The 120,571-nt window shown below is 36.0% G+C and overlaps 5 protein-coding genes across 5 annotated transcripts; 2 read left to right on the top strand and 3 right to left on the bottom strand.

Moving 5' to 3' along the window:
- Positions 1 to 4,596: 4,596 nt before the first annotated feature.
- LOC120630790 lies at positions 4,597 to 22,345 on the bottom strand. Its single transcript, XM_039900066.1, has 10 exons — positions 21,884 to 22,345; positions 16,733 to 16,928; positions 15,117 to 15,259; positions 13,727 to 13,812; positions 13,537 to 13,597; positions 11,776 to 12,034; positions 10,406 to 10,569; positions 9,336 to 9,531; positions 7,161 to 7,487; positions 4,597 to 5,607 (listed from the first exon to the last, which is right to left on the bottom strand). The coding sequence occupies exons 1-10, from the start codon at positions 22,062 to 22,064 to the stop codon at positions 5,472 to 5,474; spliced, it is 1,749 nt and encodes a 582-aa protein (XP_039756000.1). The 5' UTR covers positions 22,065 to 22,345; the 3' UTR covers positions 4,597 to 5,471.
- Positions 22,346 to 22,641: 296 nt separating this feature from the next.
- LOC120631296 (40S ribosomal protein S26) lies at positions 22,642 to 24,290 on the top strand. Its single transcript, XM_039900780.1, has 3 exons — positions 22,642 to 22,732; positions 22,938 to 23,115; positions 24,090 to 24,290. The coding sequence occupies exons 1-3, from the start codon at positions 22,730 to 22,732 to the stop codon at positions 24,254 to 24,256; spliced, it is 348 nt and encodes a 115-aa protein (XP_039756714.1). The 5' UTR covers positions 22,642 to 22,729; the 3' UTR covers positions 24,257 to 24,290.
- A 552-nt stretch (positions 24,291 to 24,842) lies between these two features.
- LOC120631116 (PEST proteolytic signal-containing nuclear protein-like) lies at positions 24,843 to 28,564 on the bottom strand. Its single transcript, XM_039900557.1, has 4 exons — positions 28,418 to 28,564; positions 28,102 to 28,275; positions 26,973 to 27,225; positions 24,843 to 26,867 (listed from the first exon to the last, which is right to left on the bottom strand). The coding sequence occupies exons 1-4, from the start codon at positions 28,443 to 28,445 to the stop codon at positions 26,705 to 26,707; spliced, it is 618 nt and encodes a 205-aa protein (XP_039756491.1). The 5' UTR covers positions 28,446 to 28,564; the 3' UTR covers positions 24,843 to 26,704.
- A 277-nt stretch (positions 28,565 to 28,841) lies between these two features.
- LOC120631205 (CDK5RAP1-like protein) lies at positions 28,842 to 38,645 on the top strand. Its single transcript, XM_039900684.1, has 7 exons — positions 28,842 to 29,447; positions 30,760 to 30,910; positions 31,725 to 31,939; positions 35,015 to 35,145; positions 35,353 to 35,509; positions 36,361 to 36,488; positions 38,020 to 38,645. The coding sequence occupies exons 1-7, from the start codon at positions 28,910 to 28,912 to the stop codon at positions 38,413 to 38,415; spliced, it is 1,716 nt and encodes a 571-aa protein (XP_039756618.1). The 5' UTR covers positions 28,842 to 28,909; the 3' UTR covers positions 38,416 to 38,645.
- Positions 38,646 to 41,770: 3,125 nt separating this feature from the next.
- LOC120631218 lies at positions 41,771 to 65,732 on the bottom strand. The gene is made up of 4 exons (XM_039900700.1): positions 65,634 to 65,732; positions 46,920 to 47,021; positions 45,915 to 46,109; positions 41,771 to 44,440 (listed from the first exon to the last, which is right to left on the bottom strand). The coding sequence occupies exons 1-4, from the start codon at positions 65,730 to 65,732 to the stop codon at positions 41,771 to 41,773; spliced, it is 3,066 nt and encodes a 1,021-aa protein (XP_039756634.1).
- Positions 65,733 to 120,571: the final 54,839 nt, after the last annotated feature.

Genomic DNA, 120,571 nt, shown 5'->3' with positions numbered 1-120,571 from the left:
CCCTTGTTTATATCGAAAGTGGTCAGAATGTAATTGCACCACTTTTCAAACTCTTGCGGGTGTCGTACGAGGTGACTAAGGAAAAGAACAGAGAACGTCTCGTCTGCCCAGCGTGGTGGATTATTGGCAAACCTTTGGGATGAGGAGAGGCCTTAGTCCAATAGTGGACTGTTATAGGCTATCGATGATAAATAATTACGTATGCCCGACGTTAATAAGCAATCTACACCTATATCTGCAGATCACATAAAAGATAATTTTTTTTTAAATAATTCTATACCTATCTACAGGTAGGAAAAGGTTAGCACTACTAAATTCAATATGGCATCTTCACAGAGGGCTTGCTACTGTCGTTTAAAGTAGTAATATTTTAAGATTATTGGAGTTTTGTCAATTAGAAACGTTATGATTTAAATAATACTATTCCAAGCGATGGCAGTAAACCGTCAGGTGTTATAAAATAATTCCCATCACCCACTGGCCTAAATCATCCCATCCTTAGGATGCAGTAAAACGTTTAGCGAAAAACTTCGAACTACCTCACTTTTTTATACAAAAATAAATTCACTATTAATTAGGCAAAGCAAAAAAAGAAGAAAAAAAGGTAATTTTATATAAATACAATTATATAATGTACAAATATTACTAATAAAACATAAACCACGCGACAATTTTATTGAAAACTTTATTGTGACATGGGGATTGATTGCGCGACGTATTCCGTATCACATGGATCCACATCAATGATACAATTAATCACAATGCATAAATTAGAAATTTCGTGTAATCGCAACCAATTCCACGATGATCAGTATTGCGAGTGCGTTGCGCAATAAACCCGCAGGTCACGATCGAAAATCACCAAAATATTTATTAAATATATTCAATTAGACCAATATAATTTTATATTTTTATACGTCAATTTTTATGGCGACTGACCATAAAAAGTAACACTTACTATTCTATAAATACTTGTAAAACCCCACCGTGGACATTGCAACCGCAGCAGTATTTACTGCCGTGACGTCAGGAATTTTATTATGACGATTGCGTGTCAATGTGTTGTGTTGTCAAGATTTTAACCGTGTCAGACGCTGTCGTCGGATATTGCCTGTAAGCAACTTGAATCACATAGATCGAGGGCATTGGCGTCATTAAGATTGATTTTACTCAACACACATGGCGTTCGTTCTGGATATACGACATCAAGCGAATCGCTGGGAGCCGCTGAAAACAGGCGGTCAGGACCGTGGATTTGGAACTCCCTACAAAAACATATATATATGCAGTGGACGTCAATCGGTTGAAGATGATGGTAGGGTGTTGCAAATATGAACGTACTATCAGTCGCTCCGCTACAATAGTCATGGCCTTGTCGCTATGCAGTGCTTAATGCGAAAGTCGTGGCCCTCGAGCGAAGTCACCTCCATAGAAATTGACATACAATATAGAATTAATTAGGCGAAAGATTAAAAATAAATCGTGACATTACAATTATCAGTCACTAAATACATTTGATTCCGACAATCGATACATCGCGGGCGAACGTAAAGTTAATACAACTCGCGCCAAACTTTATGACAGCGCTAAAGTTGCTCCAAACTGCTTTTGCTGGTTCAAAGTTGACATGAGTGGTATTCTAGATTTACTTCTTTGTCATTCTTTTACAGAAAATTTAGACAGAGGGTAAAGTACAAACAGTGGCGTGCAAAAGGTTTCTGACCAGGGTATGCATAAAGCAGGTACATGGCATAAAATGGTCAAATTCCCCTCCAATACGGGTTATATAAAATAATTAGGGTATGCAGTGCTTTTGTTCATGTATGAAGTGCACGCCACTGAGTACAAATACCAAGCGTCCATTTCCAAGTTGGTACGTACTTCGGACCGGTCACAAAACTCGGCGCGGCCTATACAAGCAATTAATCTAACATTACACGTAATATACAACGAAAATAAGAAAATCAGTGAACTAGCACAAACAAAGCACCTCTGCGATCAACTAAGGGCGAATACAGAGTATTTAAAAAATCATCTAAACACCCGAGAGGTTAACTATGTGAGATGTATGATCGAAGTATAGTCACGATAAATGTACATTTACTCTAACGAAATTTCCGTCCTTCCATCACAGAGTAGTTACGTAAAACCGTCGATAATTTGTACGGTATTCACAGTGGCGTGCACACGGTTTTTAACAAGGGTAGGCATAAAAACAGGAAGATAGTATGTAATGGAAAATTTCTTGTATAAGAGTTATAATAAAATTTAGGATGGGCAGTGCTTTCGTGCATGTATGAAGTGCAAGCCACTGGTATTTGGTAAATAATGTCTGCCATTTTTAAAATCCGATAAAAAGGCAACAATGCGTCGGCATAACTATCGGAACACTAATAGCGCCAGATAAAATCAGAATTTAATATCGTTGTTTTAAAGCACATATTCGTCTGAAGAGTTCAGAATTTAAAAGCAGTAGTTCAGAATTTGCTTTTGTAAAACTAAGGACTATTTTACCATGCATGGCACTTATTTTATTTTATTAAGGTAAAGGTACAATTTTATTTTATTTACTCATCACACACCCCCATAACCAATTCAAGTCTTGGGTTTTTAGAATAATAACATTATTATCATCTATTTATCATTATTATATATATTTATAATTTTTTTTTGATAATTTTTTTTTCATCAATTATTAATTATTTCATTACGAAAAAAAACACACGCATGGCAGATGACTTTCAACATTTTAATCTTAATTTAGGTCAATTTATATCACAATTCGTTCAACTCGCGCGGACTCGCTACAGTTTTATTATATGTTAAAGCTGAGCGAGTGTCCGCCCCAAGACATCACAAGTTATGGTCTGAGAGCTGGTGAATCACTTCTTCAAAGTGCTTGAACAATGAAATTTAAATTATTTTGAACGTTTTTTTTACAACTCATGGGAACTTTAGTCGGACTGTGCTCAACTGTACCTACTGAGATTGGAAGACAACCTGGAGCCTCTCAGCCACACTGTACTGTGCTGTCCAAGCCTATGAACACTCAAAATTAGTCTGACCGACGAAAATTCCCGTTAAATAAAGTCATTTTAAACATTTCAATTTTATGAATATGATTCGAGGCAGTTTAAACGCTAAACTTAAAGAGCATTTTAAGAAGTTACAGGCAATAACACAAATTTAATATGCAATCGAAACAATCGTGCTAATTACACATATTTTCAAATACACAAGCAATATACGAACGCTAAAACATAGCTCATTATTTAATATATTTATGAATACAACATCGAAAAAATATAAAACCTTTTTTTTTTTTTTTTAATAAGAAATAGGTAATGTTACATCTGCTCATAATCAGAAGACAGGTAAAAACAGAAAGAATTCAATATTGGGAATAATTAATGGGAAAAACCTTACTGGAAATGCCCTAACACTGGACTATCATACCAACAATGTAATTCTTACAATCCTTTATGATTGGCTGTAATATTTTTAACACTATATTCTTTTAAAAAATCCGTAGCAAGAGTTTCCACGACCAAAATGGTGAATATTTCAAACAAACATATTAGTATGTTTGAAAAGTCATAAAAAAAATTGATATTAGTCAATTAGGATGTCCTATATTTGTTTTAAGTAATTTAATGTAAATATATTACGTTAAATTTCGCTTAAACACTTCGAACAAATAGTTCACTAGCTCTTGTTCTATTAATGCAGGCATACTGAGGTGAAATTTGACGGGGACATCCAAAAGTGTGTTAAATCTTGTTAAATTTTTCCTTCCGTCCTAAATACAAATCATATGACATTATTAATAATATACAATAATATAATAAGTAGTATACATTAGTTGCACAGTAATCTTTCTGTATTACATTTCTAAAAATAGTTGAAAATGCATTTACAATGTCTTACAAAGCTTTATTGGACATTTTGTGGGGATTTATTTTTTAATTTAGTTTCTAGGAATTGGCTTTATTTCGATATTAAACTTTTGATACCTGCAGAACTTAAAAACTATATTACAACTTTTAATTAAATATGGAACATTGAAACTAGTTATGGAAGTTTTTATGAGGGATGTGATATTTTAGATTTTGTCAAAACTTAGTTGAACTTTTAAACTAAACATTAAAACATTATTTATCCCAACTGAACTGAACATTTAAACTAATCATGTTTCATTTAAATATCGTTAATTTTTATACTAGTTTATGGAACTTTTGAAATTGGTTTGAAACTTTTTAGATCACTTGGTTTAGTTTTTAATGTTTTGGTTGCAAAGCCAGTTTTACATTATCAGTTGTATATAGCTTAGCCGGCCGCTCAATAAATTGGTTTAAAAGTTCCACATTTGGAATTGCGAATCTGTATGCAGAAAGACTTTCGTGCAACATTTTATCTAATTATAAACAAACCGTTAAAGTTAAAATGGAAATGAAACTGAAAGCAAAACATAAGCGCGAGTAAGACACTTCACGTTAATATCATTATATCAATCAACTATCAACAATATACTGACCCCATTCCGTTAACAGGGCAGTCGTCGGAATTGCAAGCAGCCATTTTTATTATACAAACAACTTTTTTTTTTTTACTTCTACTTTTTTTGGACGTAAAATGGTTTCAGCAAAAGTGCAATATAGTTAAGTAACTTGTGATTCAATACTTTAGATTTGCTAACCTGCTTGTCCATATGTACTTTATTTGAGATAATATAAAGTTCACATTAGAATTCTATTAAGACATTTTATATTTAAGACAGTGCAGAGTTAATATGGTGTGAAATGAAAGAGTGATTTCCTGTTGTAAGGTTTCGTTCTCTATAGAACTTCGTCAAAGAAAATTATTACAGTGTATTTTATATATTTTATAATGTTATACAAGCAACACTTCGGTATTCTTCCATAATACTATATAATCTTTTTATAAAAGAATAATTGAAATTCTCTATTTTTGTCTGTTCCTTTGAGTTTTACCTAATTTTTCAAAATCATCCCAAAATTTTAGGCAAACACACAAAAAAAAAATCAGTTGAGCAATTTCTAAATTCTTGCGAGACACTAACTGTAATTGAAGTTTCATTTCGACTATGTATTCAATATGAAAATTGCTCATTTAACAAAACAAAACAAGCATAGAAAACTTATTTTTGATGTATGTGTTGTTTTGCAATTAAAAAGTTTAACTCATAAAGTGACGGAAAGATTGTTTAAATTGTAAGACAAGTGCTGGAATGGCAGTCCCCGCATTGGCATATGGCATACGAATCAAGTGAGTCCCTGGGAGCCACAAAAACCATGAAATTTCGAACGTCCTATAAAATACCTATGTCCAGCTGTGGAAGTCTATCGGTTGATATGATGATGAACATTAGCACTTGCAACTTCCGTATCGCACATTCACTGAAACCACTAGCAAATACAGCGCCGCGGCACTTGCAACTCCAGCGGAACAGTCTATATCTTGGGCAGCTTGGGCGCGCTGACCAGCGGGTTGGCCTGCTGCAGGTAGTGGTGTGCGTTGGCCTTGTAGTCGTACGCGCACCCGTGCACCTCGGCGTAGCGGTGCGGCGCGCAGAACTCGGCGCCGCATCTGGGCATACCAATCATAATATATATATACTAGCGGACCCCAGCGACATCTGTCGGGCTGATTTGTGAATCTAAACCAGCCAGGGTGCCACCCAAACGCATACCGAAAAATTCATTCAAATCGGTCCGGCCGTTTAGGAGGAGTTCAGTGACATACACACGCACACAAGAAATATATATATAAAGATAGTGAATATAGTGAATAAGGTAAATATTATTTTTATATCCCTACTAATATTATAAATGTCAAAGTAAGTTTGTTTGTTACGCTTTCACGCAAAAACTACTAAACCGATCCTCATGAAACTTTGTACGCAATTTCTTCCAAGAATATTCTTGGAAGTGTTAGAAGTAATATAGGATACTTTTTATTTTTATGGGAGAGGGGATGAGTGTTTGACGAATTTACACCATAACTCCGACAAATTTTTTTTGACAAATTTCCGATTTAAATAATTATTTTTGCACTATAGAGGTTATAATATGTGTTTAATTTTGCCCAAACTGTGGTTGGAGATAGAGGACAGAACTCCTCAGCGGACAGCAGCAAACCCCTCATTTAAGGCCTGGAAGAAATCGCTATGTAGCGATAAGGCTGCCAAATTGTATACGTTGTTTTGTTATACTTTTCTTTTTGTTCTATGTACTTTTTGTGGTGTGCAATAAAAGTATATTCATTCATTCATTCAATCAATCATCCTCAAAACATTCGTTCAATTGCTCATTCATTGAACCTACTAAAGAATGAGCAATTGAAAGAATGACTGATTGCAAGAGTGGAACAATGCATGAATGGATGAATGAAATGACGATGGATTTTATTGTACACCACAAGAAGGTACAGAAACTAAGTTCAGAATAATATGCATGTAAAGAATTCTTGTCTCAAGTTCATATATAGAACCTTTTCTTAAAGTCACCAGTGTTTTTTTTGACATTCATAAGTGACATTTAAATATATATTTAAGAGTTTATTTTAAGAAGAGAAAAGAGTTCTTTACATGCAATTGGGCAATTAGCCCACGTAGTGGGCCGGTAATGGGTCGATATGATTTCGCCCGTCACTTTGCAGGCCTGTAATTACACCAGCAACTGTGTCTTGATGCAATTGGAGCCTTTAAGAGTTAGAATATATTTAATTTTTACTTCCACATCCTTAGAACCTGCCTCGGGCGAAGAAATGTGAAATTTGAAGGAGTACAACTCTACAATAAATTACCCACGGAAGTGAAAAATGCGAAGTCGTTTACAATTTTCAAACGCAAACTAAAAAATCGCATACTATCTCAGTTGTAATGTTGTAATACCGCTTATTACAACACTATGGCTTATTATACACTATGGCAACGACTTCGCATTTCGCAACATAAGGTTATCGAAGTTTCTGAGGGTAGATCTTTAATAATTTATATGTATACCTTAATAACAAGTTTAATATGATTGCTAATCAAATATTATAAGTTCAATATGATTTCTCTGTAAATAAATATGTAAAATTATTCTTTAAGATAAATAAATGATTCTTTAACCTGAGAAAAGCAATGTACTAGTTACCTGCACTTGTGCACCGTGGCTATGCTGAGTCGCTTCTTGCAGAAGCCGCAGCGTATCCGCGTGACCTTCTTGTCGGCCTTCTGCTCGGGCTCCGGCTTCTTGGGCTCGTCGAAGGCGAACAGCCGCGAGCCGTCCATCTCGGCGATCTTCTCTATCCTACGCTGGCGACGCTCGCTGCCCACCTCCCGGCAGCGCGGCGGCTCGTGGCGCGACGGCTCGTGGTGTGACGGTTCGGGGCGCGACGGCTCGGGGCGCGACAGGTCCAGGCCGTCGTCGCTGAGGTGCAGGTGCTCGCGGTTGCGGTGCCGGCTCAGCGCGGGCAGGATCCTACAGCAGGCAGCGCCCGTTAGTTACGTTTGGACATCATCATCGTCGGATAGAAGCAGGCGTTACTTTGCGGAAATCCATGATATATTATGAAGTTAAAGCTCAATTTGCCATAATCCGCGAAAAGCAGGAGAATCTATATGGTGTCATTTATAATTCCTTCAATCCTCATATACTCCACACATAACAGATCTACGCATGTTTAATTTTCAGTCGTGGGAATCGAAACCACGGCCTTGGACTCAGAGAGCAGGGTCGCTGCCCACTGCGTCAATCGGCCGTCAAAATGTTGGACCTTTTTAACGGTTAAAACATGTGATCGATGGGTTAAAATATGATATTGTATTTTATTTAAACTTATTCTAGAGGAATGTGCAGCGTCCAAACAAACTCATGCGAGTTTCAGGATGCGAAGAGTATTAATTTTAGTAGTTTGTGTAATAAAAAAATAAAATAACAACTTATAAAGTTATATTGTACAAAAAAAAAATTGTGGTACCTACATTAATTGAATGATTCCACACAACCTTTAGCTCCAATTACACAAGCCTATCACAATATTTAATCTGATTTCTGCTTGTATTAAAAATTCGTACTCCTCCAGAGAGTTTTGTTTAATTTCACTTCTTAGATATGCAGGTAATGTGACCGTTATTAGCCAGGTAGTTACTGGGGCAACCGGAAACTCCGTTAGACAATAGCCAGGTACACATCCGTGCAATTCGAAATCCGAGAAAAGAATTAACGGCTGTTTGTTCCCTCAGCTATTGAATACTAAAGTAACATTCACAGAGCGCAAGATAATCACAGACACGAGAATAACCAAGTAAACCGTAAGTCACAGGATTTTCGCAGAGTCGGGTTCTAGCTTTTTTGGGATAGAAAAACATGCATAAATACACACTGAATTTCATTTGGATGGCGCAGTGGGCAGCAACCCTGCTTTCTGAGTCCAAGGTCGTGGGTTCGATTCCCACAACTGAAAAGTGTTTGTGTGATGAACATGAGCGCTGCTTTTCAGCGCTTGGGTGTTCTGTATCTGTATATTATGAGTATTTATGTGTATTATATTCATAAAAAATATTTATCAGCTATCTTAGTACCCATAACGCAAGCTTCGCTTACTTCGGGCCTAGATGGCGATGTGTGTATTGTCGTAGTATATTTATTTATTATTTATTCAATAAAAATATTCCTTTGTACTTTACAACAAGGCACGGTTCGCTTTTTTTATTTGTTAAATAAAGCGGCTAAGGGTTAGAGTGGGTTTGTATACTCATTGGGTTTGGGTAGGTATTAAAAGGCCCGAAGCTGCATTAGTGGTCTTTGGTTAATACCATTATAAGCAACAGACAGCGGAAGACATTCTCTATGGACATAAGTTAGTAACATCAGCATATCATCTGCGAAAGGTACAGAAGTCATTTATGGGTTTGAATATATGCTTTTTTTATAATATGATTGCCAATGTAATTTTGGAACTACCAATGCATAAGTTGAAACGATGCGTTAAATCGTATTTACTATATATATCATTGATGAATTTCTTAGCGACGTTCTAAACCCTAAGTTTTATGAATATAACTTGAAACTTTTTCTTTTTCTTGAGTATTTTCAAAAATCGTTTCTTAGCGGTAGCTGTGTGCAAAATTTCAGCCCGATCTGTCCAGTGGTTAGAGCTGTTCGTTGATAGATCAGTCAGTCGGTAAGTCAGTTAGTTAGCCAGTCGTCGGTCGTTCGGTCGGTCGGTCGGTCGGACAGTCATCAGTCAGTCAGTCAGTCACTTTTGCCTTTTATATATATGGATAGATGACAAAGTTATTCAAAGAGCTAATGACTTGCGCGCACCTGTTCCTGCGGAGCTTCTCCAGGTCGGAGGTGGAGGAGGAGAACAGCGCGTCGGACAGCGGCGGCGCGCGCGGCGCGAGGCGTGCGGCGCGCACCGGCAGCGCCGAGGCCGAGCGCGGCGCGGCGCGAGCCAGCTGCGAGCCCGAGCCGAAGGCGCGCGCGCGCCAGCCGCCCGCCTCGCCGCCCACCAGCGGGCCTGCCGAGCAGACCGCTCCGTCAAACATCTCCCATGCCACTTACATTCCATTTTGTAAAGGTACAGTGTCTACCGTTACGGGCGCCATAAATTCCCAAGCAAACGAGGGTTTTAGGGGCACCCAAAACGAATTCTTTAACCCCGCATTGAATAAAGTTGAATAAATATTGTATAGAAGTAGACGATACTTTATGGAATTCCATGATATATTATGAAAACTAAGCCTAATTTGCTGTACTCTGCGAAAAGTAGGAGAATCTGTATGGTGTAATTTATTCTTTTATTCAATCTTTATACTCCACACCAAATAGATGTTAACTTTACAATGAATCGAATCGAAGGATTTTAAAGTCAACATCTCATGAGGATGCTGATTAAAGATATTTTAAATTACACCATACACTTTCTCCTGCTTTTCGCCGAGTATAGCACATTAAGCTCAATTTTCATAACAACTGAGTTGAATACTCTCCTTTTCACATCTACAATCAAGTTTCGAAGAATTTATTTGATAACCTCTACTTGAGGCCGTAGTCCACCATGTTTGCCAATTGCGCATCGGTAGACTTCACTCGCCTCTGAGAACATCACGTTCTACGTTCTCACGATGCTTACCACCTTGACCGTGTGAATTAGTGATATTTTGATTGCTTAATTTATTTTTTAAATGCATATAACTCCGAAAAGTTAGCATTGCGTGCCGTTATCAAACTCGGGCCCCTCCGACAGGGTGCCGAAGCCTAACGTCTAGGCCATCACCGCTTACACAAGTGACTATCGACTATCGACTATCGGCGCTTGTACTAGGCTATCATGACTTTGAAGAAGCTATGGCCGCTCTCAACAATACAATAATAACAGAAGTCGCTCTCACCGTACTCTGCGGCGGGGATGGGCGCCAGGCTCTTGGCGGCGAGCGGCGCCGCGTCCCGGTGCAGGCACGGCTCGCGGTCCAGGCACTCCTCCAAGATGGCGGCCTCCTCGCCCTCGCGCGCCTTCACCAGGATGGAGCCCGCCAGCGCGTCCGACAGCTTCAGCCTGCTCACCAGGTACATGACCATTACACCAGCTTACAGTGCACTATACCAGGTGTAACGTAATAACGCTATACACCACAGATATGTCACTGCCAACAGGGAACTATATTTGTTTTTTTTTTAGATTATTTAAATTTATTTCGTTAACTTATTTTAAGATCCTTTCTTTTTTTTTTTGTTATATATAGTTTAAGTTGTCAATGACAAGTTCTTTGTGTAACTCGTACTTTATATGTTAACTGCTGTGTGCTGTTTTTTTCCCAAATAAAAGATTTTGTATTTATATTATTATATATAATACAACGACTGTCCGCGCGTAAATTTTAATTATATTAATATATAAAATTAAATAGTAAGGTCATAATTCGCTTAAAGGAAATCGCAATACAACTTTACTATAAACTACCCATTGACACCTTGGATATGTCTCTTAAAAAGTTAAGTTGTAAGCGTATAGAAAAGTCCTATTATAGTATAAAGGACTACGTAATCGATAAAGAAGCTTAGGTGTAAATTATTGTTCTAACCATGTTGCTCTTCTAACAATTTAAAATGACAACGTGAGATGGTGATAACAAAAAAAAACACCCGGCGAAGTTTGTTGTGGGCTTCTTCTTAGAACCGTTTGGAACCCTCGTAGCTTTAGTTTTATGTTTACAAATATGATTATCGCCATAATCTCACTACCGAATACACATTTCGCAAGTAATGTACGCCTCAAAAGTCTATGGGCCTACTCGAATAAAGATATTTTTGACTTTGACTTTGCCCCAAAATCTCGACACACTCTGACACATGTTAATTATTAGAATAAACACGCTGACATGTAATTTTTAGGTTGGATGAATAGGAACAAAGAAACGATAGAGTAATAATTTTATTTTAATCTTCTTAATTAAAAGCATCCTGGTCCGAGTCGGTCCTGGTGCCGACGGACAGCAACATGGTATATCTGTCCGCAAACGAGCAGTCGTAATCGTGTCTAGTGAAGTCATTTTTATACAGCAAAGCGAGAATTATAATTAACCTCTCTGTAGGAGGTTAAGATCATAGGAATTATGGAGTCGCCTTTATTCATTACATTTTGTAGAAACATACCATGCCACAATGCATTGTTTTGTCCAGGCCCAAGTTTGTACTAGTGCCATTGAGTGAATAGGAACAAAGAATCGATGGAGTAGTCATTTTTTTTTTTAAATATACATACCTCTCATCAGCCACAGCGTCCTGTATGGACTGGTCCGAGTCGGTCCTGGTGCCGATGGGCGGCAACAGGGTGTACCGGTCCGCGAACGAGCAGTCGTAGTCGTATCTGGTGTAGTTGCCGTCGTATAGCGGCGCGAACATGTCCTCGGCCTCGCTGTACGGGTTGTACGTCCGGGTAGCGAAGTCGGGACCGTCGTCTAGCAAACTGGGGACGGATAGAGTTTCCTCGGAGCGTGTTTTCTGTATTTCGTGCTTTTCACCTGGAATTGTAAAGTCAGTTTAGCTGTGGGTATTTCTAAACATATACACGCCAAATAGGAAGGAACTGTGCTGTAATGTATTGTAATGTAATGTACAATAATTAAAAAAAAATTGTTCCAGTACTTTTCCCTGTTATGTATAGATATAACAATATTTCTTTAATTTCGGGCAATAGTACCACACCATTGTTAAATTTGAAATTAAAATAAGATCATGCAGACGTGAAAAGTTAACTTGAAACCTTATATTCTTGTTCTTATAGTAAAGATTGTTGAAAATTGTATTGTATAGTAACGTCTTATCCATTCATTTTGTGTTTTTTTTGTGTTTGTTTGTGTGTATTGTTCTGTATTATAATGTATGGTGGAAGGTAGTTATTTAATCTTTATGGCACTCAATATTGTTTGCAAAATATATTTTATCGGAAATTCTCTACTTATTATACTAGGATCAATACTTAGAGAAATAACTATACAAAGTTTCATAAAAAGCTGCATAAAATGTCAAATTCGGCGCCACAACTCCAGCATCTTGCCCATGGTGACGGCCTTGTCGTGCAGCGCGAGTGCGCAGTGTCGCCGCGCTACGTGTAACTCACCGGGCGGGTGCGCACGTCGCTGCACGGAAAGCGTCTCCATGCGGCGCCGTAACTCCAGCATCTTGCCCATGGTGACGGCCTTGTCGTGCAGCGCGAGTGCGCAGTGTCGCCGCGCTACGTGTAACTCACCGGGCGGGTGCGCACGTCGCTGCACGGAAAGCGTCTCCATGCGGCGCCGTAACTCCAGCATCTTGCCCATGGTGACGGCGTTGTCGTGCAGCGCGAGTGCGCAGTGTCGCCGCGCTACGTGTAACTCACCGGGCGGGTGCGCACGTCGCTGCACGGAAAGCGTCTCCATGCGGCGCCGTAACTCCAGCATCTTGCCCATGGTGACGGCCTTGTCGTGCAGCGCGAGTGCGCAGTGTCGCCGCGCTACGTGTAACTCACCGGGCGGGTGCGCACGTCGCTGCACGGAAAGCGTCTCCATGCGGCGCCGTAACTCCAGCATCTTGCCCATGGTGACGGCGTTGTCGTGCAGCGCGAGTGCGCAGTGTCGCCGCGCTACGTGTAACTCACCGGGCGGCTGCGCACGTCGCTGCACGGAAAGCGTCTCCATGCGGCGCCGTAACTCCAGCATCTTGCCCATGGTGACGGCCTTGTCGTGCAGCGCGAGTGCGCAGTGTCGCCGCGCTACGTGTAACTCACCGGGCGGGTGCGCACGTCGCTGCACGGAAAGCGTCTCCATGCGGCGCCGTAACTCCAGCATCTTGCCCATGGTGACGGCGTTGTCGTGCAGCGCGAGTGCGCAGTGTCGCCGCGCTACGTGTAACTCACCGGGCGGCTGCGCACGTCGCTGCACGGAAAGCGTCTCCATGCGGCGCCGTAACTCCAGCATCTTGCCCATGGTGACGGCCTTGTCGTGCAGCGCGAGTGCGCAGTGTCGCCGCGCTACGTGTAACTCACCGGGCGGGTGCGCACGTCGCTGCACGGAAAGCGTCTCCATGCGGCGCCGTAACTCCAGCATCTTGCCCATGGTGACGGCGTTGTCGTGCAGCGCGAGTGCGCAGTGTCGCCGCGCTACGTGTAACTCACCGGGCGGCTGCGCACGTCGCTGCACGGAAAGCGTCTCCATGCGGCGCCGTAACTCCAGCATCTTGCCCATGGTGACGGCGTTGTCGTGCAGCGCGCCCGACGCCTCGTCCGCCTCCGCCTCCGCCAGGTGGCCGAGTGACGACGAGTCTACGGGACCAGGCAGTATATGTATAGGCAGTGAGCATAGAACAATCTAAATTTGAAAAATTATAAAATTCTATTTTTGAATTTTGAACTTCTTGGTTAATATACAACGTGAAAAGGAATTACGAAATACTGTTGAAGGGTGCATAAGAATATATCATAAGAAATCACCCTGTAAAAATAATAACTTAAAGGAAGTATAATTATTTATTTATTTATTTATTTAAGGGACAATCAACAGGTTACAACAACAACTCTTAAAAACTAAACAAAAAATGAAATAACATATAAATGTAATATTGTAGACCCACTTAAAGACTGCCACAACTTGCAAATAAAAACTATATTGTTAGTTAGAAGGAGAAAAAACGATTAAGAGAGACATAAGCTAGCTAAACTAACACAAAAAAGAGTAAAGGAAAAAAATAATAATAACTAAGTTTAAACAGTACCACCGTATTGCGATAGGAAGTGATCCTTTAGTTTTTTTTTAAATATAGGAAGACTATCCCCTATTATGTCTATGTCAAGCACTTTATTAATGCTGTTATACAAAGTTAACAACCTATTAATAGGCGCTGAGACCCCCAGATTTGTTTTCGAGACGGCAGCTTTAAAAGGCATATAATTTTTTACACGACTGAACGGCCTTGGGATTCTGACAGAAACTTTGTAAAGTAGATCAGACGCATCTAGGGCATTATTAAAAAGTCTATATAAAAAACAAAGGTCCAATAGTTTTCTACGATCAGATAGAGTTAATAACTTATAGTGCCGCAGTCTGGAAAAGTAGCTAGAATTAATATTACATAACTTATCACCAAAACTTACATAATGCAGGAAGCGCTTTTGGATTCGTTCAATTCTCATAGAGTGAACATTATAATGAGGATTCCAAGCAACTGAACCATACTCAAGGAGACTCCTTGAAAGAGCGTTAAATAACAATATTTTGGTGTTCGAATTCCGAAAGTCTTGCATTATTTACATATGACAACCCTATTGATGATAAAAGACTGACATGCGCATAGTACCTACGCTACGCGACGTGTGACTAATGAAATGAAAGGAGTCACATAATTCTAATTTTGCATGTATGTTTAGGACTGTATCTGATTTCTTTCAGAAAAAACTACGGCCGCGGCAGTTGTTTACTCAGAAACTATTTCGTTTTGGGTTTCACAGACAAGTCTCAGAGACTGAACAGTGTACATAATGCACCTCTTTAGCCTGTGAAGTATTATTTCGGTTTTCATTTACACGTTGTATACGGCATTTATCTATTTATTAACTTGTCGGAGACTCACACTTGGCGTGGTCGAGCGGCGAGTAGGTGCCGTCTTTGTTCTCGCGCACGCGCACGAGGTTCACGCGCTCGCCCTCGCGGAACACCAGCACCGTGGCCTTGCAGCCGCTGCCCGAGCCCGAGCCGCCCCACTCGCCCTCGTCCCTGCAAGGCATTCACCACACCATACTCTACTTATTCCTATTCAAACATTCTGTAGGCCATCTAGTCTTAAAAAGTGCATTTCGATCATCATACTAAAATACTAAATATACTACGACAATACACAAAAAAAACACCAAAGTAAGCGTAGCTTGTGTTATGAGTACTAAGAATATTTTTATGAATATCTCGCTGTTGCCCGCGACTTTGTCTGCGTTTGTTTTGGTTTCAATTTAGGTGTAATTCTACTGAAATTTTTAAGTTGTGTATACTTATATAAGAAAAGTAAGTAAGTAATTATTTAAATCGGTTATCATATGACGGCGTTATGTCTCCCAAAAGAACTGAGCTTAATTTCTGTATAAAAAGCATGCTATATTACTTCTAATACCTTCAGGAATATGTGTACAAAGTTTCATGATGATCGGTTCAGTAGTTTTTGCGTGAAAGCGTAACAAACAAACTTACATTCACATTTATAATATTAAGTAGAGATAGGGATATACATAAATACTTATACTTTGCATATAAACATCCAGACACTGTAAAACATTCATGTTCATCACACAAACATTTTCCAGTTGTGGGAATCGAACCCACGGCCTCGTACTCAGAAACCAGGGTCGCTGCCCACTGCGCCAATCGGCCGTCTAAGAATTAGAATGGTTTAGGCCATAATCTACCATGCTGGCCAAGTACGGATTGATAGACTTCACACGCCTTTGAGAACATTATGGACAAATCTCAGGTATGCAGGTTTCACCTCACGATGTTTTCCTTAACCTTTTAAGCAAGTTATATTTAAATTGATTTTAATTATATACAGTATTTAAGTGAAAACTTATTTTTCCTTGGTAGTAAGTTCGGTTAGCCGCCTATGCAGTGAAGAAGATACGCCACATGACGGTCATAGAAACTGCTAAACTAGTTTATTTTAGCTTTTTTTACAGCATTATGTCATATGGAATTTTACTGTGGGGTAATGCTGCTGATAATGGCACTATTTTCGTGCTGCAGAAGAGGGCTGTTCGTGCGATCTTTAAAATGGGTCAGAGAGAGTAATTGAGAGATGAATTTAAAGATGTTAAGAAAATGACAGTTTTTAGCCAATACATATTTGAAAATTTAATGTATGTTCACAAAAATATATCTAAATTTAAGAGTAAATTATGTGACTGCAATAATTTGAAAAAAGCTATGAGGGTTCAGATTCCGCCCAACCTTTGATAAGAACATGGTTTTTACACGTACCGGAACGCTAAATCCCCGGGGGGTTGTTAATAATTTATTTATATATTTGAACTTTTTTAACTTAAACTGAACTTAGAGTAATTTACGGTAAAACAAATTTATTTTTATATAAAGTAAATATATTTATTGATATACACTCTTATATACAACCAAATGCGTACTTCACATCATATATTGGTTTGCACTTAGTAGTTAGCCCCCAGCACATCTAAATCGTAGTTTTACCTGTTGGAGTGCAGCAGCCGTTCGATATCGCGCCAGGGCTCCGGCGGTGGCAGGCGGCGTGTGGCCACGGGCCCTCCGCGGAGCCCTAACACGAGGCGGAGTCTCGCGCCGTCACCGATCGCGTGTTCGCGGAGGGATAGCGCATCGTCCAGCTCCCGCAGGTTGTACAGGAGGTGTTGCTGCGAGACCGGGATACCTGGAAGAAGCATCATCGCCATCATTAACTCATTACCAGCCCACTACTAGACGGGTCTCCTTTAAGAATGAGAAGAGCTAGTAGTCCATCACGCTGGCTCAACGCCCAGGAGAACTCTCAGGCATTTGGTTTCTTCACGATGTTCAGGTACCTTCTTCAACCGTTGAAGCAAGTGATATTTAATTGCTTAAAAATGACATAGCTGCTGTATTTTTGTTCTATGTACTTTTTGTGGTGTGCAATATAAGTATATTCATTCATTCATTCATAGCTGTGAAAAGTTAGAGGTGCCGGGGAAATACTCGGTCCCCCGAAAGGCAAATCCATATATAGAGCCACTAGGCTATCACCGATTTTAATACCTAGAAAGAGGGATGGTTCATCGATAAATATCGTAAAGGCGTAAATTTATTTGAATCAAAAATTTACCGCACCCCATTCCACATCGACAGAATTTCGGTCGATATACCAGGGGGAATCCCCGATCTCATTTAATAAGATATATCGTAAAAATACTTTCACCATCCTAGTTGTAAAAAATCAAGAAAATGATGCGAGATCACGCGTATGATCTCATAGGTACAGAGGTTATGTAGGTAAAAATAAAGATTATTTACCGGTCCATTTGATACAGTTACACAAGACTGGATGTGATGCGTTGTCAGGGACTTAAATTGAATTGAATCACGTATTGGAGTAAAGCCAATTTGACCTCTCTTGCGCAGCGGTTCGGTCTTCAGCCTTGCAATTAGGTGGCCCCAGGTTCCAGGCCAAATTATGACAAAAGATCAATTGGGATTTATATTGTCTAAATTGACTAAGGGGCTTGTCTCGAGAGTTTAGGACTGGAATTTACTTATAATAATAATAATAATATTTGTTTATTGTTCAATAAAACATAGGTACAATTTACATTACATCTGCACAATAGGTATAACTTATATTAATGTTATAATTAAAACGGATATACAGAAATCAACTGTCCCTGCTAGGTATAACCCTGTGTTATAGGCGACAGTGCAAAATGCAGTGCAAAAAACTTACACCATCAACATTTTTTTCGAAACGTCAAGTCAGTCTGTTTGTAGTGACTCTACCACCAGTTCGGAAGGCAGATTCAACCGAGAAGAGACAAGAAACTCAGCAGATTGCTCTTTTTCAACATAATTTTACAGTTTACAATAAAAAAAAAATATAATAAATATATCTTGTGAGAGATGAGAGCGTGCTTCCAAGCAGTCTTATCATTAAGAAATTCATCAATCGTATAGTAACTACAATTTATTAAATACACATTTAACACATTGTTTAAACTTATGCATTGGCAAGTCCAAAATTACCTTGGGAATCAGATTATAAAAGCATATACTCAATCCTACAAATGACTTCTGCAACTTTTGCAAACGATATGCAGATTTGACTAACTTATGTCCATTTTGAGTAAGGCGGATTAACGAAAATGAGTGTAAACTTACAAAGGAGGCCTTTCCCAACCTTAACACACGACTAAAAACCAAACTACTAAAACTAAGTCAAAACAAACTAAGGACGGTAGTAAACATGATAACAGGGCATTGCCAACTAAACAAACACCTTTTCATTTTAGGTATAACCAACAGTCCTCTGTGCAGAGCATGCATGGAGGCTGATGAAACACCGACACGCGTATTGCTCCGATGTAGAGGAATAGCACAGCAACGCGCAACATACCTTGGCTCCCCAGCATCACTCCCTGAAGCACTTGGCGACCTGGGCGGCCTGCTAAGCTTCTGGAGTGACACAGCGGGTAGCCGTACCAGTGGCACTACGTACAAGGGAAAGGAAGGTTCCGGCCGACCAAGTACGGAGACAAGCCCAGAGAAAGAAGAAGGCGGCTCTTGTTTAATAATGTACCCAATTAATTATGGAATTTAATTAATACTTATTACTACTAAGTACTATCGCGGATAGATTCTTAAGGTATAGTGTAATCTGTTAATAAACATGATATTATAGCAAAACATCTATAATGGAAAATATGAGTAAAGCATTGTGGAATGTGGTCAATGTTTTATACTGTTTAGAGTTTGTTTACTTAAGTACACCTAGATAAAGCAACTCAATATATATTAGGGTTTTCTAAATAATTAGTAATATACAGTACAGAATTGACAAAGCACTCTGGCTTCAAAAGCCAAAGAGATGTATCATGATTGAAATACTTTAAATATTTGAAATAAGTACTAGGCAATAAGTCACCCAGCACATCTGATTATAGATGTAAATATAAAATATATTATATTATTTATAGGATTTTTATTCCACTTCAAATTAGCCCTTGACTGCTACACCTGGTGGTAAGTGATGATGCAGTCTAAAATGGTAGCGGGCTAACGTGTTAGGGAGTATCGTAGTCATACCCCTAATCGGTTTCTCTGCAAGAAAACACTGGAACATCGCTTAACGGCACGTGTGTGTCTAGATACTAGATGGCCAAAGCCTCCCACCAGATCAGAATGAAGGAAATTCAAAAATTGTTTATTCCCAAAAGTTGTTGCATGTTTGGTTTTACAAAAATCAATCCCACGTGAACTGTTTGTTTGCTAGTGATAAACAGATACCCCTTACAATTATTATAAGTTTATGACAAATAAACAAAATATTACAATTCTTAACTACAGCTCGGAACTTTTATGTTATGTCTCCCCAAAAACTATGTATAGTTTGCAACAACATAAATTTAATTTCCGTAAAGTTGTACAACTGAATACAGCTGTTTTGGCACACTCTCAAACTGGCAGTGATTTACTAAACACATTGACCTTTGCGTAAAACAGTGCATGACTAAAAAACAGCTGAGATTTATTTCCAATCAATATTTTTAGCAATGTTTGCATTTTTTGAAATACTATAAATATGAGCTCTTGTTTTAGAAAAGTCAGTAGGTATCAAATCTGGAATTATGGAGTAGAAATTATCTATACACCTGTTTAGGCTGTCCAAAAATAGATGATACAAAGAGACCTAAAATTAAATCATTACTTTCTCTGTTAAGGCAGTTTGATAGTGAACATGTATGTAATCATAACATAGAAGTGGAAATGTGGGTAAATCTCAAGTTGTTTTTTGTTTTCACACTGTTCCATCCAGAACATAAATGGAATATTGTTATGCTATAAAAATTTTTGGTCTCTTACAATATTATTATAAATAACTAGAAAATAACAGTTAAAGCCCACAAAACTGCATTTAAATGGAAAGGTGGTATATGTGGCAGCATTCTAAAGTTATTAAGGAAGTAATAAAATGGCACTATCACTATATGGTATAGTTACACGTAGCAGAATAGTAATAGTATATATATAGGAAATGAAGAGAGGGGGCGGGGGGATATCTAATGCTATTCATATATCATTGTTGTCAAGTTAAAAAGAATCAAAAGAGTTGAAGTGTATCTGCTGCTAGATGACAAAGAGACTAGTACCAATATTTGTATTTGTGCATTGTGTAATGTGTAAATCCAGTCTAACAATGAAGATTAATAGAAATTACAATTTACTTTTACAAACCTGCCATGTGCCCCATACATTTTAGGAAAGGGGACCTTGCAATCACCATTTTAAATTTAAGAAAAAATGTGACTGCAATAATTTAAACATTAGAAGTAAGAATAAACTTACAGTGCAATATACTAGGTTACATAAAAATCATAATTTGTTTACAGGAAATTGCATACAATTCTACAATAAACTACCCATTGACATCTTGGAGATATCTCTTAAAAAGTTCAAACAGTCCTTTATACTATAATAATAGTATAAAGGACTATGTAATCGATAAAAGAGCAACCTGGTTACCAACCTAGCAACCTGGCAACCAGGTTGCTCTTCTAATAATTTTAAATGACATTGTGAGATGGTGATGACAAAAAAAAACACCCGGCTAAGTTTGTTGCGGGCTTCTTCTTAGACCAGGACACGTTTGGAACCCTTGTAGCTTTAGTTTTAAGTTTACGAATGTGGTTATCGCCATCATCTTACTACCGTGTAATTCTTATGTACGCATCAAAAGTGCCACCTACTGGCCTACTTGAATAAAGATATTTTTGACTTTGACTTAGTACATCTCACTGAGGAGAGAGGGTCTCAGAGCATAGACCTACCACTCTGCTCCCATGCAAGTTTTAAAGTTTGAATGACTATTATCTTATCATGATCTCCCGCACAGACATTGACACTGCCAATTTTGTAACCGCAGGCTGGTAATGACAGTTCTTTAACTGAAATACCTTATAAGTTCTGGCTAAACCCAGGACCTTATGATAAGCAGAAAACTAGGCAGTAATATAGGCATTAAAATATACAAAATTTTAAGTTATGTATCTCAAACCACCTTGCAAGTTGTCTGACACGTTAAAATATGTGACCAACTTAGAGCTATCTTTTATAACTGTATGTAATAAAAGTAACGAAGTAATTGCAGATAATGTTCAAATTTATGTCCAGCAGATTATGCCATAATGTACTGAGTAATAAGAACTTTTTAATAGGTTTGTTTACTTTATCTGATAGTTCCATTATAACAATAACTTGCAACAGTGAAATACATTGTAAATAGATTACAAATAACTTTAAAACAATAAAACATTTGTATATTAGTAGTTTAATCCACTAAAATGTCACATGTTACAACAGAATGTGGTCTTTGTAAACAATAGTTTATCATTTAAAACTAACAATTTCAATGGTCTCAAAGTGAATCATGTAGACATGGTGGTGCTATCAGGATCTAAATTATTATAATAAAGAGTAAATCAGTGTCCATTTATTGTAATTTATACCGTAAATATTGTAATTCACTCAGCCACACATCCTTTGTGATAAATGACGCACTACCACAACACGTCGTGAACACGTCTGTCCACTTCTACGAAATAAGGTTGTGTAATAACGAAATGTTAGAAGTGCATAACTCACCTTCTACCCTGAATATCTTGGACTTTATCGCAAATATGGTGTCCGAAGGCGATACAGTCATTTCGAAAGCCGTTCCAGTGAGGGTCTCCACCAACACTTCCATCGTGGGTTGCCCCGATCCATCTTCCTGGAAACCCTTCGATCTATTCGAAAGTCTTTCTGGGCATCCATGATGTGACATTTCACACGCGTTAATAACCAACTACCTGCGCCACATCGCAATTAAAACAATTTGTATATCACTTTGATTGTGATAAAATGGATAGACACTTGGACAGTCACTCAGTGACGACAACGAATTGTTTTAGCACCACTCTCTAAAACGACATTGAACATTAGTTCAACTATTATTAAAAACTTGCGAAAAAAGCTAAACAAATAGAATTAATACAAATGTAGCACTATTTAGCAACAAAAATAATATTACATACGACGATTGAATGAAAGATTTTTTACTGAATCACAGAATAAAACAAACGTGCTAGAAAAAAAAAATATATAAAATACAGATAAGACATTCAACATTTGACGGATAAACATCCGTAACTCTGCCTAAAATAGATACTATACTATAGTTTATGGTTTAAATAATTTGTGAAAACGGAATTTATTCGGTATTGCATTTTTTTTTTATATTTTTGGTTATATGGAATATTAATTAATGTGAAATTCCACAAATGTTCTTAGAAATAATTTTAATAGAGCAATTATTGTCCTCCTTTCTACAACTTTAAACTATATAGTATTTTAGTCTATTACCGGAACTTACTCTCTGTTCATTCACTGTTGTCTCTGTCAAAAGTTTCTTTTCCGTCGGTCCTCGTAAATCGTATCGGAGGTTAGAAAATGGTGCGTACTTTAATTATTAAATTTTCGACGTATTTTTATAAAATATCGTAGTGATAGTGCATAATTACACCCAAAAATGTTATTAGAATGTGTTGCGGTATTATAAACGAACAAAAGTACTCGTAAATGAAGCACGCTTCTTGGTTGTCAAATTTTACGGACATGTGGCTGGAACGGTGAAATAAAAATTACTTTTTATTTTCAGACTCGCAAACGCCGTAATGGAGGACGAGCCAAGCACGGCCGTGGGCACGTGAAGGCCGTGAGATGCACAAATTGCGCGCGTTGCGTACCAAAAGACAAGGCTATCAAAAAGTTCGTGATCAGAAACATTGTTGAGGCTGCCGCTGTGAGAGACATTAACGAAGCCTCCGTATACGCTTGTGAGTAATCACACTAAACTTACAATGCTTTTCACACAATTTTGATTAAAGCTACTCCATTGACACAGCCTAAAATTCATTAGCTACTGTAGGGGTTACAATTTACTAGTAAAGATCAATGATATGACTTTCTGCAACCACGCCTTGCCACCAATCCAGCAAATTAAGTAATATTTATCATAATTTTAGCTGTGTTGATGATTAGTGATGGACACAAGCTACTACTAATACTAGTAAAGTAAGCTTAGGTACACAATGTCTGTAGTACTGCGAAGCAAGTTTCATTTTACTGACCTAATATTTATGGAAAGTTGCAAGCCCAAGGTTAGTCTACTCCATGCTGGTTCATCATGGACCTCCAGTCGCCCAATGGACATCCAATTGCCCATTTACTTTCTGCTATTTATTATTGGTAATCAGCAGTGAGTGCGAAGGACAGATAGGGCCATGGCTGTTGTAGTGTTTAAATGTTGCACTCCCATTTCTTCTCAGCCTATTATTGCCACACTATTGGCATCCTCGATAGGAGACTGATTGAGGGGATAGTTCCACTGAGTTGCTATGTGCTCTAACTCTTAACAAATGAGTGTAACCTTTTAACCATATGACAATATGGTTTAGTCTAGTCTGAGCAATTGTTTATTAAATCTTAGCTGTTACCCAGGGGTTTATTTGCATATTTTAAAAATCCTGCGGGAACTCTTATTTTCAAAGTCTAAAAGTACCCCCCTGCCGGCCACCAAATTAAGTCACTATTGGACCGGTGGTTGGTACTTATGTACTACTAGACAAGAATTTTTTTTTTATATAAGTATGGACAAAGCTGTATTCTGGCTAACACTCGTGATACAAGATAACTTTCTCATGGCATTTCTGTCCCTAGTCAACCCTATAATATAGATCTTGAAAAAGATTATGCTGCTAATCATGATGGTATAGTTCTTGCTAACCAATTTAAATTTTTTCTGTTACAGCTTTCCAGCTCCCAAAACTCTACGCTAAGTTGCACTACTGTGTGTCATGCGCAATCCACAGCAAAGTGGTGCGCAACAGGTCTAAGAAGGACAGACGCATCCGAACGCCGCCCAAGAGCAATTTCCCCAGGGACATGCAGCGGCCACAGAATGTGCAGCGGAAGTAATTTTAATCAATAAAATTATGTAAAAAATCCACAATTAAGTTGTTTTATTGCTTAGTAATCAAAGAAATGAAGCTAACTTAGTAGTATACTAAAACCCAATAGTGGTCTTGACTATGATTTTATGCTGATCTCTGGATACTTGTAAATTATGCTTGTCTTCATGCCCTCGGTAAGTAAAATTTCTGCACTGCCGACAAAGGTAGCAAAGAGGGGCAGCTGGCTACTGCCAATACCATCTGCACTACTACTTTCAGTGATGCCTCAAGAAGCCACTGCACAAAGCTCAGATTTTATCTTACGGAGTTTTGTGCGTTTCGAGCAATTAATTATCAAAAGTGAATCAAAACAGCGTGAGAAAATCTGCATGTTGTTCATAATATTGCATGTCAGTGCCTACATATTTTTTAGTTTTAACCAAATTAATTTTTCTCTGATGTTTTATTATGAGTTTATTTAGATTTTAATGATTTAGTTTATTAGGCTTTTGGTAGAAGTTATATTTAGATTTCGAAATCTGTAGAGTTAAGAGCTCTTCATATGAATTCAACCAATCGCGCAGGCGGGAGAGTATTAATAAATACAGTACCTAATGGTGATTATATTAGTGTAATTCATTCAATACCATTCACTACAACATTTAAAAATATAGACACCATAAAGAGAAAAGTGAAAATTTTCTAATAGTCGTAAAATTGGATCTTTGTGAAAAAGGATAGTAATATTTTAAGAAGAGATTTTTGTACAATAGAATTGGCACAACCTGTCAAGATTTTATAGAATCTAAGTAGTTTATCAAAGATAATCTGTTTAGGGTGATCAGACAGTTTGGTGGCCATATGTGACACTTGTAACAGTACTTACAGGCTCTGATTTATCAATAATTATCTATACTTATAAAAAAGTGCTCATCTTGACTGCAATATGTCACTAGGCAGATGACAGAAAAAAAAAACATTTCTGAACCAAATTCTTGATAAAGGATCATAAAATGACGCTACCTTATAAGTCGAGCCAGGAACGCTAAGCGCAAACACTATAAACGTGAGCTGGCGATGCATCGTGAAGGGTCAGAGTATATTGTATTAAGAATAGCTAATGAACGCGGGGAAATTCTAGTCCATATCAAAATTTGCTCGATTGGCTTAGCCCTTTATGTATAATGAGTATATTATAGTATACCGGACGTGCCGGCCGACTGTACGTTGAAGGCAAAAGAGAAACTATACTCCTCGACGCCACAACCATTCATAGCTCTGTCGGATCTGTGGCCGTTATCTCACTTTAAACTCCTAGTCGAAATCATAATAATAATAGGTGTCAAAATAAAGGCTATAAAATTTCTTTAGTTAGTACACAGTTCTCTGTGCTCTCATTTTTGTGTCTGACAGTCTATGTGAAATTTATAGCAATTTAATTGATTAAAATTCATGTGTATCAAATACTCTAAATGTCTATTAACATAAAAAAGAATGCATAAGTTTGTAATATCCATCAAGGGTCAGTTCAGACAAAAAAATCCCCAAACAATTAATCAGCCAAATTAAAATAGGTCATATTACCACAACCGAAAGTAGAAAATTGTGTGTGGTTCTGTCTGAACTAAAATACTATTATTTTTAGGTTATAACAACATCAAAGTGCTATTTTGTTGCTAAGCAATATTTTAGCCAATGCTATTTCACACATTTAAAGTTAAGAGCAAGTTAGCATGAGCTTGCTGTATTTAAATCTTAATGTGAAGCAACATGGTCTAAATTTCATTGGTGTTAGACACACACATTTTTGGTCAACTTTAGATAACTCCTTTGTGCACTAATGAAAATTGTCGTTGTAACATACAAAAGTGGTAGTACAGTAATGACTATTGATTAATACATTATTTTTGCAATTTTAATATTGCAAAGTAAAAGAGAACGCGACGCGAAAGTTGTAAGGTTAGGTTTGGTTATTAAATAACCTTAATGGCAACATACTGCAAGTTAAAATTGAAAAGGAATTTAAGAAATACCATATGGATCGTAGCCCTGTATCCAACTTGTAACAAACAAATAATCTTGATGCCACCAGCCACCATTTTGAAGCCTGGGCTTTAAAGAATTGTTTCTACAATTTGTTTGTGAATATCTCAAAGATTCTTAGCTATTAAATTGAAAGTAGAACGGACGAAACTATAGAAATATATATAAACAAAATTAAGTCAAGCTTTTGCCTTACAGGCCATTGGTGCCAAGCCTGTAAGTTGGCATGCATACAAATTTCAAACAATGAATTTCTTACACTACATATTAAGGTAACATATTTTAGCTTTGTCTAGCCTTACATGATGAGTGCCTGAAGATTGATTCTAGAAGGTTTTTGATTGCAATTCTCAGTTGTTTGTCTACATGAGTTAGTCATAGAATAATGTTTATCAACTTTCGTGACGCGTATTTAAGAATTATACAATTATCATGGACCCTTAATCTTATAGATAGTTTGCGGGAATTTGGTGGCAGGCTTTTCAGCTGTCTCTAGTGCTTCCTTGAGGTTCTTCTCAAACACTTTCTTGGCATCACAGAAGCCTTGCTTTGTTTTACCAAAAGAATTCGGCCCTGCTGATGTTGGTGTTTCCCTGCAATTACCAAATATTTAGACAAATAACACCCTAATGAAGTGCTAAAAAGGGGTAAATTAGCAAATAATATAAATTTGGCATGTGGTAAATGTGGGAACTGACCTTCCAATATTCCTCATCCTCATTTTAGCCTCGGCTGGCATCTCTTCGGGCTCATCATCATCATCATGGTTGAATACTGATGCTACAGTAGGCTTGGGCATTACAGACTTTGAACTAGCTCCGAGGGTCATTTTTATTGGAGTGCTAGGTTTTGTGAAGCCCATAGTGATTTTGCTAATGCGGGGAGGGGGAGGGGGTGCTGGTACCTCCTCATCAGACTCTTCCCAGCTGTCATCGGAATGTCTTTGTCTATCTGCAATAAAACATTATTGGAATGCCTAAATCTTAGTTGAATGCAGGCAAGTTACTTCATTAATCCATACATAACTTTAATTGCATTCTATACATATACAGCAAGTAACTTATTATTTCCAACCAACAAGTTATGTTGCTGATACCTCAATAGTGAAAACTTAAGCTTTAGCATTATGATTTATCATCAGCCTATAAATGTCAATGATAAGAGCAGTCCTCTTTATAAAAAAGTTTCAGAACATAAACCACCACACTACTCTACTGCAATAGCATATTTATTCATTTATTTATGAATATCCTTAGTATACTTACAGCTAGCCAAAACATATACTAAGTTAGTTACAGATGTACATTACAAAAATATTAGTTCATTTGTCTGAATATAATTTAGGAACTTATATTAAATATGTTCATTTGTTGGTGCTGCAATCATATCATTAATAAACGAGAGCGCAGAAAATGTTGGAGCATTTCAAGCATAGTGCGCACGTAACAAATCAAGTGAAAATAGTGGTAATGTTTCCCTGCAAGTTCATACCGTTTTACCAGACACTCGCACAGCTAATGAGTATTTTCTAAGTGTGTCTGGATTGTCAAACTTATTGTTAAGGAGTAAGAAGTAGTGTAAGAGACAGGCCTGCCTACGCCTAAGTTCCAAAGTATTGGATACTTACTTACCCACCATACCTGATACAAATAATGACGGGTATAGATAGGGATAGTATCCATACATTTTTTTAAACGAATTCCGAGCAAATTTACATATGAATGTCCCACTGCTGAGAACAGGTCTCATGATAGAGAGGCATTTAGAGCATAGACCCACCATACAGCTCCAATACTGGTTTAAAAATTATTACCTTTCTCTACTTACCTTGATTCTCAAGGTCACTATCCCGAGGTTTGGTTTCTTCCTTGCGTGCATGTCTTTGTACAGGTGGCGAGGACCTTTTCCGCCTGGGAGACCGTGACCGCGTCCTAGTCCGTCCCGCACTCTCTTTGTTGTCTTTATCCTTCCTATAATCATCACGCGACGATCGAGACGACCCTGCCAATGCGAAAACACTGGCAAAGATAAATAAAATATAAATCTGAGTAGATTTATACTACAGGCTTTGTCAGAGTCGCAGTGATTGTGATAAGAGAAATTAAAAAAAAAATCTAGTTATAAGTGTGCTATATTCGAATACCTTTGTGCTCTTTGTGGCGATCGCTCATCTTTGAATCAACTTTTAGTATTTCAATCAATAAGAGTCAAGAATTCAAAATTTCGTTTTCTAAATGCAGAAAAGTCAATCGGCCATTTCCTTTTAGTGCTTTTTTTTTCAGCTGCGTTTGAATTTCAACAATACGTATGAATAGCGGTTAAACTAATTTAATTTTAGTGGGCAATATAATCTAAGTAATAATATTTAAATTAATAATATCAATACATTTTGGTCATATCTTACAATATTTTAATCTCAATCCGAAATCTATGGAATTTTCAATTATTAGGAACTTTATCAGAGTTTTCTGTATAGTTCACTGATGAATTGCAAAAACAAAACGCAAACTCCTAGCGACTAATGTCTATGTCAAAAAATTGACACAATATTTTTAGGTTATGTTTTTTACAAAATGACTTATTTTATGAAAATAAATTAAAATAGCATAAGTTTATACACCGTTGCGTCACAATAATGTTTTTACAAAACGCGAAGCAATTAATAAAATACATTAGCTACAACCCACGTCAGTGTCGATGTAAATCTGGTACGGCACTTGGTTTGACCAAAAACCGTATAAAACAAGGTCCCAGCTTAAAGGATTTTATTGTAGAGTCTACAGGACCATCGGAGGTTATTACTCATCCACCTCATATACCGTATTTACCAGAGAAATATGGGAATACATCGAAAAGGAAAGTTTTCTTCGATGTTTATGGATGTCAGATGAACCTTAGCGATACTGAGATTGTTTGGTCTATTTTGAAAACAGAGGGGTTTGAAAAGACTACAATAGAGGAGGAAGCGGATATCTTCCTTGTTATGACATGTGCAATTAGAGAAGGAGCGGAAAATAAGATATGGAATCGTCTGGATCATTTGAGAGGTTACAAGAAACGACGTTCGTTTTCGAGGAACCATAGACATAAACCGATAAAGATTGGTATCTTGGGTTGCATGGCTGAACGATTGAAAGAGAAACTCATTGAGAAGGAAAAGGCTGTTGATATTGGTAAGGACATTAAAACCTATTTAAAATCTACAAATCAGGCCCATTTATATAAACACAACTTCACTTTAAAAATATTTCTGTACCCATATCAAAAACCTAAATAGTTTATATGTCACTATCACACTAATCTCTGGAACTGCCAGTCTCAACCTGATCTTATCGAAAGGAATAGTTTGTGTTGAATAGCCTATTATTTTATAGGTATTATTACATCATTAAAATCAACTCTGCTTTCTGAGTGGGTGTGGGTTTGATTCCCACAACTGGAAAAAGTTTCCAGAACTGGAAAGTGTCTGGCTGTTTATATGTTTATTATGTATGTAGTTATCTTAGTAACCACAACACAAGCTATGCTTAATCTTGGGCTAGATGACGATGTGTGTATTGCCGTAGTATATTAATTTATTTATTTATCCTTTAACAACCTATAAGCAGCCTGCTACAAGATGCATGTCTTCTTCCAGCAAAAGGCTTAGGCAATAGTCTACCATGCTCCCCAGGTGGTGGACATCACACACCTTTCAGAACATAATGGTTAACTCCCAGGGATGCAGGTTTCCACACTATGTGGAATAGTTAGAGGTGTGTTCTGGGGATCGAATCTGGCCCCCCAAAAGTCCTAACCACTAGGCCATCACAACTTCTATCTATACTAATATTATAAAGAGGAAAGATTTGTTGGTTTGTACCCAAAAGGCTCTGAAAGTACTGGACCGAATTTAACCATTTCTTTGCCACCAGAAGCAAAACTATCACAAAGTAACATACACTATAATTTATTTTCAAAAAAATTAGAGATCCTGAAGAAAATTGCAATAATGTAACCCAAAGTAGTAAAATTTTGCCTATGAAATTCATTACTTGGCATGTGATGAGAAAACTATTGATAATACATAAAAATTATGTACTACATGATTTAACTATTATTATCTTATATTTTTAAATGAGCAATTCTTGTATATATATAATTGGAATTTCGGAATCGGCTCCAACGATTTTCATGAAATTTAGTACAGGGGGTTTCAGGGGCAATAAATCGATCTAGCTAGGATTCATTTATATTGGAATCGGAAAAAACGGCAAAAATTCTTTTTGAGAAATTCTGATGCGTGCGATGCGTGAACGGTAAACGTTAGGCCAAACGACGGAAGTATGTAGTAAGTATATCGGAATTATCGGAATTGTTGTTTCTTTAAACTTCTATAAAACGGTCCGCGACAATATACGATTTGATAAAAAATTAAAACAAACGCGGATGAAGTTGTGGCCAACACCTAGTTACTCATATAAATGTACCCAAATTTGTCCACAGTCGCAGGTCCTGATAGCTATAGGGACTTACCTCGCCTCCTGGCTTTGACAGAGAGTGGTCAGACAGCTGTCAACGTGCTGCTGTCACTGGATGAGACGTACGCTGATGTTGTGCCTGTCAGACTGAACCAGGACAGTGTTTCTGCTTTCATGTATGTTATCTGACAAACAAACAGTTTTTTAGACAAAGAGTCATCATTATTATTATCATGTCAACCAATGGTCGACTGCTGGACTTAGGGCTTTTGTAGGAAGTTCCAAACACCACAGTCTTGTGCCGCTTGGGTCAAGTGGCTCCCTGCCATTTGCTTGATCTTTCCACCGCATTGTCTTCCAACAGTCCTCCAAAGCCTTACCCATCAGAATGTCACCTCTTTTAATATTCATTTATTTCTAGTAGGCCTAGTTATTAGTTCCTCTGCAGGCACCTTGGGGAGCCCCCTATGAGCTGCGGTCTCTGATGCGAAATGCCTTGTTACACCGACATGTTAAACTCCATCCTGAGTGGCCTCAAGCGTTTCAAAAATACATAGTAGATTATCAATTTTTAGTTATAAAATTATTAGGAGTGTGTCGATTTTATAGGTTTATTTTACAAAGCCTGGTCGATGTATCAAATCGCAGAAGCAGGGTTGCTCTTTTCCAAAAAAAAGTAAATTACGTAATTAATTATTATAAGCATGTAAAATATCATAATGAAAGAAAAATAAATAAAAAAACTTCAAGTCAGTCCATTTGTTGTCTCTACTACAATTCAAAGAAGGCAGATTCTAATGACACGAATTTGGCAAGAAACTCAACATCATTTTACGGGGTAGAATCTTTAAATTTCTCTATTATGTGAGACATTAGATGGATGAATATGGATTTTATTTCCACCCATGCGCCAGAGTTTCCCGTGGAGACAATGTCTCATGCTGTCTCAAGCCCATGCTAGCCGGGCTAATGTCAGTGCTATATCTGCAGATCAATAATGCGCGGTTGCGACAACATGTGCACGTACTGTATCGTGCCGTTCACCCGCGGCCGCGAGCGCTCGCGCCCCGTGGCGACCATAGTGGACGAGGTCAGGCACCTAGCGGACTGCGGTGTGAAGGAGGTCACGCTGCTCGGACAAAATGTAAACAGCTACCGGGACGTCGCGGAACGAACAGAGAGGAACGACACACAGTTGGCTCAAGGTAATAAAGGTGCTCGCATAAGATGGAAGTAGAAGCACAGAGAACGCTGCTGACCGTCAGTGGCGTGCATAGAGGATACCGCACATGGTATGCAGATTATATAAAATGAAGAAAATCTCCAGAACGAGCAGTAACAAACTAATAAGGCTTTTTAAGAGTTGTAAAAAGCCTACACTTAAGTTTTTATTTATTTATTTTTATCTATTTATATATATGTATAAAAACAAGGTTTACTATGATGATAAAGTCCTAATTTGGCCATGGTGTGGGTGAGTTCCTGACTCCTAACTAGTCTAACTGTATTTAGGATTTCACATATTCTACCGCGGACTAGTGGCATGAACAGGATTCATATTTTGAATACTGTAATGTAATGTACCGATAAAGTGAACTGTTAAAACACATCACTTATTTCTTAGAACTTAATATCAAACCATGATTAAATAGTAGGTCTATAAACTTAATAAACAAAACTTAACAAACTAGTATTAAAACAAGAAACTTTACTGCTTACTACTTGACATATTCTAATAAAAACTCACTCATACAATACGTGAATACCGAACAGCATTGCCTACAGAAATGTGTGTGCCTACCCGCCGCTATAACTCGTACTGGAGATTTTCTTCGTTTTGTATGTTTTGCATACTCTGTACATACCCTCTATGCACGCCACTGCTGCCCGTTCTCCGTTATAATTCCTTTGTCGCCTCGTACGACACCCACGGAAAGAGATGGTTATTGGAAAACGTAATATAGGCACCTTACGTTTTTATATTATTTAAAAAAGCTTATGACCAATTCTCTAGAAATGTTAGATATGTGTCCAGTAAGCTTATAAAGCTCCCAAGACTCCATTTAAAAAACTGTTAAGCAATATGCATTCAGATTTTCAACATGTTACCGCAAACTAAACAGATTTTGCCACTTAATAAAAGTCTAAAAACTAATAAAAGTCATTTATTTCGACAGACTTGGATCATAAATTGTTAGTAAAATACAAAGTTAGAAACGTGAATGAGTAAACTTAGTCTTACGAAATACTTTTAGTTAATATAAAACCCCTCTGGCATGCCCGATTGGAAAGCACATGTACAATGTAGCAATGGCACAGGTACTGACAATCAATCCTGCCATCAAGTGCCCTCGGAAGGCCGAAACCTGCGCACCAAGGATGTACATCGTATTTGCATGATCGTGTAGAAACAATCTATATGCGCTTCGGCACATATCCCTGACGCGCTGCAAAACCGAGGCAGTCCCATCAGCATACCTATTTGACTTGATTTGTATAATTTTCAATATACTGACATTGTAATACATTTTATTAATTTACCCCAATATTTGGACGCGCGTCGATGTCAACGACAAAATATGCGTTAAACACAAAATGTTAACATCTGTATTAAAGTACCTACCATATTTTTTGAAATAAAGAATTTTAATTTGTGTTTGAACATCAAAAATTATATCGGATAGGTTAGGAAGTTGTTAATTGGAGTGAGTTCATTGTATTCTATTTTTTTCGGTTGAGTAGCACCCCCCTACCGCCAGTGGCGAAGCAGGAAGAACGGTATGAATTGTACAAATTCTTCTCTGTTGTGAGACATACAAAAATTTTAGGGTAGGCAGTGCTTTTGTACTTGTATGAAGTGCACGCCACTGCCCACCACTCGTCTAATTGGTTCACCAGCTTAACGCCCGAACCTGTCGTGATAGCCCAGTTCAATAGTTGCTGCAAAATGACTTTATTGCGTTGAAGGCTGTTTAGTGTTTGTTCATCTTGCCAAACACCACTCAATTGTAAACTTGATTTCTGGCCAGTAGCGAGTATTTTAGCTACTAAATTACTTGCTAAACTGCTAACATAGGATAACAAGGCTTGGTCACTGTTATGGGTGTGTGCTGACGACCTCTATTATCACGACTTGATTGATTGACACAAATGACAGCTGAAATATTTTCCTCATTTGAAGCGCCAAATTTTCTTTTTTACAGTTATTATTATTGACGGATCAAGCTGATGTTCCTCCTGAGAACCATCGTCTATAAACAAAGCAAAACTTAGCAGGGCACGCAAGAAACATGTCTTACGAAGTGCCCTTCATACATACACAAAAGCACTGCATACCCTAAAATTTTTGTACAACTAATAAATGCGAAGGATTTTACCATTCTATGGCATCTTCCTTCTTTATGCATACCCTGGTCAAAAACCCTGTATTAGTACTTCAACCTGAGGCAAGGTCAAGCCTCATCATAAGCCTGTTATAATCCTTCAGACCAGAAAACAAAAAATAAGAACGGCTGTAGTACTTCCCTGGACAAGCTCTGCAATTAAAAATTAAAAATTCGCACTTTTGAAACCTCAAGTCTGTCTGTTTGTAGTGACTCTACCACCGGTTCGGAAGGCAGATTCTACCGAGAAGAAGCGGCAAGAAACTCAGCAGTTGCTCTTTTCCAACATCAACAATTTACATTTTGAAAAATTAAAAAAAAATCAAAATTCATTTATTTCAAGTAGGTCTAATATAAGCACTTTTGAAACGTCAAGTCTGTCTGTGTGTAGTGACTCTACCACCGGATCCGAAGGCAGATTATACTGAGAAGAAGCCGGCAAGAAACTCAGCAGTTGCTCTTTTCCAACATTAACAATTTACATTTTAACATTAATTTTTCTATCTTGTGAGAGATGAAAGCGGAGCCGGATGCTTCAAAGCAACCTTGTCATTAAGAAATTCATCAATTGTATAGTAACCTCGCTGTAATATATGCGTTTTAACATATTCTTTAAACTTATGCATTGGTAGATCCAAAATTACCTTAGGAATCATATTATAAAAGCGTATACAATAAAAGTTCAACTAGTGCAGCCTCTTACTTAGGTTAGTTACCCTAGTTTCGTAATCATATAGCCTATTTTCAAATTGAATGAGTTAGAAGTTATTTTTAAAGTTATTAAAATATTATATTTAGCATAATTAGATTAGAATTAAAAAGATACCGGCAAAAAAAATAATCACGAAATGAGTTGTAAGTTCAGTTAAAAACATTTAGATGTTTTCTTTTTTCTAGGTTTCAAAACTGTATATAAAAGCAAGAAAGGTGGCCTCAGATTTGCGGATCTTTTGGACAAGGTGTCGGCTGTGGACCCCGAAATGAGAATCAGGTTCACCGCCTCACATCCTAAGGACTTTCCGGATGAGGTAATTTTGTGAGGAAACCTGCATATTTTTTGTAAGTGACAAATTATTGGCTTTAAACAGAGTAACGCTTCACAGGGGACACAAGGAGCGCGTTGCCGACCTGTGCCCATCAATTTGAGACGAAGGTGTTTAGCCTTATATGCTTTTAATAACACCGGTGATCACGCTCTTCAGACCGGAACTGATTTTTGAATTTTGAATTGGCAGGTGCTGCAAGTGATATCCGAGCGGCCCAACATCTGTAAAATGCTCCACCTCCCCGCTCAGTCGGGCTCCAGTGCAGTGCTGGAGCGCATGCGCCGCGGGTACACCAGGGAGGCTTACTTGCGCCTCGTGGAACACATCCGCAGCGTTATACCCGGAGGTACGAATGAATCCATACTGCTCATATTATAAACACAGAATTAAAAACATCCAGAAACCGTGTACACGACTAATAATGAAACATTAAAAACCACTCCACTTTAGCAGTGTTTCTCGAAAGTACCTTCATTCCATTTAGTAGTTATTTTACCCCTAATTTTCTAAATGTTTACCATAAAATGTGAAAATAAGAAAAAGTTTGTGAGCTAGCAACATTCGGCGGGTGTGAAGTAAGACGTGCACGAAGCGTTTTCGCTGTTATTGGGCACAATGCACTTCATGCAATAATACTCTACACTACATTAGACAGAATTTGTAATTCTAACACACATTTTTTTCATGAAAGTAGTTATAACTAATTGCTGGTGTGTCTTATGAGTAAATAAATAAATAAATAAATACCTAATGGCTGAATGAGGGTTCCGTATGTTTTTAATTCTATGATTATAAACTAGCGGTCCTCTACGCCGAGTAGTTAAGTAAAAGGTTTTGACGGCCGATTGCCGCAGTGGGCAGTCACACTGCTATTTGAGTGCAAGTCTGTAGGTTCGATTCCCACAACTGGTGAGAGGCTACGGCCGTGACTAGTCACCCTAGAGGTAAATATGTGCCGCTAAGCGATTAAGCGTTCCGAAACCGTCGTGAAAAACATCGTAAGGAAAGCTGTATGGGTGCGCTCCAAAATGTTCTCAAGGTGTGTGGAGTTCACAAAATCGGCCTTAACCCTTCTGGAGGAGACCCGTGCTCTTTAGAGGGTTGGTAATAGGTTTTTATGATAATGATCTATAATATTCATAAATACTCATCAGTAATCTTAGTACCCGTAAAAAAAACTGTAATTTTTCTGGTTAGTGGGTCTGTCCACGGACATGATCTGCGGCTTCTGCGGCGAAACGGACGAGGAGTTCGAGCAAACGATGACTCTCATGGAAATCGTCGACTACAACGTGGCCTTCCTGTTCCCCTACAGCATGAGAGAGGTGAATTTACATTGTTTTAAAAAGAGATGCTCAAAATTTGGTACTTTTTGTAGCAGTATTCTGAGGGAAGTTGCACTTTTTGCACTAGCGTTTTTTTTTTAAAAAAAATCATTTATTTCATGTAGGCCTAATTAATAAGCACTTTTGAAACGTCAAGTTTGTCTGTTTGTAGTGACTCTACCACCGGTTCGGAAGGCAGATTGCACTGAGAAGAGTCGGCAAGAAACTCAGCATATTGCTCTTTTTCAACATCGTTTTAAAGTTTAACAATCTTTAGAATTTTTCTGTTTTGTGAGAGATGAGAGCGGAGTGGCCTGCTTCCAAGCAGCCTGGTCGTTAAGGAATTTATCAATCGTGTAGTAACCACGATTTGTTAAATGTGTTTTAATATATTGTTTAGTTTTATTTTAACTTAACTTAGTTTTATTTTTACTGTGGCTGTTTTTTACTTTTCCCGTGGCTATAGGTGTGGCTGTTTGTGTAGTAGTGGGAGTATCTGTAGGTGTGTCTGTGGGTGTAGCAGTGGCTGTGGTTATGGCCTGGCAGTGGGTGTGGGTGTGGTCGTTGTAATGGCTATGGGTTATTGTACTGTTGCTTTAATAGTGCCAACATCTTTTTTACACGTTTTTTTGTATATCTTTAAATTTTTTATATATTATTTATATCATTCTTATTGTTTGCACAATATATTGCTTGCTTATGCTTTTTAAATTTTTTTTTTTAAGCTGAACGTTGTCTTGCTTGCATTATCACAAGTGGCTATGGGTGTGTCACTGGAAGTGGCTGTAGCTGTGTTAGTGGGAGTGGCTGTAGGTGTGGCAGTGGGTGTGGTTATTGTTGTGGGTATTATTACAATAATATACTTATGAGGGTAGGCCTTAAGGTTATTCAATAAATGATCCAGTCATCTTCCAATAATGGTTTGATTTAGACCTCTTTCTATAACATGGTGTCAGGTGTGGAAATATACATTAGTGATAGTGATAAAATATTGAGTTTATGATAATTAATACTCGGAAGGATTGCAAAATATCTTAACCTATGCAATGGCGTATGAAAGTCGAGGAGATGGCGTTTACGCGGCGATTCAACAGCCGGCCCCATTGCAACAAGATGGCAACTTAGCTACGAATTTGAAAGAATGGAAAAATGCATTTGAATACTTTTTGATTGCCACGGGCAAGGATAAAGCGACTAATAAAGAAAAATATGGTTTGTTTATGCACTGCATAGGCCAGTACGGGCGGGAAATTCTAGAAGAACTCGATTTCACAGAACATGATAAAGATGATTATAAAAAGATATGTGAAAAGTATAGTGAGTATTGCGATCCTAAGAAAAACGTCAACTTCGAGAGACATACTTTTTTTGTGGGAGTGGATGTGGCTGTGGGTGTGGCGTTGGGAGTGGCTGTGGGTATGGTTATGGGAGTAGCTAAGGTGTGGCAGTGTCCTAGAGCCCCTTTCCAAATGAAAGTTATTTTTGTGGAAGTTATTTTAATAATACATTATTATTTTTATTATTATTACAGAAAACGACCGCCTACCGCCGTTACAAAGACGACGTGCCAGAAGAAGTGAAAAAAGAGAGACACAACCGCATGGTAGAAATATATCGCAGAAAGTGTCAAAAACTTAACGAATCAGAAATCGGAAACGTACATTTAGTTCTTGTAGAAGGAGTTGTACCGAAAACTGGACAAATTCTGGGCAGAAATGAGCTGTATATAAAAGTGGTTTTCGATGATATTGAAATACCCTCGGGACAGGGTAAAAGGGGGGTGAAGCGGGGAGATTACGTGGGTATTAGGATCGTGTCGTCGAAATCGTCAGTTTTGACTGGAGTTGCGTTGTACCATACAAGTATTAGGGAGTTCTATAAGGAGCATGGATGGGCTGAACGTGACCTGCTAAGGGCAAAGAATTAATAGGATAGTCTCATTTGTAAAAGTTTCGGCGCCCCTGGCTCAGTGGTGAGTGCTATAGTCTTATGAGAGTAGGTCCCGGGTTCGACCCTATAAATTGCGAATTTTCTCTGTTCTGATCTGGTGGTCTATTTAACATAAATTCTCTCAGTGTTTTGGTCCTTATCCAAGGTCTAGGTCTCTATCTTTATGTATCTATATAAAAAGTATTAAAAATAAATAAAATAAAAATAAATAAAAATACTACAACAATACACACGTCGCTAACTACCCCCAAAGTAACCGTAGCTTGTGGTATGGTACTAAGATAACTGATAAATATTTTGATGAAAAATATATATAATTATACAGATAAACACTCAGACGCTAAAAACATTCATGTTCATAACACAAACATTTTGCAGTTGTGGGAATCGAACTCACGGCCTTGGATTTAAACAGGGTAGCTGCCTACGCCAGTCGGCCGTCCTTTATGTATTATTTGACGGCCGAGTGGCGCAGTGGGCAGCGACCCTGCTTTCTGAGTCCAAGGTCGTGGGTTCGATTCCCACAACTGGAAAATGTTTGTGTGATGAACATGAATGTTTTTCAGTGTCTGGGTGTTTATTTGTATATTATAAGTATTTATGTGTATTATATTCATAAAAAATATTCAGCAGCTATCTTAGTACTCATAACACAAGCTACGCTTACTTTAGGGCTAGATGGCGATGTGTGTATTGTCGTAGTATATTTATTATTATTATATTTATTATTATTCATAAAAATATTCATCAGTTATCTAAACACCCATAACACGGTGGCGTTATGTTTGTATTTGTGTAGTATACTGATTAAGCATAACGTTATAAATTCTGTGTACAAACCGGTTAAGGATACGGAATTACTATAAATGCCACGCTTCTAACAGGTTAGTCAGCTACTATCTTAGACTGACTATCATCGCGTAGGTGTAACTAGTCTCCCATCAGACCAGACCAGAGGAAAATCAGAAATTATAAATTCCCAAATTTACCGAACCTGGGACTTATTAATTAAAAACCACTGAGTCTCACCGCTGCGACAGGGAGGTCCTCAAAATTTTTGTGCTGATTAATTATTCCGTACCACGCCTAAAATAGTTTACTATAAATATCTTACTAATTACGTAGTACGATCGAGGTATTTATGTTAATTAATTGGATTTGATATAGAAAATTATGTAAATAAGTAGTTAATAGGTTCTAGTTTAATAAAATCAGATGTATAAACATATGTATGTTTTATTTAAATTTTATATACTATTCCATTTATAATATTTACGGTTCCCCGTGGCTTCGTTTACGTACAACTTGTGTTAAGAATATATGTCAAATTCAAATTTCAAAATTCATTTATTTCAAGTAGGCCTAATAAATAAGCACTTATGAACCGTCAAGTCTGTTTGTAGTGACTCTACCACCGGTTCGGAAGGCAGATTCCACTGAGAAGAGCCGGCAAGAAACTCAGCAGATTGCTCTTTTCCAACATCAATGTTATGTATGTCCCATACAAACTTTCATTCGCCGACCCACCGCGTCGCATAGCCCTCCCATTGATTGCTTCCTAAGGACTGCGAGGATAAAGAATTAAATTCGCCTTAAGAAGTAGCGGCTAACAAATTCAAAAGATTTTTTGAATCCGACTGGTTTCAGAGGTTAGCGAGTTAGAACAATCGAACATATGTATTCAGCGTTGTAAACATCAATATTCAGCGTTGTAACTTGCAATACAATTTTTTTCACTTCTCATGCTCTTAAATTCGTACTTTAGGCTATGTGTAAGGCGGACATAATAAAAAGTTAATAAATAAATAAAAAGTTAGTTATATTTGAATCCCGGCTCTGGGTTCAAGTCTTTTTGATCATGGATAACCCTTTTTGTTTGATGTAAAGAGTAGAGATATGAACACCTTGTTTGTTACTTAATGAATATATATATTTTTCAAGTTTGTTAAAATGTTTTCGTCCATTTCTTATAAATTTTAATTTATTCCTTCATGTTTTAAATATCAATCTGCCTGAAAAATATAAACGCAGGTACGTTTATATTTTTGTCGTGATTTGTTTGTAATTTTTTTAATTTGTGATTTAGTTCGTTCATCATAACTTGACGCGTGGTCTTTATAGTATTTGCCCACAAGAGCAATTGGCGGGAAACCATGAAACTAATATGACGTAGCTGTTTTTAAGTCGTTTTTTTTAATATATTCTATTATGTTATTAATTTTGTATGCAATAGGTAAATATCTTTAGAGGTATTATCTTGGAGTACGTTTTTTTTTGTTTTTAAATAACACCTCTGATGTAAGTAAGTATTAACTTTAACTAACTTAACTTTTAATCTGACCCGGGAATCGAATCTTAAGACGCGAACCAATTTTAAATCCAAATTTCAACAGGATTTGCTGATTTGCAGATGATGGTAGTATTGGCACAGATGACGCTGTTGTCTGGTCTCCGTTATAATCCCTTAGTCGCCTCGTACGACATCCACGAGAAGAGAAGCGGTTGTGACAACTATATTCTGATCCGCCGTCACCACAAGGCAAGAATGAAAACCGTCCTCTAATAAAAACAAGTTTTAGGGTGAAAAAAATTAATATTTATTATTAACAATCTGATTATTCAATGAAACAAAATAATTAAATTCACACTTACAGTGCATTTATTAAAATCAAATCAGTACACTCCATTCATATAGTATTATAAATAAATATAAGTATATGACAAAAACATGCTTCCATTTTAAGATACATAAATACAAAAAATATAGGACTGATCATAGTACTATAGTATGAAAAATATTAATTAACTTATTTTTCGCACGAAAAAGTTTTTTATTTTCCAGTCCTTCCATCTATAATTATATTATTTTTAACTTATATTATTTGTGATACATGGCATCCATTAGTTTCTAAATCAAATTTGTACTTTTAGTTAAAACATTTGTAAATTGTAAATACGAGTAATTTAGGGTGTTATTTCGCAATCAGTGAGTGCACTTATAATTGTTGCAAAGGTTTTAAACTGTAAATTGATTACAAATAATAATTATTAATTATAACAAATAATTATTAATAATTTATTAATTGATTGACTTTTTAGGGAAAAAGTTAAACCTACTTTTTTGTATTCGAGGCAAAGAGAATACAAACATCCATGTCGGTAGGATAGAAATTACACCACAAAAAATACACATGGCGGGTAATATTTTAACGCGAAAATAAAAACTTGAAAGTTTCATCTCACGATTTTATGAAATACATTTAAAAACAAGCAAACATTGCTGATATTGAAAATGCAGCTGCTGCTAATATCTTTGTATCTTTTCGTGTTTTCTACACTAAGCTCGATGCACCCATTTGCCCACCAGCTTCTTTATTACTAGGCAGAACATTAATCCTTTGCCCAGACAAATTATCGTCTACGTGACCAGATAGACTTGGAGATGGCCCTTGAGAGCTTCCATATACCTTCGTACTGTATCCTGAATCATTATGAGATTCCCTATCCGTTTGACTCTGAGTTTCAGTCAGATGTGTGTTAATGGCTAAAGATTGAAGACGACTGTGTAGCAAATTATGATCAGGTGTTGGCTTCCTTAGAGCATTTGGGTTTGGTCTGAAGCCCGGGTACATTGGCGGACGGTTATCGTAGTAACCACCGCGAAAGTGATCATTTTGGTTAGCGATTTCAACTTCAGTGTTCTGATCCAAATGGTCGCTGTAACAATGGGGTATCCGTTCTATTTCCCTTATTATATGATCTTGCATCATAGCGCTGAAAACGCCTGTTTGGTGATGGTGTATAGGGTTTCTGTTGCGGCCTTCAACTTGACCTTGTGGTAGACCAGGCTCGTTATAATCGAATTGAGTCTGGGAAGGGTATGGTGGATTTGGAAGACCATTTTCTTGGATGTATGGCATTTGATGATGCGTTTGTCTATTCGGTATTTCGTGGAAGTAAGCGTCTTTTGGAATCATTCTAATATCGTGAGGATAATTTTGAGTTTGCACTTGAGGCGCTGGGGATTGAGATTTCATTGAGACAGTCTCGTAATTAGGGAGAGGTAGTGTTTGAAGTAGATTAGTATTCCTCATTGGACCGGGTTGATTTGTACTGCGTATAGGATTGTCTTCTTCGTCACTGCTTTCTGAATTATTACCATTTTCCTTTGGCGGAGTATGATAGGCTTTTCTCGTTGGAAACGGTATTAAATTATGCAGACTAAACCGTTTGACTTTTGAAGGTTTTTCTTTCAATACTGGTGCAGGTCTTAACGGCTGTTGGGGCATTTTAAGGATAAGGGGATTGGGTTGTACTGGCATTTGTGCTTCTTTTTCAACTGTTTTTATAGGTAGAGGAATTCTTTCCGGAGAGAAATGTCTCTGTTGATGTTCTACATGAGCTACCAATTCTTGAACTGATCTTCGAGGCTCCCTCTCTTTAATGCATTCTTCTCTGTAATCAGGTTGCTTAGAAAATTTTATGTAACCGTCCTGAGTGATGTCCAACGGTTTTGCATTCCTTATCAGGACATCCGACATTTCTTTTTCAAGCATTACCCTTTTTCGAATATCATCTGCTGTCCTTTGTAATACTTGACTTTTCCACATAGTTTCATTTTGTTGTTCTATTTGACTGTTCATAACATGTTCCTCTAGATTCATACCTTTAAAATCTGATTGACGATTACTGCTACTTGGTGATATGGCTGTAGAGTTTCTACACGAAGACATGTATCTTTCATTGAAAACAGGAACATCAGAAACAGGGGATTGGGATACGGAAACCTTATTTGCTCTAACATGAATTTCAGCCGTGACATTTGGAGAAGTGCCTTGACTGCTTGTATGGGTGGTAGAGTGAGGTGATCTCGAACATCGACTGTGTCCTAAATCTAACTGATCACTACTTCTTGAATTTTTTAGCAAAAGCTTTCGTCTTGGACTTCGAGGTGATTTATTATCTAATCCCTCAGTGCTTTTGGAAGTCGCTTTATATTCCAAGTCTTTGGCTATACTTTCACACTGCTCCATGTTCTCGTTAAAGCTCTTAATAATTCTGTTGACGTTGTTCCATTCTTCGTTGCTACCGTCTAAAATTTCGAGACTCCTCGTTCTTTTTAACGGCGCTATATCTACCGAGCCTTTTGGACTAAAGTCAAGTTTCTTTACTCTTTCCGACGCTCGGAACATCATGCCTCTCGAAAGCCATTGCTCCAAATGTTTGTGCCTCTCCTTGCATAAAGCTCTCTCAGCAGCAACAAACCTCGTTAACTCTGATATTTGACCTTGAGTCTTCATTTCTAAATCTGTAACTTTCTGGTCTAATTTTTCATGGGCTTTATCGATATGGCGTTTCAAATCTTTCTTGTCTTCATTAAGCTTTTCTTCCATGTGCTTGAAGAATGGGGCACAATAGCACGTATATCCAGCTCCAATTGGACCCTTTTTTATATTTCCGGCCAGGTCCAAGTAGTATTGCTCGCCTTTTTTCAAAGGTTCGGTGGGAAGCGAGTTTAACTTGGGTTTAGGGAAGTATTTTGGGTCAGGATAGTAATGGCAGCCATATGGCGACCACTGTACTTGAGCTGGATTCGTTGTAGTTTCGAAGTGTACACTCTTCTTTTTCTTCTCTTTGCTTTTGTCACTTTTCTTCGATTCATCGGGTTCATCGATGGTTCTTTCTTTGCTTTTATCTCTATGCCTGTCTTTCTTTTTGCCCTGTTTTGCGACAGGTGTGTTAAGGATGTTGATTATTTCTTCCAATCCCTTTCTGCTGGCGATATCTCTTGCTGCTTCTCCTTGATGATTCTTGAGAGATTTGTCGCAACCGGCTTCTAGGAGTATTCTTGTTAGCTTTCGCCTGCCCATTGCGGCTGCTATGTGAAGAGCTGTGTCGCCGTTTTTGTTCTGTTCGGAGACGCGACACTGCGCCGAGATCAGGATGCGCGTGACTCCCGCGTGACCATAGCGTGCCGCAGTGTGCAGAGAAGTATCGCCATACTGAAATATACAATTAAATATAAAATGTTTTGACTAATTACCATTCTAGAACATTTATTAAGCTTTTATCTCAAACATTATATTCTATAATCAAAGTTTATCGAAGATCAAATCGATTAGGTTCCTTGAACGCTCGTTTATAGCCTTTTTAAGCATAATAAAATTGCTTTATGATGTCGTAAATTTTAATTATCTGCTTATGGATGCAATCTGTTTCAGAGTTTGTTCAAGGGTGATCTTTAAGTGTGTAGTTTATACATTGAAAGTAAATTGTAGTTTATACATTTAGTAAATAGACTAAAACATCCGCAATCCGTTCTTCTAATGAAGGAATAAGCTTCTTTGTGCTCTTGGTGAAAAATATAATAACTTGATGCGAAATAAATAAAGCTTTAAGTTAGGCATAAGGTTTGTCACCCCAACCACACTTTTAGTTTAACGAATGTAAAAAAAATTAGAACCGAAAAGATAACCTTCTCCAATCATGATTCGCGATTTGAATAGTCTTTATAAAAAGTGTGTCTAAGAATTACAAAACAGACTGTCCACGAAGTTGGTCGTTGCGGATTTCATGTCTGGTGGTCTTTTTCTGTGTTACGGGAGCCTTTGGCCGTTGTTAGTTACGATACAGATATAAACGAGCCGCCAAGTGATATAGCGTTACGGTCCGATGTCGCGTATAAACCTATCATGGAAGTTTTTAATGCAACTGCCATGCTCCTAACAAGTTAGGTTGCTACCATCTATTTTAGCATCTTCAATTATCAGCAGCACAGCTCAGGAGATAAAAGTTATTATCCCACGATTAAATCCCCTGACAAGGGATAAAATTATCTATAAGAAGATAAAATAAATTATTAAAAACAAAAAAAAAAGTTCGTTGTACAGTTTATTAGGTTACATAAAATTGCTTATGAATAAGGACAATTAATTGTTTATTATTTTATAACAATTAACCGAATAAAATCTTTTTAAATTGAGATGTCTCGTAATAAGTTCAAAGTTTGTATAAAAAGTAATCTTACAAAAAAATTCTATTAATGTTATTAATGTTAATTTACTATGAGATGGTGATAACAAAAAATGTAAGTTTGTTGCGGGCTGTTAGACCAGGGCGCGTTTGGAACCCTTAGGTTTAAGTTGACGAACGAAGTTATCACCATCCTCTAACAATAATGTAAACATATACGTATGTATGAACGCTTCATAAGTGCCTGTGACAGGCCTACATGAATAGTTTTTTTTTTATTAGCGTGTCCCCCTGCCAAAGCACGGCAACAGAGAATAGTTCTTTCTTTGCATTATTTCCAGTCGTGCACTAATGCTCCGAGAGTTCATAAAGCTGTGGGTAAAGTCAACATTTTGTCCTTTTCTCAGGGAGGAAAATGTCTCCTGCTAATACTACTTTCTAGCTGTGCAGTACTAACTAGAAAATGAAAAAAAAATTAAAGTACATTTCTTCGAAGTTTCTTACGTTATTCTGCAAGTCCGGAGGTGCCCCAGCAAGTAGAATCTCCCTCGCTGATTGGTTGTGCCCGTTCTGTGTTGCGAGGTGCAGCGGCGCGAAGCCGGCCGCGTTGCGCGCGCGCAGGTCGCAGCCCTTCGCAAGTGTTGCAACAGTGCGGGAGTAACCCTTCCATGCTGCCTCGTGTGCTGCGGTGTTGCCGTGCTGTAATACAAATGTTAACGAATAATGAATATAAGTACCTATTGGGTTTTTGAAGTTTGGTAATTGTAGGTGTTTCACCACCGTGTTTCGGAGATCACATCGAGCGCCTGATTTCTTTCACGACCGGAAAGAAATAGTAATAATAATAATAATAACGTTTAATTCAGATAAAAATCCATAGCTACAACCATAACAGTTATCTTATTTACTATATTATAAACTAAAATTGGTCAAACCTATAAATAATAAATAATTGAGAATCTCCTAACTACCCTACCTAGGTACCCTCTTGAGCACTTGGTGTGTGAGTGTGTACCAACCCATTGCTCCATAAAGGGATTTTCCCATTTATTTGTTAATATTTAATATTTTTCTTAATATTTAAATAATTTAATAATATTCAAAATATTATTGGAGCTTCCGCGCATTCTGCTCATCATTGATGCAGATCTTTTTCTCATAATTGCGTACAAGTCATCAACGTGTTTGTCCGAAAACATTTGACGCAATGCCATCTCTTGAAACAGCAAGATATATCGCCACCAGAAAGGGATTGGAAGAAATAATCTACATTCTTGTCGCGAAACAGTCTAAAAAAAAAGACAGGCACAGAGATAAAAGCAAAGAAAGAGCCATCGATGAACTCGATGAATCGAAGAAAAGAGACAAAAGCGGAAAGAAATGCCATCGGAGTGTGGGAAAAGAGAGTACAACTATGTTTACGCAAACACTTGAGTACCTACTATTGTATCTCCAGCGTAGTTGGAAAACCTTTCTGGAGATTGAGCACTGTGGTTGAAATCGACTCACCACGAGGTCCTGCTTGTTGGGGTCGGCGCCTTGCTCCAGCAGCACGCGTACGACCTCCACATGCCCATCCGCCGCCGCCCTCTGCAAGGCGCTGCAGCCATTCTGGAACAAGCATCATCATCATCATTAGTAGAAGATATTTTTTTTTTTTTTTTTTTTTTAAATCTGACTGTCTTTTATATTCATTTTATTTTAATCTCTCAATTTTGTATAAGGGTCCCCCGACCTGAAATAAAATGACTTTATTTTATTTTATATATTTTTTTTATTGCTACGCACTGACAGGGCCTCATGACTCTGTTGAGAGAAAATAGCGCTTTTTGAGACAGAGTTCGTCCGGAGAAGTATTACCGCTTAGTTCCGCCAAGCAGCATTTCTGTGTCCGAAACCTGAAGGGTTTGGTTGCCGGTGTAATTTACAAGCGCATGAGGCTTAACACCTACGTCTCAGGTTGGTGGACACAGGGCGGCATTGTAGAACGTGTTCCTTGATTGCCCTGCGATTTGTTGATCTGTCTATAAGTGATGGTTTCCACTAGGCTTACCTGGCCCTGGCAATTTGGGAATTTATAATTTCTCAATAGTTTGTTTGGAGACACCGGCGTGAATAGTTAACACCATACCGAAAAAGACCTATCGCGAAGCGATTTAGCGTTCCGGTACGATGCCGCTTAGACAACGATCAGGTTATATTACAGGCATAGGTTTTATATTCAAAATTAAAATTCAATAAAATTCTTTATTCATGCAGGCCTATCACAAGTACTCAAGAAGCGTTTATATGCTTACATAATTGTGAAGTGATGGTGATAACTATGTTCGCCATCTTAAACATAAAGCTACGAGGATTCCAAAGGCGCCTTGGTCTAAGAAAAGCCCACAACAAACTTAGCCGGATATAATCTGCTAAGTTTGTTGTGGGTTTGGGTGAGCGGCTAAGTTTAAATATAAGTGACACACCCTTAACAGGTGAGCTTTTTTACCGTCTTTGTTTGTATCACCAGGGTGGAGATTGCTTGCCGAGGCTAACTTACAGAGAAATAAAAAAATTAAAGGTAGGTATGGAATATCTACTAAGTAAGATATGTGCTTACCTAAAAATATCTATCCCGTCTATACTTCAATAAAAATTACGTATATGGCGTATAAAAACTAAATAATGGGATATGAAATGTATTTTTTAGCTTTTATGGTCTCGATATAACGGGAAACAGTCGATAGACTGTCATTATGTAAGCAAGCGGCCTCAACGATACCACCTTGCGTAATTATCGCATAGCTACGGAAACGTTACGAAATGTCACAGTAGTAACATAGTAAGTACCTACTGCCTACACATATAATATGATAGTTGCTTTATGGCTTTATTGCCATGTTTACATTGACTGTGATATTAACTGTAAACTTAACTTTGGGATATAAAACTAGAGGAACCGTTTGATGATTTAAGACAAGTGGATATTTTTGAAGATAATTTGTATCTTAGTTGCAATATCATCATATGAATGAATGAATGCACATTGTCCACCAAAGAAAAAAAGTTGTTACATAGTGTAAACATAGAGCCATAGAGTAGACTAGCGATAAGGCCACCATAATGTACCTTCAAAGTCAAAGTCAAAGTCAAATATTCCTTTATTCAAATAGGCACATAGATGGCACTTTTGATGCGTTATAAATTAACTTCATTTTGGTGGCCTTATCGCTACATAGCAATTTATTCCAGCCAACCAAAGGATTAAGGGAAGGATCAACCGAGGGATTTTTTTAAATTCCTATATTTAGATTCTAGTAGGAACCTATCATCCATTTTTGGCTATCAAAGGCTTGCCCCTGACAGGCAGAGAACCTACAGCCGAAACTTTTAACCTCAGAATACACTCTGAGCATGCTCGAGCTAATATATTATATTACTAATAGTACAAGTGGCGATAATAATAGATAATAATAATAAATCTTTATTTGGAACAGTTACATTGGCACAAAAATATTAGCAAGGGTAAATAAATAAATATAACTATACTACAACAATACACACATCGCCATCTAGCCCCAAAGTCAGCATAGTTTGTGTTATGGGTACTAAGATGACGGATGAATATACATAATACTTATAATATACAGATAAATACCAAGACACTGAAAAAACGTTCATGTTCATCAAAACATTTTCCAGTTTTGGGAATCGAACCCATAGCCCTGAACTCAGAAAGCCGGGTCGCTGTCCACTTCGCCAATCGGACGTCAAGGGTGGTACTGCACATGTAAAAACTGTGCTGTACACTTATTACCGAATACGGTTAGGATTGATTGATTTTATATGTTGTTTTTTTAGCACGCGCGCGCGCGTGTTTGTGTGTGTGTGTGTGTGTGTGTCTGTGTTGGCGTGTTCGTGTGTGTGTGGGTGTGTGTGTGTGTGTGTGTGTTGGCGTGTTCGTGTGTGTGCGTGCGTGTGCGTGTGTGTTATGGTTACGTTTATATTATAGATACGTACAACGGGATGGCTATGGATGCAATATATTTGACTGAATGATCTCTTCCGTTTGATCATAACTCATTTGCAGTAATTTTCGTTTTAGAGATAGCCTAGTGGTTAGGACTTCGTCTTCACTTTCGGGGGGCCGAGTTCGAATCCTAGCACGCATTACTAAATTTTCTAAGCCAAGTGCGTTTTATGCAATTTAAATATCACGTTCAATGGTAAAGGAAAATGTCGTGAGGTAACCTGCATGCCTGCGAGTTCTCTAAAATGTTGGGTAGTCCACCAATCTGCACTGGGCCAGCGTGGTGGACCACGGCCTTAACCCCTTCTCATTGTGGGAGGAGACCCATCTTTATAGCCATATTAGCGATCAACCCTAAAAAAATAAGGTGATACGAAAATTGAGCTTATAACGTTGACCACTTTTTACACTAAGTTGGACTAAGTCCGAAATCCTTCTCATGTGTGGAATTTGTAGATCCGTGCCCCGCAGTTGGCCGGTAATTGGTTGATATGATGATGATGACGAATAGTACAAGAAATAATAATCCTCGAAGAATCCTGTCTGCCCAGAATAGTGATAATTGCCAAACCCTCCCGATGGGGGAGGCCTTCGTCCAACAGTGGACTGATATAGGCTATCGATGAAATATATTAAAGAATAGAGCTAAACATATTACAGAATGGAGCTACTTGTAAACGTTATACATTTTTGTAACATTGTACTATTAATACTAAGTAATTTAACTATTTTTTAATGAATTGCTAGGAATGGAATGCTTCTATCCAACTTTACCGTATTTCCTGTTCATTTTATTCATTCATTCAGGCTTTTATCTGATGCAAATGAATGTGGTAGTCGTTGGAACCGATCTACTTTATTATTTTTAATCAACTCTACTTGGAAATGTATTAAAATAAAAAATTAACGACAAACTTTCTTTTATGTGACATGGGTATGTCCGTAATCAAAATATGAGGCGTTATCATCCTTTTTAAAAGTATCCCACTTTTAGCCTAGTAGTTTAAGCTTCGCCCTGCTTTTACCGGGGACCGAGTTTGATTCCCGGTATGCACTTATATATGTACCTTTATTAATGTACAAAATTTCCTTCTCATTCTGAAAGGAGACCCGTGACCGCTAGGCCGGTATGGGTATACATAAATGATAATCATAACGATGATAAATAAATAAATATACAACGACAATAATACACATCGCTATCTAGCCCCAAAGTAAGCATAGCTTGTGTAATGGATACTATAATGACTGATGAAAAAATTATATAAATAATATACATAAATACTTATAATATATAGATAAACACCCAGACACTGAAAAATATTCATGTTCATCACACAAACATTGGCTTATTGTGGGAATCGAACCCACGGCCTTGGCTCAGAAAGCAGGGTCGCTGTTTTTTTAGACTGATGATGACTGCGGCATACTGATGACTGCCGGTTCAAGATTTAATTAATACATTACACGCATTTTACATTTTTATTTTTGACCACCTCCCAGGCGCAGTGGTGAGCTCTATAGCCCGAAAAGTGGGAGGTCCCATGTTCAGCAGCAATCAAGGAATTAATAATTTCTGGATTTTTCTTGGGCAGGGTCTGGGGCGAGGCATCAGCTGTTGCTAGTTTACCTTACCATGCTAACGACAAAAATGTGACGTCAAGCGATTTAGTGTTACGAGTAATTAGGGTTTCGGGTTTAATATAACTTCCATAACCCTAACAGTTTAGCTCGCTTCCACCACGCACTGCATCATTACTTCCCATCAGGTGAGATTGCAGTCAAGGCCTAATTTTCAGTGAAATTTGATAAAAATTGTCTAGTTTGTGGTTTGTTTACGAAAATCGAAAAGTACGGCAAGTGGAGACAAAAAGCTTAAGAAACCCCGGTTTTATTCATACCAGTTATAATTAAATTATATAATTAACTTTTTCATATTCATATAATTAACAGTTATAATTAACTTAACCGTATAACTATACCATTTAATCGTATACTATATAAAAATTTAACTTATTTAACGACGTCAAAAACATTATAGAATCTATATTTTTATTTTCAAAAATCTTATAATCTGTAGCAATGTCAATGATTATAACCGTAATGGCGATTCGCGCCATTTTTAACGCGAAAACACTGCTTACGAGACCGCTCCGTGTTAATTATAAAGGGATAGGATAAAAAATATGGAATGTCTCTTATAATGTTTTCCAACGAGCTTATTACACAGAAGCATTAAATGGCCTCCAATTCAAATTAGTTCTGAGCACCTTTATAACCTGTATGTGATTATTTTTATACATGAGGGACGGTATAATTTATTTGTAAGTATATTATGTTTGAGGTTAGAGGTTGTATTTATGACTAACGTAGCTAGAGTAAATAAATAAATATATCACGACACTAAAACTAAAAACATTGCCATCTAGCCCCGAATTTAGCGTAGCTTGTGTATTGGTTACTAAAATGACTGTCAATATTTTTTAACTAGCCGCGACTACGTTCGCGTGGATTAAGGTTTTTTATTCCCGCCGGATCTTTCTTATTTCCCGAGATAAAAACTAGCCTATGTAATTTTTCATGTCAAAGGCTACATGCATGCAAAATTTCATTCAAATCCGTTCAGCCGTTTTTGCGTGATTGAGTAACAAACATTAACACGTTCACATTTATAATATTAAGTAGGATGAATAAAATACATAAATACTTATAATATACATATAAACACCCAGACACTGAAAAACATTAATTTTCATCACACAAACATTTTCCAGTTGTGGGAATCAAACCCACGGCTTTGGTCTCAGAAAGCAGGGTCGCCCACTGCGCCAATCGGACGTCAAGAGTGCGTTGTACTTTTTTGCCCGTGATCTTATCGTTTAAATGCATCAGTAAAAACTTCTAACAGTCCCTTTTAGACATCTTAATGCTAAAGTATGTAATATAGACTTCAATGTGTCAATTAAAATTAATTAACGTCAGCCGATGTTACATTCTCGTTCCCAAAGAATTTCAATTAGTTTTTTCACTGAAAACCCAATTTGTTAGCTTTTACGATATTAAAACTAACACCCGCGTGTTTATCAGTTAATCTGAGGATTTCGCACGTCGCTTAATTGAGTAGCAGTTAACACATTCTGTTTTATTGTGATACATGATTATATTTAAGACTAGCTGTAGCTGGCAACTTTGTCCGTGTGTACTTTCCGCTTGTAGGGCAAGGGGCTTATCACCATTGCTTAAAGCATTGTTTTATTATTGTGGACGTTATTGTTTCCATTTTTTTTATTTTTTTATTTAATTACTTACAAAACTTAATTTATCATTAAGGGCTTAACCTAATGCGATAAAAAAACTAATTCTAATTCTAATTCTAATTCAAATATTTATTTGCGTGATTGCAGTTTAACAAATTTGATCTTATAATAAAACATAACAAGTTAATATTAAAATTATTAATAACACCTTAATTATAAAATTATTTTTCGTATTTATACAAAATGTCAGAAAATTAAGGTATCAAAAATTGTGAAATTAAATTACAATGTCAACTTAAAATTAAATAATGTAGAGTAAACCAAAATATAAACCTAGAAATACAATAATATAAGCCTTTAATTTTAGATATTCGTCTACTGAATAAAAAAACTAGAAAAGAAAATCTAGAAACAAGAAAATCAAAAACTAATAATGTTGACGTTTCAAAACTCAAAAGTGCTTGTGTTGTATTAGGCCTGCTTGAAATAAATGAAATTTGAATTTAGTAAAATACGTTGAATTTGCCGTTATGAAGACTACTTTCTTATTCAGGGACGTCGAGGAGTTACGAGGGAATTGTTATACTGCGCTACATAATATCTGAAAACGAGTAGGTACCTATATCTTTACTTATAATAAAACTGTAACTGGAAGATTTCTGTACTAAATGTACAGAAATATATTTTGAAAATTTTGATCGCTATCGCTTCGAAGTTGCGACGGGTATAGAAACGCAAAAAGCAAGAAAAATGCAGCGGTTTTTTAAAGATATGACGGCTCAAGAGCCTCAGAGTTGGTTTTAGAAAGAGTGACGTCAGCGATACTGACGTCACTTCAACGTCAACTTCAATATTTCCGTCCATCACGATTAAAACCACAACTTGTTGTTTTCTGTTTTTATTACGAATACTTTCAGACGTCCGAACGGTCCGACGTCTCGAGTAATCATCTGCTGCGAGATATCGGCCACCGGTACTTATACCAAAGCATGCATGATTGTACAACAATCATCTGTTGTAAAAACTTGTTGACACCGACTAATCGTGTTTACAAAATTATGTTGTGAATTTTAACACATGATTGTCAGTAAAAGCTTAGTTTGTGATTGAAACAGTTTAAAAGAAGTTAATTAATAAATCTTAATTATTTTGACGCCGGTAAATGAGGTGTAGAACACCTTCGCGCCGACAGATATTTAAACCTCTAATATCCGATTCGGTGCAGACGAAGATCTGACCTTATATTCAAGAAACCACCATAGGGTTGTTGTTGTCATATGTGTGACTTAACACTGCTATTTATTGGGACCACAAAAAACTAAGCGGCATCGTAACGGTTGCGTGCTAACTAGCCATGGCCGAAGCCTCCCACCAGACTAGACCAAATAAAAGTGAGAATTTCCCAAATTGCCCCTACCGGGTATCAAACCGGACCGCCACTGATAAGACCTAGCGCTCACCACTGCGCCAGGAAGGTCTTATTCCTCCAAATCTTCAATTATTACAAAGCTAATCTGACACAAACCATTTGTTACGCCCTAACAAGCAACAAATCAACGAAACCTCATTACTTTAACGGCTGTAATACATTCGAGTGGTTATTATCCGAATTGAGACAAACCAATGGGTTAGCTTTAACGTTAGATTACTAATTAACTGGGCGTGGGTCACAATATTTATGGGTTAATTTAAAAGTAACCACGATTAGAATGGTCGAGACCGAATCAATTATGCAGACACACTTTTAGCCCCCTCTCAAAACTCTGAAGTTATAAGTTTAAGCTTTTAACATACTTTAAAATGCTAACAGAAGTAATGCCTAGCCTATCCTATCCTATCTTACTTCCTATTATAAATGCGAATGGTTGTATTGACTTATGGATGTTCGTGACTCTTTCACGCAAAAGCTACTAAACCAATTTGACTTAAATTTGGTAAGGGGATACATTTTACCATAGATTTATAAAAAAGCAAAAAAACGCGGACGAAGCCCCGGGCAATAGCTAGTCGTTACATATTGGCTATCTGTGCACCGGAATAGTAATAGCTAAAATAAATACTGTGCTGTCATGACGTCTGGCACTTATTAAAAAAGCATTGTAGCACTTTGAGTAAGGTATCAAATGATGTACAAATTGTTGGTACCTGAACAAAAAGCAAAAAAAAATAATCAAATCATTCCAGTAAATTTGACAGTAATTAGTAAAATTAATAATGATGTTGTCTTTACTCAGTGGTACTTAACTTAAATCCCGTGTCCGCAGTAACGCAGAACCGATGTCCAATACGATAAAAAAAAAATAACAACACGCTAACCGGTCCATGTATCCGAACTAGTTTTTTTAATGATCCCGGTTCTCTCGATATGGTGTCGGTTGCGCCTAGATGACAGATGGATAAGCTGGTATCGAATAAATTATTGTTCAAAGTTGAGAAACGTACTACGGAGATTTTCACTCTCGCAGACTTTTTTGACCTAATGTTTCTACTGTTTGTTATTACTGGGTACTATTTTTACGCGTGGAGGATTTCCTTTTATTTAATGACGGCAAATTAGAGTTTACTATAGGATTTTACGCTTACAATCGTGGAGTCGTTTACGAGCATTGATAAACTGTAACGTCAAAGCGTCAAATTAATTCCGTCTTGTAGAAATACTTATATGGCCCGTAGATTGCCCCTTTAGATGTTTTGGAAACTATGGAAATTTTAATGAAAATTTACTGAATTTCCAGCCACAGGACACTTATCCTCAATGTCGCTTCAGTATGTAAATGTCAACATTTTTTTATGGGAAGAAGACCTAACTCCATCAAAATAAGAGCTTGAATCAAATTTATTAACCAACCGGTAGCTAAAGCAGAATTTTATAACTTCATAATTTTAGAACCGGTATATAAATTACCGATGTAGAGAACACATTCTGATTTCTCCTAAATAAACAGTTACGTAAATAAGCCGGAAATAATCCGAATTTTAGTGTCTATCATAAAACGATAAGTTGACGTCTAATGAGTATAATATGTACGAGTACATACGTGCCTGCTAATCAGTGATCTGTTTTTATTTCAACAGTAGTAATACACAGTTGGCTTACGACTGGTACACTGGTAGAAAGTAAAAGTTACGTTTTTTATATTGTGCGCATTGTTTCATGGAATTTCACCAGCCTTTTATAGGTTCCGTACCTAATCGCCATCTCAACATAACTATTAACTACTGTGTTCTCTTATACGACAGAAGTATAGGTAACTAACCGAGTCGTTCCAAAAAAAAATTTTTTTGGGTAAAATGGATCTTGCTCAGCGCAAACTTATCCTTCCTCCTAATATTATAAATGTGAATGTAGGTTTGTTTGTTACGCTTTCGCGCGAAAACTACTAAACCGATCATCATGAAAATTTGTACACGTATTCTTAGAGGTATCAGAAGTAATATAGGATACTTTTTATTAAAAAAATACATATATATTTTTACTAAAGATAAAAAAATTGACAATAATCTCATGTATGACTATAGGTGTAGACTATGGACGCTGCGTCCCGAAATTTACGCGAGCGAAGTCGCAGGGAATATCTAGTAATAAATAAATTAACAAAAGAAAACTTTTGTGGAAGAGTCAAATTTTTAAATTGTAACTGTACTTGTTTGACAAACAACTGAGCGGGGCATCGCTCAACAGAAATAAATTTACCTTATTAATAATATGACTTATTCTCATCTATATACCCTGAACCGACGCACTGCATAGCCCTTATTCTTTCTGACTTTACTCAACTCCTAAGGGACATAGTTTGTGTTATTCATAAAGTTATTCATCAGTTATCTTACTTAGTACCCATAACACAAGCTTCGCTTACTTTGGGGCTAGATGGCGATGTATGTATAGTCGTAATATCTTAATATATATAAATCTCCTGTCACGATGTTTGTCCGCGATGGACTCCTAAACTACTTAACCGATTTTAAATTAAATTGGCACACCGTAGCAGTCTGGTCCAACTTAAGAGATAGGATAGCTTAGATCTTTAATTATAGTTGCAATTTTATTTTATTGCAAATTATTTGTCTATAATTAATTTACCGTCACATGTTATATATATATGTATATATATATATATATATATACTACTATACTCATTTAAGGCTTAGCGATACGGAATACTTTAAAAACAAAATCAAACGCAGACGAAGTTGCGGGCAATAGCTAGTTTTGTATATATTTATTTAACTATAGGTTACCCAACAGTCATTTCCCCGAGAGCAATCAATCATCTCTGCACGTCAACGCTTGCTCTGTGTCGATGTTGTACAGAGATAGATGGCAATTCTTAATGTATTCTGAATATTTATTTATAGCTTAACTGCGCAGTGCTTGAAGAACTGAGCCTTCGTACATTTTGATGACTTGTAACTCAGAAATATAGTCGCTAAATATGGTTATGATAGGAAAAACTCAGAGCCACTCAGTGAGATGGAGACAACTATGCTAAGTTTTTTTTATTTTTTTTATTCCACTACAAGTTAGCCCTTGACTGCAATCTCACCTGGTGGTAAGTGTTGATGCAGTCTAAGATGGTAGCGGGCTAACCTGTTAGCAGTGGCGTGCATAGAGGTATGCACTAAGCGGGCAGATGCAATAAAATGAAAAAAATCTCCAGTCCGAGTTGTAGGAAACTTAAGTATGGGCAATGTAAGAGATATAAAAAGTCTACCTTTTGGATGTTATAACTCGTACTGGAGATTTTCTTCACTTTATATCATGTGATATATGTGACGCAATTTAAGAGATCAAATGTTGTTATATAAAATAATACATAATTTAGTGGACTCCCCACACACTTCTTCTAAGTTATATCGATTTTGCATGTCGTAGGTTAAATGCAAGGCGTAAACCCGTGAGCTAGATGGAAGACGTGAAAATTTCACTTTTAGGAAATTTATTATGGCAAAATAAGTATTATAAGCTTTAAAGGTTTTTTTTATTTTTTTTTGTTTAATAATTGCTTGTTTAATAAGGAGGTACTTATTAAATTAAATTTAATTTTGTTTAATAAGTACCTCCACTTATTCCTAAGCAATTGTGGTTAATGTTATCGTATTTTACGAGTATGTATAACCAAGTTGTGGTAACTTCATTGGTTTATGTGATGCAAAAATACGGCATTTCTTTTACTTGAAAACCTAATAAATAAATAAATGTGCATACCCTCTATACTCGCCACTGCCTGCTAGCCCTAATCGGTTTTGTACGCGACATCGCACCGGAACACTAAAACGCTTATCGGCACATTACGGCCAAAGCCTCCCACCAGACCAGCAGGGCTAGCATGGGCAGGAGACAGTTATATCCCCAGTTATCTTCTCCCACAGCTTTATCAACTCTCAGAGCACTGGCGCACAAGTGGAATTAATATCCAAATAATATATGTGTAATAATAAACGGGGGTAAACTCCTCCATATTCCTGTGCTTTAGCAGGTGGACATGTAGGTATTATATCCCTTGTCAGGGTATTTAATTTTTTTGTCTCCTGCCCTGAAGACTACAGAAAATTCAGAAATTATAAATTCCCAAATCGCTCCTGCCGTGATTCGAACACGGGACCTCCTGCTTAAATTCACAGCGCTCAGCGTTGCGCCAGGGAGGTCCTCCCAAACGTAAGAATATCTCTACCAGATCAGAAATGCCCAAGAAACATCCCGAAGAAACTAAAGTTACCAACATAGCTCAACGATATATTATGAAAAGCTTAATTTGCTATACTCCTCGAAAAGCAGGAGCATCTTCATTAAGATGCTCCTGCTAATGGTGTTATTTATAATTTCTTCAATCTTTATACTCCACACGTGATGTTGACTTTACAATGAATAATTGTTAAGTCAACATCTCCTGAGGATGCTCTTTCGTCAGACCGAAACGTGCGTAGAGGGTCCATCGCCGAGGATCTGTTTGGTGTGTAGTCACAACAAAGGGACAAATTTGACGGTTCAAAATCATTTATTACCACGTGAGGTTATTGTATTGGAATAAAAAATAATAGCGATGAAAATTGACAAACAAAAGACAGGCGGACAGTTGAATCAGGTCCCGCGGAATGTTTAGTTCGTCGCGCTCCAGACATTCCTTAACCATAATGATATGATAAATCATTTTGCTCTACCGTCGAACTCCTTCATTTTACAAGTTCAGCGTCTTTGATAGATCGGGCGCGTAACTCCACGGTACGGGGACTACACTGATGTATCGACCGCTCGATTCTACCTGAGATGTATATCGTTCTATTATTCATCGATTCGTGTAACGCGTCTACGGGCTCTTCGATCGGAATGGGTATGCATTGGTTTGGCATTCTGCACTATGAAATTAAAAATATCTTTCAAGTTCTAAAGACAACGGGCACCCTTTTTTTTATTAACAGAGAAAATGCAGGAAGCATGCCACTCTGTTAGGGGAAACGGAGGGGTTATGTGGGACTTGCATACACTAAAAACTCTGTGTGTCCCTCGACAGACCTATAAATAAGAGTACGGCATTCACTTGCGTATTCAGACTTTAGAACAGTAGGGTACGTTTTATACAACGTGTAAATGAAGACCGAAATAATACTACTTCACAGACTTCAGAGGTACGCTTTGAAGTCTGTGAAAGACAATACTGTGACGTGATGACTTATGTGTGAAACCCAAACGCTAATAGTTTTTAAGTAAACCACTGCCATAGTTTTTACTGAAAGAAATCAGCACATTCAAAATTAAAGGTACTATGCGCGTGTCGGTCTTTTATCTTCAATAGGGTTGTCATAAGTTAACACTTAGAATGTTTTGAATTTGTTTGTATCAAAAAATAAATATGCTTCTATTGATTTAACAATTTTACAGGGTTGTTCCTTATGAAATATACCAATGCACCCTTCAATAGTATTTCATAATTAGGTTACACGTTGTATATGTGTTTATTGTCCACAGTGCCGTTTAACAAATATAACGGCATCAACTTATTGGTGCTGTAAAATAAAGAGCACCAGACGGGCTTAGAAGAGCTGTTTTTTTCTTTCTTTCTTATCTTAATCAATCACTATAACGTGTATTGAGGACTTGCTAGCTAATTTAGCTTAAATATGTATCGACGAGAATTTATACAAAAAAATGTCAAAGGGCCTTACATAAATCTCGTACACGTAATAACAATGTTTTTTCACGCTCTGAAGAAAGGTGCTTGTAGTTGAATGTACGCAGCAAAAGCCCTATTAAAATAAATATATATTTGGCTTGGACTTTATTTAACTGTGACAACACACTGTATAACTATTACGGCGTTATGCCACGTTTCTTAATAAGTTCGAACATATCATAAAGAAAAGTAGGATTTATTACAAGGCCGGTATATCGAATACATTCGCCACGGGGCGCCCGTATCTCTAATATGAATAGTGCTACCTCATAATTGGTTTGGAGAGAGCTGACAAAGCGGAATTTAATATAATTACAATGATGTTATCCGTATAATCCTAACTAATATAATAAATGCTAAAGAGTGTTTGCTAGTTTGTTTAACTGTCGTTCCTTTAAGTCCAAACTAAGCAAAAATAAACTTGATTTTTCGCGTTAAGATAGTAGAAAGTCTACTTTTTGTGTCAGGAAAACAATCGGTTTCCACAGGTTATAAAAAGTCTTAAATAACGCAGATGAAGAAGGCGGGCAACAGGTAGTAATAATATAAATGATAATGTGTGTTTGTCCTTCCAATCAACTTGATTTGAATTCGAAAGGACGGAAAGTAACATAGGCTACTTTTGGTCCTGGAAAATCATCAAACTCCCAAGGGTGGTAATAGCATTCGTATTTTACACGTAAAGTATCCTTCACGTCCTAACGAAGTATCTAAACGACTTATTTACCACGGGTAAGTAACACCATGTGTCTTCAATATCATTAAAATATTTTTTTAACAGACAATCCGTATAAATAATAAAGTTTAATTAAGTTCTTTTATAACTCAAAAAAAAAAATATCTTGTACCCAATTCGCTGAATTTATTTATATTTAGCAACTTTCAATTCATAAGAAAACTTCGTTGGGGTTCAGCTTTAACATTAAAATAATTAATAATTGTTGCATTGTATTAATTAGTTAAGTATAAATACTTTCGACGGCCGATTTACGCATTGGGCAGCGACCCTGCTTTCTGAGTCCAAGGCCGTGGGTTCGATTTCCACAACTGGAAAATTTTTGTCTGATGAACATTAATGTTTTTCAGTGTCTGGGTTTGTATGCATAGTATAAGTATTAATGTATATTATTCATAAAAATATTCATCAGGCATCTTAGTACCAAGCTAGGCTACAATGTGTGTTCCTATTGTCGTAGTATATACATATATTTTTTATTTATTTATTTATAAGTTTAAATAAAACACAAAAACTTACCACTTACAAAATTTACATATTAACTTCACTCTTTTTTCAAATATGATAAATATTAATAACGGGCAAAGCTAGGGCGGGTTACCTGTATATTGTATTGCTATGTAGTGAATTGGCAAAACGTGAGGCGTGTTATGAGCCAGGTTTAATGAGGATCGCACGCAAATCCTGTTATTGCATTAAGCCGCAAACTGAACGCGAGAAGCGCTAACGGCATAGTGGTTATATCTTCAGCTTTCTTTTGTAGGGCACCGAGTTTGAGATCCCAGGAAGTGATTTATGTTTTAAATTTAAGCAATAAAACAAAACTTGCTCTAACGGTGAAGGAAAATATCGCGAGGAGTGTGGCTGAGAGCTCTCCATAATGTTCTCAAAGGTGTGTGAAGTCCACCAATCCGCACTGGGCCAGCGTGGTGGCCTTAACCTCTTTTCACTGTGGGAGGAAACCCCGAACCCGTGTCCTGTAGCTGGCCAGTAATGGGTTATATAATGATCTTTCAGTCTTGACCAAGCCTTACAGCTATTTAATATAGAAATCTAATAATCGTTGCGGATTTAAATATCAACATCATACCCGACAATCGCGATCCCCACTCAGACGACTACATTAACTTAACATGCTCGCTGCACACGGTATGCTTCCCGCACACCATATTCCCACTAGACTTAACAATTGCCTTGACCATATCATTTACAGATCTCCCTATCAAGTCACCACTTTGGTGTTAGATTCTTTAATTACAGACCACTCTCCTATCCTTTTTTATTGTGAAACGAAAGTTAGAGCACCAATGTCTAATCGGACATCCTTAAAATTAGATATCCGAGGCATTGTCGGGTGTTTGGAACAAGAAGATTTCTCTCCCATTTTAACTTCTTCTGACCCCAATATTGCGGCCAGTACCCTGATAAAAACTGCCAATCTAATTTAATCTCGTATATACAGGGTAAAAAAAAAAGCAGAAAGCTAAGGTATTTTTTATTTAACCATATATAATTACAATAGAATGGTTACAACTGTCCTATAATACACCCACTTTCAAAATGTTGTATGGTTGTACAGTGTGTATGTTTTTTAATGTGTCCACATAATAAAATAACTGCATAAACATTATAGTGGTTATACCTAAGTGAAAAGGAAAATTAATTATTTATTTACATTCATAATAAAATGTCGTAAAGCCCTCGGACAGTTTGCTAAATGGGTTACCATTTATGGCTGTATCAACTTAAATAGACTATTAGAGTTTTAATACGGTTCCAATAAAAGTCATGTTTAATTATTCATGACATAAAATAAAAAGGTTGTGGGATAATCAATACAGTTGGACATACAGGCAGGATACTGAGGTGGGTGTTTGAGTAATAACAATGCTTTATTGCTAATTATTTATTTTAACTTACAGCCTATTAGCCGAGTTGAATATTCTTCTCGTTTAAAGGAAATAAAGGTCAAAGCTATCAATTATTATTCTTGCATTCATAATCTATCATTTATTATTTTTCATTTTTTTTTTAATTCTTAACAATGCTTAAAAATAAAATAAAAGACACTATTACAAATTTATAAAAAAAAACATCCACCCTCCGCTTGCGGGGCTTTTGAATACCCAAGCAACCGGCGGTCAGGGTTCCAGAGTGAGGAACCTCCACACAATACGCGCCGTTTCAAGAACTACTGCCTTCTGTATCCGACACTTGATCCAACCACCAAGCGAAAGCTTCTTAAGATGTTGGTCAAAGCTTTTCGCGAGAAGACCATTGACTGAAACGATGATCAGAACTATAACGGTCGACTCAACATTCCACATGGCGGTAATCTCGTGAGCAAGGTCCAAGTATTTAGATACTTTTTCCTTTTCAGCTTTTACCAGATTATCGTCATGTGGAATAGAAATGTCAACAATTATTGCACGGCGAACTGATCGATCGACTAGAACTATATCAGGTCTATTAGCTGTAATATACCTGTCAGTGATAATCGTTCGATCCCAGTAGAGCAATGCACTGCTATTTTCAAGAACTGACGCCGGGTCGTACCTATAGTAAGGAATCTCAAAATCGATAAGGCCAAACCGAAGAGCAAGTTGTTGATGAACTATCCTGGCTACTTAATTATGTCTGTGCAAGTATTCGCCGTTAGCAAGATGAGAACACCCGGAAACTATATGCCTGAGGGACTCCCCCGGGACGATAACACGATCGACATATGTCTAGAGTGCCATCTTTCATAATGTGTTTCCGCTAGTTTCTCGTCTTGATGACTTCGTCCATAATTGCACAGACAAAACATTCATTATTATTATAACGTTATGAATGCTATAGTTTGTCTGTGTGTTTGTTAATTGCATATACATTTAATAGTAGTAGATCTTTTTGTGACTGAGCTCGTCCGGGGAAGTGAACTACCACTATGCTTATTTCTGTCGCTAAGTAGCATTGTTGCAATGTTGTGTTCTGGTCTATTCATCAGTCATCTCAGTACCCATAACACAAGCTAAGCTTACTTTGGGGCTAGATGGCGAAGTTTGTATTGTCGTAGTATATTTATTTATTTGTACATACAGTTGGATGTCAGAAAATAGTCAGAACACGTCATCGTGGAGGGGACAACGCGTAGTGGTGGTGTTAGAGACTATAAAAGGCGGTGCGCGCTTCATTGGAGAGAGCGACAGTGCCACCTTCGTCTTCTTTTACGACGGCACCGCCTTCCGTGCTGCCGCGCAACGAACCGTCCAAGCCCACCGTGGTCGCTGCCCCCGAAAGGGGGACGAAGGCGAAGCGAGTGGGAGTCCCGCAGCCGGCAGCCCAGCCGGCCCGCGGGCACTTGGACCCTAGATTAACCAGGATCATTGGGATCCTAAACGAGGTGCTGATGGCAATCCAGGAGCAGCGCGACCCAGTCCCGCTCATCCTGGGATGCATCATGGAGCTCTGCAATGGCTGAGCTCCCCATCACCTACTGGAACGCCGACAGGCTTTTTACACAAAAAGCCCGTCCCACACAGAGCCTGCTCTTCCAGCGTCGAGTGGACACCACGCTGCACCTTCAGCCACGCACCGAGCAGTTCGGTTCCCGTGCCGAGTCTCTCGATCGCGCCTGGTATACCGGCCCCATGCATGAGATGCCCACGTCGGCTATTCCCCGTCGAATAGTCAAGACTGTGGGCACCTCTTTGCAAGACAGGCGTCCTCAAGTGGCGGATGAAGACGCGCTGTCTACGGAGCGCCCCACGAGGACCACATAACCACCGGACTTCCAAACGCTTCCTCGCCGCTGGCTGACGGGCGCTTGCCAATGCACATTGGCAAGCTCGACCTCGCTGAGCGGCGGGCGTAAGCCCCATCCAGGACATACCAAGTCGCCGCAGTACCGCTGATCGCCGCGTCATAACGCAGGTTTGATCGCGCTGCCGCGACTTCTTCCCCGGACTCGACACCACGGACCCAACGGTCCCACCAAGTGACCCGTCTGTAGTTGCAGACGGCGTTGCGACCACCGAAAAGGGCCATCGCCCTGAGCGGTTACCCCGAGCCCCATATTTTTGGGACTCCGAGGAAGAAGAATAGGATTGGAGAGAATCTTCGGGTACCGTCAACTAGTTGAAGGGGAACCCCTGTCCGTTCGGAAAGTCAACCTGCTCATTTTGTTTTTGTTGTAAATTAGATTTATGAATTGAATTTCTCTAAATTAGTAATTTGTTGAGTGTTTTATTAGTTCTGTGTAGACTCTTGCTTTAATTTCTATTAAAAATATATGTGTGTGTAGTCGTGATTGATTTTTTTAAAGATTTTACCTCTGGTTCCTAAAAATATATTATCTATATATATAAAAAAAAATCTGCATGAATATTTTAGCATGATATAAAGTACGCATCAAGGATTGTTTTTATCTATTTTTTTCAACCATTCAATCACGACGTGCCACAGCGAAGCGTGGCAGGGTAAAGCTAGTTTAATATAATTTAGTAATCGCGTAATTTCCTTCTTTTTTGAATTTGTTTGAAAATAGTCAAACGGTTATATACCACGATTATATTATATGGATCGTGGTCAACAAACTAAAAATATTATCGTTTTGAGTATTTTTAAGAAATGACGATTAAACACGGAAATCTCAGTTTAAAATCTTTATTAATAGTACATTACGCAAAAAGTATGGTTCTTTGCAAATTACAGTGTAAAAGCCTAAAGTGTAATAAATATAAATATACAATGACAATACACACATCGCCATCTAGCCCCAAAGTAAGCGTAGCTCGTCATATGGATACTAAGATGACTGATTATTATTTTCATGAGTAATATACGCAAATATTTTTAATAAAAATAAACACCCAAACACTGAAAACATTCATGTTCATCTCTAAACATTTTCCAGTTGTGGTAATCGAACCAACGGCCTTGGACTCAGAAAGCAGGGACACTGCCCACTGCGCCAGTCGGCCGTCCAAAAATAAGCATGTACTACTATCATATCGTGTTTTGTTATGAGTAAAAAACAGAGCAATATAAGTGTGGATCACCTACCTCGTCCGCAGCATCCACGGGCGCGCCGGCTCGAATCAAGCTCGCGACACGGCCCGCGTCGCCTCGCGCCGACGCCTCCAGCAGCGCGCCGCCTCCCATGCGCTCACACCATCACTGCAACCAACAACACACACACACAGTTTAACCGACCACTCCAAATGACAGTCGATATACTTAACTATAGATTATATAATATTTTAGGTATAAATGGCATGGCATCATCACTATGTGATATGGCGAAAAATTCATGACATGGTCTTTCTGAACAAGCTTCTAGACGGTACTTTAATAACTCAGAGTTGTTGGGCGAAATCTCTTTTAGAATTCCCATCAAGTCCTTTCAGGGAAAATTGTAACTGAAAGGTTTTGTGAAACTATTCTTGGTCGTCAGATTAGTATCCCAAAGTATATCACAGAAGAAAGGAAAGAAACAGTATTTAAGAAAAATCTGAAATATTGGCTTATTCAAAATTATTTTAATGCCCATAAGTAAACAATTAGATGGCTTATTGTAAATATTAATTTTAGTTTGCAATTATTATTAGTTACACTCGATCTACGGGCTCCAGGGCAATGTACCCCACATTGCCGTAGAGTATTGCTGCAGCACGCTAAGTACGTTTCGCTCCGAAACCGGAGCATCTTCAGGAGATGTTGACTTTACAATGAATAGTTGTTAGACAATTTATCATTGTAAATCTGGTTAATGTGGAGTATAAGGATTGAAGAAGTTCGCGGAGTATAGCGAATTAGCTTAATTTTCCTAATAATATATTAGGAAAATTGGATGGATGGATCCTATGGATTTCCGAAAAGTAACGCCTGCTTCTATCCAAACACCCAGACACTTTCCAGTTGTGGGATTAAAACCCACAGCCTTGGATTTAGAAAGGCCTTGACTCACTGCGCCAATCGGCTGACGAAGGTAGCAACTTATACCTATTTGTTTCTGATTTGTAAAAAACTTTGGTAGCGCGATGCATGATCTTGTGGTGCCATCTAGTTTGGTAATGTGAAGACCGTGTACGAAGTACATACATAGAGACCTATCTATATCATGCATGGTATGAAGGGCATAATAAATTACAGCGCAAGTTTCTATTCACTTCAGAACATTTAAGACAAGCTTTCTTAACAAATGAATATCAAATGCGAAACGCTTTCACGTACGACTGTACGATGGTATTTTATAAAGAGGAGCGCAGACTTCAGACAACTCGTTATTTATGTCTAGTTAAGGCGGCAAGAATTCATAGTGATGTATTAGTAACACTGTCACATAGCTTTCTTATTTTTAGTGTCGTCACTCATTATCATCATTTATAAATCACCATATTTATTGAGGAAAGCCTATTTACTGGCGCAGTGCGATGAATCTTAAAAACCGCCACTGCATGGCGCCATTTTAATCATAGTATTAGGGCACTAAGATTAAAACTGAACGTATTTCGTTGTTTTTACCAACATTGTTCTGGTATTTTTTATTGCGCCGGCAAGAAACTAAGCGGATTTCTCTTTAACAATCTTTAGAATTGTTCTGTTTTGTGAAAGATGAGAGCGGAGTGGCTTCCAAGCAGCTTTGTCGTTACCGGTTGTTATCACTGAGATAATTGTTAAAGCCCGCTAACCCCAACACAGGGGGTGTTGGGGTTAGCGGGCTTATATGAGAGTTCTATTGATTTAATGTATTTCGATTTTCTTGTCGTCCGTCTATACTTTAGGTATATCCAACATGTAGAACCTTATTATTGACAGTGTGGCGCAAACACGATTCTCGCACGAGTTGTTTGCACGTCGGGCTGGCGACCGCCCGAGACTTTGTCTAAACACACCGTGTTTGATATGTTTTGACACGTATTAAATTTAGTGTGGTTATGGAATTCTTAAACTTAAGAGAACCACGTTAAGTGAAACAAAAGAAGTTAAGAAGTGTAAGGTTTATTTCTTTTATTCTACCACGAGTTATGTCATCTGGTAAGTAATGTCGCTGTCTAAGATTGTAGCTGTTACAGTTATATTAAATCAATATTTTTTTAATAATTTTTAACATATACCTACCTACCTATAATAGAAGATTATCTGGCCGGGAATCGGGATGTCGTCAAAGTGGCTAAAATTCCTTCTTAGCGTCGTACTTTACGATATCGTACAATGGTATACGGCCTTTTGATAGGATTCTTTAACAGATCTTCCGCCCAGGTAGCCGTAACTAACTATAGTGTCTGCAGTCGGCAGTCGTAGATAGATTAGCCGAAGAGCATTAGAGAGCTTTTATAATTATACAATACAGTTACAGACAGTCAGTTTATAATATACATATTTATTTTTAACCCTGCGTAAAACATTTTTGTATGTTTGTATGGTTAATGGAACTCATTTCCATTTTTTTATTTTATACCCGTTTTAAGTAATATTGCGATACTGCTTTGACCGCAGGTTTACAGATGATACCTTTTGTAGGGTGACCATAATTATTTTTATCGAAGTGCTTATATTCCCATAATGTTTTTTTTTAAAGACCTCACTGGCGCGACGGTAAGCGCTGTGAATTTAAGTAGTCCCGGGTTCGATTCCCGGCAGGGACAATTTTGAAATTTAAAATTTCTGAATTTTCTCTGGTTTGGTCTGGTGGGAGGCTAGTCAGGCCTAAAAAGGTGGCGTGCCGTGTAGTGCACGCCTCTCTGGAGGATTTGGCAGCGATCAGGCCAGTGATGATAAGACCCGCCACGCACCTTGGCGAGAGTGCGGTGAATACGCAAGTGAACCCCTTGCTCTCACTTATAGGGCTATCGAGGGACACACAGAGTTTTTAGTGGGTGCAAGTCCCACATAACTACTCCGTATCCCCCAACGGAGTGGTCAGGCATTTACTCTGTATAAAAAAAAAATAAAAAAAAAAATGGTGGGAGGCTAGTGGCTTTAGTTACCACCCTACCGACAAAGACGCTGCTAAGCGATTATTATATATAATAATAATATTTCATATTATATTTATTTCGTTCCGTTACGATATGTCCCGTAGAAACCGATTAGGTGTATGACTACCATACTCTTTAACTGGTTAGCCCGCCACCATATTAGACTGCATCATCACTTACCACCAGGTGAGATTGATCCAGGGCTAGCTTGTGAAAAAAAACAAAATGCTCGTATTATTAAGTAATAACCAAAAAATTTCAATGTGATTCCGAAATTTCGTTTAAGTATGACATATTATTATTTACGCAATGGAAATATTTGTAATTCAACTCAAAATTTCTTTATTCATGTAGGCCTATCACAGGCACTTATGAAGCGTTCATACATACGAGTACATGTTTACATAATTGTAAGGGGATGCTGATAACTTCGTTCGCCAACTTAAACCCAAAGCTACGAGGGTTCCAAACGCGCCCTGGTGTTCGAAGATTCCACAACAAACTAGGCCGGGTAATTTTTTTTTTGTCATCATCATCTCACAGTATATTGATTTAGCTATGAAGCTAGAGCAATTCACACCCAAGCTTTTTTATCGTTAAAGTAATCCTTAATATTATAATAGGAAAAAATTGTTCCTTTTTAAGTTGCGAACGGTAAGTATTTTAATGCACTTAAAACATAAAATAATACAGATAACAAAAAAGAGTAAGGTAGCCGTTGTATGAAAGTGCCTGCTGATCACCACCTGCGGTAGTATGAATAGACACTACGCTCTCGCCGCGGCATTCACGCGGTGGTAAATTAATTATATAAACGCATTAATCAAAATGTTATTTATGAATTACATAAATCTAAATGGAACATAGCAAATGGACTCATTTTTTACACTTAGCAATGGATAGAATTCTACATAAATAACAAAGCTGATGCTGAAAAGAGCTAGGACATTTATCTATTTAGGGCCGTGAATTTTGTCCTCACTACGCAGAAATGGTGGTCTTACGTTTTTAAATAACTAATGTCTTCAACTCTTACAAATAAAAATCTCTTTTTTTATGTCTATATTTGGTAGGTATATAGATCGTAATAGTACATTATGAAACTAGTATAGCAATTTATATATTTTCATACCGCTCTCCTGATTTTTTTATGAATAACATATCGAAACACTTTTATTGTGCACCTCAGGGGCATAAAGTTACGGAAATATAGATAAAAATATAGAGCAAGATAGAAAGGCAATACAATGGTGGTCTTATCTGATTGCTATATATAGTAATCTCTTCCAGGCAACCAAAAGCGTTAGAGGAATTAGTTAAAATACACACACACACACCTACATAATATTCGTATATAAGCAAAGTCAGTCAATTATGATTTTTAATATTAAAAATGGACATGTAAGGTACCAACGCGACGTGCTAAACGTATTTTTTGAAGTTTTACTTCTTTTGGCGCGTTAGAGAAAATTTTTACGACACACGCACGCACACCGTCACGAAAACCCACCCTGAAGTTAGCTTTAGTCAACATTTTAGTTTTACAAAAAAAGGTTTGACAGTGTAGTTTCAATTGTCAGTCTGCGGGCTCATTCCGGTGATTTAATTGATTCAATTGTACAAAAATCTCAAATTTTAATGTTGAGTGAACTTGGTTTCCGATAATGACATAACTAGATAATGCGTTATAATAAAACTTTCATTGTTTTAAATACCTTTTCCTATTGTGTTGTTTTTCCTACAAACGTAGAATAAGGCGAGATATAAAAAAAAAAATCTTATTATAACTTCTGACGCGTTTACAAGTACACACACGTTTTTTTCAATAGACCCTTAAAAACTGCCACTTGAAGAAACCCGTAACCGAAGCTAGAAAGAAATGATAATCAGCACTTTATTAGCAATTCATAAAACTTTAATTTTCCATACAAATTGTTGGATTAGATCCAATCGATTCAAATTAAATTTTATGTTTAAACACACCTGCTTACGTGGTCGGTGACTATATGTTTTAACCACGTTACACTTTTCTCTTTAGAATAGGATGTATGGCATCTTTTCCTTGCCTATAATCACGAATTGAAATACAACAACTATATCGGGCCAAACTCTTTCTCCTTTGTTTATTGGAAAATAAAAAAAATACTCGAGAGTCTATGGTATAACAGAATGAGAAACACTCTGAGACCGTAATCGCGCGCGCATCTCGATCGATACTGCCATTGTTTCGATTCAAATAACGTACTTATCGATTATCTGTCTGTATCATTAGGTTGCGGTTTGTTTTAAGAGATGTAGCGGTATTGGGAACCGTTGTTTACTTCTTACGAGTAATTATATGGTATCAGTGTATGGTTACCTGTAGTCTATTTTATTGATGGCATTGAAGAATGGCCATACTTATTTATTCACTTAAACTTTGAGGTACATTGCAAGACAATTCAAAGAAATAATTAAACGCAACGAATTTAGAACCTCCTTGTTTTGTTTATCTAGATTTTTTTAATTCTTTATTTATTTAGGAATTTCTTATGAAAAATGAATGTCAGCCTTATCGTTCCTTAAACGAAAATTAATAATAATCATTCCCTTGTCATTATCTCAGCTAAAAATGTATATCATCGTGGCTGCCTCTAATGGAGGGGTGCCCAGGATTCTTTGCCCAATCCCCAAATCACAAACATGAATTTTAAACTCATGTATTAATTGGCTTCTCATTGGTCTTTTCTGAACTCATTCCCCTAACAAATGTAGGATAATCGTTATCTTATAGTTCATCATCATCATCATCATCTCAACCAATTGACGTCCACTGCTGGACATAGGTCTTTTGTAGGGAGTTCCACAATGCACGGTCCTGGGCCGCTTGCCTCCAACGGCTCCCAGCTACTCGCCTGATGTCATCCGCCATCTTATAGTTAAACTAGTATAATACAAAGCTGGAGAGTTCGTTTTTTTTCTTGAACGTGATGATCTAGGGAACTACTGGTCTGATTTGAAAAATTGTTTTAGTGTTGCATAACCCATTTATCGGGGAAGGCTATGGGCTATATATCATCACGCTAAGACCAAAAGGAGCATTGCACCAATGAAGTACGTTTTAAAATCGGGGTTTTTTTTCCTCTTTTGAGAGCTTCCGCTGCGTGTGCTGCGTAAACGGTTAAAGTTTCGATAAGATCATGTATGACAAAATTGTTCCCCTTTTAAAGTAAAAAAAAAGTCCGTCATTTAAGGTTAAACTTAAGGTTGAAGACGCGAAGGACCGCTAGTCTATGATAAAAATGCAAACCGAAGCAATATATTGACGGCATTTTAAAATTCAAAAGTGAGTAATCTCTTTCTTCCAATTTGAAGAAAGGAAGATACTAGCTGTAACGATGTACATATCTGATGAACAATTTATAAATAATGCACATAAATACTTATATACAGATTCAACCTACTATATCTTAACCCAGCAACTAAAAAAAATCATTTCAATCACAATCAGACCAACAATTTTCAGGAATGAGATGAATAATCAATTTTTAGAATAAGAGTATTGAACCTTTCGCCTCAGACTCAGAAAGCAGGGTTACTGCCCACGGCGCCAATCGGCCGCCATCAAAAAGCTGTACTACTAAAAATGCTTATATCTTAAGTCCTCACCATAGTCCATGGTGAAACCCGGTGGGCCCTATCAACCAGGTTATCATCCACGCTTGACTAATACGACCCCGGGCCAAGCCCTTCCGACGTCTATTTCCGACACATAAAACACATAAGATACTCGTCGTTCAGATCCACTGTGGCGTAGCGAAATAGCGATGTTTTTTTTTATTGAAGTTCTACTTCTTATCCGAGCCTTATGCCTTACCTCTTGAAATGGAGAGAGGCACAGTCGTTTATCTTCTTAACTTGTCGAAAATCATTTTTTGTCTGAATCTTCGGAAATTTAGTAATGCCTATTCTCATCTGTTTTGTTTGGGGATTGACAATATTGTTCCAATTTATTCATATTCATTGTATTGATATATTTTCATTATAATATATTGATGTATATATAATATTGTGCAGAAGTTTATTTAGTTAGCTATAAGATTTGACTGTGTACACTTTCAATTGTTAAAGCTGCGGGCGCATTCCGGTGATTTAGGTGATTCAATTGTACAAAAATCTCAAATTTTAATGTTGAGTGAATCTTGGTTGTCCGTTAATGAGATAATGCGTTATTAATAAAACTTGCAATGTATTAAATACCTTTTTTCTATTTTAAGTGTGATTTTTTAATGTATGTTGTGCTACGGCCCTTTTGCAAGTACCTTGTGTCAAATCCAAAGTCGCGTCGTGCGCAAAAATCACGCAAAAACTCGAAATGTCTCGACAAATACCAAAACCCCGAAAGAGTTAACTTACGTACTGAATTTTAATGATAAAAACATAGAAATCCCACATTATCTTTAAACCCCAATTTTACCCCCTCTGGGGTAGATTTCCGTTTTAAAAGTAGCCTATATCACTGGCTGCGTTAAGCCTAAACCTCGAATATCCGTAACAGTTACGGAAATCGGTCGTGCCGTTTTGGAGGCTACTAAGAACAAACAGACATACAAATATAAATTTTGTCGTTACAAACAGACATTCTAATTTAATTTAATTGTGTATGCCGTAGTAATTTAACGTATCTTTCTCAGGGTGCGATTTCTAGTCGCACTTGACAAGTCTTTTTTTCAAATTCTCTAAGCCTTTTTAGAGTCAAAGGTTTGATCGACAAACCGGTTCCACGTCCATGGAATCTAGTCAAGTCTAACAAGATTATGTAAATGAACATAAAACCTTATAATTACGTCTATGTCTAGACATAGATAAGACAGATAACCAATCCACATTTGATATCTTGAATATTAAAATCACAGTTCATTAGAAAGACATTGCCAACGTAATGTAGGTACGTAAATACTGTGAACCTCCTACAATTACATTCTAATAGTTTGATGGCTTGATTAATTCCTAATTAGTTTGTCAATTTGTACGCCATTTATACCGTTACATTCTGAAATTTTCACACAAATAGATAAAAACAAAGTGTCAGTTTGCGATTTCGAATTTTCGTTTTAGTTAGATATTTTTAATAGACCTGTTTGAGTAAGAATTCTTGATTCGAATGTTTTTTTTTTATTTACTGAGAGTTTGCGCACACCAACCACTGGAAGGGTCCTGTTGGTACCTTTTTTTGTATATTTACACAAGGGTTTTAGTTGTTTATCGTGCGGAAAGTTCGACTAATCGCACTAGTGTTTTTGTTATTTATTTATTTTTGTTCCAAGCCATGTAATATATCCAACTAAAGAGTTGAATTGATTTGATTACATTTGTTAAATAAAGTTCCATGCTTTTGCATCGTACACTTTCTCAATTTAAAAGTTGTCAGTGTAGTGTATCGAACAATTCATGAAATACCGACAAAAAGAACACGAAAGCGGGTAGTCAGATGCTGCCCGTGACATCCAAATTGACATCTCGTACCTACGCAGTACGCGGTCCCGTCGTGACTACGATCCATGGAACTGGGTCGAAATATCGGCAAATCCCAAAATATTATCGTGTTATTTACCCGTTGAACTATATTTAAGAAATGATGATTAACCACGAAAATCGTAGTTTAAAATCTTTGATTTGATTACGTCTTTTATCACAGTTAGGCCCTACATCTTCAATGTGAAATGACATACGAGTACTGTCCGCACTTGCATCAAAATATCATAACTATATTTATTTATTGTAAAAGTTAATAGATAAAAAATAGTGTAACAATATTCAAAGTAGATAATGGCAAGTAAAATATGTGACATATCTCGATCTACAATATAAAATCATTAAGCTGACTCTATAAAAAACCCATTCCAATGTGATGGTGTTGTGATCGCTACAGGTAAAAAACCTCATTTAGATTCCATTGGCACGGCACGCGGAAAACTTTGATAGAATGAAACAATGCGGCCGAATCACGAACGAACGTCTAAGAATATCATTTTTTAGTATTTGACCACCTTTTCAGCGAAGCTGTGTTTAAATGCTCATGTAGCAACCAAAAAGATCGATTTAATAGATAAACTGTATCTACCTGGGCGAACGAGCTCCGCTGGGCGTTTTTTATATTACCTATCGTAGTATAGTAGGTATAGTATGCTTACATTTTTGGTTTTTCAGAGTATGCTATTAACTAGTACAAAAATTTGCTATAAAGTGTTTTTCTTGAAATAACATCGATCAAAAAAAAAATCAAATCTACTAAAACGTTAGGTTGATCTTGCTGCTGTTATCACATGCAAATTGCAGCGTAAGAAAGCTAACCAAATGGTATTTCAGTAAATATAGTCAGAGAATTCAAGTTATTACGGATTATGAGGATGATGAAGAATTCTCAGGGTGCTACCACACTGCAAAAAATCATTCGATTCATTCAGCGTACGAAATTTCCTGAACATCGCACTACAGAACAATAGTCTAGATATTTGACAGTAATTATCGAGTTCACCGCATATATACTCTTAAAATAAACAGCAAAATACTCGCGCAAACATAAACCGCGCAGCACTGTATGGTATCAAACCACAGATTATATACCGCGATCATTTTAAATCACTAATGCCGCTACATTATTGTTATTATTCTTTTTATTACACTACAAGTTAGCCCTTGACTGCATTCTCAAAGTGATGATGCAGTCTAAGATGGTAGCGGGTTAACCTGTTAGTACGGTAGTTAGAACACTAAATCACTTAGCGGCACGTCTTTGTCGGTAGGGTGGTAACTAGCCACGGTCAGAGCCTCCCTCCACTAGACCAGACCAGAGAAAAATCTGAAATTATAGTTCCCTAATTGTCCCTGCCGGGAATCGAACCCTGATCCTCCTACTTAAATTTACAGCGCTCACCATTGCGCCAGGGAGGTTATCAAAAATTATGATTGCAAGTGAATTACGGAAGAATAACACGCGGCTTTTTTTCCAAAGCAGGCTTGTGAAGTAATAGAGTGTATACGGATTGCCATGCTTACATACCAACTTATGAGCCTAATGTATCCAATTCACCGTCACGCCCACTGGCTCTCGATCCCACTGGCCTTACCAGCTGCCAGTTATTTATGACGTCATGCATTATGCCCCACATATTATTCTAATGTGGGAATAAATTAGCTTTTGTTACGCAATCCTTATGTTGTGATGACAGAATAAGCAGTTTCCTTATTCAAATTGTCCTCATCATATCAACCTTTTAACGGCCCACTATAGAGCACGTGACTCTGCCACACAAAGAGAAGAGGTTAAGGCCGTAGTCCACCACTGGCACAGTACTGTTTGATGGACTTCACACTTTTGAGAACATTATGGAGTACTTTTAGGCGTGCAGGTTTCCTCACGAATTTTTCCTTCACGCAGTATGTAGAAGCAAACTGTCCTACTCCCTCATTAATAAGCAGAAGTGGCGACGCAAGTTTGTAATACGCGTTTAGGTCTGAAGTGTCCACATCTAGAAAGAAAGAAAAGAAAGAAAAAGAAAGAAAAATCGTATTTATTGGCACACATTTGTGTAAAATGTTACATTTGTGAAATAAAATAATTGTTAAAGTATAAAAAATAAAAAAAAAAATGTGTGACAAAGGAGCTGGCTCAGTATAGCTGCATACTAAAACGCGCAGCACTGGTTTTCAGCCAGCCCCATTATCTTCATCGTCACTGAATCCAACGCGACTAAACAGTAACAAAATAATCATAAAAAAGGACAATAACATAGAATATAATATATAAACAAACAAAAGATATTTTTCATTGAAACAATCTATCTATCGATATTCATATAATTCCTTTGTTATCTGCATTATAAAATTGTTAAACGTCTATTTGCATTCATCTTCTGTGTGCTTTTTTATTCGATATGATACAAAATAGTACCTTTTCTTACAATATCCCAAAAGGTGTTTCTTGTCACCAGGTGGTTGGGACACGGGAACGATTTTTTTTCTTTTGCACACATCCGCGACTGTTAAGTACCTAGTTTTTGTTAAGGCTTTGGTAGACAAACTGCCCAGAGTGAGATTTTCTACCTACGTTAGCTTGTTCGATCGCGTAAAAGTTAATTACGGTTATTGTGGTATCAATAAATCGCCTTGTTGTGCAGGGGAGAAGGTACTAAAGCGCGCGGTAGGTAACCCACGCGTGGCGTGCATAGAGGGTATGCACAGGGTATGTAGATGATATGAAATGAAGAAAATTTTCAGTACGAGTCATAAAATCTAAAGGGTAGGGTTTTTATAACTCTTAAAAACGCTATCCTTAAGTTGTTTATAACTCGTACTAGAGACTTTTTTTCATTTTATGTCATCTGCCCGTTTAGTGCATACCCTGTGCATACCCTGCCCACTCGATGGACCGATCAATCGGCACTGCGGCCGTAACCCCTTCTCATTGTGGTAGGAGACCTGTGCTCTTTAGTGGCCCGGTAAAGGGATGATATGATGATGATGATAATAATGATATAATTTGTTCTATAGGCCATAAGGTAGGAATGTAATTTTTATTTCCAACAGTAGAAGCAAAAATAAACTCGTGCAGTTTACTAGGCTACACAAAATTGCAAATTCATTCAAGGGCAATTGTATATTATTTTATAACAAATTACCCAATGAAATCTATGAGATGTCTCTCAATAAGTTCAAAGTTTATATAAAACGTAAGCTTACAGAAAAATACTATTATAATATTAAGGATTATTTAAACGATAAAGAAGCTTGGGTGTGAATTGCTCTAGCTTCATAGCTTAATAGAAATTTACTAGAAGATGGTGATAACAAAAAAAAAAATTCACCCGGCTATGTTTGTTGTGGGCTCTTCTTAGACCAGGGCGCGTTTGGAACCCTCGTAGCTTTAGATTTAAGTTGGCGAACGAAGTTATCACCATCCCCTTACAATTATGTAAACAAATATGTATCAACGCTTCATAAGTGCCTATGATAGGCCTACATGAATAAAGAAATTTTGAATTTGAATTTGCAACTATGGCAATGGGTAACCGATTTTTTTTTCCCTAATTAAAATACATAATAGTTTAAGAAAAACTAAAAATCACACTTTTAAAAAAATAAACTAAACTAAAATGTAGAATTCAGTTTGTTATTTTTATACCAAGCTTGTATCTTATTTTTGTGAACTATCAATTTATTTCCTTTCAGCCGCTCCAACCGTCTATGCCTTAGAACCAATAACCATAGACTATAGAGGAGAACAGTTATGTCATAAGGGTTCCATTTTTCCATTAATTGCTACGAAAAAGTATCTAATAGTGTGACATATTACAAATAACAGACATTACAATAATTAAGACATTTAAATGCTTATGAATGTAAAATTAAAATCTCAAATTACATTGTAAGAAAAGCGATACCTAATTTGCTTTAATAAGCGCTTTGGATGTTTATTCGAATGGGTGTGTTAAACCTTCTATGCTGATTCATTTACTTAGCTATGTTTCAATTAAGGTAGACTTATGAATCTGATCGTCGTTTCAGTCAATGGTCTTCTCGCGAAAAGCTTCGACCAACATCTTAAGAAGCTTTCGCTTAGTTGTTGGATCAAGGGTCAGATACAGAAGGCAGTAGTCCTTGAAACTGCGCGTATTGTGAAGAGGTTCATCACTCTGGAGCCCTGACCGCCGGTTGCTTGGGCATTCAAAAGCCCCGCAAGCGAAGGGTGGATTTTGTTTTTATAAATTTTTAATAGTGTTTTATATTATTTTAAGAATTAAAAAAAAAAAAAAAATTCAGTACTAGCTTGGAGTTAGGAAATGGGCGGTGTAACCCCCGGGCTTTGTAGAGTACGTTATTCCATTTATCCCGATTATTATCACTAACTTGTATAAATAGTGATTAAAACCCACTAACCCGTATTGGAGTAGTATGGTAGATCTAGAAATAAATATACTACGACAATACACACATCGCCATCTAGCCCCAAAGTAAGCATAGCTTGTGTTATAGGTACTAAGATGACTGATGAATAATTATATGAATATAAACATAAATACTTATAATATATAGATAAACACCCAGACACTGAAAAACATTAATGTTCATCACACAAACATTGTCCAGTTGTGGGAATCGATCCCACGGCCTTGGCTCAGAAAGCAGGGTCGCTGCCCGCTGCGCCAATCGGCCGTCAATGCTCTTAAACCGTTCGTATGATAGAGGAGGCCTGTGCCCGGAAGTATACGGATTAATTTGATACATTGATAAAACAGATATACTTATTCAGATTCTGCTTGTGAAAGTAATCTGTTAGATTATATAATGTGAACTCAGTTATATCATATCTCATATGCACTAATGAGGATCGCACAGCGATAATGTGGCGGCTTAACGACTCCCGCATGAAACAGCCTTTACGGTAAATGCAGCCATATTTTATAACAGCTCAGTAAAAACGGATTAAAAGACGAATGTATCTAGAAATGTTATTGGACCTCCCGGGTTAAATTTTTATTACAATTTCAATTTATTAAGCACAATACATAATGTTACATTACAATATATAATATAAATGTAATTATATAATGTAACGTATGTAGACGCAGTTTGGGCGTAGCCATTTTTTAAAATGAAACAATTTCATGAATTTCAAAACATAAGTTATACATCGTAGAGCAAAATCAAAAAAGTCATTTACGGAATAAATGCTATTGCATTGCTCTATGAGGTATTTTTTTTTAAATATTTTATTAAATTTATTTTCATTATCAGTGTTTCTAATGAAATCTGGCAAATGGTTAAATATAATTATAGACATTGCGTATGGATTTTGCTTGTGGAGTGCTAATTTTGAATAGGAATAAATTAAATGCCAATTTATTTCTTGTTTTTTCCGGAACACGCCGTTCTTTTCCTTTCATTTTAGTATAAAATTGTATATTTTTCTTCACAAATTTGCAGATTTCAAAGATATATATGGACGGTAGAGTTAGCACTTTTAGTTTTTTGAAATAAGTTTGGCATGTGTCTGTTTTATTAATATTAACTATATTCGTATGTTTGTTCCCGGTGCTGCTTCTTCTTCGGTAGTATCCAGTTCTTTTAGCTCATATAATTACTCTTTTGATCGCTAACAATGTATACACATTTTCGTCGCAGATGACCTAAAATTAAGATCTTGTTAGTATTTTGTGAGACGCGATCGTGTACCCATAGCTACCGACAAAGTTCATTTACGCCACTGTATTTTGTACAAATTCCAACAAGGAAGAAATGCTACAGAAGCGTATAGTATTTATTGAAAGTGTTTGGCTTAGGTACAGTTTCTGATAGAACATGCAGAAGATGGTTTCGGATACGAAAAATTTAATGTAGGTGATTTCTGATAAGCCACGCTCTGGGCGACCATCTTTGATCGACGACGATACTGTCAAGATCATGTTAGAGCAATTCTGTCGCATCCACCATACTCCTCGGACCTTGCACCATCTGATTATCACTTGTTTCTGTCCTTACAATATTTCTTGCGGGGCAAACAATTCAAGAACGAAGAAGATATCAGACAAGCACTGGTTCATTTTTTGGCCTCTAGAGATAAGACATTTTTTTTAAATGGGATATACAATTTGCCATCACGCTGGCAAGAAGTCATAAATAATGGTGGCAATTATATTATTCAATAAAGTTTATGCAAAGTATGAAAAAATGTATTCCTTTGTTTCATTCTAAAACGGACAGAACTTTCCGGTAGACCATACTGATGGCCAAGCAGACTGTCCACCTGGTGGTATATAGAAAACCATCGCCTACAGAGCAACACTTCGCGCAGGGCATGCAAGGAACAAGACGTAACGTTGACGTTTACTCAAACAAAAGCGTTTGAATAAACCACTGCTACAGTTTTACTGATATAAACCAGATACAGCCCTAACATCACATCATCATCATCATCATCAAATTAACCGATTGACGTCCACTGCTGGTCATAGGTCTTTTGTAGGGCGTTCCAAACTCCACGATTCTGGGCCGCTTGTATCCAGCGGCTCCCCGCGACTCGCTTGAGGTCGTCTGTCCACGTGGTTAGGGGTCGACCAACGCTGCGCTTACTGTGGGGTTGCCATTCCAACACCATCATCGTCATCGTTGTGACATCACATGCAAAATTAAAATCGCGCTGTCACTTTACTAGGTACGCGTCGCGTTTTTGGATTGTAAGCTTCAGTGGGGTACCCATATATAAACAATCGACTTACAAGAAATGGTCATAAATTAGTGACATCTGCATATCGTCTGCGAAAGGTGCAGAAGTCATTTGTGGGATTGAGTATACGCTTTTATAATATGATTCCTAAGGTAATTTTGGACCTACCAATGCATAAGTTTAAAGAATGTGTTAAAACACATTTATTATATAATAACCTATTATACAATTGATGAGTTTAATGACAAGGTTACTTGGAAGCAACCGGTTCCGCTTTCATCTCTCACAAGATAGAAAAATGAATGTTAAAATGTAAAATGTAAATTTTTTATGTTGGAAAAGAAAACCTGCTGAGTTTCTTGCCAGCTTCTTCTCGGTAGAATCTGCCTTCCGAACCGGTGGTAGAGTCACTACACACGGACAGACTTGACGTTTCAAAAGTGCTTGTATTAGGCCTACTTGAAATAAATGAATTTTGAATTTTGAATTTTTTTGAGTTGCGTAGGTATTATACACGTATCGGTCTTTTATCTTCAATAGGGTTGTCATACGACTTCGTTGAATTCGTTTGTATGGAAAAATAGATATGCTTCTGATTTGGTATTTTTACAGGGGGATTCCTTATGTAATATACTTATGCATCCTTCAATATTATTTCGTAATTCTGTCACACGTTGTATATTCAAAAAACATTATAAACAATAAAGATTATAAAAAACACAATTATTGTTATTGTTTTCACTTCTGCAGTGCGTTTAAAGCACACACTTTTTTTTGAACAATAAATTTTATCATATATATAATCCATACAAACATTATAAATTATGAATGGGAAAGTGAATGAATGAATACACTTTTATTGTACACCAACTAAAAATATAGTAAAATAATAAATAAAAATTTCACAAAAAGTATACAATTTGGCGGCCTTATCGCTACATAGCGATCTCTTCCAGGCAACCAAAGGCGTTAAACACAGCTCATGAAAAGAGGTAGGTGGTGCATTTAAATAAACAAGCATATATACATATATAATATATTCATATAATAAACTGAAAGTGTTTATATTTGTCCGTAATTTACGCCCTAACTAAGCAACCAATCGACTTGATTTTTGACTTGAATTGATTTTGTCATAAATTGTACGCGGGAGAGGTCTCGCAACTGCCAGTGAGATAATAAAGATGCATTCAAAAACAACATTTATCACTCCATGATGTTCCGTTAACATGGTAAAACCTTTTAATTACCACCCCATAAATATCCCGCGAGCCATCGCAATAACTTGGCTTCACCATAACCGGGAGTTCTAGACTTGAGCTTATAGTTATGCGGGGATGCGAACTACGTGCGCCTACCGTGTAAAAGTTTTCTTTTGGCTTCTCAGAACTTAGTAGCCTTAGTACAAGATTTGCTTGCTCGCAATCGAGGAGTCGTTTTCGAGTATTGGAATACTTGAACATCGGTGTAAAATGGGTCTTACCCCCATTGATTTAAAGCTAAAATTAGCCTACAAATATTTAGCAAGGGAATATTTATTTATTTATTAGCTTTTTCCAGGGAAACAGACAGACCATTTGTAAACCAAAAATCACAAGTACAAGTTTTTTTATTTGTTAATTTATTTTATTGAAGCTTGTTCAATTCTGAACACGCTACCCTAATGGGATATATACAACGTGTAACAGAATCACGAAATAATAGTGAAGTACGCATACGAATATTTCATGACGAATTACCCTGTAAAAATATTTAATAAAAAAAAGCATATTTTTTCCAAACAGACGAATTCAAATCTTTTTAAGTATTTACTTATGACAACCATAATATTAAAGATAAAACACCGACACGCGCAAAGTTTTCGCTACGCGTTGCGTACCCAATAAAGTGGCAGGAGTCACATGATTTAATTTTGTATGTGTTGTTATTAAGGCTGTATCTGATTTTTTCAGTAAAAACTGTGCAGTGGTTTACTCAAAACTATTTGGTTTTCGGTTTCACAGATAAATCTCAGAGACAGTACATAATATATTATGTACTTCTAAACCCTGTGAAGTGTTATTTCGGTTTTCATTTACACGCTGTATAAAGAAGGATCTTCATAAATGCCTATCCTTAATGGCCACTGGTCGTTTGAGAGCGGGAAAATCTTGTACTAAGGCTACATAACTCGTTATTGATGTGACTGGAATAACTTAGCATTTCGACGCTCCTCGGACTTCCTATTCTTGTTAACTTATAATTCACTAGGAAAAAGCCGCGGGAAAACTATGAAACCTTCATCAACAAACTAGTTTTCTAAAGTAAAATATTTTTTTCATAACTGCGTTTCGACATACAAACAATATTTTGGTGTATATTCGACAAACTGTATATGAAAACATACAGGGATAAGGAGTGGATTGCAAGATTATTAATAAAAAAAACAAGTAAGAGGAGTTGTGCAAATCATCAGTTTTATGAATAGTTGACTTGCAGTTTGGAGACCCTATCTGTTTGGGCAACGAAGAGATGTTTGCATCGATAACTCCTGCCCTGTTCTATGAACGCACTGTACGCCGTAGAAATAAATTACATCCTCATCATCTGGATGCCTGGCATTCTTCTGCTATTCGTAATACCTGATAAATTCTACCGCGCAATTGCAAAATGTGGAACAATCTTCCATCTGATGCGTTTCCTCCAAAGTAAAATCTAGGGTTATTCAAGGGCCGGATAAAGAAACTCCTTAAAATCCGGAAACGAATCGGTGGCTCCTCTGGTGTTGCAGATGCTTACAAGTGGCGGTGATCAACATCAGGTGACCCACTTGCTCATTTGCCCGCTATTAATATGTATTAAAAAAAAAGTTTTCGTGTAAAAAATCTTTATAGGTAAGCTTCCAAAAAACCCTCCAAAAGTGTAATAGGGATAAATAATATGTAAAGAAAGAGTTAGTTGGTAATAAAGAACTAATTTTGCTTATATTGTGTCTTAACCATCATATCCGGCAAAAGGTATTTAATTCCCTGCAAATTAATACTCCAAAATGGCCGTCAATAATTGAATTATCACGGGAAATGATTCCTATTGTATGGAGTGGAGAAAGACGCCAATTACAGAGAATGGCGTTACGACGGATTTTAAACGTGTATAATTACTTTTGTACAGTTATTACTGTGGCGGTTTCGAAATCACTAAACGTACCTTTAGAATATTTTAAGGAAATACGTCTTACTATTTCATTTTCGAGATTTCAATTCATGGTTTATCATGATGATCATCATATCAACCTATTGCCGACCCATAACAGGGCACGGGTCTTCTCCCGCAATAAGAAGGGTATAGGCCGCAGTCCACCACGCTCGCCCAGTGTGGATGTGGGGCATTCATGTTTAGGAGGTATTATGTTGGCCGGCCGATTGGCGCAGTAGGCAGCGACCCTGCTTTCTGAGTTCAAGGCCGTGGGTATGATTCCCACAACTGTAAAAAGTTTGTGTTATGAACATGAATGTTTTTCAGTGACTAAGTGTTTATCTGTATATTCTAAGTATTTATGTGCGGATTGGTGGACTTTACACACCTTTGAGAATTATGTAGAACTCTCAGGCATGCAAGTTTACTCACGATGTTTTCCTTCACCGTTGAAGCAAGTGATATTTCAATTACTTAAAACGCACATAACTCAGAAAAGTTAGAGGTGCGTGCTGGGATTCAAACTCGGTACGCCGGAAGTGCAGTCGAGCTCCTACCCAATGCGCTATCACCGCTTCAGTACAGTAGTTGGCTACAGTATGTAATATTGCAGCAGATTTTTTATTGTTTTTTGCCTAACTTGACTTGATCTCACAATTGAACAGTGTTATGCGTTTAAAAAAATACATTTTACACCACTAGTGGTGCAAGCCGCTGGTATCACGGGTCCAAAACGAACACAAACACCTGATGGACAACCGCGGATCGTAAACATCCTAAAATTAAACTAACCGAAGCGTAGAAGTGTGTTATTGTATCAATTGACCTTAAACACAATGTAACGACTAGGGTGACAATATTCAGTAGTAGATGTGAAGTCATTGTTTCAACCATTTTTTTCCCCACTGCAAGTTAGCCCCTGACTGATCTCTCCTAGTTGTGTCTCCCATTTGTATTCTATTGATATTATTATATGTAAACAACATATAATAAATACATGAACATATACCTAATAATATAAACACTAAATAACATGGATACCATACAAAAGTTACAATAAGCTGTTTTATTAGCTGTTGGGGTAGCTAAAATTTACGTAGCCTGCCTGCCCAAGTTCTAAAACATGAAGATTTTAAATAAAACTAGTTTTGTGCTCTTAATAAAATCATTTTTTAGACAATGCCATGAATCCAATCCAATCAATCACTATAATAACATTTCAATCGGTTTTTCTAATGCGCCGTAAAAGAAGGGCAAACCAAGAGAGGTTCAACCGCTCATCTTGCGGAGTTTTATATTATATCAGTCTCATTTGTTAAAACTATATTATACTATATGTAGGATTTTGATGTGACGGCATTTAGTTTGAGGACGGGGAGACGGCCAAAAACGCACTTAGCTTGCGCTTTTGTAACATTTAATCAAACCAAATATAGTTTCTTAATTTTAACTATGGAAACTGTCCTGATGATTCCTGAGCAAAACTCAAGACCTGGCCATAGTACTCCACGCACCCGACCAAGTGATCTTTAAGTTTCTTCGCCGTATTTGGACAACACGCAATGTTTCAAGGATACCAGTATTTATTGTCTCTTTCACTTGTGAAGAAAGTGAAAGAGACGACCTGTGTCTGCCGATGAAACCCGTTTGAGAATTTAAGTGGGTAAGTACCACCGTCAGTACGTATCTCGATGAAAGATTTCCACTCTTTAATGCACATTTGTTTTCGATAAAATTAATGAAATTAATCGTTCTTGGCTCGAGGAAAATTGTCGTTCTCTATTTTATTGTAGAGCTAACTGTTGCCCGTTTCGTTGTCGGGGTTTGTATCTATCGGTTTTTAAACTTCCATTCGTTGTTAATGACAAAAGCTGAAACTGAAGTACACGAAATTCTCCTTAAAAACCTCCAAAGTGTGTCCCATTCATTTACTGACTCCAGTTAACGTTACTTACTCAGCGCAATCGACTATTTTTTACTACTGCTACTGCCACACATTTCTCGAATAAACTGTCCCTGCGGAATGCTTTAAAAACAAAACAAACGCGAAGGAAGTCGCGTTCAGCAGCCAGTTATACTATAAAGTCAGCTATTTGTAAAGTTTAAACACGAGTGTAATAAAAAGATCAATAACATTTGCAAGTGGTCTTGTGGCTATGAAAATAAATTAATATGATTATTTTAATGTGGGACCTGGGTATAATAACACGGTGGCCAATTCTCATTTGCGGCTGTAAAATTATCACTTTAATGCCAAAGCGGCATAAGGCTGTCATAAAGTACGAGTAATGTAAGTATTTAGTGCCAAGCAATTGCCAATCGTCTTATGTAAGTGAAATGAAACAACTTTAAGTGCCATTCTGTTCAGGATTTTATTTGATTGTGATACAAATTTTCTGTACTCAATGATAACTAATGAGAAGTATTAACAAAGTTTATTTACTCGTTTATAAGTACTGTTTGTAAATGATTTACTGCTCTCCATTGCTGCTTCCCCTTGTTAGGTCGTTACAAAGAGCTTAATCTAATTTAAATCATTTTTTTATCACTGGTGAAAATAACCTGTGCTTCACTTTTTGAAGTTATACTTCTTTTGGCGCGTTAGTCAAAAATGATGAGAGTAAATTTTTACGATGCGCGCGCACACCGTCACAAAAAACCAACACCCTGAAGTTAGCTATAAGGTTTGACAGTGTACACTTTCAATTGTCAAAGCCTGCGGGTGCATTCGGGTGATTCAATCTCACATAAATCTCAAATTTTAATGTTGGTTGTCCGATAATTTATTTATTTATTTATTTGGGTTCACAAACAACAACACAGTATCACATTACACAATGGTATACATAGTACAAATAATTACTCACTGCGGCGTCAACTGCGTAAACCACATATTACAAGAAATATTTGTTAATGGGGCTTATTCAAAAGCTAATAAAACATTATTGTTGCAACATTTTCTACAAAATACAAACGAAAAAAAATATTAGAAGGAGATCTGTAATTATTTATCAATATCTTGTGATCGCAAAACTTTGTCTGTAAAACTAACTGATTATCACCCGGAATACTAGGTGTAGGTGAAGTTAGCAGAGCATTTGCCAGCAGATCAAAAATAAAACGGAGTTCTCTTCGCATGCAGCTGAGTTCTAGAGTTCCTGATGATTTTTACGAATAGTTCTGGCGTTTTTACCCCCAAAAAAAGGGTGTCAAAAAATGATCTGCTAACTTCCGATAGCAGATCATTTTCGAGCAAATCAAAATTTGATGCTTGTTCTGGACGCATGCAGCTTAGATCTATAGTTCCTGATACTTTTTAATAATAGTTCTGTCGTAAATACTGAAAAAAAAATACTTAATGAAAATAACCCTAAACATCCTATCGTACACAAAGACCTTTGAATAAAACATTTTTTAGACCCGTACTCTCTCGAAACTCTTTTCTTTCTCACACATCAGTATATAAACTATAATAAAAAAATATTAAAGTTCTTATAAATCAAGTTTCAGAGTCACCACAACAAACATGAAAATTTATTTTCTTAAATAATTACATAAAATAATACAAAACATTTGTTTTTGAAAACCCTACCTATTAAAGGGGTAAGAACTCTTTTGTTTCTGTTGAAGCATCATAACGCCTGAAACATAACATAAAACCAAGCCTCAAACACTGTTATTCGAGACTGCATATCAGACGTCAATATTTTCAATCCAAAAGAATTATATGAGGAATTATTTTTTTGAAAACCCATTAAACCTCACAGCTAAGAACTCTTAAATTTCTGATAGAACGCTACTTACACTATAACACGATAAAAATTCAAGCCTAGAACACACGTACTTTAGACTGCATATCACACTTCAATATTTTAATGTCTAAAAAATTAAATAACAGAAAGTATAATTTTTTTTGGCAACCCTATAGACCCGACAGCCTAGAACTCTAAAAAATTCCGATAGATCACTACTAACACTAAAACATAATTAAAATTGAAGCCTAGAACACTCGTACTTTAGACTGCATATCACACGTCAATATTTTAATGTCTAAAAATTAAATAACAGATATTAAAATATTGACGTGTGATATGCAGTCTAAAGTACAAGTGTTCTAGGCTTGAATTTTAATTATTTTATAGTATTAGTAGTGTTCTATCGGAAACAAAAGAGTTCTAGGCTGTGGTATGTCAAGGACTGCTATAAAAAATTAAACTCAAGTAATAAAATTTTTCTGAAATTTAAATATTGACGTGTGATATGCAGTCTAAAGTACGAGTTTTCTAGGCTTCAATTTTAATAATGTTTTAGTGTTAGTAGTGATCTATCGGAATTTAAAGAGTTCTAGGCTGTAGGATGGGTTTCTTAAAAAAAATACAAATCAAGTAATCTAATTTTTTGATATTAAAATATTGACGTGTGATATGCAGTCTAAAGTACGAGTGTTCTAGGCTTGAATTTTAATTATGTTATAGTGTTAGTAGTGTTTTATCAAAAATTAAAGAGTTCTAGGCTGTGTGAAATATAGGGTTGCCAAAAATAATTAAACTTTCTGTTATGTAATTTATTCGATATTAAAATATTGACGTGTGATATGCAGTCTAAAGTACGTGTGTTCTAGGCTTGAATTTTAATTGTATTATAGTGTAAGAAGTGTTTTATCAGTAATTAAACAGTTCTATGCTGTGTGGTCTTCTTCTTCTTCTTCTTCTGTTCCTGGGCCTTTTCCGCACTTGGTTGGTCTGGGACCGTCCGTTGTACGTATGGCCACTGATGCGGCTCCCCGCTGGATCACTCCAGCCAGCCGAGCTCGCTCCAAAAGCTTAGCAGGCCGCCCAGGTCGCCGAGTGCTTCATGGAGTGTTGCTGAGGAGCCAAGGTGTGCTGCGCGTTGTTCTGCTACTCCGTTGCATTGGAGCATTACGTGTATCGGTGTTTCCTCCGCCTCCATGCATGCTCTGCAGAGAGGGCTGTCAGTTATACCTAAAATGGAAAGGTGTTTGTTTAGTGGGCAGTGCCCTGTTATCATACCTACAACTGTCCTTAGTTTAGGTCGATTCAGTTGTAGTAATTTTGTTGTTAGTCGTGGGTTGAGAACTGGTACGGCCTCCTTCGTGTGTTTGCACTCTTTTGTTTTTGACCATAGTACCGAGTGTGATGTTTGCGTCTGGTTGTGGAGCCATGTTTTGTATTCAGTGAAGGGTATGGGTATGATGGGTTCCGGTCCAGCTACCCTTAGTGATGCTGCCTGACGCGCTAATTCGTCGGCTGCGTCGTTTCCTCTGTTTCCGTTGTGACCTCGTATCCATTTTAGGGTTACTCTGTTGGATTTTGATAGGGCTTGTAGGTTCTTGTGACAGTCAAGTATGAGTTTTGATGTTGTTGTGTGTTTGGTTAAGGCTTTTAGTACAGCTTGACTGTCACTGTTTATGTTGATGCTGAAGCCTTTTACCTTTCTGTTTAGCATGGCTATGACTGCTGTTGTTATGCCCACGCACTCCGCTTGGAAGACGGAGTTGTTCTTACCAAGCGGCTGGGCAATGTTTATGTTAAGCTCCGGGCAGTATATCCCCGCTCCAGTGCCTGAGTTTGTTTTTGATCCGTCGGTGTAGACCTCTATTACGACGGTGTCAGCTTTGTCTGTTATTCCTCCTTCAGCGGCTACTTTATAGTGCCTGTCTAGCACATAGTGTTTCCGCGTCTTGTCACATATCCAGTCTGGTTGTGGGCATTTATTAATTTCTTTTGATAGTATCCTTGTATGTCCTATGTTTGTATCCTTCCACAGCCCGTAAGCCCTCAGTCTAAGGGCTGCAAGTGTGGCTTCCTCTTTAATGTGTAGGTGTAGTGGTGGTATGCATAATATAGCTTCCAGCGCAGTGGTTGGCGTTGTGCTCATGCAGCCTGTGATAGCTAGGCACGCTTGACGTTGGAATTTTTGTAGTTCTAGTTGGGTTGTCGCAAGGAGTGTTCTCGGCCACCATATCAGTGAGGCGTAGTTTAGTGAATGCTGTGTGGTCTATAGGGTTGCCAAAAAAAATTATACTTTCTGTTATTTAATTTTTTAGACATTAAAATGTTGACGTGTGATATGCAGTCTAAAGTACGAGTGTTCTAGGCTTCAATTTTAATTATGTTTTAGTGTTAGTAGTGATCTATCGGAATTTTTTAGAGTTCTAGGCTGTCGGGTCTATAGGGTTGCCAAAAAAAATTATACTTTCTGTTATTTAATTTTTTAGACATTAAAATATTGAAGTGTGATATGCAGTCTAAAGTACGTGTGTTCTAGGCTTGAATTTTTATCGTGTTATAGTGTAAGTAGCGTTCTATCAGAAATTTAAGAGTTCTTAGCTGTGAGGTTTAATGGGTTTTCAAAAAAATAATTCCTCATATAATTCTTTTGGATTGAAAATATTGACGTCTGATATGCAGTCTCGAATAACAGTGTTTGAGGCTTGGTTTTATGTTATGTTTCAGGCGTTATGATGCTTCAACAGAAACAAAAGAGTTCTTACCCCTTTAATAGGTAGGGTTTTCAAAAACAAATGTTTTGTATTATTTTATGTAATTATTTAAGAAAATAAATTTTCATGTTTGTTGTGGTGACTCTGAAACTTGATTTATAAGAACTTTAATATTTTTTTATTATAGTTTATATACTGATGTGTGAGAAAGAAAAGAGTTTCGAGAGAGTACGGGTCTAAAAAATGTTTTATTCAAAGGTCTTTGTGTACGATAGGATGTTTAGGGTTATTTTCTTTAAGTATTTTTTTTTCAGTATTTACGACAGAACTATTATTAAAAAGTATCAGGAACTATAGATCTAAGCTGCATGCGTCCAGAACAAGCATCAAATTTTGATTTGCTCGAAAATGATCTGCTATCGGAAGTTAGCAGATCATTTTTTGACACCCTTTTTTTGGGGGTAAAAACGCCAGAACTATTCGTAAAAATCATCAGGAACTCTAGAACTCAGCTGCATGCGAAGAGAACTCCGTTTTATTTTTGATCTGCTGGCAAATGCTCTGCTAACTTCACCTACACGAATACTAGTATATAAATTTAATTTTAAGACTATTTTAAACGATCTATGACCAACTTCTTAAAGGCGCCTATTCGCGTAGAAAATATGTCTATATTATTAAAGTTCTCGTTATATGATTGTGTCATTCTAAATGGAGAACGCTTGCCTGCATTGGTGCGACACATAGTAGTAGCAAAAAGCTGATGCATTCGATTCTTTCGTATTGGAGTTCTAAATGGTATTCTATAACAAAGTTTTCGGGTTAAGGTAATACAGTCATATTTATTATGACACAAGTCATATAAGAGCATCGCTTCCAGTTGTTTTCGTCTAGACTTAAGGTCAAGTAGGTTATACTTTTTAAGCAGTTGGTCATACGAGAGGTAACTCTTAGTACATTTGTAATGCAAACTGCGTAAAAAATTTTTTTGTACAGTCTCAAGGCTCTTATTATACTTGTCATAATAAGGGTTCCAGATACAAACGGCGTATTCTATTTGTGAACTGACTAATGTCTTATACAGGTGTATATACGTTGTGGCTCGTTTAAAATTATTACTAGCTCTCATTATAAAACCGTACATTTTATAAGCTTTATTTATAATATTTATGACATGTGAATCTAGGTGTAGTTTACTGTCCAAGGTTATTCCTAGGTCTTTAATTAAATCATCTTTTTCCAGACTAACTCCACAAAGTAAATACGTAAAATTGCTACTAGTATTTTTTTTAAGTAAAAGTTATTTGTTTACATTTGTTCAGGCAGGTACAATATGCTGTGAATCTATTAAGATCGGCTTGAAGAAGGCTATGATCCTCTGTCATTTCAATAGTTTTAAATATTTTAAGGTCATCTGCGTAAAGGAGTATTTTACTGTTTTTGAAACATTTATGTATATCATTTATAAATATAATAAATAAAAGAGGCCCAAGAATAGACCCTTGTGGAACACCAGAAGTTATCAAAGCCGTCTTCGAGACATGACCATTAATAAAAACTTTCTGACTGCGATTTCTTACGTACGATCTGAACCATCGCCACAGATCACCACGTATACCGTTATAGACCAATTTTTCCAATAAGCGTTTATGATCCACCCTATCGAAGGCTTTTTGGAAGTCTGTATAAATGGCATCTGTCTGTTTATTATTATCTAAATTTTCAAATAATTGTGTTGTTAACACAAGAAGGTTAATAACTGTGGAACGTTTTTGTACAAATCCATGTTGTTGTGGAATAATGATATTGTGTAGTATAGGATAAATTGAATCATGTACAATTCGTTCAAAAAGTTTAGACAGCACAGGTAATATAGAAATCGGTCGGTAGTTTACTACATTCCTTTTTGATCCCCCTTTATGTACGGTCACTATACGTGCTATTTTCCATTTTTTTGGGAAAATGCCTTGCTTCAGACACATGTTGTACAAGCTATGAAGCGGCTTGTAGATAGTTACGGCTCTAGACTTGAAAAAAATTGCAGGGATGTTATCCAAGATAATGAGTACATAATGTAAGTATATAATAGGTAGGTATGTAAGTAAATAATGTACTTCAGTAAATAATATACGTAAGTACATAATGTACTTAAGTAAATAACGTACGTAAGTACATAATGTACGTAAGTAAACAATGTACGTAAGTAAATAATATACGTTAGTACATAATGTACTTAAGTAAATAATGTACGTCAGTAAATAATGCATGTAAGTAAATAATATACGTAAGTACATAATATCCGTAAGTAAATAATATACGTAAGGTCATAATGTACGTAAGTACATAATATTCGTAAGTAAATAATGTTCGTAAGAAAATAATGTATTTGAGTAAATAATGAAGGTATGTAAATAATGTACGTAAGTACATAATGTACGTAAGTACATAATGTCCGTAAGTAAACAATATACGTAAGAAAATAATATACGAAAGTAAATAATGTACGTAAGTACATTATGTATGTAAGTAAATAATGTCCGTATATACATAATGTACGTAAGTAAATAATTTACTTAACTAAATAATATATGTAAGTGAATAGTGTATGTAAATAAATAATGTACGTAAGTAAATAATGTACCTAAGTAAACAAGGTACGTATGTAAATAATATACGTTAGTAAATAATATACGTAAATACATAATGTACGTAAGTGAATAATGTACGTAAGTGAATAATGTACGTAAGTACATAATGTACGTAAGTAAATAATGTACGTAAGTACATAATATACGTAAGTAAACAAGGTACGTAAGTAAATAATATACATAAGTACATAATGTACTTAAGTAAATAATGTACCTAAGTAAATAATGTGCGTAAGTAAATAATGTACGTAAGTAAATAATGTACGTAAGTAAATAATGTACGTAAGTACATAATGTACATAAATACATAATGTTCGCAAGTGAATAATGTACGTAAGTAAATAATATACGTAAGTAAATAATGTACTTAAGTAAATAGTATGCGCAAGTAAATAATGTACGTAAGTGCATTATGTACGTAAGTACGTAATGTACGTAAGTAAATAATATACGTAAGTACAAAATGTACAAAATTAAATAATGTTCCTTAGTAAATAATGTACGTTAGTGCATAATGTATGTAAGTAAATAATATATATAAGTACATCATGTCCGTAAGTATATAATATACGTAAGTATATAATGTACTTAAGTAAATAACGTACGTAAGAACATAACGTACGTAAGTAAACAATGTACGTAAGTAAATAATATACATTAGTACATAATGTACTTAAGTAAATAATGTACGTTAGTACATAATGTATGTAAGTAAATAATATACATAAGTACATAATGTCCGTAAGTAAATAATATACGTAACTAAATAATGTACTTTCGTAAATAATATACGTAAGTAAATAATGTACTTAAGTAAATAATATACGTAAGTACATAATGTACTTAAGTAAATAACGTACGTAAGTTCATAATTTACGTAAGTAAACAAAGTACGTAAGTAAATAATATACGTTAGTACATAATGTCCGTAAGTAAATAATATACGTAAAGTCATAATGTACGTAAGTACATAATGTACTTAAGTAAATAATGTACGTAAGTACATAATGTACGTAAGTAAACAATGTGCGTAAGTAAATAATATACGTTAGTACATAATGTACTTAGTAAATAATGTACGTTTGTACATAATGTATGTAAGTAAATAATATACATAAGTACATAATGTCCGTAAGTATTTAATATACGTAAGTATATAATGTACTTAAGTAAATAACGTACGTAAGAACATAATGTAAGTAAGTAAACAATGTGCGTAAGTCAATAATATACGTAAATAAAGTACATTATTTATGTATATTATTTACTAACGTACATGATTGACTTACGGACATTGTGTACTTACGTACATTATTTACTAAAGTACATTATATACTTACGTATATTATTTACGAACGTACATTATTTACTTACGTATATTATTTACTTACGAACATTATGTACTTATGCATATTATTTACTTACATACATTATGTATTAACGTACATTATTTACTTAAATACATTATGTACTAACGTATATTATTTACTTACGCACATTGTTTACTTACGTACATTATGTACTTACGTACATTATTTACTTAAGTACATTATATACTTACGTATATTAAATACTTACGGACATTATGTACTTATGTATATTATTTACTTACATACATTATGTATTAACGTACATTATTTACTTAAATACATTATGTACTAACGTATATTATTTACTTACGCACATTGTTTACTTACGTACATTATGTACTTACGTACATTATTTACTTAAGTACATTATGTACTTACGTATATTATTTACTTAAGTACATTATTCACTTATTTATAGTATTTACTAACGAACATTATGTACTTACGTACATTATGACCTTACGTATATTATTTACTTAAGTACATTATTTACTTATGTATATTATTTACGAACGTACATTATTAACTTACGTATATTATTTACTTACGGACATTATGTACTTATGTATATTATTTACTTACATACATTATGTACTAACGTACAATATTTACTTAAGTACATTATGTACTAACGTATATTATTTACTTACGTACATTGTTTACTTACGTACATTATGTTCTTCCGTACGTTATTTACTTAAGTACATTATATACTTACGTATATTATTTACTTACGGACATTATTTACTTATGTATATTATTTACTTACATACATTATGTACTAACGTACATTATTTACTTAAGTTCATTATGCACTAACGTATATTATTAACTTACATACATTATTTACTGACGTACATTATTTACTTAAGAACATAATGTACTAACGTATATTATTTACTTACGTACATTGTTTACTTTAGTACATTATGTACTTACGTACGTTATTTACTTAAGTACATTATGTACTTACGTATATTATTTACTTAAGTACATTATTTACTTACGTATATTATTGACGAACGTACATTATTTACTTACGTATATTATTTACTTACGGACATTATGTACTTATATATATTATATACTTACATACATTATGTACTAACGTACATTATTTACTTAAGTACATTATGTACTTACGTATATTATTTACTTAAGTACATTATTCACTTACGTTTATTATTTACTTACGGACATTATGTACTTACGTATATTATTTACTTACATACATTATTTACTGACGTACATTATTTACTGACGTACATTATTTACTTAAGTACATTATGTACTAACGTATATTATTTACTTACGCACATTGTTTACTTACGTACATTATGTACTTATGTACATTATTTACTTAAGTACATTATGTACTTACGTATATTATTTACTCAAGTACATTATTTACTTACGTATATTATTTACGAACGTACATTATTCACTTACGTATATTATTTACTTACATACATTATTTACTGACGTACATTATTTACTTAAGTACATTATGTACTTACGTATATTATTTACTTACGGACATTATGTACTTATGTATATTATTTACTTACATATATTATGTACTAACGTACATTATTTACTTAAGTACATTATGTACTAACGTATATTATTTACTTACGTACATTGTTTACTTACGTACATTATGTTCTTACGTACGTTATTTACTTAAGTACATTATATACTTACGTATATTATTTACTTACTGACATTCTGTACTCATGTATATTATTTACTTACATACATTATGTACTAACGTAAATTTTTTACGTAAGTATATTGTTAACTTACGAACATTATGTATTTACGTACATTAATAACTTACGTACATTATGTACTAACGTACATTATTTACTGACGTACATTATTTACTTAAGTACATTATGTACTTAAGTATATTATTTACTTACGGACATTATGTACTTATGTATATTATTTACTTACATACATTATGTACTAACGTACATTATTTACTTAAGTACATTATGTACTAACGTATATTATTTTCTTACGTACATTGTTTACTTACGTACATTATGTTCTTACGTACGTTATTTACTTAAGTACATTATATACTTACGTATATTATTTACTTACTGACATTATGTACTTATGTATATTATTTACTTACATACATTATGTACTAACGTAAATTTTTTACGTAAGTATATTATTCACTTACGTACATTATGTACTTACGTACATTATTAAGTTACGTACATTATGTATTTACGTACATTATTTACTAATTTTTATTATTTACCTATGTACATTATTTACTTACGAATATTATTTACTAACGTACATTATGTACTGACGTACATTATGAACTTACGTACATGATTTTCTAACGGACATTATGTACTTCCTTACATTATATACTTACGCACATTATTTACTAAAGTACATTATATACTTACGTATATTATTTACTAACGTACATTATTTACTTACGTATATTATTTACTTACGGACATTATGTACTTATGTATATTATTTACTTACATACATTATGTACTAACGTACATTATTTACATAAATACATTATGTACTAACGTATATTATTTACTTAAGCAAATTGTTTACTTACGTACATTATGTACTTACGTACATTATTTACTTAAGTACATTATGTACTAACGTATATTATTTACTTAAGTACATTATTCACTTACGTATATTATTTACTAACGTACATTATGTACTTACGTACATTATGACCTTACGTACATTATTTACTTAAGTACATTTTGTACTATCGTATATTATTTACTTAAGTACATTATTCACTTACGTATATTATTTACTAACGTACATTATGTACTTACGTACATTATGACCTTACGTATATTATTTACTTACGGACATTATGTACTTACGTATATTATTTACTAACGTACATTATTTACTTACGTATATTATTCACGAACGTACATTATTTACTTACGTATATTATTTACTTACGGACATTATATATTTTTATTTATTTTATTTTTTCTTTAATTGGAAAACCAACAGTTGTAGATACTAACTAGTTAACAGATTGATTGACTTAAAACTAATAAAAGTAATAAACGTATAAACGTATAAGTAATAAGTAATAAATGTATGTAAGTAAATAATATACTTATGTATATTATTTACTTACATACATTATTTACATAAATACATTATGTACTAACGTATATTATTTACTTACGCACATTGTTTACTTACGTACATTATTTACTTAAGTACATTATGTACTTACGTATATTATTTACTTAAGTACATTATTCACTTACGTACATTATTTACTTAAGTACATTATGTACTAACGTATATTATTTACTTAAATACATTATGTACTTCCGTATATTATTTACTTAAGATCATTATTTACTTATGTACATTATGTACTAACGTATATTATTTACTTAAATACATTATGTACTTCCGTATATTATTTACTTAAGTACATTATTTACTTACGTGTATAATTTACTAACGTACATTATGTACTTACGTACATTATGACCTTACGTATATTATTAACTTACGGACATTATATACTTATGTATATTATTTACTTACATACATTATTTACTTAAGTACATTATGTAATTAAGAACATTATGTACTTACGTATATTATTTACTTACGTACATTATGTACTTAAGTTAATTATTTACTTAAGTACATTGTGTCCTTACGTACATTATATACTTACGTACATTATTTACTAACGTACATTATATACTTATGTATATTATTAACTTACGAACATTATGTACTTACGTACATTATTTACTTACGTACATTATGTACTTGCCTACACGATTTACTTACGGAGATTATGTACTTAAGTAAATTTATACTTACGTATATTATTAACTTACGTACATTATGTACTTACGTATATTTTTTACTAACGTTCATTATTTACTTACGTATATTATTTACTTACGGACATTATGTACTTGTGTATATTATTTACTTACATACATTATGTACTAACGTACATTATTTACTTAAAATATATAATATACGTAAGTTAATAGTGTGTGTAAGTAAATAATGTGTGTAAGTAAATAATGTACGTAAGTAATAATGTACGTAAGTTCATAATGTACATAAGTACATAATATCTGTAAGTAAATAATGTACTTAAGTCCATAATGTCTGTAAGTAAATAATGTAATTAAGTTAATAATATACGTAAGTACATAATGTAATTAAGTAAATAATGTACGTAAGTACGTACCATCGTCACCATTACGTGATAATGGTGATGATGGTACCATACGAGGCAGTCATTGGGAACTGCCGATACAAGTGAAAACGAAATCTATGTACACATATAAACAGTATATCCTCACGATGACGCGAGTTGCATGATTTTTGGTCACCCAAAAAGATCGACACGCCTAAAGAAGTTTTCACTTAAAAAATCGCTGTTTTTGTACGTTCTCTACTGATTAATTTCGCACGTAGTCACGATTTGAATGTAAAACAGTTTATCTCCTAAACGCAGTCATAAACGCGAATCGAGTGGGTAGCCGCGTTTATTGCGGTATATTATTATTTATATAACCATATTATTTTTATGGAAACGTATTGTTTGCCGGTCATAAACGCGAGTTCCCTTTTACAGTGTTTATGGTCAAATCGTTACAGACAGCTGTGTTATATATAAACTACCTTGACAAAAATATTTTACTTCACATATAATACTGACATTATCTTTACTTATAATAAAACTGTAACTGAAAGATTTCTGTACATTTAGTATATTTTTAAAAATCTTACTGGGGGATGCTTTATAATCGAAATTAAGTCCAAAACATATTTTTATTTAATTTTTTTCTGTCTGTCTGTCTGTTTGTCCGGGCATCACGGGAAAACTACTAAACGGATTTAAATAAAATTTAGTATAGTGGTAGCTGGTATTCCGGGTCGAAATATAGGATACTTTTTATCCCGATAAACAATAAGTTTCCTCCGGGAAATGGGATGACAATTTTTATCAATTTTACTTCCTAGCTCCGTTAATTTGAACCGATTTTAATAATTCTTTTTTATTTAAAAGTGCACTACCAAGCATGTATTGTCTTATTTTAATAAGGAATACATGCTTGGTAGAAGTTCCTTTTTTTGGCGTGTTGGAAAAGCTTTATTTTTACCTTGAACCTCCGGGAAGGACGGACGTTATGACTCAACGTTGTGGGTACAACCCATATAAATATCTTCCTAAAGTTTTTTTATCTATACTCTTTATTTGAAAACAAAAAATACCGGAGAAGAATTTAAAAAAAAAACACAGTCTCAAGCAGTGTACAAAAGGCGGCCTTATCGCTTAGTAGCGATCTCTGCCAGGCAACCTTAGGATAAGGAAAACAACTTTAGCATAAGTAAAATTATACAATACTGTGTAGTCATTACAAAACGCAATACTGTGTAGTCATTACAAAACGCAATAGAAGTTCACAAGAGTGCAAATCACTTTCCGGAAATACATTAGGAACACTAGTGGTATAAAATTGCCGAGCAATTTATGACCACCCGCCTGTGGACGCAATCTGCATAAGATTCATGTAGCCAGTGGGTACTATATATTACTGTTGGCACGTTCTATTACTAGGAGTAATAAAACTTCCAGTAAATTAGGTAGATAGCTTTTTTTTTTTTCACTACTGGTTTGGATTTCACAATCTCACCAGGTGGTAAGTGATGATGCTAATGCGTTGCGGGCTTGCCTGTTAGGAGTATGGTAGTCATACCCCTAATCGGTTTCTATGCGACATCTCACCGGAACACTAAATCGCTTAGCGGCACGTCTTTTTCGGTGGTAACTAGCTACGGCCGAAGCCTCCCACCAGGAAAAGTCATTTTATCATTTTATTTTTGAAGGGTTATTTCATTTCTACGCGCCATCTCACTGGAACACTAAATAGCTTAGCGGCACGTCTTTTTCGGTGGTAACTAGCTACGGCCGAAGCCTCCCACCAGGAAAAGTCATTTTATCATTTTATTTTTGAAGGGTTACTTCATTTCTACGCGCCATCGCACTGGAACACTAAATCGCTTAGCGGCACGTCCTTATCGGTAGTGCGGTAACCAGCCACGGTCGAAAGTCATTTTATCATTTTTTATGTTAAAAATTTTAAGGGTACAGTCTCAGTCAAATTTAAATTTTTCTGTACGTAAATACTCAATATTTACGTACACAAAAAATTAAAGTCAAAGTCAAAGTCAAAGTCAAAAATATCTTTATTCAAGTAGGCCCACAGGTGGCACTTTTGATGCGTACATAAGAATTACACGGTAGTGAGATGATGGCGATCACCACATTCGTAAACTTAAAACTAAAGCTTCCAAAAACTAGTATAATGATCAGTGACAGTTTGGGGGTCTTACGCCTTCCTAACTATACCTTTTGTCTTTTTGAAGTTATATAAAAAGGCGTATTAACGCAATACAACTTCGACGACCTGGCGCAGCGGTAAACGCTGTGGTTTCAATTTGGAGGTCGTGGGTTCGATACCCGGCAGGGATAATTGCGGAATTTATAATTTCTGAATTTTCTTTGGTCTGGTCTGGTGGGAGGATTCGGCCGTGTCACAACCCTGTGACGTGCCGCTTGGCGATTTATCGTTCCGGTACGATGTCGCGTAGAAACCGATTAGGAGTATTGGTTAAATATAACTGTCATACTCCCTAACAGGTTAGCCCGCTACATACTTAGACTGCATCATGACTTACCACCAGGTGAGATTGCGATCAAGGGCTAACTTGTAGTGAAATAAAAAAAAATACTATCAGATATATTTTATGTGACTTGATGAATATATTATGTACCTACATAAAATGCGTCCGATTTGAATATCTATAAATGTCACACTAAATTTATTTCTTAATCGTGCAGCTTGAGTTTTTACGATATTTGTAAATTTTAATGTATTATTTTTAAAGTGTAAATCATGGAAACGATTTTAATGTTCCAATCCCACCACTACTTGTTAACAAAATTACATAAATGGATCGAGGAATTCCGAAGGTGTTTTATTATTTCATATATTATAAGATTTTAGTTGAATTCATCTGTTCTCCAAATAGAGGAAATAAGAAGTATAACTTCAGCTAAAAATAGCGCCTAACGAAAACATGGCCTCAGTGGGTGATCATCAATTCAACCGATTGACGTCCACTATTGGACATAGGTCTTTTGTACGGAATTCCACAATCCACGGTCCTGGGCCGCTTGTTTCCATCGGCTCCCAGCTTGAACCATGACCCACAGAGTTAAGAGCATACAGAACCCTTATGCAGTCACTATACCATGCAAGGCATTGTGTCCATAAAACAGTGAAAATGCCCCGCGAACGTCTCACTTCACACCCTCGTAATGTTGCTAGCTTAAAAACTTTTCCTATTTTCCCCATTTTATAATAAACGTTTAAAACATTAAAGATTAAGTAAAGTAATTATTACAACTACTAAATGAAATGGAATCAAATTAATTTATGTGTGTGAATATGTGATAATAAATCCTGAACAAAATAAAAGTCGCAACATATACAGTCGGGCGACCCCAACATACAAAATGTTGGTCAATTATTATATATTGGTTACATAAGTTTAATAATCCAGTTCTGAGACTTAATTGCAGAAATGAATGAATGAATACACTTTTATTGTACACCACATACATATATATAGTAAAATTATAAATAAAAATTTAGCAAAAAGTATACAATTGGGCGGAATAAAGAAATTCATCAATTGAAAGGAATTTCGTTATCCGTTACGTTATTAGAATGAAGTTATTAACCACCTGTTCGAGAAACAATACTAAAGTGGAGTGGTTTTTGATGCTTCAATATTAGTCCTGTACACGGTTTCTGTATGTTCTTAGTTCTGTGATATGACCATAGATAATAAAATACCTGATGGAGCTAGGAGGCACCCCACATCATCTGACAGCGATAAGTTATTATTACAGTCCGGTCGGTATTTAATGAATAGGTCAGGATAGTGAAGTTAGAGGGCCGATGTTAATGTGAAGATGACGTGGCTACTTGCAGCGTGACTCTTGAATTTTTGATGCGTACCTTACATTTAAATTACATCGATATTGCCCGAGGTTTATATTGGCGCTAGCTAGCTGTTGCCCGCGACTTTATCCGGTTTTGTTTTACGTTTTGGAAAAATAGTTTTGAGAGATGTACGGTAGTTGCAGCAGAGGAAATAGTCAATAAGCTGGGTAAGCATTATTAGGAGTTGGTAGATGGATAGGACCAACTTTGATGGTTTGAATAATTTAGTGTACGTCGATTTCAGTATATGCAACTAATGACGAATTGTAACCTTTTAATAAAGAGACAACATCGTCTTAGTTGACTGTCATTATCATCATATCAACCCGTTACCGGCCCACTATAAGGCGCGGGTCTTCTCTTACAATGAGAAGGGGCCGTAGTCCACCGCGCTGGCCCAGTGCGGATTGGTGGACTCCACATACCTTTGAGAACATTATGTATAACTCTCAGGCATGCAGGTTTCCTCACGATGTTTTCCTTCACTGTTGTAGCAAGTTATATTTTAATTGCTTAAAACGCACATAACTTATAAAAGTTAGAGGTGAGTGTTGGGATTCCAACTCGGCCCCTCGAAAGAGAAGTCAAAGTCCTGCCCACTGGGCTGTCACCGTTACTAAATAGTTTACTCTAATAAAGATATCAAAATACATATTCTGTTAGTTATTTTTTGATATTTCTTAGTTGTTAATGGAACTCTTGAAAAAAATCGTGTTTAATTTTTAAAAAGAACAAATTAAATTAAGTGTAGCTCTAAAATAACTGTTTTGGTTATGTGTTTAATTTTAGAATTAATTAAAAATTATTTTACTGCTATATAAATTTTTAACAGACAGTTAGATATATTTTCTCGCGTATTTTAATTCAAGTCCACCAAGTTATTATCATTTATAAGCAAATTTAAGTTTACATTATTGCAATTTTCTTAAGAATCTCCCTTTTTTTTTAAATAACTTATAGCCTATATAACTGACTGATACTTTAGCTTTCTTTTAGTAAAACGTTTGTGTAAAAAAAAACAAAAAATCTTTCATTTTTATAATAGATGTATAGATATAGATATAGATAAGATGGAAAAAAAACCGACTTCGGAAATTAATTAAAAACCAATTAGAAAGTAAATTATTTTTGTGTTTCGATCAAGTTTGAATACTATGCGCTAAAAACTAGCTTCAGGCCGCGATTGCCAGAGAGTCACAGGTTCAAATCCCGTCGGATCCGAAATTTTTATATGCGTTTTAAATTTATAAAAACTAGCTTCCGGTTGCGAAAAAAAAATGCAACTTCTACTATGTTTGATAGAAAATAGGAATTAAATTAAACAAAAAGTAATGATAAAATTAAAGTTGACACAAAAATGAAGCACACAAAAAAAATAACCCCGTTATACTGAGCTAAGAACCTAGGGACAGAACTTAGTGCTTTTTGTGACACTCGTCCGGGGAAGTAATACCGCCACGCTTATTTCTGCCGCTAAGCAGCATTGTCGCAATGCTGAGTTCCGGTCTGATGAGAGCGGTTGCTGGTGTGGTTACATGCGCATGAGGCTTAACACCTACGCCTCAGGTTGGTGGACACAGGGCGATACTTTGCAGCACTAAACCATCTGCTGGGCCATCTGCTTTTTCATTCTACTACAAGTTAGCCCTTGCCTGCAATCACACCTGGTGATGATGCAGTCTAAGCACGGGGTATGCAGATGATATAAAATTGAATAAAACCTCCAGTATGAGATACAAATACCTGAGGGTAGGCTTTTTATAACTCTTACAATGCCTATGCATAAGTTTTTTATAGCTGGTACTGAAGACCCTGGTACTGGAGACTGGGGACCCTCTATGCACGCCACTGCGGGCAGTGTCGGGTCGGGTCGGGTATGCACAGGGTATGCAGATGATATAAAATGAAGAAAATCTCCAGTACGAGTTATAAATACTTAAGGGTAGGCTTTTTATCTCTTGCAATGCCTGTGCATACCCTTTATGCACGCCACTGGTAGCGGGTGAACCTGTTAGGGAGTATGGTAGTCATACCCCTGATCGATTCAAATTCAAATATTCAAAAAATTCAAAATTCATTTATTTCAAGTAGGCCTAATTAATAAGGATTTTTGAAACGTCAAGTCAGTCTGTTTGTAGTGACTCTACCAACGGTTCGGAAGGCAAATTCCACTGAGAAGAGCTGGCAAGAAACTCAGCTGATTGCTCTTGTCCAACATTATTTTATAATTTAACAATCTTAAGCATATTTCTGTTTTGTGAGAGATGAGAGCGGAGCGGCTTCCAAGCAGCCTTGTCGTTAAGGAACTCATCAATCGTGTAGCTACATTCTACGCCCCATCGCACCGAAACGCTAAATCGTTGAGCGGTACGTCTTCGTTGGCAGGATGGTAACTAGCCACGGCCAAAGCCTCTTACCAGATCAGACCAGAGAAAATTCAGAAATAGTAAATAATGCTCGGTCCATCAATAATAGGTATTAAAAAAGTCGGTTAATAGTAAGAAGAATTTACGTGTCTGAAATCCAATACATATGAATGAATCGATTCAGCCGCAGCTTTCTGTTGTAGCAATTGATTAGCTCACTTAGTGAAGTTCAAACTTTCAATACACATTTCATTCACAGCATGAGTGCAGTTTAGCGTGCATTAGTACAGCACCGTTAGTCTCAGGGTCCGACCACACTGATCGCGTGTCGTGAAGTCTCAAGATCATGCAAAGACTGTTTATTTTAGTTAAAAAGCTGATGTGCTAAAAGTGAGTGTATTGATTTGTTAAACGAAACATTAGGAAAATTCAAAACCAAAATTATTAAAACGTTTGGCACTTCGCTAGAAGGTGACTCGTAATCTGATGGTTAGGTACCCCAACTTTGTTTTCTAAGTTCCTTAAACATTTAAAATTGGTAATGTAAGTTTCTATTTCAAATTCAAATTCAAAATTTCTTTATTCATGTAGGCCTATCACAGGCACTTATGAAGCTTTCTGTTTAAATTTTATTATAATAATATACATATCTTTTAATAATGCTTGTATAAAATTGAGTTATCGTACATACTAACCAGTGCATGCTGTGACTATCTATAAGTGAAATTGTGCGTCATTAGTAACCTAAAGCTAGCTTTATTCATAAGTATAATACATGTAATTTTGTTGGTAGTCCTAATAAAAATAAATAAATAAATGTATCGGCGGGATTCTCCATAAGAAATGTATTTCCCTATTTGCTTCCTGGATATTGCCTCTAGACTCGATCAATCATTCTGATTCTTATTTAAAAGGGATTTAAGTGGCACCAACTCACCTTCTTCGTTAATTTGTGGAAGTAGTTTCCTTCCGATATTTAAGAGTCGTCTGAAGTACTACTACCTCTCTTTGAGTGATGGAATTTGAAGTAGATTCTTTATATTCTTTTTTATTTATATATTACGTATTTTTATTTAAATGATATATATATTTGTATCTTTACATTTTGGTATTTATGTATATATGTATATCAACACTCTTGGCACTATCCCGTTCTCTTGCTGTAAGTCCTATCTACAAAGGTTGCCTGTAAGAGATTGTTTGCAGCAATAAGGCCGCCTTTGCATGTCTACATTGTGTACTGTATACTCCTTACTGTTTCTTTTCCTGTATGTTATACGTGCAATAAAGTGTTTCTTCTTCTTTACCTTTTAATATACATATGAAAGAGCAACTACTGAGTTTCTTGCCAGCTCTTCTCGGTAGAATCTGAGGTGGTACCGAACCGGTGGTAGAGTCACTACAAACATACATAATTGACGTTTCAAAACTGCTTATAAAGTAGGCCTACTTGAAATAAATACATTTTGAATTCTTTGAATTTTGAAAAATAACATCAGCATCATCACCAACAGCTGACCATATCGCACTCTTCAGGGGAAAACATGAGGAAGTTAGGCTCAGCGCGAAGGTAATAGTTTTTTCTAATGCAGCTAAACCATCGTCGTAAAGACAAGGTTGCTTGGAACTAAATACGAAAATGATTGTTAAGATGTAAAATGTTGGTGAGCAACATCTGCGTTTCTTGCCGGCTTCTACTCAGTAAAATCTGCCTTCCAAACCGATGCTTGAGTCACTACAAACAGATAGACTTGACGCTACAAAAGGGCTTATAGAGTATAATTTAAAATGAATGAACTTCGATTTAAAATATTCATCGGCTATCTTAGTACCCATAACACAAGCTACGCTTACTTTGGGACTAGATAGCGATGTGTGTATTGTCGTAGTATATTTATTTAATTATTTATTATTTTTGTAATTGTAGGTGTCCAATTATAAAACGCGCGACTCTTATGACTGTGACGAGCACATGGTCGGGCCGCGGTAGTCAGGTATTCCGTATGAGACAGCTCTAATATACGTTTAGGGCAAACCAGTAATACACGTGGGTGTTGCTAACTGGTTGGTGTTTGATATTACAGGCTTTACAACCATTCATTATAAAAGTTTATCGTTATTATACAAATCGACAGAATGAAATGGTTGGAGTACTACGATTCAAAACAATAGCTTTAAAGAGATAAAGAATACGCTTAGTAAAAGATTTCCATGCTCGCAATCGTGAAGTCGTTTTCGAGTATCGAAGCATTGTAACGTGGTAACAAAATAGACCTAATATAACGCGTGGTGGAGTTGAAAATCTTGTACTCCTGTTTTTCGTTACCATAGAGCGTGGTATAGAATTTGAGCATTTTGAACAAATTAAATATATTGCATTTTACGCTTATATAACAGAGTATCGAAATTCAAATGTGATCTTTGATAAGCAGCGTTAAATCTTCTACTACATGTTAAGCCACTTGCGTTTGACGCATGGCGATGGATAAAACCAATTGTCTAACTTCGATCTAGTGATTGTATATCTAGGTTTTAAAAAACAAATAGTTACCATTATTTCGCAATATCTGGGAATCGAATTCAGGACCTGATATTCCTTAGACAGGATTACCAACTAGGCCAACTTAACCGTTATAATAGTCGTAATACAAAGTGGTTTTTAAAATGGGACTTTCTGTGTCATCAACTGATACGGACGGTTTGTCTGATATTAACTCCTATTCCCGTGGAAACTTGGGAATACGGAGTTTATTAAAGCAATGGTATATAGAATTGCAACACTGTTTTAAAAATATCAAGTAAAATCATTGATTATTTTTAAGGTTTCGCCGATACAAATATTTACGAATAGTTTTTTTTATACAAGTATAGTTATACTATACAATTGATGAATTTCTTAATGACAAGGTTCCTTAGAAGAATCCGGCTCCTCTTATGAAAGATGACAAGATAGAAAAATGGATGTTAAAATGTACATATTTGATATTGGAAAAGAGCAACTGCCGAGTTTCTTGCCGGCGTTTTCTTGGTAGAATCTGCCTTCCGAACCGGTGGTAGAGTCACTACAAACAGACAGACTTAAAGTTTCAAAGTGCTTATATTGGGCCTACTTGAAATTAATGAAATTTGAATTTTTTTAATTTCAAAAAGTCAAAAAAAAATTCAAATATTACTTTATTCGAATAGGCACATAGATGGCTTTTGTTGATGCGTACATTATATGTAAAATATGACATAGAAATGAGTTGATGGCAATAATTAGATTCGTCAACTTAAAACTAAATTTACGAGAGTTCCAAACGCGCCCTGGTCTAAGAAGAAGCCCACAACAAACTTAGTCGTTCGTTTTTTTTGTTATCACCATCCCACATTGTCATTTAAAACTATTTAAGAATAGTTAGCTAGCAACCTGATTAGAGCAATAATTTACACCCAAGCATTTTTATCGTCGACGTAGTCCTTAATACTAAAATAGGACTTTTCTATTAGCTTACGTTTAATACAAACTTCGAATTTTTAATTTAGAATTTTATAAAGATAAAAAGCTTCATAAAAACCTATAATTTTTACTTCCAAATGGTCTCTCTATACCCACACGGCAATCGAAACCTTCGTTCTTTTGTAATAGCTGAACAAAACCGCCGCAGGCATTTACTCGTGTTAATTAAAACGCGCAGGCCTCACAAAAAACTTAGATTAATTTTCCTGACAACTGATTTATAAGGGTTATCAATTGTTTTTGGTAATCGAAAATTAAATACAACCGTCTTCGAAAAGTTGATCTATTTTTGATTATTAATTCTCAATAAAGAAATAGGTTTATGCATTTTTTTGTGACAAATTAAAAAAAAAATCCTTTCGATATCGTACCCAAAATTTAAAAAGCTTGGGTATTATAAGAACTAGCCACGGCCTCTATCTATTTAAAATGTATGTTTATAGCAAAGCTCCTACCTCCTTATTAGTAGTAGAGCATTTTGTGACAAAACTCGGGAAGTATTACCACCATGCTTATTTCTGCCGCTAAGCAGCATTGGTACAATGTTGTCTGAAGGCGCGGGTGCCGGTGTAATTACAGGCATATTAGGTTTAAGACCTACCGCTCAGGACACTGTGCAGCACGTATTCCTTGCATGCTCAGTTTATAGGCGATGGTTTTACTTTAACTATCAGATTGCATGCTTTTTTTTTTATTTAGACTAGCAGTAATAGCTCAGTGGGTAGGACTACGACTTCATTTTCGGGGGACCAAGTTCTGATACCAGCACGCACTACAAAATTTTATTAAGTTATGTGTGTTTTTAAGCAATTAAAATATCACTTGCTTCAACGGTGAAGGAAAACATCGTTAGGAAACCTGCATGCCTGAGAGTTCTCAATAATGTTCTCAAGGGTTTGTGGAGTCCACCAATCCGTACTGAGCCAGCGTGGTGCACTACGGCCTTACTCACTTCTCATTGTGGGAGGAGACGCTGCAGGCAACAATGCCAAAATGTAATCATCATCAATTGTCATTGTCATCATCATCTTCTTTGTCATCTGTAATGATGATGATATAGACTAGCTCTTGACTGCGAGCCTACCTGATGGCGCGTTTGGCTAGAAGGTGTCTATTCTTTCTTTACTTGAAGTTACCAGATTATAGGCATCGGGGAAGACCGAAGATGGAAGCGCATTCCAGACCTTTGCGGTTAGTATTAGAAAGGGGCAAAGCACTTCGCACACACTTACATTTTAATGGTATTTCAACTACGTGACGCTACGAGATGGTTCATATTCTTTCAGTGCCTCGCAGTTCGATGGTAGAAAGGAGATGGTGTTAACAAGTTGTATACCTCCTGAGCAACTTCGAAAATCAATGATCCGTCATTTATTACTATAAAGACAAAATAAATAAGACTTTGGGACCGTGGGGTCCGGAGGCAAGAGCTCTTTTCAAAGAATTATCGAAAAAGGTTATCGCGTCTACCGGTGATCCTAGAGCGGGCTAAGCGGGCTCCCTTGGCCAACGAATTAGTTTGGCCATCCAAAGGGGCAATGCCAGCATCTTAGGAACTGTGCCTCGCTGCGGTGGTTTCGAGGACGTTTTAGATTTTATTTATAAAACAATTAGTTTATTTTAGGTTATATTTATAAAACAAATGTGAAAGTTCATTGTTCCAAATAAATAATTATATGAATAAATAAATATAGTACGAGAATACACACATAGCCCAAAGTAAGCGTAGCTTGTTATGGGTACTAAGATGACTAGTGAATATTTTTATAAATAACATACATAAATACTTAGAATATACATATAAACACACAGACACTGAAAAACATTCATGCTCATCACACAAACATAAATATGAATATATATTTTTTATACTTTAATTGCTGCACCAACCCGTTCCTTCGTTTTTTTTTTCTTACTTCAAAGGTTGTCTGGAAGAGATCGCTTTAGTGATAAGACCGCCTTTGCACGCTCTATTTTATTTTTATTATTTTAAGTTTCTTCTGTATTTGTGTTTAATTTATATAAAATGTGTGTGTGTAATAAAGACTTAAAACAAAAAACAAACAAACATTTTTCCAGTTTTGGGAATCGAACCCACGACCTTGGGCTCAGAAAGCAGGGTCGCTGCTAACTGCGCCAATCCTGAACAAACTAGACTGAACCCTGGACTCATAAGATGCACTGCCACTAATAAGAGCGCACAGCTCACCACTGTTCCAGGAAGGTCGACAAACGAACCAGAACACATTATCATAAAAATTTACTACATTGCGTGGGAAAATCTACTTCCCATATCGACCAGCATTTAAATTGGCAGACAGACATTTCGTAGTTTGTAAACCGAGAAGTAGTGAAGTTAATCATTTCGTTAATATTTCGTTATAAATTGTAATAGTAAAAAGAACAGAACGGGCTACAATGAAACCTTTGCTAGTGTTTTTATTTCATACTTTTTTTTGAACGTGTCGTTCAAAAAAAAACGAATAATGCGTAGTCAGGATATTTTTATATTTTTAGTTCTTTAGCCTGGTAAGTTAACATGTTTTTAACAAATATTTTAACAATTTTTTAACAAAAAGATACCGCTTTAAGAGTAGGTTCATACCTATTAAACAGTTACAAAATTTAATTGAATGAGCATTGTAAAGACATAGTTTCAATGAAATCAAATTTGCATGCCAATCGATCATGATTATAGTACTATTATACTATCATACCCACCAACTATGTAACTCAATCTGCTAATAAAGAAATTGAAATTGAACATTGAAATTAAGAAATTGAAATTGAAAATTGAAATTGAAAATTGAAATTGAAATTGAAAATTGAAATTGAAAATTGAAATTGAAATTGAAATTGAAAATTGAAATTGCAAATTGAAATTGAAAAAAGTAATTAAAAATTGAAATTGAAATTATTTGAACTCAGGCCACAATTGGCGGAGAAATCGGTCAAACATTAAATAAAAAATAGATACAAACCCAGACCCTCCCTCTTTTCGAAGACAGTTAATATACTTGTCTAGTTAAGTAGTTAACAGGTGTCAAGCAAAACGATTAAACTAAACAAGTTGCTACCTAATTAATGCGATATTTGTACGGAGATTTATTATCACAAACATGTTGATCTTTTATGTACCATTCTGTTAAGTTTGGCGAGCCATTTTCATCACTATAATAAACGTTGTAATAACTACAATCGGTTGCATTACGTTCTTTGATTCCAATTATACGTTTTATTAGGGTTGTCAAATATTATATAAAAAAAATTGGATTCATAAATAACCAAGGAAGGATATATTTATGGATCGCGATTGACCTAAGCTGCAAACAAAAATCAGTATATAATGAATAATAAATTTATTTGATTTAACAGTTACACAGTAAATTAAAAATACTAAAAAATAAGGCGAACATAAGGTAATGTGTATCATGAAACTAAAATACGATAATACAGCCAAATACTGCTATACTGCAAGACTGATTCGCAATATAATAAGAAAAAAAAAAAATATTTTCAGATACACACTTCGATTCATTGGCGACATACGGTCGCCTTTTTAGTAAAGAGTTAGCGAAATGAAGGCAAAATTATTGGCGACCAACAACACGGGCAGTTAATTAAATTATAAAACTGCTGGGTTTTCTTGAGTTTTTATCTCGGTAGTATAACCACCTTCTGAACCGGTGGTAGAGGCTCTACAAACAGGCGTTTCAAAGTTGCTTATAAACTAAGTAGGTGTACCTGAAACTAAATGAATATTGAATATTGTATGTATGTATGTAGTTTAGTTTGCAATATTTGATTGCCGCACCAACCCGTTCCTTACAAAAACTACTATCGCCAAAGGTTATCTGGGAGAGATCGCTTTAGCGATAAGACCGCCTTTGCACACCTAAACTAGTTTTTTTTTTTATTATTTTTGTAAATGTGTTTCTTTGTATTTTGTTTTTGTGTGTGCAATAAAGAATTTATTATTATTATTATTTTATTTGTTTATATTATATTACTTGTAGTTGTAGTGGAATTGATTGTAGTTGGTGGGTCATTCAGAGATACGGAAAAATCATAATTTTTTTCAAGTTGTACTAGTTTATAAGCTCTTTTGAAACATCAAGTCTATTTGTAGTGACTCTACCACAGCATCGAAAGGCGAGAAGAGAAAGAAACTCAGCAAATTGCTCTTTCCCAACATAATTTTATAATTTAACAATCTTTAGATTTTTTCTGTCTTGCGAGAGACGAGAGCGGAGTGGCATGCTACCAATAATAATACAGATAACAAGATAACGGAAGAACAGAAATATTTACTGGTTACTAGTTTTCAATAAAGGTAATACAGGCAACCCTGCTCATTGGAAAATGTTGTCGCACAGATAGAAAAAAAGTGGACGGGGTCAATGACCTGGTTGTGAGCGAAGGGGTATTCATAATTGAGTCTTGTCTTTATCAGCCTTATCGCCTTGTGCTTAAGTATCGCGACACATGTTTTTATATTTATTTATTTCAGTATACTGAAAACCGCCTTTCACTATAGTTCTAATCGTAGGCATGATCGACAAAGGATTCTGAGGTATAGATTCCCGACCGAGTTCGAATCCAAGCACGCACCTCTATCTTTAGTTATGTCTGTTTAAGCCAATAAAAGATTACTATAACGGTGATTCTTCTCTTACATGATCTTGACAAACATCGAGAGTAAATATACTTTGCATGCCTGAGAGTTCTCCATAATGTTCTCAAAGGCGTGTATTTAGACCACCAATCCACACTGGGCCAGCGTGACCCTCTTCATTCTGCGAGGAGACCCATGCCGTTATCTGATTATCTGATTCCATAACAGTTCAAATATGATAGGTATAGTTTCTTCGAATCTATCTGTCTATCCACATGTCAATCTATCCGTCCGCCTATCCACGTTAGACTGTCTATGGGTAACAACCCGTATTCAGAATAACTCAAAGCTATGAAGCCGAAATTTAGTACGGTATCATTGATTTTTTTACCGCAAAGTATTTAGATATGTATCCGAATTGACATATACAGAAATGTCGAAAAATACAAGTCCAGTCCAGTCTCGGACGTCTTCTGGTTCTGGTTTAAGATATTTATTGTTCCATAAAGGAATTTCCACTTAAATGGAACTTACAGGCTAATTCACAAAAGAGGGTAATTATAAAAATTAAATCCCCCCTTGATGGCCTATCATATTCCCTCTTATGATATGATAACATATATATGTGTAATACATACATATAATGTGTAATTTATTATTATGAATAATTGTTAACATAACAATTATTCATTGTAAAGTTAACATCTCCTGCATCTCCTGCTAGCACAGGCCGGAGATAAAAAATATATTCCCGTATCATATCCCCTGACAGGGGATATAAGTAATGTGTCCACCTGCACCTGCTGGAGTAGGAGAAGTTTACCCTCGTTTGTTATTAGACAAGAGAATGCTCTGAGAGTTGATAAAACTATAGGAGAAAATACATTTTCATCCTTTCCTCGGGGAGATAATTGTCTCCTGCCCATGCTGGCCGTGCAAAGGATGATCCGGTGTCGGAGAGAAACGTGCGTTTGCCGAAGATCTGGTTTGGAGTAGAAATATTGAAGAAATTAGAAATTACACCATACAGACTCTTCTGCTTTTCGCGAAGTATAGCAAATTCCACATAATTTTCATAAAATAAATATCTAGTACTGTAGTTATATATTTCATGCCAGAATTGTGATAACCCTAATTTAGTTAGTTTACATCTATTATTTTTCGAACTTGCGATTTGGATTCAATTTAGTAGGTACACTGTACACGACACAACGCCAAATATCGATTTCTTACATGTTTCCATGGTGAAATATCACCACGACTTCGCTACAAGAGGTTCTATCACACTGCGCTGTCTGTTATCAGGTAACATAATCTGAACCATTCTAAAACCTCCATTAAAAGAACACTACTAAGTTTCATATTTCATTGCCAACGGCATCAAATCGTGTACTCCAAGGTTCAAATTTTACGTTAAACATTTTGGACTTTAATACCTTGTAATAAGCGTGCGGCTATAAAATGGTATGAGCGCATATTTTAGTATGTTAATGCGTTTTATCGATGTTTGTGACGTTTTCATGTCTTCATATAGATTACGAAGTAAAAGGTTTTTTTTTAATAAGAAGAAAAGTAATTTTTAGGTTAGATAATCGTATGTCTGTCGACGTAGTACGTATTATTGTGTTTTAGATGTAGGTAGGTATTTCTTACTTTACGCCACTTCCCGAATCAAAAACAAATTCTCTGTCGCATGTAATGATGTCAATAAAGTATAACTAGATATAAAGTATATATACGTATGTACTATAGAAATTATATATGTAATTAAAAAGCAATTTTTAAAGTTTTATTCGTCTGTCTGTTTGTTCCGGCTAAGCTTAAAAACACCGCGACTAATTTTGACAAGACTTCCCAGGGAACTTCGTATGGGAATGGGAATTACTTAAGTTAAAGCTTGTTCAGAAATTTACTCCTAGTTAAAACGGGTGAAACGATAGTTACCTATTTCTCTCTTTGTCATTGGAAAGACTATGACATACGTTAGCCCTACGTTATTATATATCCGCTAGAAAAGGTTTACTAGGAAGGTTTCATAAATAATCCTAGGTGCACTGGTTCTGGGATCGATTCCCAGCGCGGATCATCAATTATTAATCATCATCATCACCTCAACTTGAATTTGTCAAAAACTAGTATTCAAAAATAAACATTATTTATAAAATATTATTCGGAACAAATAGTAACAGAAGTTTGTTTGCAACCAATGCCGTGCTGCTTTTTGCTTAAATAATTCATAAAGGAAAAACTTACGTTAACCGAATGAAAAGTAAACACAACTTGAATAGGCACCTACAATACAAGTTTGCCTTGTGTGGAAACCACCGAAAATTTAATTTATAGTGTAATTGTTTAGTTGTATAAGTTTTTTTAAACATAAGACTATATAATTTTATTATTGGATTATATAAGTTAGACTACTAATACTCAATTGTAATAGCAGACTAAAGGCTCTGAACCTATTAATACTACACACACTTATATCCTAGCTCTATACTACATCTTTCATGTACGCGTAGCATAACCCGCGCGCGTTGATGTCTTTTCTAAGATAGCATCTAAGATGTAGCTCTCGAGATGATTTCACTGATATGCTCATTAAACTCGACGGCATCTATAAATTGACTCTTAAATTCTGATCTTTACTATTATTTTTACTTCGTATTTTAACGTTAATTACTAAAATAACTTTAATACAGTAAATTAACTTAACAGTTAAATTTACAAATTAAAAATGTTTTATTTGCGTTCTAATCGTAGACTAAAGCCTAAAATATATTTGGAACGATGTTTACTAACGTGGCTTGTGGTAAGAGTGAAATAGTTAAAATCATCGCGTAATGAAAAGGCGTTACGGCCCCTCCAGGCTGCCATCCTGGTGGGGCCATAACGCCTACTTATTTATATCATGTCTGATTTTTTGATGGTCGAAGTAGAGTTTGGATCTTAGTTTGTAACTTAGGTCCCCCGATCGCACATGTTTATTCTCATTTTATTTTATTCTATATTAGATTTTGGTTTATCTACAAACACTCTTATGCACAAGAGCGTAATAATAGTTCAGCTTTCGCCTAGCATAAATAAGATATTAAGAGCATGAGATGTGAAATATGTTGACCCAACATGACGTATGTTTAAAATTTAAACTTTATGCAGCATAGATTTACATACCTAATAAGTTATATCATCATAATCATTAGTCCATTAAATTATAGAGGAAATTTTAGAGCAAAGACCCACCACGCTGCTGAAATACATTTTAGTGGGCTTTAATAATTATTTCAAAACGTTAGCGATAATAACTGGTATTGGCGATTTAATGTAGAACTCTTCGAAAACGGGAGCAGACACAACTAAATTTCTAATTCATGGCTGGTACTGAAAATTTCTAGACATAAAAATTGGAACACAGGACCTCGTGATCCGTAGATCTAGGCTTCACAGTTTAACCGATCTTGGCGAAATTTTGCATTAGCTTGCATGCAGAGATTGACACAGAATACATTTTACGCTGGGAAAAGTTACATTTCTAGACTTTAAAAAAACCAAATAAAACGCGAATAAAGCCGCAAGAAATAGCTAGTACCCTTACATATGAGTATAGGGCAGGAATGCTAGCTTTTTATATCCAAAATCAACCCTAATAGATTTTGACATAGCGTGCGTGTGGCGGAAAAAACGAATTATATTGGCGTTTACTTAGTCATTGGCCGTAACAATGCAGTGCAGAATAGTAACTAACTTAGTTTTAACGTACATATGTCATTTTTTATAAACAAACGTCATAGCATAGCACTGTCACATAAATTACACACTATTCTGTTTCGCTTTATAAGATTTATACAGGCGTCAGCTTCTTTTCAAACTAAATTGCTTTGCGGTACGCCTCTGCCGGTATTTTACGAGAGTACCTAATTTCGGAATAATTTTATGCAATGACTGGCAAAGAAATCGAAAAGCAATTTAAAGTAAAGTCTGGTACATCGAATTCCAAATAACTCAACACAATCTATACAGAGAAAGATTAGATTTTTTGTATGTTTGAACTTTGTACTTTTCTTTTCTCCTTTTCTCAGGATCTTGACAGTCTCCGGTTGGCGAATGATAGCATGCTTATACATTTATCTCACTCTCAGCGCTAAAACCAGTCATTCACTGTAAAACTGTAGCACTGTGGAACTCGCTCCCTGGGAGATTCGTCTTTCCGTGTCTATTCACCTCTTTAAACATCATATAAAAAAAATTATTACTTATCTATGTAATTGAGTGTAAGTTTATGATAGCATAAATGTATAATTTAAATATTTATTTTAGTATAAATATGTTTATACCGGTATTTTCGTAGTTATTACGTAAATGTAGTATGTTTGTTCATATAAGTTTATTTTACTTCTTTTTTATTTCTTACATACTTTATGCACCATACACTTTCCACCTTTTTATCGGCTTCGCACGTTCAGCTTAAAGATCCGTTTTAGTGATAAGGCCGCCTTTGCACCCTAGCTTTACGTACTTTTACTGTTTTCCTTGTGTTTTTCATAATGCAATAAAGTTTTTCTATTCTATTCTGCTTCGGATGTTATTGCAAAGACCAATGTGATCACAGATTTGAAATTCGGTTCCACATTAAAAAAGCTCATAGCTTTCTTTAAAATGATGTGACTCAGATGCAACAAATAACTACATATGCAGCCTCCATTCTTCTGCAGCAGAAGATTGGAAACTCAAAGAAGTTTCGAGCAAAAAGCTGGAGACGTTTGAGATTTGGGCTTACAGAAGAATGTTAAGGTGTCCTAAAGAGACAAAGTTTAAAACGAGACAGTATTGCAGTGCGTTGAGAAAATTAAGGGAGTTTCTTTCCACTGTAATGAAAAGTTTGTTAACTACGGAGTATTATCTTCTGCAACTGGTTGGCCAAGGAAAGATACAAAAGGGCAAAAGGGGCGTGGGAACAGAGACTACAATCCTGGCTAAAGAACCTGTGCCAGTGGTATTTAAAAGCACTCGGTCACATTTCATAGCTGCTGTGTCTTCTTTTTGAACTTCATTAGGGAGGCACTTTAAGAAGAAGAAAACCATTCCTTTTTATCTTATAAGCCCATAACATCTCATATCAATTATTAATTATATAGTTTTTTTGTCATTACTTCTTTAAATTCATCTTGAAGGTTTTTTTTAACCAACTTTAAAAGGAGGTTCTCAATTCGTCGGAAACTTTTTTTTTGCCTGAACCGATTTTAAAAATTCTTTTTTTGTTTTAAAGCGCATACTTTCCAGGTGGTCCCATTGAAATTTTATCGAAATCGGTCGAGGGAGAGTTATTAAAGCAATTTTGCCTATAAAGTTCATTATTTGGCGTGCGCTGAGAAAATTATTAATATACATAAAAAATATGTAATACATGATTAAAGTACTCATTATCTACAAAAACGTCCGCGAGGGAATATATCTAACTAATATATTTTGGTCACAATTACGCGTTCTAATTAGATCGCCGGTAGAAACAAGTATTTTTTGCTTTTTAGTTCCTGGGCGTATGTTGTTTTTTTTTTAATTTTAAGAAATAATGATATAGAATAAAAGGTCGTTTTTAACCATTCAAAGTATTTTTACTATTAAAGGAGTATTGTATAGGTAAACTTTGCACTTTATAGCATTTCATTGGGACAAACAGTTAAGAATTAAAGAATTTATAAGAGTTCTCCGTTGGAGGAGGAGTTTACATCTATGAGTACGGTATCCGCGCGGCTCATATGCTGGTTAAGTTAATGCAGGTAAAACCGCGGGAAATAGCTACTAAAGTATAGTACTAAGTAACTTATAAATTTATTACGCTTTTATTTATCTGCCTCTAACGCGACTACGAAACTAAAATATACAAACAATTGTTACGGAATACAAAAGATTATATTTTTTAGAGAACAATCGAATGAATTGTACGGACGAGTTTTTGATAAACGAGTTTCGTATCATAATGGACAACAATAATGTAAATTGGTTATAGTGAATTCATAAGGTTCTATTAAGGTAGAATTTCCATAGACTTATTTGTTTTTTATTGATAAATAGCCCGACAATTTCGTTAACTTAACTACTTGACTCAATTACATTTAAACTAGCTGTTGCCTGCGACGTCGTCCGCGTTTGTTTCGTATAATACAGGTATAGTATTTTTTGGTATATTTCCGCACTGGGCCAGCGTGGTGGACTACGGCCTTAACCCCATCTCATTGTGGGAGGAGACTCGTGCCCTGTAGTGGGGGGGGTAATGGGTTGATGTGATGATGATGATGAAAGTATATTTAAGTGTTGTGTGTGGCTTTGTGTATGTGTGAGTAAGGAACTACGCTATGCGATTTTAAAGTTATTTTGGAACTGGGCTAAGAAATTTATGTCTACTTTTTTCTTAGACACAATACGAGAAAATGGGTAGGAATGTTTTTCTCGTTACGCGCATGACTCAAGAACACACACAAGAAGTAGTTGAGATCGGTAGTGCTGTTAAGATTTACGTAGGAAATCGATTATATTTTTGCAAATCTCGGTTGCATTTTTTTGGATTTTTTTATCTTGTAAAGATAAAAAAAAATTGTACCAAATGTTGTCAAAATCGGTGAAATATGATCCGAATATACAACAACAAACAACAAATAAACAAACATACAGTTTGTAAAACTGTGCATAATTGTTTATTAAATTATAGTATATGAGTATGCATTGAAATGTTTGTTTTAAGTATTCAAAATAAGAACAGATTATGACGTTCATACTATTATATTGTTTGGCTCGTAATAAGTATTAAATCAATGACTGCGATCATGACCCAAAGGCATTTTATTAATAAATTTTGCTACAATTTGTATCTAATAACTGCTTTCGCAGTTGCTACGAAATTCTGCAATTTATGTAATATGTTCTGAACCGGTCGTCTTCATACAATAACCATAATTCGACAGCAGAGTAAGAACTTCTCACGTCTCTCTAGCAACCCTACTTTTCTCTTGTCGACCTCACAAGCGCAGTTACAAATGGGTAGTCCCGGGTTGCTTTCTTGTAGGAGCAAATTTCTGAATTTCCTCTGTTATGGTCTGGGAGGCTTGGGCTGTGGCTAGTTGACACGGTACCAACAAAAGCATGCCGAAGAGTGGTTGACGATGTTGCATAAAATCGTTTAGAGGTATGAGTTTAATGTAACTGCCATACCCCTAACAGGTTAGAGCGCTACCTTAAACTGCATCATACTTGCAGTCAAAAGTTTGTAGTAGAAAAGAAATTAATGAAAATGCAGATCGCGATTGACAAAAATAACAGAATACGAAGCTGAAGATAAATGACGATGCAGATTATTTAGGCCCAAATCGGTGTCGAAATCTCATAGTGTCTACTTACAAAACGCTTCGTGATACGAGTTTCTTATCTTTGTTATCTTAGATATATATCTAAGTTGTAGTGACTAAAATAAACTAAGTGCACGTACAGTCAACAGCTCAAACAAAATATAATAAATATTTTAGTAGTAGCGCTCACCAATACTTCCTGTGAAGATCCACTCATACTCCATAAAAAAGCAATTCCTTCAAAAGTGACAAT

The sequence above is a fragment of the Pararge aegeria genome, chromosome 17 (genome assembly GCF_905163445.1).
Source record: "Pararge aegeria chromosome 17, ilParAegt1.1, whole genome shotgun sequence".
NCBI lineage: Eukaryota > Metazoa > Arthropoda > Insecta > Lepidoptera > Nymphalidae > Pararge > Pararge aegeria.
This window is presented reverse-complemented; position numbering and strand designations above follow the sequence as displayed.

Excerpts from the sequence above, each read along its gene's own strand:
- LOC120631218 (XM_039900700.1), bottom strand. The coding sequence starts at position 65,732 with ATGGGAGGCGGCGCGCTGCTGGAGGCGTCGGCGCGAGGCGACGCGGGC. Across the intron at positions 47,022-65,633 it reads CCGTGGATGCTGCGGACGAG|AATGGCTGCAGCGCCTTGCA; the intron begins GTAGGTGATCCA and ends TGCTTGTTCCAG. Across the intron at positions 44,441-45,914 it reads CTCCGGACTTGCAGAATAAC|TATGGCGATACTTCTCTGCA; the intron begins GTAAGAAACTTC and ends TGTATATTTCAG.
- LOC120630790 (XM_039900066.1), bottom strand. The coding sequence starts at position 22,064 with ATGTCACATCATGGATGCCCAGAAAGACTTTCGAATAGATCGAAGGGT. Across the intron at positions 16,929-21,883 it reads CAAGATATTCAGGGTAGAAG|GTATCCCGGTCTCGCAGCAA; the intron begins GTGAGTTATGCA and ends TGCTTCTTCCAG. Across the intron at positions 13,598-13,726 it reads ACGCCGTCACCATGGGCAAG|ATGCTGGAGTTACGGCGCCG; the intron begins ATGCTGGAGTTA and ends ACCATGGGCAAG.
- LOC120631296 (XM_039900780.1), top strand. Across the intron at positions 23,116-24,089 it reads CGAAGCCTCCGTATACGCTT|CTTTCCAGCTCCCAAAACTC; the intron begins GTGAGTAATCAC and ends TTTCTGTTACAG.
- LOC120631116 (XM_039900557.1), bottom strand. The coding sequence starts at position 28,445 with ATGAGCGATCGCCACAAAGAGCACAAAG. Across the intron at positions 27,226-28,101 it reads TAGTGACCTTGAGAATCAAG|ATAGACAAAGACATTCCGAT; the intron begins GTAAGTAGAGAA and ends GTTTTATTGCAG. Across the intron at positions 26,868-26,972 it reads AGGATGAGGAATATTGGAAG|GGAAACACCAACATCAGCAG; the intron begins GTCAGTTCCCAC and ends TGGTAATTGCAG.
- LOC120631205 (XM_039900684.1), top strand. The coding sequence starts at position 28,910 with ATGTTTTTACAAAACGCGAAGCAATTAATAAAATACATTAGCTACAAC. Across the intron at positions 29,448-30,759 it reads GGAAAAGGCTGTTGATATTG|TCGCAGGTCCTGATAGCTAT; the intron begins GTAAGGACATTA and ends ATTTGTCCACAG. Across the intron at positions 30,911-31,724 it reads GACAGTGTTTCTGCTTTCAT|ATCAATAATGCGCGGTTGCG; the intron begins GTATGTTATCTG and ends CTATATCTGCAG.